General features: G+C 49.7%; 26 protein-coding genes across 28 annotated transcripts; all 26 read left to right on the top strand.

Moving 5' to 3' along the window:
* The first annotated feature begins 663 nt into the window (after window positions 1–663).
* On the top strand, window positions 664–1236 carry LOC133534269 (histone H2A). Its single transcript, XM_061873369.1, has one exon. The coding sequence runs from the start codon at window positions 768–770 to the stop codon at window positions 1140–1142; it is 375 nt and encodes a 124-aa protein (XP_061729353.1). The 5' UTR covers window positions 664–767; the 3' UTR covers window positions 1143–1236.
* A 3187-nt stretch (window positions 1237–4423) lies between these two features.
* LOC133534266 (histone H2B) lies at window positions 4424–4945 on the top strand. The gene has a single exon (XM_061873366.1). It carries the CDS (start codon window positions 4426–4428, stop codon window positions 4801–4803), a length of 378 nt encoding a protein of 125 aa, XP_061729350.1. The 5' UTR covers window positions 4424–4425; the 3' UTR covers window positions 4804–4945.
* A 274-nt stretch (window positions 4946–5219) lies between these two features.
* On the top strand, window positions 5220–25387 carry LOC133534263 (histone H3). Of its 2 annotated transcripts, XM_061873363.1 has the most exons (3): window positions 5220–5272; window positions 5303–5347; window positions 24363–25387. In XM_061873363.1, the coding sequence occupies exon 3, from the start codon at window positions 24796–24798 to the stop codon at window positions 25204–25206; it is 411 nt and encodes a 136-aa protein (XP_061729347.1). In that variant the 5' UTR covers window positions 5220–5272; window positions 5303–5347; window positions 24363–24795; the 3' UTR covers window positions 25207–25387. The 2 variants fall into 2 exon arrangements, with proteins under 2 accessions (XP_061729347.1, XP_061729346.1); XM_061873362.1 differs by lacking the exons at window positions 5220–5272; window positions 5303–5347 and adding an exon at window positions 24117–24302 and having other exon boundaries at window positions 24333–25387.
* LOC133534270 (histone H3-like) lies at window positions 5341–8007 on the top strand. The gene is made up of 2 exons (XM_061873370.1): window positions 5341–6114; window positions 7081–8007. The coding sequence occupies exons 1-2, from the start codon at window positions 5766–5768 to the stop codon at window positions 7395–7397; spliced, it is 666 nt and encodes a 221-aa protein (XP_061729354.1). The 5' UTR covers window positions 5341–5765; the 3' UTR covers window positions 7398–8007.
* Window positions 15336–16450, top strand: LOC133534261 (histone H1B-like). Its single transcript, XM_061873360.1, has one exon. The coding sequence runs from the start codon at window positions 15472–15474 to the stop codon at window positions 16147–16149; it is 678 nt and encodes a 225-aa protein (XP_061729344.1). The 5' UTR covers window positions 15336–15471; the 3' UTR covers window positions 16150–16450.
* On the top strand, window positions 16717–17418 carry LOC133534268 (histone H2A). The gene has a single exon (XM_061873368.1). The coding sequence runs from the start codon at window positions 16950–16952 to the stop codon at window positions 17322–17324; it is 375 nt and encodes a 124-aa protein (XP_061729352.1). The 5' UTR covers window positions 16717–16949; the 3' UTR covers window positions 17325–17418.
* On the top strand, window positions 23451–23975 carry LOC133534264 (histone H2B). Its single transcript, XM_061873364.1, has one exon. The coding sequence runs from the start codon at window positions 23456–23458 to the stop codon at window positions 23831–23833; it is 378 nt and encodes a 125-aa protein (XP_061729348.1). The 5' UTR covers window positions 23451–23455; the 3' UTR covers window positions 23834–23975.
* A 3346-nt stretch (window positions 25388–28733) lies between the features above and the next one.
* On the top strand, window positions 28734–29761 carry LOC133534260 (histone H1B-like). The gene has a single exon (XM_061873359.1). It carries the CDS (start codon window positions 28891–28893, stop codon window positions 29566–29568), a length of 678 nt encoding a protein of 225 aa, XP_061729343.1. The 5' UTR covers window positions 28734–28890; the 3' UTR covers window positions 29569–29761.
* A 370-nt stretch (window positions 29762–30131) lies between these two features.
* Window positions 30132–30833, top strand: LOC133534267 (histone H2A). The gene has a single exon (XM_061873367.1). It carries the CDS (start codon window positions 30365–30367, stop codon window positions 30737–30739), a length of 375 nt encoding a protein of 124 aa, XP_061729351.1. The 5' UTR covers window positions 30132–30364; the 3' UTR covers window positions 30740–30833.
* A 5968-nt stretch (window positions 30834–36801) lies between these two features.
* On the top strand, window positions 36802–37391 carry LOC133534265 (histone H2B). The gene has a single exon (XM_061873365.1). The coding sequence runs from the start codon at window positions 36872–36874 to the stop codon at window positions 37247–37249; it is 378 nt and encodes a 125-aa protein (XP_061729349.1). The 5' UTR covers window positions 36802–36871; the 3' UTR covers window positions 37250–37391.
* A 12799-nt stretch (window positions 37392–50190) lies between these two features.
* On the top strand, window positions 50191–51183 carry LOC133534272 (histone H1B-like). The gene has a single exon (XM_061873372.1). The coding sequence runs from the start codon at window positions 50313–50315 to the stop codon at window positions 50988–50990; it is 678 nt and encodes a 225-aa protein (XP_061729356.1). The 5' UTR covers window positions 50191–50312; the 3' UTR covers window positions 50991–51183.
* A 370-nt stretch (window positions 51184–51553) lies between these two features.
* On the top strand, window positions 51554–52255 carry LOC133534254 (histone H2A). The gene has a single exon (XM_061873351.1). The coding sequence runs from the start codon at window positions 51787–51789 to the stop codon at window positions 52159–52161; it is 375 nt and encodes a 124-aa protein (XP_061729335.1). The 5' UTR covers window positions 51554–51786; the 3' UTR covers window positions 52162–52255.
* Window positions 52256–58300: 6045 nt separating this feature from the next.
* On the top strand, window positions 58301–58846 carry LOC133534251 (histone H2B). The gene has a single exon (XM_061873347.1). The coding sequence runs from the start codon at window positions 58327–58329 to the stop codon at window positions 58702–58704; it is 378 nt and encodes a 125-aa protein (XP_061729331.1). The 5' UTR covers window positions 58301–58326; the 3' UTR covers window positions 58705–58846.
* A 249-nt stretch (window positions 58847–59095) lies between these two features.
* Window positions 59096–78083, top strand: LOC133534248 (histone H3). 2 transcript variants are annotated; one of them, XM_061873344.1, is made up of 3 exons: window positions 59096–59173; window positions 59204–59248; window positions 77059–78083. In XM_061873344.1, the coding sequence occupies exon 3, from the start codon at window positions 77492–77494 to the stop codon at window positions 77900–77902; it is 411 nt and encodes a 136-aa protein (XP_061729328.1). In that variant the 5' UTR covers window positions 59096–59173; window positions 59204–59248; window positions 77059–77491; the 3' UTR covers window positions 77903–78083. The 2 variants fall into 2 exon arrangements, with proteins under 2 accessions (XP_061729328.1, XP_061729327.1); XM_061873343.1 differs by lacking the exons at window positions 59096–59173; window positions 59204–59248 and adding an exon at window positions 76813–76998 and having other exon boundaries at window positions 77029–78083.
* Window positions 59242–61906, top strand: LOC133534259 (histone H3-like). The gene is made up of 2 exons (XM_061873356.1): window positions 59242–60015; window positions 60980–61906. Exons 1-2 carry the CDS (start codon window positions 59667–59669, stop codon window positions 61294–61296), a joined length of 666 nt encoding a protein of 221 aa, XP_061729340.1. The 5' UTR covers window positions 59242–59666; the 3' UTR covers window positions 61297–61906.
* Window positions 63605–64632, top strand: LOC133534245 (histone H1B-like). The gene has a single exon (XM_061873339.1). It carries the CDS (start codon window positions 63762–63764, stop codon window positions 64437–64439), a length of 678 nt encoding a protein of 225 aa, XP_061729323.1. The 5' UTR covers window positions 63605–63761; the 3' UTR covers window positions 64440–64632.
* On the top strand, window positions 71080–71668 carry LOC133534257 (histone H2A). The gene has a single exon (XM_061873354.1). It carries the CDS (start codon window positions 71200–71202, stop codon window positions 71572–71574), a length of 375 nt encoding a protein of 124 aa, XP_061729338.1. The 5' UTR covers window positions 71080–71199; the 3' UTR covers window positions 71575–71668.
* LOC133534256 (histone H2A) lies at window positions 75051–75542 on the top strand. The gene has a single exon (XM_061873353.1). The coding sequence runs from the start codon at window positions 75074–75076 to the stop codon at window positions 75446–75448; it is 375 nt and encodes a 124-aa protein (XP_061729337.1). The 5' UTR covers window positions 75051–75073; the 3' UTR covers window positions 75449–75542.
* Window positions 75905–76671, top strand: LOC133534250 (histone H2B). Its single transcript, XM_061873346.1, has one exon. The coding sequence runs from the start codon at window positions 76152–76154 to the stop codon at window positions 76527–76529; it is 378 nt and encodes a 125-aa protein (XP_061729330.1). The 5' UTR covers window positions 75905–76151; the 3' UTR covers window positions 76530–76671.
* An 8689-nt stretch (window positions 78084–86772) lies between the features above and the next one.
* LOC133534246 (histone H1B-like) lies at window positions 86773–87799 on the top strand. Its single transcript, XM_061873340.1, has one exon. It carries the CDS (start codon window positions 86929–86931, stop codon window positions 87604–87606), a length of 678 nt encoding a protein of 225 aa, XP_061729324.1. The 5' UTR covers window positions 86773–86928; the 3' UTR covers window positions 87607–87799.
* Window positions 87800–94282: 6483 nt separating this feature from the next.
* On the top strand, window positions 94283–94832 carry LOC133534258 (histone H2A). The gene has a single exon (XM_061873355.1). The coding sequence runs from the start codon at window positions 94364–94366 to the stop codon at window positions 94736–94738; it is 375 nt and encodes a 124-aa protein (XP_061729339.1). The 5' UTR covers window positions 94283–94363; the 3' UTR covers window positions 94739–94832.
* A 362-nt stretch (window positions 94833–95194) lies between these two features.
* LOC133534252 (histone H2B) lies at window positions 95195–95961 on the top strand. Its single transcript, XM_061873348.1, has one exon. The coding sequence runs from the start codon at window positions 95442–95444 to the stop codon at window positions 95817–95819; it is 378 nt and encodes a 125-aa protein (XP_061729332.1). The 5' UTR covers window positions 95195–95441; the 3' UTR covers window positions 95820–95961.
* Window positions 95962–108916: 12955 nt separating this feature from the next.
* Window positions 108917–110039, top strand: LOC133534247 (histone H1B-like). Its single transcript, XM_061873341.1, has one exon. The coding sequence runs from the start codon at window positions 109061–109063 to the stop codon at window positions 109736–109738; it is 678 nt and encodes a 225-aa protein (XP_061729325.1). The 5' UTR covers window positions 108917–109060; the 3' UTR covers window positions 109739–110039.
* Window positions 110040–110305: 266 nt separating this feature from the next.
* Window positions 110306–111007, top strand: LOC133534255 (histone H2A). The gene has a single exon (XM_061873352.1). It carries the CDS (start codon window positions 110539–110541, stop codon window positions 110911–110913), a length of 375 nt encoding a protein of 124 aa, XP_061729336.1. The 5' UTR covers window positions 110306–110538; the 3' UTR covers window positions 110914–111007.
* A 363-nt stretch (window positions 111008–111370) lies between these two features.
* On the top strand, window positions 111371–112137 carry LOC133534253 (histone H2B). The gene has a single exon (XM_061873349.1). It carries the CDS (start codon window positions 111618–111620, stop codon window positions 111993–111995), a length of 378 nt encoding a protein of 125 aa, XP_061729333.1. The 5' UTR covers window positions 111371–111617; the 3' UTR covers window positions 111996–112137.
* Window positions 112138–112776: 639 nt separating this feature from the next.
* LOC133534249 (histone H3) lies at window positions 112777–113549 on the top strand. The gene has a single exon (XM_061873345.1). It carries the CDS (start codon window positions 112958–112960, stop codon window positions 113366–113368), a length of 411 nt encoding a protein of 136 aa, XP_061729329.1. The 5' UTR covers window positions 112777–112957; the 3' UTR covers window positions 113369–113549.
* Window positions 113550–139951: the final 26402 nt, after the last annotated feature.

The raw sequence follows: 139951 nt of genomic DNA, 5'->3' as shown, positions 1-139951 counted from the left end.
TTTAAACCTACAATCTGTTCAAAGTTTCTTTCAACTAGCCTCAAGGAGATATTTTGACCGAGCTCCCCACCACTCCAACCCCCTAATCACAGAAACAGTTGACTACATACCCAGACAAGACCCCAAAAGGGGCAGACGCAGACCAAAACACGTACTGACGGACCCAGACGACGACATTACGACAAGACTAAAGGACGACCCACCCCGCAAAGAAAACTTTCCCACCCGACTGCCTCATAAAAATAGACCTGACTAACATGACGGACGTAGACGCAATGGCAGCCATACTACACATCAAAAATATAGAAAAATCATTTAAAAATAATTCCAGAGTGGGTGCACCCCTAATATTTGATTTGCAGGCCAACACATCGCAAGGAATGGCTGCAGGGGCGGTCGCTCTAGCTAATACTTAGCACCGTCCATGCTTCAGGTTCTAACGTGCCCTACTCTCGCTCTCCCTCCACAACAGACAGACAACTAACATAGTTTAATCACCATGACTTACAGACTACAAACTAACACCCTCTACAGAGGCTAAAGACCTGTGTCCCTTCAGGATACAGGCAACCCTTTTTTCCCCCGGGATGTCCCTCCGGGACATCCCGGCGTCATCCTTAGGATATGGTAGAGGAAACCCTCTAAATTCCTATAATAATCCCAAAAAAAAAAAAAAAAAAAAAAAAGCCAATTTTTTAATATTACACTGACAAGCATTCGTGCTCTCGTTTTGTGTGTGTGTAAATTAAACTTAAATCTCTTAAAACATGTCTGGACGCGGTAAAGGTGGCAAGGTTAAGGGAAAGGCAAAGTCCCGTTCTAACCGTGCCGGACTCCAGTTCCCCGTCGGACGTATCCACAGGCTTCTACGGAAGGGTAACTACGCCGAGCGCGTAGGTGCCGGAGCCCCGGTGTACCTCGCCGCCGTCATGGAGTACCTGGCCGCTGAGGTTCTCGAGTTGGCGGGTAACGCCGCCCGCGACAACAAGAAGACCAGGATCATCCCCAGACATCTTCAGCTGGCTATCCGCAACGACGAGGAGTTGAACAAGCTCCTCTCCGGTGTGACCATCGCCCAGGGCGGTGTGCTGCCTAACATTCAGGCCGTGCTCCTGCCCAAGAAGACCGAGAAGAAGGCTTAAGTGCACTTCACTTCTCATCTACATGGCTACATCTATAGCGGTGACACCCGGCTATCGGTGAATGTGTGCATTTGTCTCGTGTATATTTATTTATCGCACGGGACCTCTGTTACATTCCCGCCCGAGTGGCCGTTACAAAAGGCCCTTTTCAGGGCCACAATATAATTCTGTGATAACGTTTATAAGTTTCATGTATATAACGCATACGTATATGATGTCATTCGATCGATCAAATTTATGAAACAATGAATGCAATGATAATTGTAAGTAGATTAACTGTATCCTAATATAGAATATTTGTAATATTCTAAATTGGAGATATTTATCGCGTCGAGAAATATCGAATGTTAAACGACAATTTATTTATTATTATATGGTTATTAAGCATACGAATAAATATATATATATATGATAATTAAACTTTATTATAACTATATTATTACATAGTACATCCGGTGGTAGAATAATAATATAGTTATAATAAAGTGTAATAACAACACGCGCTTGCACTCCCCACCATGCCGACCGACGATATTAATAATGCACGAACGCCATTGGTCGAGATACCGCCGGCGCGACGCTCGATCTTTAATCCCCTATTTCCCGTTCGCCGCGCTAACAAAAATTGAGGTATCAAATCCGGATTTCACAGGAACTCCTCCGCGCACTCCCCTCCGGGGGACATCATCTACCGGATCGTGGAGGACCTGGATCTCGTAGCGGCCGGGCCGTACGAGCCCACCCACTACCACGACTCCGATGTGTACCGCAGAGGTACCACCATCGACTTCGCGATTTCACGCGGAGTCAATGCCCTTATGCGGCACGAGGTATTTCACGATCTCTCATCCGACCACAGGCCGGTGCTCCTGACCATCGCAGACCAGCCGACGACGAGACTCACCAAAGGACCTGGACGCCGCTACGACTGGACGGCTTTCTCAGAAGCCATGGTAAACACTCCCCGTACAGGTCCCATCTCGACCGCAGAAGAGGTCAACGCAGCAGCAGCAACAATCACGGAGGACATCAAGGCGGCCCTCACAGTGGCAGGCCGCACGATCCCGCAGACGGACCGGCGCACCCCTCTCCCAAGGCCGCTCCAAGCGCTTTTGGAGAAAAAGCGCTGGTACAGGAAACAGTGGCAAAGGACTAGGGCTCAGTCGGTCAAGGCTGAGCTCAATCGTCTAGAGCGACTGTTAAGGGACAAACTCAGCGAGCACAGAGCTGCAAGCTGGGAAGCACACATTGACAGCATAACTGATCACGTTCCGTCCATCCACAGGTTATGCAGACAACTCAGCACGGCGCCCGAACCAATTCGGCCCCTACTGGACGACACGGACGGGTACCTGAAGTACACTGCCAAGGACAGAGCGGAAATACTCGCTCGCAGCCTTGAGCAACAATTCAGGCCCAATCCCGACACCGACCCGCAGCACACAGCGGACATCGTTCAGCACGTTCGAGATTATCTCAGCGTGCCTGTACAGACACACGATGATCCACTGTACTTCTCTCCTTCACAGGTCCAGGCGTCCATCAAACGCCACTGCAACCCGAGGAAGGCGCCGGGCCCCGACGAGATCCCAAACATGGCGCTCCGCCACCTGCCGCTAAACACCTTAGCGGCGGTGGCGCGCCTGTTCAACGGGATCCTGCGGTCGGGGCACTTCCCCGACATCTGGAAGACCGGGCGGGTCATCGTCCTTCCCAAACCAGGGAAGGACAGAAAAGACCCGAAGAACTACCGGCCAATCACGTTGCTATGCAACCTCTCTAAGGTGTTTGAGAGGATGCTGCTCCGGCACCTCTCACCACACATCACTCCCAGGCCGGAGCAATTTGGTTTCAGGTCTCAACACTCCACGACGCTGCAGCTCACCCGCGTCCTACACCACATGGGCGCGGCGCTCAACAAGAAGGAGTTCACAGTCGCGGTTCTCCTAGACATGGAGAAAGCTTTTGACCGAGTCTGGCACGATGGTCTAATATACAAACTTTCTCTGTCCACAGCACCCCGCCGCATCGTGAGAGTCATCGCATCCTTCCTGACAGACCGCCGCTTCCACGTACAAGTGGAAAGCGCGGTGTCGCAGGAACGCCGCATCCAGGCTGGCGTCCCGCAGGGGAGCTGCCTGTCGCCCGCATGCTATGCGTGCTATACCGACGACATTCCTGTCGTTGGGCAAGCGCAGCTAGCCCTCTTCGCAGACGACGCCGCCTACTTTGCGACATCTTTTAAGATGCCGCACGCTGTATCCAAGATACAGCCGACGCTTGACGCCCTTCCTGACTGGCTCTCCAAATGGAGGCTATCAGTCAATGTGGGCAAAACGCAAGCTCTCATCACAGGGCAAGCCACCGCCCTACCCAATCCTCCTTCTCTTTTAGGTCAGCCGCTCACATGGTCGCCCGCAGTGAAATACCTGGGGGTGACCATAGACAGGAGGCTCAACATGGACCGGCACGCCGCAGACACAGTTCGAAGAGCGAAAGTCGCTCGCATGTGTCTGCGTCCGGTCTTCTGCAGTAAGCTCCCTGTACGGACCAAGCTTGGTCTGTACAAAGCTTACGTACGATCAAGACTGACTTATGCTTCACCTGCCTGGTACTCTTTCTGTTCCAGGTCAAACAAGGAGAAGATGAGGCGCCAGGAGACCCTCACACTGAGGACCATCCTCAAGTGCCCGCGGTACGTCAGCAACGCAGCCCTCACCGAGACACTGAAGTGGCGCGGCCTGGAGGAGTTCGTCGAGCGTCTCGCGCGGGTCATGTTTGACCGCGCGGACAACGCCGGCCTGGACCATCTTCGGGACATCGCGCCACACCACAACACCAGACCTCCGGAGAGGTGGGCTCGGGACTTGCCCCGAGCCCTTCTACACCAGCAGTAGCTGACAAGCACTGCTCACCACACTACATTCGGATGCAACACGCCACACACGCCAGCTAAGCTGCCGGTCGCCTTCTCCGCGGCTCCATAACCTGGCCCCGCTCAAACGGTATCACCAGGTTAGGGGCCGTGGGGTTGGATAAACGATCGGTAGCGAAGAGCTGGCCCACACCAGCAACCCACACCGTCCCCAAAATGACGGCCACTCGACCACCCCACCAGTCGGTGGGGAAGCGACCCGCGACAGCCGCCGCAGCCATTGTGCGGTAGCGGCCCCTCATACCCCCCTGACGGGGGGTATCGACAGATTACTCGACTGACTGACGGATTTCACATAGCAAGTTCGACTCTCGTACTGTAAGCATCTAACTAACTACTTATATCATAATGCCACCCAAGACTAGCGGTAAGGCCGCCAAGAAATCCGGCAAGGCTCAGAAGAACATCTCCAAGTCGGACTCTAAGAAAAAGAAGAAGCATAAGCGCAAGGAGAGCTACGCCATCTACATATACAAGGTGCTCAAGCAGGTCCACCCCGACACCGGTATCTCCAGCAAGGCCATGTCTATCATGAACTCTTTCGTGAACGACATCTTCGAGCGCATCGCCGCCGAGGCCTCCCGCCTGGCTCACTACAACAAGAGGTCCACCATCACCAGCAGGGAGGTGCAGACCTCCGTGAGGCTCTTGCTGCCCGGTGAGCTCGCCAAGCACGCCGTCAGTGAAGGCACTAAGGCCGTCACCAAGTACACCAGCTCCAAGTAAGCGTCCGTCGTTCCTCGTGTGCGGTCTGTCTTTTCTCAATACACATTTTAGTGTAATGGGTTAGGTAGTTCGTATTGCGACACGACACGCTGCGAGAGTGTGGTTTGTGCTACAAACAAAAAGGCCCTTTTCAGGGCCACAAATACGTTCTGAATATGATATAAAAAGTTTCTAGCCGTCCATACGGTGTCAATCGATCGATAAATAAATAATCATCAGTGGCAGTAGTATAAAATCACAATTATTATTAGCATTTTAAGCTAAGTTAATTTGCTAGTAGTAGCGGTAATCTTATGATTATTATACACATGTATTCACGGACGCGCGTAAATATTTTAAAACTAAACATATATATAAATATGTCTAACATAATATAATATATGTAGGTAATGCTTCTCTTATAACTTATAGTAGTGCTTCTGTTATAGTACACAGTTGGGTTTGATCGAGTTAGGTTCCGCGGAGTTAGGTTCCGAGGAGTTAGGTTCCCCGTAGTTAGGTTCCGCGGAGTTAGGTTCCGAGGAGTTAGGTTCCCCGGAGTTAGGTTTGATATGATTAAGTTTTTTTTTTTTATTTTTTTACGAAAAATAATAATAATAATTGATAAATGGAGTTAGGTTTGTTCGTGTTCGAGGTTTCTTGAAGTTAAATTACGTTTTAAATAACTACTCTTATGTAAAACTATATATACGAGTATATATGTATTAATGTGTATATAATATTATGTATTAATATTTAAATAATATTTTATTGACATTGTACACCACAAATCGAAATGGTGAGAAAGGAAGAGGGGGTGAGGGGGCCGTTTATGTGAATTTTATAGCCCTCTCGCTCACACGGACACTAACTCCGTCTCTTTCCGACCAGCACATAAAAGACGCCGGCGACGCGTTGCTTCGTTTATTCCCTCTCGTGACTCGTTAAAGTAACGTACACGCGTGTCGTAGTAATTTTTCGCAATGGCCCGTACCAAACAGACCGCTCGTAAATCCACCGGTGGTAAAGCGCCCCGCAAACAGCTCGCCACCAAGGCGGCCCGCAAGAGTGCGCCCGCCACCGGCGGTGTCAAGAAACCCCATCGCTACAGACCCGGCACCGTAGCCCTACGTGAGATCCGTCGCTACCAGAAGAGCACTGAGCTTCTGATCCGCAAGCTGCCCTTCCAGCGTCTGGTCCGTGAGATCGCTCAGGACTTCAAGACCGACCTGCGCTTCCAGAGCTCCGCCGTTATGGCTCTCCAGGAGGCCAGCGAGGCTTACCTCGTCGGTCTCTTCGAGGACACCAACCTGTGCGCCATCCACGCCAAGCGTGTCACCATCATGCCCAAGGACATCCAGCTGGCTCGCAGGATCCGCGGTGAACGTGCTTAAACGTCCTGTGTGTATGTGTGTGTGCCTAAACCACCACGCTAAAACTGACACGAAGCATAAATCGCCGAACGCAGTCTGCGCGAACGCATAAGGTTACATTATATGTATTATTTTGTACCACGCGTTTTGCGTTTGGACATGCGAACGTGAAGCTTCTGTCAAATCAAAAGGCCCTTTTCAGGGCCACACATAATTCGAAAAATTAACAAATGTTTCTTTGAACAAACACTTGCTTAGTTAAATCGATCGGTCCCCTATACATAATAAAATACTTACAAACTATGTAATAATAATACGAGACTATTTATATTCGATTCGATTGACGAACTTATTTCCTATAAGAATTTATAATAGACTGGAAATACATATAAATAAATAAAATCGTGATTAATTTTACGCAGTAACAAGACTCATAATGACTTCTAGAAGGTACCTAATCCGTCTAATAATATAGATGGAAATATCAAATTTTAAGTATACCTTTTCTGAAATATATTTACTGAATTATTACAATTGTATTAGAGGAGAAATAGAGAGAGAGAGAGAGAGAGAGAGAGGGCTACCTACACATATATAAGGCCAGATCTTTTACATGTGCCGGTTGTGCCGTCGTTATTTATAGTAATATGAAGTTTATCCCCTGTGTGTAGGTACCCAAAAAGAATTTAAATAACATATTATGAGAAATTATTTATATTTTGAAATAATCACATTTTAAGCGTTCGCATCGTGTGCTCCGATATTTTATAACCCCCGTCCCCCGTCTCCCCGCTATAGGGTGGAGCGTATAAATACAGCACCGCCAGGGTCGGTTATAGCTATTCCACTCGTGTCGACGCGCGCCGCAAGTCGTGTGTCGCGTGTGTTATATATTCCGTTATCTAAAAGTTTAATCTTTAACAAGTCGCAATGACCGGTCGCGGTAAGGGAGGTAAAGGCCTGGGGAAAGGAGGAGCCAAGCGCCACAGGAAGGTGCTCCGTGATAACATCCAGGGTATCACCAAGCCCGCCATCCGTCGTCTCGCTCGCAGAGGTGGCGTCAAGCGTATCTCCGGTCTGATCTACGAGGAGACCCGCGGCGTCCTGAAGGTGTTCCTCGAGAACGTGATCCGTGACGCGGTCACCTACACCGAGCACGCCAAGAGGAAGACCGTCACCGCCATGGACGTAGTCTACGCTCTGAAGCGTCAGGGCCGCACCCTCTACGGTTTCGGAGGTTAAGCAAGCGGCGCTGGACACGACGATATCGTGTAATACGTGTAACGTATTACCGTATCGCGCGCGAGCGCACCGCGTGCGTCCTTCTCGGACGCAAATACAAAAAAAGGCCCTTTTCAGGGCCGCAAATAATTCTATGATACGATTACGATACATAGTTTCAGTACCGATACAAACGGACAAACAATCTATCGATCTATCTATCTAACCTAACGTACATATTATACTTATTTACGTTAAAATAATATAATATAATTAATTAATTACTTACCCCGCACCCCAACTCCAATATTCCAAGTTGTACAGCCAGATTGCTTGCCGCATCGGTGGTTTGACGACAGCTCTCTGAAACAATTATGATAAAACGTATTGAGACTTTATTAACACGAAGTAGCAATCTACCACCGCACGGCAGTCTGTAAGTAAATACATACATACATAACTGAACGCCGACCGACCGCTCGTCAATACTTACATATTATGTATTGAAATTAGACAAAATGTGTTACCCTAAATTCCATAAATAAATTAATAAATATTATATCATGCAAGTTGCGGAAACTTGCATATTATAATATTCATGAACATTTCTACATAAATAAATGCATAAAATCAGTCATGCGCAATCTATGTGTACGAGTAGGTATATATCTATCTATGTATATACGATCGGATTGTACGTCTTGCTTTACGCGTGTCCGTCCGTCCGTCCGTCCGTCCGTCCGTCCGTCTATGATACTCGAAACAATTCATATATCATATATATATATTGATCGAATTAAAATGCTCCATTCTCTTCTCCTTTATCATTCTTCTCTCGCACCGCACAGATAGGTTCATTCATTCATTTCATACATTATTCTTATTTTTTTTTTCTCTTCTCTCCCGACTTCCCGACTCCATAGACTCCTCAGACAAGACACTAGCATAACTACATAACCTAACCTAACTTAACATTTAATTATGTTATCATTGGGTACTCACGTTTTCAAATATTAAAATCATGCCCTGCACTGCACTGCACTGCACTGCACCGCACAACACTGGATCAATTTATTTGTCACACGCTCACACACTTAGTTTTACTACTAATAATATGTAACACCATCAGTCACAATCGTCCAACAACCACTTAATAAAAACAAACAAACAAACAATCACACATATTTTATTTTACCCGCGATTCACCCGTGACCGACTCTCTCACTTGACCCTGCCCGACCTGAACTAATCGGCCATCTACTGATAACTACCGACTAGGATGCACTGTCCAATTAGGTAAAGGATTCGCAAATATTGCAAAAAACAGACAGGGACACCCACATTCCCCGCACCCACTCACACCTGACCTCACCCCCTCCTGAAGGTGGTAAATAGACTGGACTAGAAAAATGTTGGGTTTCGTCTTCTGTTGTGTATATAAACGCTATCGCGAATGTTCCTATGATGAATATATTATGTATGTATATATACTTACTTACTTACCTACCTATCTAAACATAATTAATAATCTTTATGATCAAAATTGTATACTTAATTTAAAATAATTTATATAGATTGTTGTTGTTTTAATATCGGCAGTCAGTCGGATCATCATAATATGTTAAAAAAAAAAAAAATTTTAACTAAAATACCTACGACCTTACACGACACGAGTCCCTACCATGCCCGTCATTTACGAGTGTCGCTGTACGATCCTCGTAGAAGAGAGAGATATATATATTTAACTAAACGAATTACAATAATATACGCGGCGTGAATGTGTTTATCATTATTACGATATATCGATATAAATAATAGAATAATATTTAAACATAATATAAATTACCTATCCCTGTTTTACATCGATACCAGCAGAGAGCAAACCAGTGAACGTAGGCAATCAAAGTCGCGGTACGGCTGTTTTACGACAGTGAATACAACAAGTCAAAATAACATTATAATGACAATTTCATAATGTTGTTATTGTGTCAGATCCATCTATGGTATCTTCGCTTTTAACTGGAAAACACATAATACCGTTAAATGTGATTTTAATTAAAAAAAATCAGTTTTTAAACTGACCCGAGGTGTCCGCAACCTATAATACCAAAAGTAAAGTTCTCCCATTCGTTTATCGGCGTTCCAAATAATATAAATGTTATAAAAATACATATATCAATTCATAAAGAATATATATGTGCAATTTTATTATAATCATTATAATATAATTGACTATAAATTTAGTTTAATCATAAACGAGTAAGTGAAAAGTTGGAAGTGTTATTACGAGAAAACGTCCCGCGACATAAGGGTCTGCGTTACGGTTAAGCCGTAGGACATATATAATCGGTGGCGCCCCCATAGGCGTGTTTGGATTCGCACACGAGTCATAGCGCTCGGACGTCTTCGGCTAATCGCAAATTCAATATTTATTTGTAAAAAATAAACTACTGAATATCGCGGCCCGGCTTTTTGCCGGAGGGGATAGCGTACTACAAGAAACATCGTCGTCGGTGTGCCCTCGCCGCATCTCTCGAGCCCGGTCCCGCTAAAACGGACGCCCCGGGTTAGGAAATGCGGGGACTGGCTTAGCCGGCGGCGACAAACGTCGCGCGACCCGTGAGCCGCCCTCTGTCATGGAGGGCGACAATAAGAAACATGTGGGTAGATCGCGATCTCGATCTCGCGGTCTACCCCCAACATCAAGATCGACATCAAGGAGGCGGCAACCATCACCGCTGCCACCGAGGGAGGGGGAGGGTAGTTGGGGATCAGGTTTTCTCCCGCTACCCCCCGGATACGACCTCGGTTCCATTGAAGGCAGCGAGTTCAACTTCAGTGACGAGAACACCGCCGGCGACGCCCCCGCCTCCCGCCCCGCCTCACCCGCACCCGCGGGGCACGCGGAACAGGAAATAGAAGATCCTCAACCGGAAGAAGCCGACCAACTACTCCCGGTACCGACGACGCGGCCCTTCTCGCCCGTGTCGCCCGCTGGCGCCTACGACTCCCCGATGGATCTGCTGCAATCGGACACGATTGTGGTGGCCCATATGATGGGGACAGACCTCGCGTCGGCGGGCCTGAAGGCTTGGATGGCGGCGTACGTTCGAATCACCTCCCACCAGCTGGGAATAGAAACGGAGTTGCAGCCAGGGGACGCCTCCTTCTTGGAGTTCCTGCAGGCTCACCCCACAATCTTCAGAGCACCAAAGCGGCCCCGAGAGAGCCCCGAAGACCAACAGCAGGAAACCAAGAAGAGGCCCTGCATAAAAGAAACTCCTCCCTCAAGAGATCCCAGGCTACGCCGCCGCCGCCGCTCCCGTTCGGCGGAAAGCAGCTCCGCCACACACCAAGCTTCAGGCTCCAGCCAGCCTCATTACACCGCCCCCTGGAGGGCCCCTTCGCCGACATCCACGTTGGCGCACTGCGGCCTCAAGGGAGTGGTTATGAGGAGACTGGACGTCACCTCCTACCGCCCCTCACTACAAGAGGGGCCATTGGCCCCCGCACCTCCGGCGGCCCCACCAGCAGCAGCACCCCCCTCCGAGGCGGACCAGTACAATCCAGCAGAGCCGAGGCCCCCCTTGCAGGAGGCCACCTACCAAGGCCCCTCCGCCCCAGAGGAAAAGGACCAAACCACGACACAGAGACCCTTACAAGGAGAAGAGCCCCGAGAACAGGGCACAGCCAACCCCACACCGGCGCCCAGGAAGAAAACCAAGCCCCCGGCAGCGGAGGCCACCAAGGAGGCTCCCCCGACGGAGCCCCCCAAGCACCAGAGGCCCACCCAAAGGAGGGCCCCCCCACAGGCCCCCCCAGAAAAGGAGCCACAAACCACACAAGGGTCCCAACCAACACGGGAGCCCACTCAGGCGCAGGCCCCCCCGCCCAAACAGCCACAAGCGCAGGGGCAAACATATGCAGCCAAAGCAGCAGCGCCCTCACAGGAAGGGAGAGCGCCCGCGAAACCGAAGCAGCAGCACCCACCCCAGCCAGGGAAGGAGAGGTACCCCGACATAGTGGTACCAGTGTTCCCGAACTGGCTGAAAGAGGTCGCAGCCATAAAAGAGAAGCTGGGAAGAACGGCATCCAGCAAACCTTCGGGGAGAGGGATCATCTTCGAACCAGCTTCTGCAGACGAGTACAGGGTGATTTACGATCACTTGGAGAGCCTGGGTACGACTGTGGAGTGGCATGTCTACCAGCTGAGAAGAGACCGGCAAATGAAGGTGGCACTGCGCGGGCTGCCTTCAGACACCCCACTGGAGGAAATCAAAGCTGCGTGCATAGAGCTTGGATACCCCGTCACCCACGTGAGGCAGATCAACGCAAGGGGAGGCAAGCCGGGCTGCGTATACTTCGTGCAGCTCTCTGGCCCCCCGCGCGAAAACACCAACATCTACGGGGTCAAGGAGCTCTTATGCATGAGCTCGGTTAAGATAGAAGCATGGAGGGGGAAGACTGGCCCGCCGCAGTGTCACAACTGCCAAGGCTTTCGACACCACTCCCAGGGATGCCACAGGCCGCAGAAATGCGTCCGCTGCGCAGGCCCCCACCCAGCCGCCAATTGCCCTAGACCCAAGGAAGAACCCTGCACATGTGCAAACTGCGCAGGCCCCCACCCGGCCAACTTCAGGAAGTGCCCGGTGTATATTCGTGAGGCCCGCAACTGGAAGGCGGGCACAAAGGCGCACTCAGTGCCCAAGAAGCATGGACCGGTGACCAAGGCGAGTGTCACCCAACCCACTGTGGAGGAGTCGGGCGTCGTCTACCCTGATGGCCCCGGCTAACGCCCCCAAACAAAGGGGCGTGTCAGACCGCCCCCAAAACACCGGCACAGCCCAGATGCCGAAAAAGAAGAAGAAAAAGAAAAAGAAACCCCAAGTGACGGCTACAACAAAACCAGACGCTCCGCTGCTAGCTTCCAACCAGGAAGCACCAGCCTCCGCAGCTACATCCACTGCGGACCAAGGAGACCTGGCAGCGATGATAGCCGCCCTCCTGCAGGCAGCGGCCAGCCAGGGACCGGAAGCGGTCTCCAGGGCCCTTAAACAGATAGCCTCACCCCACCAGCGCGTTCAACCGTAGATTGAGGGTAGTCTACTGGAACGCCCAGACACTGACCGGCAAGATTGCGCTGCTCCGTCACTTCCTCCGTGAGCAGAACGTGGACATCTTGCTGGTCAGCGAGACCCACCAGAAGAACGACATCAAGATGGGAGGCTACATCGTGTACCAGCGGAACGAAGTAAACCAGGCGGGACACCCGTTCCGCGGGTTAGCTGTGATGGTCCGAAGAACCATCGTCCACCAGCCGGTCGACTACGTTCACCGTGACTCCTTCACGGCGCTCGGCGTCGACATCCGGGTGGCAGATGGCGACCTCCGGCTATACGCGGTCTACCGACCACCTTCAAGCAGCACGATGCACCTAAAGGCGGACCTGCGTGCTTTGTTCCAGCACCCGACGCCGACCATCCTGGCGGGGGACTGGAACGCAAAGCACGTGGCCTGGAACGCCTCGAGGATAGACCAGCCTGGGAGAATCATCTACAGTGCAGCAGTGGACTACAACTTCGACATATCAGGACCTGAAGAGCCCACACATTACGACGACGCTCACATGTCCTGCGACATCATCGATTTTGTAGTCCACAAAGAAGTGACAGCATCCATGGCCCAGGAGGTTCTCCCCGACCTCCATCAGACCACCGGCCGATCCTAATAACCCTGGACACGGCGCCAAGCTCCGCCCCGAAGAGGAGGACGAGGCGGAAGACGGACTGGGAGGCCTTCTCGGAGTCCCTCGAGAACCCCCTCACGGGACCAGTCTCGACGGCCGAGGAGGTTGAAACAGCAGTGGCAGCCATCACTAGCAGCATCCAGAAGGCGCTGGAAACATCTTCACACACCATCCCCGCGGGTGAGAGGTACAAACCCCTCCCCGCGGCGATCAGGAACTTATTACAACAAAAGCGCCAGATGCGGCGGCGCTGGCAACACACCCGCTGCCCTACCATGAAGACGGAGCTCAACCGGCTCGTGGAGCGAGCCAAGGAGGAGCTCAGGAACCACAGAGCGCAGGAGTGGGACGCCCACATAGCCAGCATTGACGGCACGCTGCCCTCAATCCACCGTCTCTGCCGGCAGCTTGGGCAAACCACAGATCCCATCAGGCCACTAATCGATGAAGGAGGGGCCCTTCATTACAAAGCGGAGGAACGCGCGGAACTGTTCGCAGACAGCTTGGAGCGACAGTTCCAACCAAACCCCTCTCTAAGCGAGGACCACACAGGGGAGGTGGTGCAGCGCTTAGAGAGATTCTTCCAGCAGCAGCCGAACGAGGATGAGGAGAAGATCTTCTTCTCGCCCGGACAAGTCAAGAAGATGTTGCTAAGAAGCAATCCCAAGAAAGCCCCGGGCGCCGACTCGATCCCAAACGAGGCACTCCGCCACCTGCCGCAGCACACGATCGCGGCGGTGACGCGCCTGTTTAATGGGATCATGCGCTCGGGCCACTTTCCGACACCCTGGAAGCTCGGCCGGGTCATTCTGATCCCAAAACCAGGGAAGGACAGGAGGCAACCCAGCAGCTACAGACCCATCACGCTGCTGAGTACTCTCTCCAAGGCGTTCGAGAAGCTCCTCCTGAACAGGCTCCAGCCCCACATCGAGCCCAGACCGGAGCAGTTCGGGTTCCGCACCGAGCATTCGACGACACTTCAGCTGACGCGCGTCCTGGCCTACATGGCGGAGCGGATGAATCAGAAAGAGCACGTGGTAGCAGTATTCCTCGACATGGAGAAGGCATTCGACAGGGTCTGGCACGAGGGCCTGCTAGACAAACTGTCGAGATCTTCGGTCCCAAGTCGAGTGATGCGCGTGCTGCGCTCCTTCTTGACCCAGCGACGCTTCCACGTGGCAGTGGAAGATGCCATCTCCTCGGAGCGCCCGATCCTCGCGGGAGTTCCTCAAGGAAGCTGCCTGTCCCCAGCCTGCTACGCCTGGTTCACCGATGACATCCCGGTGGTCGGCGACGTCAAGCTGGGACTGTTCGCGGATGATGCGGCATACTACGCCGCGTCAATCACTCCCGCACATGCTGCAATTAAAATCCAGCGACAGCTTGACGCCCTACCCGAGTGGCTGACCAATTGGAGGCTCTCGGTGAACGTGGGCAAGACACAGGCCCTTCTGACGGGGGCAAAGGAATATCCGCCGCCACTCAGACTCTTCGGTGAAGAAATCCAGTGGCAGCATACTGCAAAGTATCTGGGGGTCACTATAGATAGAGGCCTCACGATGAAGCACCACGTGGACGAGGTGGTGCGGCGGGCCAAGACCGCGCGCGCCAAACTCCGTCCAGTACTTACCAGCAGCCTCCCGTTCCGCACGAAGCTTGGACTCTACAAGGCTTACGTTCGGTCCAGACTGACCTACGCGGCTCCAGCCTGGTACGCCAGGACGGCAGAGTCTAACAGGCGGAGACTCAGGGCACAGGAGTCGCAAAGCCTCAGGACCATCGTGAGAGCCCCACGCTACGTGCGGAACGCGACGATATACAGAGACATGAAGATGCAGAACTTGGACGAGTTCGTGGGCCAGCTGGCGCGCAAAATGTTTAGTCGCGCCGACTCGTCACGCCACCAGTTAGTGAGGGGGATAGCCCCCCTTCACGCCCGCCCCCCAGAAACAAGCCGGTCACGAGCCCAACCACGTGAGCTCGTACCCTCCTAAATAGCCTCGAAGCCCACAAAGCCGCAGATTGGCCACCATGACGACCAAGCCATGATGGCCAACCAAATCCAATAAAGGAGCAGGAAGGAGATAACACCAGCAGTCCATTGCTGGCAACAACAGACCGTGCCGTCGTTACGGCACGCGACAGACGCTGCCAAAAAGGGCCTCGCCCTGAAATGGCCCCCTCACACCCCCAGAAAGGGGGAGTGTCAGAAGACCACGCTGCATAGGCGTGTTTAGTACTCGCCAGCGCAGCGCTCCGCTTACACGCGTCCGCTGTTCTCTTTGCGCAGTTCGTGCGATTTACTAATTTGTGTTTGTAACAACTTATTTGCTTATTTCGACATTAAATATGGCCGATACCGCAGTTGCTGCCGACGCTCCAGCCCCGGCGACGCCCGCGAAGAAACCGAAGGCGTCCGCCTCCGCAGGCGCTAAGAAGCCTAAGGCGAAGCCCACCCACCCCAAGACCTCGGAGATGGTTAACAGCGCCATCAAGGAGTTGAAGGAGAGAAGCGGTTCGTCCCTGCAGGCTATCAAGAAATACATCGCCGCCCAGTACAAGGTCGACGCCGAGAAGCTGGCGCCGTTCATCAGAAAATATCTGAAGAGCGCAGTCGAATCCGGCGCACTGATTCAGACCAAAGGCAAGGGCGCGTCCGGCTCGTTCAAACTGGAGTCAAAGTCATCGTCAACCGGCAAGAAGCCCGCTGCGGCCAAGAAATCTACCGCTAAATCTTCAGCCGCCGCTAAGAAGCCCGCCGCAGCTAAGCCGGCTAAGGCGAAGAAGGCCGCCGCGTCCCCGGCCAAGCCTAAGGCCGCCACAAAAGACAAGAAGGCCGCCGCCGCCAAGAAGAAGCCCGCCGCGAAGAAACCATCCACCCCCGCCAAGGGCAAGAGCGCCGCCGCGCCCAAGGCCAAGAAGACCGCGAAGCCGCCGACCAAGAAGCCTAAAGCTCCCAAGCCCAAGAAAGCTGCGGCCGCTCCCAAAGCGAAGCCCGCCGCTAAGAAGGCTGCCGCGAAGAAGTAAGACTGCGAGCGCGTTGTCGTCGTCGTCGTCGTTCTTACATCGGTCGTGCGTGACTGTAGTGATATGTTGTTAGAGGAGATGTTGATTGTCGTTGCTATATATTATTATACGACGACGTGTCGCCTCTTCTCGACTCACGTCATACGCCTGTGCGCGTTAAACGCACATCAAAAAGCCCTTTTCAGGGCTAACAAATGTATTCAAGGGTTCATCGCCTCTGTTTCATTGCAACAAGCACATACACGAGTCGATCGATCAAAATAAATCAAATAAATAAATAAATAAAGAAACAAACAAACAACTCGATCTTAAATCAAGTGTCTTATAAGCAACTCTTAACACAAAAATACATCTGTAAACAAACAGACATTTGGAAAAGTCTCAATATGATATGATATGATTATTATCATTATGATCTCAATATAATACATATTATGTTAGGTTTTCATAAATTTATTTACACACGAACGTGAATAAACACACACCCGTTAGTATAACCAACAAAATTTTATATTAATTAATTAATTAATTAATTTATTTATTTATTTAAAGTCTTAGATTTCAAACAATCAATCAATCGTTTCAAACATTTTATCTCTATCTAAATCGTGCTCTTGCTCGCGGGGCGTTGATTGGTCGATCGGGCTCGTGTTATGTCGGCTCGTTGTATCCCCACTAACAGCGCACTCCGTGAACCTATATAATCTTAGGGGCGCTGTGCCAATTTTTTAATATTACACTGACAAGCATTCGTGCTCTCGTTTTGTGTGTGTGTAAATTAAACTTAAATCTCTTAAAACATGTCTGGACGCGGTAAAGGTGGCAAGGTTAAGGGAAAGGCAAAGTCCCGTTCTAACCGTGCCGGACTCCAGTTCCCCGTCGGACGTATCCACAGGCTTCTACGGAAGGGTAACTACGCCGAGCGCGTAGGTGCCGGAGCCCCGGTGTACCTCGCCGCCGTCATGGAGTACCTGGCCGCTGAGGTTCTCGAGTTGGCGGGTAACGCCGCCCGCGACAACAAGAAGACCAGGATCATCCCCAGACATCTTCAGCTGGCTATCCGCAACGACGAGGAGTTGAACAAGCTCCTCTCCGGTGTGACCATCGCCCAGGGCGGTGTGCTGCCTAACATTCAGGCCGTGCTCCTGCCCAAGAAGACCGAGAAGAAGGCTTAAGTGCACTTCACTTCTCATCTACATGGCTACATCTATAGCGGTGACACCCGGCTATCGGTGAATGTGTGCATTTGTCTCGTGTATATTTATTTATCGCACGGGACCTCTGTTACATTCCCGCCCGAGTGGCCGTTACAAAAGGCCCTTTTCAGGGCCACAATATAATTCTGTGATAACGTTTATAAGTTTCATGTATATAACGCATACGTATATGATGTCATTCGATCGATCAAATTTATGAAACAATGAATGCAATGATAATTGTAAGTAGATTAACTGTATCCTAATATAGAATATTTGTAATATTCTAAATTGGAGATATTTATCGCGTCGAGAAATATCGAATGTTAAACGACAATTTATTTATTATTATATGGTTATTAAGCATACGAATAAATATATATATATATGATAATTAAACTTTATTATAACTATATTATTACATAGTACATCCGGTGGTAGAATAATAATATAGTTATAATAAAGTGTAATAACAACACGCGCTTGCACTCCCCACCATGCCGACCGACGATATTAATAATGCACGAACGCCATTGGTCGAGATACCGCCGGCGCGACGCTCGATCTTTAATCCCCTATTTCCCGTTCGCCGCGCTAACAAAAATTGAGGTATCAAATCCGGATTTCACAAGTCGCGACTGTGACGTTGAAGGGACCGCACGCGCTTGAGCTAGCTCTCGAGACTTACGCACCCTATCCAACTCACTAGTTGTCTTGTGTTAGCTTCAGTGTTTGTGCAAAGTGCAGTGGCCCCCAGTGTTGAAAGACCACTTTCGTAGTGGCCGTTTGTTGGTGGATACCTAACGGTGACAACCCAAACCACGAACGGGGCACCATAGCCCAGTCCCAACATAGTGCTTACTGTATTATCTTGTGCTTACCCTGTGTTAATTTACAGGTCAACCCGCGACGCAACACAATGTTCATTCAGAGGACGCCTCCCAAGGCGGCAAAGGCCACAACGGAGGAAAGCGCAGCCACAGCGACGACTTCGGCGGCACGGGTGATAAAGCTCCCGGACACTGGCCTGCTCCTGCTCGCCGAGACCGAGGACGAACCCGAGAGTAAAGGACCAAAGCGTTTGCCGGCGCGAGGAAGCTACACGGGGTCAACCATGTCAAATAGTGACTCGGAAGAGCACATTGACGTCGTTGACTCCGTGGAAGCTACTAGCGAAGGCTCAAACGCGGAGGGCCAATGCGATTCGGGGACGCCCGAGGACGGGAAGCCGGAGCAGACAGCAGTCGTCGGGAGTCTGGCACGTGGCGATTTCTCGTGCCTCGACTTGTCGCCACTAGACTTGTCTCGGTCTGACCAATCGCCACGTGGTAGTAAATCACCACGTGCCGAAAGTCCGTCCCAACCGGCCGGCAACCTCATCACGCCGGCCAACTCGCCGCAACGCCGCCGCAAGTCGCCCTGCCGCCCTCAGCCCGGCCTCGAGATGACCGGGGACGCCTGGATGGCGATTTTCGAGAAACTCGACAGAGTAGCTCGGGGATCGCTAGATAGTTGCGTCCTCGGTCCGCTCGAGGCGGCGCTACTGTCAACCCTATTGACGCACTCTGGGGTGCGTCAACAGAAGAGACAGCGGGAAGAGGACAGCCCGCCGACACAGGAGGAGAAACGGGAATGCAACCGTATCACTCCTGTGTCGCGCGGTCCTACTCAACCCGCGGTCTGCCCACAGGTCTCCCAACAGCAGATGGACACAGCGGAGCCATCGACACCAGCCGCCGGAACATCACACCAGCCACCAAAGCGTAAAGTGCTGCTGCCTACGCCGGCAGCTAGCACTGACACATACGCCGCCGCGGCCAAATCGCCGCCGCCAAAGACTAAAAAGGCTAATACCGCCCCCTCTTCATCCGCAGGTACCACAGCCAGCAACAAGAAGAGGCCTGGCCAGCCGGCCAAGTACAAGCCACCCCAGATCCTGGTCGAGGACTTCCCGGACTGGCGCCGTCACGTACAGGCAATCAACAAGCGGCTTGGGTTCTCGGCCACAACCGAGACCGCAGGCCCAAAAGGCCTCCGTTTCTACCCTAGGTCCGGGGTAGAATACATAGGGGTCAAGAAGTACCTCGTGGAGCAGCGGGACCTTCACCACAAGCTCGAGTTCGTCGAGCACGCGGAGAGGTCCGCCATGCCAATGAAGGCCGCAATCCGCGGCCTTCCACCGACAACGACGGTGCAAGACGTCAAGGACGCTTGCGCCGAAAAGGGGTATAACGTATCGCATTCTAAACTTATATCCCCAGGCAGAGGACGAGGAAGCAGCGTGTTCTTCGTCGAGCTCGTCGGAACGGAACGCGAGAATCCAGGCTTCCTGGACCTCACGGACCTAGCCGGCATCACCACCAAGGTTCGTGTCGAACCTTGGAGAGGTAAGCCCGGGCCACCGCAATGTCACCGGTGCCAGGGGTTTAGGCATTCGTCCCACGGGTGCCACAGGGCGGTCCGGTGCGTCAAGTGCTCACTGGACCACCACTCAAACGAGTGCACGAGACCGAAGGAGGAGCCAGCCACGTGCTGCAACTGCTTCGGGGACCACCCTGCCAACCACAGGCAGTGCCCAGCTTACCTCGCAGAGCTGAGGAATTGGCGTGCGGGTACTCGCTCTCACACCCGCCGCCCGCCCACCCGCCGCCAGCCGCAACGAGGCCCAGACACGAGGGCCTCGGACACTCCAGTCATGGTAGTAGAATCTTCCACAGGTTCTCTGATGGCGCCAGCCAACCAGCCGAAGGACCGGACGACGGGTCAGCAGCGACGACAACATCAGCAGAGGAAGCCACAAGCAGAGCCCAGAGCGACGCCACCCGCAGCGCCCCCCGCGCTCGACACCGAAGCGTTGCACAAGAGCATAGTCGCCACGGTGCAAGCCGCGGTGACTGAGTCCTTGAAGGCAACGCTAGACGAGTTGGTAGTAGTTATTAAGTCTCTGACTAAGACTGGCTAAAACCCAGACTTAGCCCTCCTCTCTCAGCAATAACGCAAGTTATTCACCAGCTGCACTTCTATACGGCCTTAAAGAGAAAGATTTAAGAGTTGTATATTGGAACGCGCAGACATTAAATGGTAAAATTAATGATCTCCGCACTTTCCTCCACAGCCAAGACATCGACGTCATGCTGATCAGCGAGACAAAGCTGAAACCATCAATGACGCTCACAGCCAGCGGCTACATCGTGTACCGCTTCGACCAAAGGAGGCCCGACGACGGAGCCCCTTACAGAGGCCTCGCAGTCCTCGTAAAGAGGACTATCATCCACCAACTGGTGGACATGCCGCAGCCAACATCATTCTCTGCTCTAGGGGTAGATATCAAACTGCAAAGGCATAATCTGCGCTTGTTTGCTATCTACAGGCCTTGCGGATACTGCCGGATAGCAGAGATGCAAGCCGACCTACAGCAGCTCCTGGTGGACTCCCCCGTGCCGACCATCCTGGCCGGGGACTTCAACGCCGAGCATCCCGCTTGGAACTCCTCCGCGCACTCCCCTCCGGGGGACATCATCTACCGGATCGTGGAGGACCTGGATCTCGTAGCGGCCGGGCCGTACGAGCCCACCCACTACCACGACTCCGATGTGTACCGCAGAGGTACCACCATCGACTTCGCGATTTCACGCGGAGTCAATGCCCTTATGCGGCACGAGGTATTTCACGATCTCTCATCCGACCACAGGCCGGTGCTCTTGACCATCGCAGACCAGCCGACGACGAGACTCACCAAAGGACCTGGACGCCGCTACGACTGGACGGCTTTCTCAGAAGCCATGGTAAACACTCCCCGTACAGGTCCCATCTCGACCGCAGAAGAGGTCAACGCAGCAGCAGCAACAATCACGGAGGACATCAAGGCGGCCCTCACAGTGGCAGGCCGCACGATCCCGCAGACGGACCGGCGCACCCCTCTCCCAAGGCCGCTCCAAGCGCTTTTGGAGAAAAAGCGCTGGTACAGGAAACAGTGGCAAAGGACTAGGGCTCAGTCGGTCAAGGCTGAGCTCAATCGTCTAGAGCGACTGTTAAGGGACAAACTCAGCGAGCACAGAGCTGCAAGCTGGGAAGCACACATTGACAGCATAACTGATCACGTTCCGTCCATCCACAGGTTATGCAGACAACTCAGCACGGCGCCCGAACCAATTCGGCCCCTACTGGACGACACGGACGGGTACCTGAAGTACACTGCCAAGGACAGAGCGGAAATACTCGCTCGCAGCCTTGAGCAACAATTCAGGCCCAATCCCGACACCGACCCGCAGCACACAGCGGACATCGTTCAGCACGTTCGAGATTATCTCAGCGTGCCTGTACAGACACACGATGATCCACTGTACTTCTCTCCTTCACAGGTCCAGGCGTCCATCAAACGCCACTGCAACCCGAGGAAGGCGCCGGGCCCCGACGAGATCCCAAACATGGCGCTCCGCCACCTGCCGCTAAACACCTTAGCGGCGGTGGCGCGCCTGTTCAACGGGATCCTGCGGTCGGGGCACTTCCCCGACATCTGGAAGACCGGGCGGGTCATCGTCCTTCCCAAACCAGGGAAGGACAGAAAAGACCCGAAGAACTACCGGCCAATCACGTTGCTATGCAACCTCTCTAAGGTGTTTGAGAGGATGCTGCTCCGGCACCTCTCACCACACATCACTCCCAGGCCGGAGCAATTTGGTTTCAGGTCTCAACACTCCACGACGCTGCAGCTCACCCGCGTCCTACACCACATGGGCGCGGCGCTCAACAAGAAGGAGTTCACAGTCGCGGTTCTCCTAGACATGGAGAAAGCTTTTGACCGAGTCTGGCACGATGGTCTAATATACAAACTTTCTCTGTCCACAGCACCCCGCCGCATCGTGAGAGTCATCGCATCCTTCCTGACAGACCGCCGCTTCCACGTACAAGTGGAAAGCGCGGTGTCGCAGGAACGCCGCATCCAGGCTGGCGTCCCGCAGGGGAGCTGCCTGTCGCCCGCATGCTATGCGTGCTATACCGACGACATTCCTGTCGTTGGGAAAGCACAGCTAGCCCTCTTCGCAGACGACGCCGCCTACTTTGCGACATCTTTTAAGATGCCGCACGCTGTATCCAAGATACAGCCGACGCTTGACGCCCTTCCTGACTGGCTCTCCAAATGGAGGCTATCAGTCAATGTGGGCAAAACGCAAGCTCTCATCACAGGGCAAGCCACCGCCCTACCCAATCCTCCTTCTCTTTTAGGTCAGCCGCTCACATGGTCGCCCGCAGTGAAATACCTGGGGGTGACCATAGACAGGAGGCTCAACATGGACCGGCACGCCGCAGACACAGTTCGAAGAGCGAAAGTCGCTCGCATGTGTCTGCGTCCGGTCTTCTGCAGTAAGCTCCCTGTACGGACCAAGCTTGGTCTGTACAAAGCTTACGTACGATCAAGACTGACTTATGCTTCACCTGCCTGGTACTCTTTCTGTTCCAGGTCAAACAAGGAGAAGATGAGGCGCCAGGAGACCCTCACACTGAGGACCATCCTCAAGTGCCCGCGGTACGTCAGCAACGCAGCCCTCACCGAGACACTGAAGTGGCGCGGCCTGGAGGAGTTCGTCGAGCGTCTCGCGCGGGTCATGTTTGACCGCGCGGACAACGCCGGCCTGGACCATCTTCGGGACATCGCGCCACACCACAACACCAGACCTCCGGAGAGGTGGGCTCGGGACTTGCCCCGAGCCCTTCTACACCAGCAGTAGCTGACAAGCACTGCTCACCACACTACATTCGGATGCAACACGCCACACACGCCAGCTAAGCTGCCGGTCGCCTTCTCCGCGGCTCCATAACCTGGCCCCGCTCAAACGGTATCACCAGGTTAGGGGCCGTGGGGTTGGATAAACGATCGGTAGCGAAGAGCTGGCCCACACCAGCAACCCACACCGTCCCCAAAATGACGGCCACTCGACCACCCCACCAGTCGGTGGGGAAGCGACCCGCGACAGCCGCCGCAGCCATTGTGCGGTAGCGGCCCCTCATACCCCCCTGACGGGGGGTATCGACAGATTACTCGACGACGGATTTCACATAGCAAGTTCGACTCTCGTACTGTAAGCATCTAACTAACTACTTATATCATAATGCCACCCAAGACTAGCGGTAAGGCCGCCAAGAAATCCGGCAAGGCTCAGAAGAACATCTCCAAGTCGGACTCTAAGAAAAAGAAGAAGCATAAGCGCAAGGAGAGCTACGCCATCTACATATACAAGGTGCTCAAGCAGGTCCACCCCGACACCGGTATCTCCAGCAAGGCCATGTCTATCATGAACTCTTTCGTGAACGACATCTTCGAGCGCATCGCCGCCGAGGCCTCCCGCCTGGCTCACTACAACAAGAGGTCCACCATCACCAGCAGGGAGGTGCAGACCTCCGTGAGGCTCTTGCTGCCCGGTGAGCTCGCCAAGCACGCCGTCAGTGAAGGCACTAAGGCCGTCACCAAGTACACCAGCTCCAAGTAAGCGTCCGTCGTTCCTCGTGTGCGGTCTGTCTTTTCTCAATACACATTTTAGTGTAATGGGTTAGGTAGTTCGTATTGCGACACGACACGCTGCGAGAGTGTGGTTTGTGCTACAAACAAAAAGGCCCTTTTCAGGGCCACAAATACGTTCTGAATATGATATAAAAAGTTTCTAGCCGTCCATACGGTGTCAATCGATCGATAAATAAATAATCATCAGTGGCAGTAGTATAAAATCACAATTATTATTAGCATTTTAAGCTAAGTTAATTTGCTAGTAGTAGCGGTAATCTTATGATTATTATACACATGTATTCACGGACGCGCGTAAATATTTTAAAACTAAACATATATATAAATATGTCTAACATAATATAATATATGTAGGTAATGCTTCTCTTATAACTTATAGTAGTGCTTCTGTTATAGTACACAGTTGGGTTTGATCGAGTTAGGTTCCGCGGAGTTAGGTTCCGAGGAGTTAGGTTCCCCGTAGTTAGGTTCCGCGGAGTTAGGTTCCGAGGAGTTAGGTTCCCCGGAGTTAGGTTTGATATGATTAAGTTTTTTTTTTTTATTTTTTTACGAAAAATAATAATAATAATTGATAAATGGAGTTAGGTTTGTTCGTGTTCGAGGTTTCTTGAAGTTAAATTACGTTTTAAATAACTACTCTTATGTAAAACTATATATACGAGTATATATGTATTAATGTGTATATAATATTATGTATTAATATTTAAATAATATTTTATTGACATTGTACACCACAAATCGAAATGGTGAGAAAGGAAGAGGGGGTGAGGGGGCCGTTTATGTGAATTTTATAGCCCTCTCGCTCACACGGACACTAACTCCGTCTCTTTCCGACCAGCACATAAAAGACGCCGGCGACGCGTTGCTTCGTTTATTCCCTCTCGTGACTCGTTAAAGTAACGTACACGCGTGTCGTAGTAATTTTTCGCAATGGCCCGTACCAAACAGACCGCTCGTAAATCCACCGGTGGTAAAGCGCCCCGCAAACAGCTCGCCACCAAGGCGGCCCGCAAGAGTGCGCCCGCCACCGGCGGTGTCAAGAAACCCCATCGCTACAGACCCGGCACCGTAGCCCTACGTGAGATCCGTCGCTACCAGAAGAGCACTGAGCTTCTGATCCGCAAGCTGCCCTTCCAGCGTCTGGTCCGTGAGATCGCTCAGGACTTCAAGACCGACCTGCGCTTCCAGAGCTCCGCCGTTATGGCTCTCCAGGAGGCCAGCGAGGCTTACCTCGTCGGTCTCTTCGAGGACACCAACCTGTGCGCCATCCACGCCAAGCGTGTCACCATCATGCCCAAGGACATCCAGCTGGCTCGCAGGATCCGCGGTGAACGTGCTTAAACGTCCTGTGTGTATGTGTGTGTGCCTAAACCACCACGCTAAAACTGACACGAAGCATAAATCGCCGAACGCAGTCTGCGCGAACGCATAAGGTTACATTATATGTATTATTTTGTACCACGCGTTTTGCGTTTGGACATGCGAACGTGAAGCTTCTGTCAAATCAAAAGGCCCTTTTCAGGGCCACACATAATTCGAAAAATTAACAAATGTTTCTTTGAACAAACACTTGCTTAGTTAAATCGATCGGTCCCCTATACATAATAAAATACTTACAAACTATGTAATAATAATACGAGACTATTTATATTCGATTCGATTGACGAACTTATTTCCTATAAGAATTTATAATAGACTGGAAATACATATAAATAAATAAAATCGTGATTAATTTTACGCAGTAACAAGACTCATAATGACTTCTAGAAGGTACCTAATCCGTCTAATAATATAGATGGAAATATCAAATTTTAAGTATACCTTTTCTGAAATATATTTACTGAATTATTACAATTGTATTAGAGGAGAAATAGAGAGAGAGAGAGAGAGAGAGAGGGCTACCTACACATATATAAGGCCAGATCTTTTACATGTGCCGGTTGTGCCGTCGTTATTTATAGTAATATGAAGTTTATCCCCTGTGTGTAGGTACCCAAAAAGAATTTAAATAACATATTATGAGAAATTATTTATATTTTGAAATAATCACATTTTAAGCGTTCGCATCGTGTGCTCCGATATTTTATAACCCCCGTCCCCCGTCTCCCCGCTATAGGGTGGAGCGTATAAATACAGCACCGCCAGGGTCGGTTATAGCTATTCCACTCGTGTCGACGCGCGCCGCAAGTCGTGTGTCGCGTGTGTTATATATTCCGTTATCTAAAAGTTTAATCTTTAACAAGTCGCAATGACCGGTCGCGGTAAGGGAGGTAAAGGCCTGGGGAAAGGAGGAGCCAAGCGCCACAGGAAGGTGCTCCGTGATAACATCCAGGGTATCACCAAGCCCGCCATCCGTCGTCTCGCTCGCAGAGGTGGCGTCAAGCGTATCTCCGGTCTGATCTACGAGGAGACCCGCGGCGTCCTGAAGGTGTTCCTCGAGAACGTGATCCGTGACGCGGTCACCTACACCGAGCACGCCAAGAGGAAGACCGTCACCGCCATGGACGTAGTCTACGCTCTGAAGCGTCAGGGCCGCACCCTCTACGGTTTCGGAGGTTAAGCAAGCGGCGCTGGACACGACGATATCGTGTAATACGTGTAACGTATTACCGTATCGCGCGCGAGCGCACCGCGTGCGTCCTTCTCGGACGCAAATACAAAAAAAGGCCCTTTTCAGGGCCGCAAATAATTCTATGATACGATTACGATACATAGTTTCAGTACCGATACAAACGGACAAACAATCTATCGATCTATCTATCTAACCTAACGTACATATTATACTTATTTACGTTAAAATAATATAATATAATTAATTAATTACTTACCCCGCACCCCAACTCCAATATTCCAAGTTGTACAGCCAGATTGCTTGCCGCATCGGTGGTTTGACGACAGCTCTCTGAAACAATTATGATAAAACGTATTGAGACTTTATTAACACGAAGTAGCAATCTACCACCGCACGGCAGTCTGTAAGTAAATACATACATACATAACTGAACGCCGACCGACCGCTCGTCAATACTTACATATTATGTATTGAAATTAGACAAAATGTGTTACCCTAAATTCCATAAATAAATTAATAAATATTATATCATGCAAGTTGCGGAAACTTGCATATTATAATATTCATGAACATTTCTACATAAATAAATGCATAAAATCAGTCATGCGCAATCTATGTGTACGAGTAGGTATATATCTATCTATGTATATACGATCGGATTGTACGTCTTGCTTTACGCGTGTCCGTCCGTCCGTCCGTCCGTCCGTCCGTCCGTCTATGATACTCGAAACAATTCATATATCATATATATATATTGATCGAATTAAAATGCTCCATTCTCTTCTCCTTTATCATTCTTCTCTCGCACCGCACAGATAGGTTCATTCATTCATTTCATACATTATTCTTATTTTTTTTTTCTCTTCTCTCCCGACTTCCCGACTCCATAGACTCCTCAGACAAGACACTAGCATAACTACATAACCTAACCTAACTTAACATTTAATTATGTTATCATTGGGTACTCACGTTTTCAAATATTAAAATCATGCCCTGCACTGCACTGCACTGCACTGCACCGCACAACACTGGATCAATTTATTTGTCACACGCTCACACACTTAGTTTTACTACTAATAATATGTAACACCATCAGTCACAATCGTCCAACAACCACTTAATAAAAACAAACAAACAAACAATCACACATATTTTATTTTACCCGCGATTCACCCGTGACCGACTCTCTCACTTGACCCTGCCCGACCTGAACTAATCGGCCATCTACTGATAACTACCGACTAGGATGCACTGTCCAATTAGGTAAAGGATTCGCAAATATTGCAAAAAACAGACAGGGACACCCACATTCCCCGCACCCACTCACACCTGACCTCACCCCCTCCTGAAGGTGGTAAATAGACTGGACTAGAAAAATGTTGGGTTTCGTCTTCTGTTGTGTATATAAACGCTATCGCGAATGTTCCTATGATGAATATATTATGTATGTATATATACTTACTTACTTACCTACCTATCTAAACATAATTAATAATCTTTATGATCAAAATTGTATACTTAATTTAAAATAATTTATATAGATTGTTGTTGTTTTAATATCGGCAGTCAGTCGGATCATCATAATATGTTAAAAAAAAAAAAAAATTTAACTAAAATACCTACGACCTTACACGACACGAGTCCCTACCATGCCCGTCATTTACGAGTGTCGCTGTACGATCCTCGTAGAAGAGAGAGATATATATATTTAACTAAACGAATTACAATAATATACGCGGCGTGAATGTGTTTATCATTATTACGATATATCGATATAAATAATAGAATAATATTTAAACATAATATAAATTACCTATCCCTGTTTTACATCGATACCAGCAGAGAGCAAACCAGTGAACGTAGGCAATCAAAGTCGCGGTACGGCTGTTTTACGACAGTGAATACAACAAGTCAAAATAACATTATAATGACAATTTCATAATGTTGTTATTGTGTCAGATCCATCTATGGTATCTTCGCTTTTAACTGGAAAACACATAATACCGTTAAATGTGATTTTAATTAAAAAAAATCAGTTTTTAAACTGACCCGAGGTGTCCGCAACCTATAATACCAAAAGTAAAGTTCTCCCATTCGTTTATCGGCGTTCCAAATAATATAAATGTTATAAAAATACATATATCAATTCATAAAGAATATATATGTGCAATTTTATTATAATCATTATAATATAATTGACTATAAATTTAGTTTAATCATAAACGAGTAAGTGAAAAGTTGGAAGTGTTATTACGAGAAAACGTCCCGCGACATAAGGGTCTGCGTTACGGTTAAGCCGTAGGACATATATAATCGGTGGCGCCCCCATAGGCGTGTTTAGTACTCGCCAGCGCAGCGCTCCGCTTACACGCGTCCGCTGTTCTCTTTGCGCAGTTCGTGCGATTTACTAATTTGTGTTTGTAACAACTTATTTGCTTATTTCGACATTAAATATGGCCGATACCGCAGTTGCTGCCGACGCTCCAGCCCCGGCGACGCCCGCGAAGAAACCGAAGGCGTCCGCCTCCGCAGGCGCTAAGAAGCCTAAGGCGAAGCCCACCCACCCCAAGACCTCGGAGATGGTTAACAGCGCCATCAAGGAGTTGAAGGAGAGAAGCGGTTCGTCCCTGCAGGCTATCAAGAAATACATCGCCGCCCAGTACAAGGTCGACGCCGAGAAGCTGGCGCCGTTCATCAGAAAATATCTGAAGAGCGCAGTCGAATCCGGCGCACTGATTCAGACCAAAGGCAAGGGCGCGTCCGGCTCGTTCAAACTGGAGTCAAAGTCATCGTCAACCGGCAAGAAGCCCGCTGCGGCCAAGAAATCTACCGCTAAATCTTCAGCCGCCGCTAAGAAGCCCGCCGCAGCTAAGCCGGCTAAGGCGAAGAAGGCCGCCGCGTCCCCGGCCAAGCCTAAGGCCGCCACAAAAGACAAGAAGGCCGCCGCCGCCAAGAAGAAGCCCGCCGCGAAGAAACCATCCACCCCCGCCAAGGGCAAGAGCGCCGCCGCGCCCAAGGCCAAGAAGACCGCGAAGCCGCCGACCAAGAAGCCTAAAGCTCCCAAGCCCAAGAAAGCTGCGGCCGCTCCCAAAGCGAAGCCCGCCGCTAAGAAGGCTGCCGCGAAGAAGTAAGACTGCGAGCGCGTTGTCGTCGTCGTCGTCGTTCTTACATCGGTCGTGCGTGACTGTAGTGATATGTTGTTAGAGGAGATGTTGATTGTCGTTGCTATATATTATTATACGACGACGTGTCGCCTCTTCTCGACTCACGTCATACGCCTGTGCGCGTTAAACGCACATCAAAAAGCCCTTTTCAGGGCTAACAAATGTATTCAAGGGTTCATCGCCTCTGTTTCATTGCAACAAGCACATACACGAGTCGATCGATCAAAATAAATCAAATAAATAAATAAAGAAACAAACAAACAACTCGATCTTAAATCAAGTGTCTTATAAGCAACTCTTAACACAAAAATACATCTGTAAACAAACAGACATTTGGAAAAGTCTCAATATGATATGATATGATTATTATCATTATGATCTCAATATAATACATATTATGTTAGGTTTTCATAAATTTATTTACACACGAACGTGAATAAACACACACCCGTTAGTATAACCAACAAAATTTTATATTAATTAATTAATTAATTAATTTATTTATTTATTTAAAGTCTTAGATTTCAAACAATCAATCAATCGTTTCAAACATTTTATCTCTATCTAAATCGTGCTCTTGCTCGCGGGGCGTTGATTGGTCGATCGGGCTCGTGTTATGTCGGCTCGTTGTATCCCCACTAACAGCGCACTCCGTGAACCTATATAATCTTAGGGGCGCTGTGCCAATTTTTTAATATTACACTGACAAGCATTCGTGCTCTCGTTTTGTGTGTGTGTAAATTAAACTTAAATCTCTTAAAACATGTCTGGACGCGGTAAAGGTGGCAAGGTTAAGGGAAAGGCAAAGTCCCGTTCTAACCGTGCCGGACTCCAGTTCCCCGTCGGACGTATCCACAGGCTTCTACGGAAGGGTAACTACGCCGAGCGCGTAGGTGCCGGAGCCCCGGTGTACCTCGCCGCCGTCATGGAGTACCTGGCCGCTGAGGTTCTCGAGTTGGCGGGTAACGCCGCCCGCGACAACAAGAAGACCAGGATCATCCCCAGACATCTTCAGCTGGCTATCCGCAACGACGAGGAGTTGAACAAGCTCCTCTCCGGTGTGACCATCGCCCAGGGCGGTGTGCTGCCTAACATTCAGGCCGTGCTCCTGCCCAAGAAGACCGAGAAGAAGGCTTAAGTGCACTTCACTTCTCATCTACATGGCTACATCTATAGCGGTGACACCCGGCTATCGGTGAATGTGTGCATTTGTCTCGTGTATATTTATTTATCGCACGGGACCTCTGTTACATTCCCGCCCGAGTGGCCGTTACAAAAGGCCCTTTTCAGGGCCACAATATAATTCTGTGATAACGTTTATAAGTTTCATGTATATAACGCATACGTATATGATGTCATTCGATCGATCAAATTTATGAAACAATGAATGCAATGATAATTGTAAGTAGATTAACTGTATCCTAATATAGAATATTTGTAATATTCTAAATTGGAGATATTTATCGCGTCGAGAAATATCGAATGTTAAACGACAATTTATTTATTATTATATGGTTATTAAGCATACGAATAAATATATATATATATGATAATTAAACTTTATTATAACTATATTATTACATAGTACATCCGGTGGTAGAATAATAATATAGTTATAATAAAGTGTAATAACAACACGCGCTTGCACTCCCCACCATGCCGACCGACGATATTAATAATGCACGAACGCCATTGGTCGAGATACCGCCGGCGCGACGCTCGATCTTTAATCCCCTATTTCCCGTTCGCCGCGCTAACAAAAATTGAGGTATCAAATCCGGATTTCACAGAGAGTCGCGACTGTGACGTTGAAGGGACCGCACGCGCTTGAGCTAGCTCTCGAGACTTACGCACCCTATCCAACTCACTAGTTGTCTTGTGTTAGCTTCAGTGTTTGTGCAAAGTGCAGTGGCCCCCAGTGTTGAAAGACCACTTTCGTAGTGGCCGTTTGTTGGTGGATACCTAACGGTGACAACCCAAACCACGAACGGGGCACCATAGCCCAGTCCCAGCATAGTGCTACTGTATTATCTTGTGCTTACTCTGTGTTAATTTACAGGTCAACCCGCGACGCCACACAATGTTCATACAGAGGACGCCTCCCAAGGCGGCAAAGGCCGCAACGGAGGAAAGCGCAGCCACAGCGACGACTTCGTCACGGGTGATAAAGCTCCCGGACACTGGCCTGCTCCTGCTCGCCGATACCGAGGACGAACCCGAAAGCAAAGGACCAAAGCGTTTGCCGGCGCGTGGAAGCTACACGGGGTCAACCATGTCAAATAGTGACTCGGAAGAGCACATTGACGTCGTTGACTCCGCGGAAGCTACTAGCGAAGGCTCAAACGCGGAGGGCCAATGCGATTCGGGGACGCCCGAGGACGGGGAACCGGAGCAGACAGCAGTCGTCGAGAGTCTGGCACGTGGCGATTTCTCGTGCCTCGACTTGTCGCCACTAGACTTGTCTCGGTCTGACCAATCGCCACGTGGTAGTAAATCACCACGTGCCGAAAGTCCGTCCCAACCGGCCGGCAACCTCATCACGCCGGCCAACTCGCCGCAACGCCGCCGCAAGTCGCCCTGCCGCCCTCAGCCCGGCCTCGAGATGACCGGGGACGCCTGGATGGCGATTTTCGAGAAACTCGACAGAGTAGCTCGGGGATCGCTAGATAGTTGCGTCCTCGGTCCGCTCGAGGCGGCGCTACTGTCAACCCTGTTGACGCACTCTGGGGTGCGTCAACAGAAGAGACAGCGGGAAGAGGACAGCCCGCCGACACAGGAGGAGAAACGGGAATGCAACCGTATCACTCCTGTGTCGCGCGGTCCTACTCAACCCGCGGTCTGCCCACAGGTCTCCCAACAGCCGATGGACACAGCGGAGCCATCGACACCAGCCGCCGGAACATCACACCAGCCACCAAAGCGTAAAGTACTGCTGCCTACGCCGGCAGCTAGCACTGACACATACGCCGCCGCGGCCAAATCGCCGCCGCCAAAGCCTAAAAAGGCTAATACCGCCCCCTCTTCATCTTCATCCGCAGGTACCACAGCCAGCATCAAGAAGAGGCCTGGCCAGCCGGCCAAGTACAAGCCACCCCAGATCCTGGTCGAGGACTTCCCGGACTGGCGCCGTCACGTACAGGCCATCAACAAGCGGCTTGGGTTCTCGGCCACAACCGAGACCGCAGGCCCAAAAGGCCTCCGTTTCTACCCTAGGTCCGGGGTAGAATACATAGGGGTCAAGAAGTACCTCGTGGAGCAGCGGGACCTTCACCACAAGCTCGAGTTCGTCGAGCACGCGGAGAGGTCCGCCATGCCAATGAAGGCCGCAATCCGCGGCCTTCCACCGACAACGACGGTGCAAGACGTCAAGGACGCTTGCGCCGAAAAGGGGTATAACGTATCGCATTCTAAACTTATATCCCCAGGCAGAGGACGAGGAAGCAGCGTGTTCTTCGTCGAGCTCGTCGGGACGGAACGCGAGAATCCAGGCTTCCTGGACCTCACGGACCTAGCCGGCATCACCACCAAGGTTCGTGTCGAACCTTGGAGAGGTAAGCCCGGGCCACCGCAATGTCACCGGTGCCAGGGGTTTAGGCATTCGTCCCACGGGTGCCACAGGGCGGTCCGGTGCGTCAAGTGCTCACTGGACCACCACTCAAACGAGTGCACGAGACCGAAGGAGGAGCCAGCCACGTGCTGCAACTGCTTCGGGGACCACCCTGCCAACCACAGGCAGTGCCCAGCTTACCTCGCAGAGCTGAGGAATTGGCGTGCGGGTACTCGCTCTCACACCCGCCGCCCGCCCACCCGCCGCCAGCCGCAACGAGGCCCAGACACGAGGGCCTCGGACACTCCAGTCATGGTAGTAGAATCTTCCACAGGTTCTCTGATGGCGCCAGCCAACCAGCCGAAGGACCGGACGACGGGTCAGCAGCGACGACAGCAACAGCAGAGGAAGCCACAAACAGAGCCCAGAGCGACGCCACCCGCAGCGCCCCCCGCGTTCGACACTGAAGCGTTGCACAAGAGCATAGTCGCCACGGTGCAAGCCGCGGTGACTGAGTCCTTGAAGGCAACGCTAGACGAGTTGGTAGTAGTTATTAAGTCTCTGACTAAGACTGGCTAAAACCCAGACTTAGCCCTCCTCTCTCAGCAATAACGCAAGTTATTCGCCAGCTGCACTTTTATACGGCCTTAAAGAGAAAGATTTAAGAGTTGTATATTGGAACGCGCAGACATTAAATGGTAAAATTAATGATCTCCGCACTTTCCTCCACAGCCAAGACATCGACGTCATGCTGATCAGCGAGACAAAGCTGAAACCATCAATGACGCTCACAGCCAGCGGCTACATCGTGTACCGCTTCGACCAAAGGAGGCCCGACGACGGAGCCCCTTACAGAGGCCTCGCAGTCCTCATAAAGAGGACTATCATCCACCAACTGGTGGACATGCCGCAGCCAACATCATTCTCTGCTCTAGGGGTAGATATCAAACTGCAAAGGCATAATCTGCGCTTGTTTGCTATCTACAGGCCTTGCGGTTACTGCCGGATAGCAGAGATGCAAGCCGACCTACAGCAGCTTCTGGTGGACTCCCCCGTGCCGACCATCCTGGCCGGGGACTTCAACGCCGAGCATCCCGCTTGGAACTCCTCCGCGCACTCCCCTCCGGGGGACATCATCTACCGGATCGTGGAGGACCTGGATCTCGTAGCGGCCGGGCCGTACGAGCCCACCCACTACCACGACTCCGATGTGTACCGCAGAGGTACCACCATCGACTTCGCGATTTCACGCGGAGTCAATGCCCTTATGCGGCACGAGGTATTTCACGATCTCTCATCCGACCACAGGCCGGTGCTCCTGACCATCGCAGACCAGCCGACGACGAGACTCACCAAAGGACCTGGACGCCGCTACGACTGGACGGCTTTCTCAGAAGCCATGGTAAACACTCCCCGTACAGGTCCCATCTCGACCGCAGAAGAGGTCAACGCAGCAGCAACAACAATCACGGAGGACATCAAGGCGGCCCTCACAGTGGCAGGCCGCACGATCCCGCAGACGGACCGGCGCACCCCTCTCCCAAGGCCGCTCCAAGCGCTTTTGGAGAAAAAGCGCTGGTACAGGAAACAGTGGCAAAGGACTAGGGCTCAGTCGGTCAAGGCTGAGCTCAATCGTCTAGAGCGACTGTTAAGGGACAAACTCAGCGAGCACAGAGCTGCAAGCTGGGAAGCACACATTGACAGCATAACTGATCACGTTCCGTCCATCCACAGGTTATGCAGACAACTCAGCACGGCGCCCGAACCAATTCGGCCCCTACTGGACGACACGGACGGGTACCTGAAGTACACTGCCAAGGACAGAGCGGAAATACTCGCTCGCAGCCTTGAGCAACAATTCAGGCCCAATCCCGACACCGACCCGCAGCACACAGCGGACATCGTTCAACACGTTCGAGATTATCTCAGCGTGCCTGTACAGACACACGATGACCCACTGTACTTCTCTCCTTCACAGGTCCAGGCGTCCATCAAACGCCACTGCAACCCGAGGAAGGCGCCGGGCCCCGACGAGATCCCAAACATGGCGCTCCGCCACCTGCCGCTAAACACCTTAGCGGCGGTGGCGCGCCTGTTCAACGGGATCCTGCGGTCGGGGCACTTCCCCGACATCTGGAAGACCGGGCGGGTCATCGTCCTTCCCAAACCAGGGAAGGACAGAAAAGACCCGAAGAACTACCGGCCAATCACGTTGCTATGCAACCTCTCTAAGGTGTTTGAGAGGATGCTGCTCCGGCACCTCTCACCACACATCACTCCCAGGCCGGAGCAATTTGGTTTCAGGTCTCAACACTCCACGACGCTGCAGCTCACCCGCGTCCTACACCACATGGGCGCGGCGCTCAACAAGAAGGAGTTCACAGTCGCGGTTCTCCTAGACATGGAGAAAGCTTTTGACCGAGTCTGGCACGATGGTCTAATATACAAACTTTCTCTGTCCACAGCACCCCGCCGCATCGTGAGAGTCATCGCATCCTTCCTGACAGACCGCCGCTTCCACGTACAAGTGGAAAACGCGGTGTCGCAGGAACGCCGCATCCAGGCTGGCGTCCCGCAGGGGAGCTGCCTGTCGCCCGCATGCTATGCGTGCTATACCGACGACATTCCTGTCGTTGGGCAAGCGCAGCTAGCCCTCTTCGCAGACGACGCCGCCTACTTTGCGACATCTTTTAAGATGCCGCACGCTGTATCCAAGATACAGCCGACGCTTGACGCCCTTCCTGACTGGCTCTCCAAATGGAGGCTATCAGTCAATGTGGGCAAAACGCAAGCTCTCATCACAGGGCAAGCCACCGCCCTACCCAATCCTCCTTCTCTTTTAGGTCAGCCGCTCACATGGTCGCCCGCAGTGAAATACCTGGGGGTGACCATAGACAGGAGGCTCAACATGGACCGGCACGCCGCAGACACAGTTCGAAGAGCGAAAGTCGCTCGCATGTGTCTGCGTCCGGTCTTCTGCAGTAAGCTCCCTGTACGGACCAAGCTTGGTCTGTACAAAGCTTACGTACGATCAAGACTGACTTATGCTTCACCTGCCTGGTACTCTTTCTGTTCCAGGTCAAACAAGGAGAAGATGAGGCGCCAGGAGACCCTCACACTGAGGACCATCCTCAAGTGCCCGCGGTACGTCAGCAACGCAGCCCTCACCGAGACACTGAAGTGGCGCGGCCTGGAGGAGTTCGTCGAGCGTCTCGCGCGGGTCATGTTTGACCGCGCGGACAACGCCGGCCTGGACCATCTTCGGGACATCGCGCCACACCACAACACCAGACCTCCGGAGAGGTGGGCTCGGGACTTGCCCCGAGCCCTTCTACACCAGCAGTAGCTGACAAGCACTGCTCACCACACTACATTCGGATGCAACACGCCACACACGCCAGCTAAGCTGCCGGTCGCCTTCTCCGCGGCTCCATAACCTGGCCCCGCTCAAACGGTATCACCAGGTTAGGGGCCGTGGGGTTGGATAAACGATCGGTAGCGAAGAGCTGGCCCACACCAGCAACCCACACCGTCCCCAAAATGACGGCCACTCGACCACCCCACCAGTCGGTGGGGAAGCGACCCGCGACAGCCGCCGCAGCCATTGTGCGGTAGCGGCCCCTCATACCCCCCTGACGGGGGGTATCGACAGATTACTCTCGGATTTCACATAGCAAGTTCGACTCTCGTACTGTAAGCATCTAACTAACTACTTATATCATAATGCCACCCAAGACTAGCGGTAAGGCCGCCAAGAAATCCGGCAAGGCTCAGAAGAACATCTCCAAGTCGGACTCTAAGAAAAAGAAGAAGCATAAGCGCAAGGAGAGCTACGCCATCTACATATACAAGGTGCTCAAGCAGGTCCACCCCGACACCGGTATCTCCAGCAAGGCCATGTCTATCATGAACTCTTTCGTGAACGACATCTTCGAGCGCATCGCCGCCGAGGCCTCCCGCCTGGCTCACTACAACAAGAGGTCCACCATCACCAGCAGGGAGGTGCAGACCTCCGTGAGGCTCTTGCTGCCCGGTGAGCTCGCCAAGCACGCCGTCAGTGAAGGCACTAAGGCCGTCACCAAGTACACCAGCTCCAAGTAAGCGTCCGTCGTTCCTCGTGTGCGGTCTGTCTTTTCTCAATACACATTTTAGTGTAATGGGTTAGGTAGTTCGTATTGCGACACGACACGCTGCGAGAGTGTGGTTTGTGCTACAAACAAAAAGGCCCTTTTCAGGGCCACAAATACGTTCTGAATATGATATAAAAAGTTTCTAGCCGTCCATACGGTGTCAATCGATCGATAAATAAATAATCATCAGTGGCAGTAGTATAAAATCACAATTATTATTAGCATTTTAAGCTAAGTTAATTTGCTAGTAGTAGCGGTAATCTTATGATTATTATACACATGTATTCACGGACGCGCGTAAATATTTTAAAACTAAACATATATATAAATATGTCTAACATAATATAATATATGTAGGTAATGCTTCTCTTATAACTTATAGTAGTGCTTCTGTTATAGTACACAGTTGGGTTTGATCGAGTTAGGTTCCGCGGAGTTAGGTTCCGAGGAGTTAGGTTCCCCGTAGTTAGGTTCCGCGGAGTTAGGTTCCGAGGAGTTAGGTTCCCCGGAGTTAGGTTTGATATGATTAAGTTTTTTTTTTTTATTTTTTTACGAAAAATAATAATAATAATTGATAAATGGAGTTAGGTTTGTTCGTGTTCGAGGTTTCTTGAAGTTAAATTACGTTTTAAATAACTACTCTTATGTAAAACTATATATACGAGTATATATGTATTAATGTGTATATAATATTATGTATTAATATTTAAATAATATTTTATTGACATTGTACACCACAAATCGAAATGGTGAGAAAGGAAGAGGGGGTGAGGGGGCCGTTTATGTGAATTTTATAGCCCTCTCGCTCACACGGACACTAACTCCGTCTCTTTCCGACCAGCACATAAAAGACGCCGGCGACGCGTTGCTTCGTTTATTCCCTCTCGTGACTCGTTAAAGTAACGTACACGCGTGTCGTAGTAATTTTTCGCAATGGCCCGTACCAAACAGACCGCTCGTAAATCCACCGGTGGTAAAGCGCCCCGCAAACAGCTCGCCACCAAGGCGGCCCGCAAGAGTGCGCCCGCCACCGGCGGTGTCAAGAAACCCCATCGCTACAGACCCGGCACCGTAGCCCTACGTGAGATCCGTCGCTACCAGAAGAGCACTGAGCTTCTGATCCGCAAGCTGCCCTTCCAGCGTCTGGTCCGTGAGATCGCTCAGGACTTCAAGACCGACCTGCGCTTCCAGAGCTCCGCCGTTATGGCTCTCCAGGAGGCCAGCGAGGCTTACCTCGTCGGTCTCTTCGAGGACACCAACCTGTGCGCCATCCACGCCAAGCGTGTCACCATCATGCCCAAGGACATCCAGCTGGCTCGCAGGATCCGCGGTGAACGTGCTTAAACGTCCTGTGTGTATGTGTGTGTGCCTAAACCACCACGCTAAAACTGACACGAAGCATAAATCGCCGAACGCAGTCTGCGCGAACGCATAAGGTTACATTATATGTATTATTTTGTACCACGCGTTTTGCGTTTGGACATGCGAACGTGAAGCTTCTGTCAAATCAAAAGGCCCTTTTCAGGGCCACACATAATTCGAAAAATTAACAAATGTTTCTTTGAACAAACACTTGCTTAGTTAAATCGATCGGTCCCCTATACATAATAAAATACTTACAAACTATGTAATAATAATACGAGACTATTTATATTCGATTCGATTGACGAACTTATTTCCTATAAGAATTTATAATAGACTGGAAATACATATAAATAAATAAAATCGTGATTAATTTTACGCAGTAACAAGACTCATAATGACTTCTAGAAGGTACCTAATCCGTCTAATAATATAGATGGAAATATCAAATTTTAAGTATACCTTTTCTGAAATATATTTACTGAATTATTACAATTGTATTAGAGGAGAAATAGAGAGAGAGAGAGAGAGAGAGAGGGCTACCTACACATATATAAGGCCAGATCTTTTACATGTGCCGGTTGTGCCGTCGTTATTTATAGTAATATGAAGTTTATCCCCTGTGTGTAGGTACCCAAAAAGAATTTAAATAACATATTATGAGAAATTATTTATATTTTGAAATAATCACATTTTAAGCGTTCGCATCGTGTGCTCCGATATTTTATAACCCCCGTCCCCCGTCTCCCCGCTATAGGGTGGAGCGTATAAATACAGCACCGCCAGGGTCGGTTATAGCTAGGAACGCCACCGGAGCCACCTTGTTCGGACGCACCTGCACAGCCCTCTTGCCACTCGTACGCGCTTTTCCTGAGGAAAAGTCTCGTCGGAATGCGCCCGGTTCGCCGGAGAAGATAGCCTGCTGCCCACTGAAGCCTGAAACCGGTCGCCCAAACTGCGGAACCAGACCCTGCCCGGAGAGGAACTGCAGCTTGGACCACGGCCGGTGATGCGTCGCAAGCGGATCTCCACACCCGATTGACACCGAAGATGCACGAAGGGTCGAGGCACCCCCCCACCCCTCCGGGTCGGGCGGGTACTCGACGAAGTGGATTTTCAATCCCACCCGCAGCCGCAACGAGGAAACTCGCGACCCCCCCCGTCCCCTCGGATAGGGTGGGTAGTTCGAAACGCGAGTTTCTCCGCACACCCGCACGAAACCCGCCTACGGAAACCAACCCCCCCGCTCGCGCGGGGTCGGTAGGTAGTACGGAAAGCGGGTTTTCGCACCCACCTACACCAACGACGTCGCAGCCAGACGCCGATTTCGACGACGAGATCGCCGAAATCACGGACGCCTCAACAACCGCTCCCGCCGACGGCTCCCCAAAGCCGTGGCACTCGGCCGACGCAGCCCCTGGACGCACCTTCTCGCCGGTCCCGCGGGAAGCTCAGCTCCGACTTGCCCCTCTCGAGCTACTGGATCGGGATCGCATCCTAGTCGCTCGACTGGCGCAAGTCGGTAACATGTCTCCAGGCATGGAGGCGTGGATGGCAGCCTACATCAGGCTGCAAGGGCACGCTCTGGGACAACGCGTAGAGCTGCTTCCAGAAGACGCCGCATTCCTCCGCTTCCTGGAGGAGAACCCGACTGTCCTATCACCTTCGGCAGTGAAGAGGAAGCCGGAGAGCAGCCCACCTGAAAAGCAAGACCCGAAGAGGGTCTGCCAGAAAATCTCGCCGCCCACAGACCCGCGACTCCGCGCCCGACCAGGAGCCGCCCCGCAGCCTGCACCCGGCCCTAAAAAGGCCACCGATTGCGACGCAACTCGCACCGAAGCCTCAGTGACGGATCCCCAGGCCCCAGGACCTAGGCCCAGCACGAGCTACTCGGACGCCGTAGCCCTCCCCTCGGGCTCAACAGTCCCGAGCACCGCAACCTCCGGCAGCAAGGCTGCCAAAAAACAAACAAAAAAAATAGAAACTGCACCCAAAAAAAATAATACAATGACTACTAAAAAGAGCAATAGTAGCGAGCAGCCTTGCGGCAACGATGGAGAGGGTACACAAAAAAAGAAAAAACTCAGATACCCCGCCATCGTTGCCGACATACTACCGAGCTGGCCGAGGGTCCTGGAGGACCTCACGCAGGAGCTCGGGGAACCGCCCTTCACTAAGCCGAAAGGGGAGGGCATCCGCTTCGAACCCCGCTCGGAGGCGGAATACCGCCTCATCATACGACACCTGACGAAGATGGAGGACGCAGCGATCGCCTCCATCGAAGAAGCAAAGAAGAAAGGGGAGACCACAGACGTCATCAAGCCGCTCTTCAACATCTACGGGCTGGAGATGGAGAAGCGGCTTAAAGTTGCCGTCAGAGGCCTCCCCGCAAAGACACCGATAACCGACCTAATGGGCGCCTTGGAGAAGCATGGACACCCCGTGGAATATGCCAAGGAGATCTGCGCGAGAGCTGGACGCCCGGGCTCATTATACTTCGTGCAGCTCGCGGGGACCGCCCGGGACCACGCGAGCATCTACGGGGTGTCAGAGCTGCTCCACATCCGAGGAGTGAAAGTGGAGGCATGGCGCGGGAAGAGGGGTCCCGCACAATGCCACCGCTGCCAGGGCTTTGGCCACTCCTCCCACGGCTGTCACCAAGAAGCTGCCTGCGTTCGCTGCGCCGAGCCCCACCGCGCGGAGCAGTGCACCAGGCCCCGCGACATGAAGGCCACCTGCAAAAACTGCAGGGGCCCCCACCCTGGGAACCACAAGAATTGCCCAGCGTACAAGAAGGCCTACAGACTATGGAAAGCCGGGAAATCCTATTTCCCGGCCCCGTCCCGCCCGGGACCTCTAACCAACGCCGCGATCGAGAAGCCCACGGTGGAAGAGTCGGCGCCATCAACCCTGATGGCGCCGGCAAACCCCCCCACCCAAAGGGGGGTGTCAAGACCGCGGCAGGCGAGAGAGCCCGGGTCTCCGACGAAAAAGAAGCCAGTGCCCACAGCCACCGCAATACAGGCAGCGCCAGCTCTACCCTCCGCTGCACCTCCACCTTCGCCGCCAACGCCGGCTCCAGCCACCAGAACCACGCCGTCCCCCGCTGAACAAGAGGTCGACGCGCTGATCGAGCTCCTGGGCAGCCCGGAATGGCCCCGGCAGCCTTTTTAGAAAAGAAGAGAAAAAAAAAAATAACAACAACAAAGCCATGATCGGCCACCGGTCGGCCATGGCCCAGAAGCCCTCGCCCTTGAAAAGGGCACAAGAAAGACCCGCCCGTTGTTACGGGCGGCGACTAGATACCGCCAAGAATCCAAAAAGGATGGAAAGGCCACTCACACCAAAGTACTTTGGTGTGAAAGAAGCAAGATCGGTTATAGCTATTCCACTCGTGTCGACGCGCGCCGCAAGTCGTGTGTCGCGTGTGTTATATATTCCGTTATCTAAAAGTTTAATCTTTAACAAGTCGCAATGACCGGTCGCGGTAAGGGAGGTAAAGGCCTGGGGAAAGGAGGAGCCAAGCGCCACAGGAAGGTGCTCCGTGATAACATCCAGGGTATCACCAAGCCCGCCATCCGTCGTCTCGCTCGCAGAGGTGGCGTCAAGCGTATCTCCGGTCTGATCTACGAGGAGACCCGCGGCGTCCTGAAGGTGTTCCTCGAGAACGTGATCCGTGACGCGGTCACCTACACCGAGCACGCCAAGAGGAAGACCGTCACCGCCATGGACGTAGTCTACGCTCTGAAGCGTCAGGGCCGCACCCTCTACGGTTTCGGAGGTTAAGCAAGCGGCGCTGGACACGACGATATCGTGTAATACGTGTAACGTATTACCGTATCGCGCGCGAGCGCACCGCGTGCGTCCTTCTCGGACGCAAATACAAAAAAAGGCCCTTTTCAGGGCCGCAAATAATTCTATGATACGATTACGATACATAGTTTCAGTACCGATACAAACGGACAAACAATCTATCGATCTATCTATCTAACCTAACGTACATATTATACTTATTTACGTTAAAATAATATAATATAATTAATTAATTACTTACCCCGCACCCCAACTCCAATATTCCAAGTTGTACAGCCAGATTGCTTGCCGCATCGGTGGTTTGACGACAGCTCTCTGAAACAATTATGATAAAACGTATTGAGACTTTATTAACACGAAGTAGCAATCTACCACCGCACGGCAGTCTGTAAGTAAATACATACATACATAACTGAACGCCGACCGACCGCTCGTCAATACTTACATATTATGTATTGAAATTAGACAAAATGTGTTACCCTAAATTCCATAAATAAATTAATAAATATTATATCATGCAAGTTGCGGAAACTTGCATATTATAATATTCATGAACATTTCTACATAAATAAATGCATAAAATCAGTCATGCGCAATCTATGTGTACGAGTAGGTATATATCTATCTATGTATATACGATCGGATTGTACGTCTTGCTTTACGCGTGTCCGTCCGTCCGTCCGTCCGTCCGTCCGTCCGTCTATGATACTCGAAACAATTCATATATCATATATATATATTGATCGAATTAAAATGCTCCATTCTCTTCTCCTTTATCATTCTTCTCTCGCACCGCACAGATAGGTTCATTCATTCATTTCATACATTATTCTTATTTTTTTTTTCTCTTCTCTCCCGACTTCCCGACTCCATAGACTCCTCAGACAAGACACTAGCATAACTACATAACCTAACCTAACTTAACATTTAATTATGTTATCATTGGGTACTCACGTTTTCAAATATTAAAATCATGCCCTGCACTGCACTGCACTGCACTGCACCGCACAACACTGGATCAATTTATTTGTCACACGCTCACACACTTAGTTTTACTACTAATAATATGTAACACCATCAGTCACAATCGTCCAACAACCACTTAATAAAAACAAACAAACAAACAATCACACATATTTTATTTTACCCGCGATTCACCCGTGACCGACTCTCTCACTTGACCCTGCCCGACCTGAACTAATCGGCCATCTACTGATAACTACCGACTAGGATGCACTGTCCAATTAGGTAAAGGATTCGCAAATATTGCAAAAAACAGACAGGGACACCCACATTCCCCGCACCCACTCACACCTGACCTCACCCCCTCCTGAAGGTGGTAAATAGACTGGACTAGAAAAATGTTGGGTTTCGTCTTCTGTTGTGTATATAAACGCTATCGCGAATGTTCCTATGATGAATATATTATGTATGTATATATACTTACTTACTTACCTACCTATCTAAACATAATTAATAATCTTTATGATCAAAATTGTATACTTAATTTAAAATAATTTATATAGATTGTTGTTGTTTTAATATCGGCAGTCAGTCGGATCATCATAATATGTTAAAAAAAAAAAAAAATTTTAACTAAAATACCTACGACCTTACACGACACGAGTCCCTACCATGCCCGTCATTTACGAGTGTCGCTGTACGATCCTCGTAGAAGAGAGAGATATATATATTTAACTAAACGAATTACAATAATATACGCGGCGTGAATGTGTTTATCATTATTACGATATATCGATATAAATAATAGAATAATATTTAAACATAATATAAATTACCTATCCCTGTTTTACATCGATACCAGCAGAGAGCAAACCAGTGAACGTAGGCAATCAAAGTCGCGGTACGGCTGTTTTACGACAGTGAATACAACAAGTCAAAATAACATTATAATGACAATTTCATAATGTTGTTATTGTGTCAGATCCATCTATGGTATCTTCGCTTTTAACTGGAAAACACATAATACCGTTAAATGTGATTTTAATTAAAAAAAATCAGTTTTTAAACTGACCCGAGGTGTCCGCAACCTATAATACCAAAAGTAAAGTTCTCCCATTCGTTTATCGGCGTTCCAAATAATATAAATGTTATAAAAATACATATATCAATTCATAAAGAATATATATGTGCAATTTTATTATAATCATTATAATATAATTGACTATAAATTTAGTTTAATCATAAACGAGTAAGTGAAAAGTTGGAAGTGTTATTACGAGAAAACGTCCCGCGACATAAGGGTCTGCGTTACGGTTAAGCCGTAGGACATATATAATCGGTGGCGCCCCCATAGGCGTGTTTGGATTCGCCCAGCGCTCCACTCGTTCGGACGTACCAATTCGCTCCCGCTTGTCACTCGAATATTTAGTAAAAAAATATTCCGATTGACATAGCGCCCGGACCTCTGTCCGGCGCAAGACTCCGGCGCCACAAGCTGCTTTCCTACGGTAGGGTCTGTCTGACCATTCCGCCCCCGGTCCCGCTCAAACGGATGCCCCGGGAAAAGGATGCCCAGCCAGCCCCAAAACCGTAGGGAATAACGTCGCGAGGAGACGCCAAACTCAATGGATCAACGAGAGAAGAGGAGGAGGGGGGGAAGATCGCGCTCTCGCTCTAGCGCACGAGCGCCGAACAACCCCCCACCACCACCCGACAACGAGACACCAGATCAGGATGGAGAGGGTACGTCGGGTAGATCGGGAAATCGATTTTCAGATCTACCCGACGAAACTCGGACCCCCGAAAACGTTGAAGCACCGCTCGGGTTTTCAATGCCCGACTTGTATACAGAGCCCGATCTGTACACTGAGCTCTTTGGCGCCGGCGAAGCCTACGCAACGCCCGCAACATCGAGCCCACCAACGCCGACGCCCACAGAAGATGACGCACTACACCCGCCCGCGGAGCAGCCCCCGCCGCCCGCCGAGCCACAGATGCCGCCCATTTTCTCCGGAGCGCAACCCGCGCGCCCGCCCCCACCGCCCCCGCCCGGACAACCGAGCTGGGTCCAACTCTTGGAGGGGCTCCATCATGACAAAGATGCGGCCCCCCAAATCCTGGACTCGCCCGCCTTCACGCCCGGACTAAAGGCGTGGGTAGACACATATCTGCGCATCAGCAGCTACCTGATGGGAGAGCTGCTAGACAGTGATCTGCACACAGGCGACACCGGGCTAATCGCGACGATATCGCGACGCCCTTACACCGCCATTACGGAAATTCCGGAGGAGCAGCGGCCAAAACTGGAGCTAAAGCGGAAACGCGACAGCCCCCCACCCCCACCCCGGACAGAAGCAACGGCAGCAGACGACAACACGAAGCGTTCCTGCCGCAAGCCCTCGCCGCCAACGGACCCGCGTCTACGCCGCCGGTCAAAATCTGTGGGGAATAGAAACGCCCCCTCTCCCGCCGCCACAACAACACTTACGCCGACCCCGGTGCTAAGTATCGGGGGACTGCAAGTCGTGCAGAGGGAGCTTTACCGTCTCCCCTCTGCCACCCCGCAGCCACCACAGCCACCACCGCCGCCGCAACCAGAACGGCAACCAACAGGCGAGGCGCCTATCAAGAAGACGCCAGTAACAACGACACCCACAGCACCCGCTACCCCCATGACCGGCCCGACTCCCCCGGCCATGGAGATAGCTGCGAGCTACGCCGCCAAAACGGCAGCCCCTACCAAAGATGCCGCCACCGCCAGCACAGCCGGAGCCCCCCCGGCCCCGCCGGCGCAGGAGACAATCAAGAAGCAGAGATACCCGGCGATCATCGTCGATGTTATCCCGGATTGGCCCCGGGTACTCGCCGACATCGCCGCCAAGTTGGGCCGTTCGCCACACACGGCCCCCTGCCGCAGCGGGGTCCGGTTCAACCCGGAGGGGCCCGACGAATATAGGACGATAGTAAATCACCTTGAGGAGCTAGAAAAGAAGGGCGTCCATCTCGAATGGAACCAATATCAACTTGATGCAGATCGGCGGATGAAGGTGGCCCTGAGGGGGCTACCGACAGATACGCCGGTCGAGGACATCAAGAAGGCATTCATCGCGCTCGGCCACCCCGTGGAGTACGTGCGCCAGATCAACGCAAGAGGGGGCAGGTCTGGATGCATCTACTTCGTGGAGTTGCCCGGGCCAGCGTCAGAACACTCCAATATCTATACAATAAAAGAGCTGCTTCACCTGGAGACAGCCCGAGTGGAGGCATGGCGCGGCAGGAAGGGGCCCGTGCAGTGCCACCGCTGCCAGGGCTTCGGCCACCACTCAAAAGGCTGCCACCGCCCGGAGAGATGCGTAAGATGCGCCCAAGGACACCCGGCTAGCAAATGCACGCGCCCGCGCGAGGACCCCGCGACGTGTGCAAGCTGCACTGGCCCGCACCCAGCAAACCACCGCAGATGCCCGGTCTACCTCAGGGAGCTGAGGAAGTACAGGAGGGGGAGAGCCGGCACAGGGGCACCATCCGTGCCCACGCGCCGTGGCCCTGACACTCGAGCCTCCACGGCGGCCAACACAGTTACGGAGACAGCGGGGAGCTCATTAATGGCTCCCGCAAATGCACCAACCCATAGAGGTGCCATACCTGCCACTACAGAAACCGCAGCCCAAAAGAAGAAAAAGAAGAAGAAGAAGAAGAAGACAGAGGGGGCCGCTGCACCCGCACCTACCCCCGCTGACTCCAACAAGCCCATCCACAAGACAACTACCCCAACGCCGGACCTAACTGCCATGGTGGCGCAGTTACTCCAGGTCACCCAGGCGCTGGCAGCTTCTCTACAGCAAGGCCGTCCTCTTCAACCCTGAGGTGTTGAGGATTGTCTACTGGAACGCCAGATCGCTGACTGGCAAACTCAGGCTGCTCCACCACTTCCTCGTGGAGCAGGGCGTTCACGTCATGCTGGTCAGCGAAACGTTCCAGAAAGCGCCTATGAAGATGAGCGGCTACGCGGTATACCAGGAGGACAGGGTCAACCATCTGGGCATCGCGTACCGAGGACTCGCCATCTTCATAAGAAGAGACGTTATCCATCAGCCCGTCGACACTAAGTCCCTCGACTCCCTGGACGCCCTGGGGGTCGACCTACAAGTGTCCGGGCACGACCTGCGCCTCTATGCCATATACCGGCCCGCTGGACAGACACACCCAAACCTCAGACGGGATGTTGAGGAGCTACTGAGCGCCCCCTGCCCCACCATCTTGGCAGGGGACTGGAACGCGAAACACCCGTCTTGGAGAGCAACAAGAACAAACGGCGCCGGCCGCGTCCTGTACCGGCTAGGAATTGACGGCAACTTCGATATCGCTGGCCCCGACGAGCCGACCCACTACACAGACGACGGAGGGTCCAGCGACATAATCGACTTCGCGATCTACACCGGGGTGAATGGAACAATTACACAGGAAGCGATGCCGGACCTGCCATCCGACCACCGCCCCGTCCTGCTCACCCTGACGTCCGCACCAACCCTGGTCCTGCAGAGGGTGAAGAGGCGCTATGACTGGGAGACCTTCACAGCGGCCCTGGAGGAACAACCGCCCATAGCGCCACTCACCACGCCGCAGGACGTTGAAGAAGCCGCCAGGAACATCACAAGCCACATCACTGACGCCTTAAACGCCTGCGCTCACACCATCGCGCCCGGCCAGAGGCAGAGCCCCCTGCCGGCCGCGACCAAGGCACTAATTGAGCGCAAGCGTCAGTTACGAAGACTCTGGCAAAGAACAAGATGCCCTACAATAAAGACGGAAGTCAACAGCCTGACGGAGAGGGTGCGCACAGCCCTCAGTGCCCACGCCGCCAGAAGCTGGGACGACCACGTAGCGTCCATAGGCGATGAGGTGCCCTCCATCCATCGCCTATGCCGGCAACTAGGACAAGTTAAGAAGAGCACCCAACCGCTGTTCAACGAGCAAAACCGCCCCGTCTTCAAGGCCGCAGACAGAGCGGAAATGTTCGCGGAACACCTGGAGGCGCAGTTCCGCCCGAATCCCATCCGAGACCCGATCCACGCCCACACAGTCGAGCAGTACGTACGAGAGCAGCTGGAGCGACGGCCGGACCCAGCCGAGGACCCAGTCGTCTTTAGCCCCGGCCAAGTTCAGAGAGTACTCACCAGAACCAACCCGAAGAAAGCCCCGGGCCCGGACTCGATCCCGAACATGGCGCTTCGCCACCTACCGCGGCGCACCATTGCGGGGGTGGCGCGCATGTTTAACGGGATCATGCGCACGGGGCACTCCCCAGACACATGGAAACTTGGCCGGGTTATCATGATTCCGAAGCCCGGCAAGAACCTGAGACGACCGGAGGGCTACCGGCCCATTACGCTGCTCAACACCATCTCGAAGGCCTTCGAAAAGCTGCTGCTGGGCCACCTGCAGCGGCGCTTCGAGCCACGGCCCGAACAATTCGGGTTTCGGGCGGAACACTCCACCACACTGCAGCTGACGAGGGTGATCGCCTCCATGACGGACAGCGGCAACCGTAGACAGCGCACAGCAACAGCCATGTTGGACATGGAGAAGGCCTTCGACCGCGTATGGCACGAGGGCTTGCTATACAAGTTGTCGAAGGCCTCCATACCACAGCGAATCCTGCGAGTCGTCGCGTCATTCCTGGAGGGGCGACGTTTCCGGGTCGCAGTCGAAGACGCCGAGTCCACGGAACGTCCCGTGCGAGCAGGCGTCCCACAAGGCAGCTGCCTCTCTCCAACACTGTACGCCTGCTACACGGACGACATTCCGGTGGCAGACAACGTGCAGCTGGCGCTATACGCTGATGACGCGGCCTTTTACACCGCGTCCAGCAATGGCAAATACGCAGCTAAAAAACTACAGCGACAACTGGATGCTCTGCCAGAATGGCTGGACAAATGGAGACTTGCGGTCAACGCGGCGAAGACGCAAGCCCTCATAACTGGCATGGCTAGACAGCCGCCAGAGCTCCAGTTCTACGGGCAGAGCATCCCTTGGCTGCAGTCCGTGAAGTATCTGGGGGTCACTATCGACAAGGGCCTCACCATGGCAGCACACGCGAAAGAAGTCGTCCAAAGAGCCAAGACGGCAAGAACCCTATTGCGTCCCGTCTTGAGAAGCAGCCTCCCCTTGCGCACGAAGCTGGGGATATACAAGGCGTACGTGAGATCCAGACTCACGTACGCCGCGCCGGCCTGGTACGCGCTCCTCGCTGAGACCCACCGCAAGAAGTTACGCGTGCAGGAGAACCAGGCCCTCCGCACGATCGTAGCTGCCCCCCGCTATGTGCGCAACCGAGTGATCAGACGGGACCTCAAGCTCGAGGGACTGGACGACTTCATCGGGCGACTGGCACGACGGATGTTCGACAGCGCGGACAACTCGCAACACCCGTTGCTGCAACAAATCGCGCCGCACCACGCAAGACCCCCAGACAGACGATCGCGGGCGCTGCCCCGCGAACTAGCCCCCCGCTCACCACCAGCCACCAGTCCGGACCCACAAAGCCGCAGATAGGCCACCGCACCCATCTGAGGATAATTAAGAAGAACGAATAAAATATGCCCAGAAGGCATCTTTGCATCCCCGTCCTTAATAGGGACGTTAAATAAATAACAGCCCGGCGAGTTATAGCTCGCCGCGACAAAACCCAGCCTAAAAAGTCATAGACTTGATAAGGCCACCCCTCACTCGCCCCCTTCGGGGGCGAGAGAGAGAGAAGACAACGCTACGCTATAGGCGTGTTTAGTACTCGCCAGCGCAGCGCTCCGCTTACACGCGTCCGCTGTTCTCTTTGCGCAGTTCGTGCGATTTACTAATTTGTGTTTGTAACAACTTATTTGCTTATTTCGACATTAAATATGGCCGATACCGCAGTTGCTGCCGACGCTCCAGCCCCGGCGACGCCCGCGAAGAAACCGAAGGCGTCCGCCTCCGCAGGCGCTAAGAAGCCTAAGGCGAAGCCCACCCACCCCAAGACCTCGGAGATGGTTAACAGCGCCATCAAGGAGTTGAAGGAGAGAAGCGGTTCGTCCCTGCAGGCTATCAAGAAATACATCGCCGCCCAGTACAAGGTCGACGCCGAGAAGCTGGCGCCGTTCATCAGAAAATATCTGAAGAGCGCAGTCGAATCCGGCGCACTGATTCAGACCAAAGGCAAGGGCGCGTCCGGCTCGTTCAAACTGGAGTCAAAGTCATCGTCAACCGGCAAGAAGCCCGCTGCGGCCAAGAAATCTACCGCTAAATCTTCAGCCGCCGCTAAGAAGCCCGCCGCAGCTAAGCCGGCTAAGGCGAAGAAGGCCGCCGCGTCCCCGGCCAAGCCTAAGGCCGCCACAAAAGACAAGAAGGCCGCCGCCGCCAAGAAGAAGCCCGCCGCGAAGAAACCATCCACCCCCGCCAAGGGCAAGAGCGCCGCCGCGCCCAAGGCCAAGAAGACCGCGAAGCCGCCGACCAAGAAGCCTAAAGCTCCCAAGCCCAAGAAAGCTGCGGCCGCTCCCAAAGCGAAGCCCGCCGCTAAGAAGGCTGCCGCGAAGAAGTAAGACTGCGAGCGCGTTGTCGTCGTCGTCGTCGTTCTTACATCGGTCGTGCGTGACTGTAGTGATATGTTGTTAGAGGAGATGTTGATTGTCGTTGCTATATATTATTATACGACGACGTGTCGCCTCTTCTCGACTCACGTCATACGCCTGTGCGCGTTAAACGCACATCAAAAAGCCCTTTTCAGGGCTAACAAATGTATTCAAGGGTTCATCGCCTCTGTTTCATTGCAACAAGCACATACACGAGTCGATCGATCAAAATAAATCAAATAAATAAATAAAGAAACAAACAAACAACTCGATCTTAAATCAAGTGTCTTATAAGCAACTCTTAACACAAAAATACATCTGTAAACAAACAGACATTTGGAAAAGTCTCAATATGATATGATATGATTATTATCATTATGATCTCAATATAATACATATTATGTTAGGTTTTCATAAATTTATTTACACACGAACGTGAATAAACACACACCCGTTAGTATAACCAACAAAATTTTATATTAATTAATTAATTAATTAATTTATTTATTTATTTAAAGTCTTAGATTTCAAACAATCAATCAATCGTTTCAAACATTTTATCTCTATCTAAATCGTGCTCTTGCTCGCGGGGCGTTGATTGGTCGATCGGGCTCGTGTTATGTCGGCTCGTTGTATCCCCACTAACAGCGCACTCCGTGAACCTATATAATCTTAGGGGCGCTGTGCCAATTTTTTAATATTACACTGACAAGCATTCGTGCTCTCGTTTTGTGTGTGTGTAAATTAAACTTAAATCTCTTAAAACATGTCTGGACGCGGTAAAGGTGGCAAGGTTAAGGGAAAGGCAAAGTCCCGTTCTAACCGTGCCGGACTCCAGTTCCCCGTCGGACGTATCCACAGGCTTCTACGGAAGGGTAACTACGCCGAGCGCGTAGGTGCCGGAGCCCCGGTGTACCTCGCCGCCGTCATGGAGTACCTGGCCGCTGAGGTTCTCGAGTTGGCGGGTAACGCCGCCCGCGACAACAAGAAGACCAGGATCATCCCCAGACATCTTCAGCTGGCTATCCGCAACGACGAGGAGTTGAACAAGCTCCTCTCCGGTGTGACCATCGCCCAGGGCGGTGTGCTGCCTAACATTCAGGCCGTGCTCCTGCCCAAGAAGACCGAGAAGAAGGCTTAAGTGCACTTCACTTCTCATCTACATGGCTACATCTATAGCGGTGACACCCGGCTATCGGTGAATGTGTGCATTTGTCTCGTGTATATTTATTTATCGCACGGGACCTCTGTTACATTCCCGCCCGAGTGGCCGTTACAAAAGGCCCTTTTCAGGGCCACAATATAATTCTGTGATAACGTTTATAAGTTTCATGTATATAACGCATACGTATATGATGTCATTCGATCGATCAAATTTATGAAACAATGAATGCAATGATAATTGTAAGTAGATTAACTGTATCCTAATATAGAATATTTGTAATATTCTAAATTGGAGATATTTATCGCGTCGAGAAATATCGAATGTTAAACGACAATTTATTTATTATTATATGGTTATTAAGCATACGAATAAATATATATATATATGATAATTAAACTTTATTATAACTATATTATTACATAGTACATCCGGTGGTAGAATAATAATATAGTTATAATAAAGTGTAATAACAACACGCGCTTGCACTCCCCACCATGCCGACCGACGATATTAATAATGCACGAACGCCATTGGTCGAGATACCGCCGGCGCGACGCTCGATCTTTAATCCCCTATTTCCCGTTCGCCGCGCTAACAAAAATTGAGGTATCAAATCCGGATTTCACACAACAGATACATACAACAGAATAGACACACAGAGTCGCGACTGTGACGTTGAAGGGACCGCACGCGCTTGAGCTAGCTCTCGAGACTTACGCACCCTATCCAACTCACTAGTTGTCTTGTGTTAGCTTCAGTGTTTGTGCAAAGTGCAGTGGCCCCCAGTGTTGAAAGACCACTTTCGTAGTGGCCGTTTGTTGGTGGATACCTAACGGTGACAACCCAAACCACGAACGGGGCACCATAGCCCAGTCCCAACATAGTGCTTACTGTATTATCTTGTGCTTACCCTGTGTTAATTTACAGGTCAACCCGCGACGCAACACAATGTTCATTCAGAGGACGCCTCCCAAGGCGGCAAAGGCCACAACGGAGGAAAGCGCAGCCACAGCGACGACTTCGGCGGCACGGGTGATAAAGCTCCCGGACACTGGCCTGCTCCTGCTCGCCGAGACCGAGGACGAACCCGAGAGTAAAGGACCAAAGCGTTTGCCGGCGCGAGGAAGCTACACGGGGTCAACCATGTCAAATAGTGACTCGGAAGAGCACATTGACGTCGTTGACTCCGTGGAAGCTACTAGCGAAGGCTCAAACGCGGAGGGCCAATGCGATTCGGGGACGCCCGAGGACGGGGAGCCGGAGCAGACAGCAGTCGTCGGGAGTCTGGCACGTGGCGATTTCTCGTGCCTCGACTTGTCGCCACTAGACTTGTCTCGGTCTGACCAATCACCACGTGGTAGTAAATCACCACGTGCCGAAAGTCCGTCCCAACCGGCCGGCAACCTCATCACGCCGGCCAACTCGCCGCAACGCCGCCGCAAGTCGCCCTGCCGCCCTCAGCCCGGCCTCGAGATGACCGGGGACGCCTGGATGGCGATTTTCGAGAAACTCGACAGAGTAGCTCGGGGATCGCTAGATAGTTGCGTCCTCGGTCCGCTCGAGGCGGCGCTACTGTCAACCCTATTGACGCACTCTGGGGTGCGTCAACAGAAGAGACAGCGGGAAGAGGACAGCCCGCCGACACAGGAGGAGAAACGGGAATGCAACCGTATCACTCCTGTGTCGCGCGGTCCTACTCAACCCGCGGTCTGCCCACAGGTCTCCCAACAGCCGATGGACACAGCGGAGCCATCGACACCAGCCGCCGGAACATCACACCAGCCACCAAAGCGTAAAGTGCTGCTGCCTACGCCGGCAGCTAGCACTGACACATACGCCGCCGCGGCCAAATCGCCGCCGCCAAAGACTAAAAAGGCTAATACCGCCCCCTCTTCATCCGCAGGTACCACAGCCAGCAACAAGAAGAGGCCTGGCCAGCCGGCCAAGTACAAGCCACCCCAGATCCTGGTCGAGGACTTCCCGGACTGGCGCCGTCACGTACAGGCAATCAACAAGCGGCTTGGGTTCTCGGCCACAACCGAGACCGCAGGCCCAAAAGGCCTCCGTTTCTACCCTAGGTCCGGGGTAGAATACATAGGGGTCAAGAAGTACCTCGTGGAGCAGCGGGACCTTCACCACAAGCTCGAGTTCGTCGAGCACGCGGAGAGGTCCGCCATGCCAATGAAGGCCGCAATCCGCGGCCTTCCACCGACAACGACGGTGCAAGACGTCAAGGACGCTTGCGCCGAAAAGGGGTATAACGTATCGCATTCTAAACTTATATCCCCAGGCAGAGGACGAGGAAGCAGCGTGTTCTTCGTCGAGCTCGTCGGAACGGAACGCGAGAATCCAGGCTTCCTGGACCTCACGGACCTAGCCGGCATCACCACCAAGGTTCGTGTCGAACCTTGGAGAGGTAAGCCCGGGCCACCGCAATGTCACCGGTGCCAGGGGTTTAGGCATTCGTCCCACGGGTGCCACAGGGCGGTCCGGTGCGTCAAGTGCTCACTGGACCACCACTCAAACGAGTGCACGAGACCGAAGGAGGAGCCAGCCACGTGCTGCAACTGCTTCGGGGACCACCCTGCCAACCACAGGCAGTGCCCAGCTTACCTCGCAGAGCTGAGGAATTGGCGTGCGGGTACTCGCTCTCACACCCGCCGCCCGCCCACCCGCCGCCAGCCGCAACGAGGCCCAGACACGAGGGCCTCGGACACTCCAGTCATGGTAGTAGAATCTTCCACAGGTTCTCTGATGGCGCCAGCCAACCAGCCGAAGGACCGGACGACGGGTCAGCAGCGACGACAGCAACAGCAGAGGAAGCCACAAACAGAGCCCAGAGCGACGCCACCCGCAGCGCCCCCCGCGCTCGACACCGAAGCGTTGCACAAGAGCATAGTCGCCACGGTGCAAGCCGCGGTGACTGAGTCCTTGAAGGCAACGCTAGACGAGTTGGTAGTAGTTATTAAGTCTCTGACTAAGACTGGCTAAAACCCAGACTTAGCCCTCCTCTCTCAGCAATAACGCAAGTTATTCGCCAGCTGCACTTTTATACGGCCTTAAAGAGAAAGATTTAAGAGTTGTATATTGGAACGCGCAGACATTAAATGGTAAAATTAATGATCTCCGCACTTTCCTCCACAGCCAAGACATCGACGTCATGCTGATCAGCGAGACAAAGCTGAAACCATCAATGACGCTCACAGCCAGCGGCTACATCGTGTACCGCTTCGACCAAAGGAGGCCCGACGACGGAGCCCCTTACAGAGGCCTCGCAGTCCTCATAAAGAGGACTATCATCCACCAACTGGTGGACATGCCGCAGCCAACATCATTCTCTGCTCTAGGGGTAGATATCAAACTGCAAAGGCATAATCTGCGCTTGTTTGCTATCTACAGGCCTTGCGGTTACTGCCGGATAGCAGAGATGCAAGCCGACCTACAGCAGCTTCTGGTGGACTCCCCCGTGCCGACCATCCTGGCCGGGGACTTCAACGCCGAGCATCCCGCTTGGAACTCCTCCGCGCACTCCCCTCCGGGGGACATCATCTACCGGATCGTGGAGGACCTGGATCTCGTAGCGGCCGGGCCGTACGAGCCCACCCACTACCACGACTCCGATGTGTACCGCAGAGGTACCACCATCGACTTCGCGATTTCACGCGGAGTCAATGCCCTTATGCGACACGAGGTATTTCACGATCTCTCATCCGACCACAGGCCGGTGCTCCTGACCATCGCAGACCAGCCGACGACGAGACTCACCAAAGGACCTGGACGCCGCTACGACTGGACGGCTTTCTCAGAAGCCATGGTAAACACTCCCCGTACAGGTCCCATCTCGACCGCAGAAGAGGTCAACGCAGCAGCAGCAACAATCACGGAGGACATCAAGGCGGCCCTCACAGTGGCAGGCCGCACGATCCCGCAGACGGACCGGCGCACCCCTCTCCCAAGGCCGCTCCAAGCGCTTTTGGAGAAAAAGCGCTGGTACAGGAAACAGTGGCAAAGGACTAGGGCTCAGTCGGTCAAGGCTGAGCTCAATCGTCTAGAGCGACTGTTAAGGGACAAACTCAGCGAGCACAGAGCTGCAAGCTGGGAAGCACACATTGACAGCATAACTGATCACGTTCCGTCCATCCACAGGTTATGCAGACAACTCAGCACGGCGCCCGAACCAATTCGGCCCCTACTGGACGACACGGACGGGTACCTGAAGTACACTGCCAAGGACAGAGCGGAAATACTCGCTCGCAGCCTTGAGCAACAATTCAGGCCCAATCCCGACACCGACCCGCAGCACACAGCGGACATCGTTCAACACGTTCGAGATTATCTCAGCGTGCCTGTACAGACACACGATGACCCACTGTACTTCTCTCCTTCACAGGTCCAGGCGTCCATCAAACGCCACTGCAACCCGAGGAAGGCGCCGGGCCCCGACGAGATCCCAAACATGGCGCTCCGCCACCTGCCGCTAAACACCTTAGCGGCGGTGGCGCGCCTGTTCAACGGGATCCTGCGGTCGGGGCACTTCCCCGACATCTGGAAGACCGGGCGGGTCATCGTCCTTCCCAAACCAGGGAAGGACAGAAAAGACCCGAAGAACTACCGGCCAATCACGTTGCTATGCAACCTCTCTAAGGTGTTTGAGAGGATGCTGCTCCGGCACCTCTCACCACACATCACTCCCAGGCCGGAGCAATTTGGTTTCAGGTCTCAACACTCCACGACGCTGCAGCTCACCCGCGTCCTACACCACATGGGCGCGGCGCTCAACAAGAAGGAGTTCACAGTCGCGGTTCTCCTAGACATGGAGAAAGCTTTTGACCGAGTCTGGCACGATGGTCTAATATACAAACTTTCTCTGTCCACAGCACCCCGCCGCATCGTGAGAGTCATCGCATCCTTCCTGACAGACCGCCGCTTCCACGTACAAGTGGAAAACGCGGTGTCGCAGGAACGCCGCATCCAGGCTGGCGTCCCGCAGGGGAGCTGCCTGTCGCCCGCATGCTATGCGTGCTATACCGACGACATTCCTGTCGTTGGGCAAGCGCAGCTAGCCCTCTTCGCAGACGACGCCGCCTACTTTGCGACATCTTTTAAGATGCCGCATGCTGTATCCAAGATACAGCCGACGCTTGACGCCCTTCCTGACTGGCTCTCCAAATGGAGGCTATCAGTCAATGTGGGCAAAACGCAAGCTCTCATCACAGGGCAAGCCACCGCCCTACCCAATCCTCCTTCTCTTTTAGGTCAGCCGCTCACATGGTCGCCCGCAGTGAAATACCTGGGGGTGACCATAGACAGGAGGCTCAACATGGACCGGCACGCCGCAGACACAGTTCGAAGAGCGAAAGTCGCTCGCATGTGTCTGCGTCCGGTCTTCTGCAGTAAGCTCCCTGTACGGACCAAGCTTGGTCTGTACAAAGCTTACGTACGATCAAGACTGACTTATGCTTCACCTGCCTGGTACTCTTTCTGTTCCAGGTCAAACAAGGAGAAGATGAGGCGCCAGGAGACCCTCACACTGAGGACCATCCTCAAGTGCCCGCGGTACGTCAGCAACGCAGCCCTCACCGAGACACTGAAGTGGCGCGGCCTGGAGGAGTTCGTCGAGCGTCTCGCGCGGGTCATGTTTGACCGCGCGGACAACGCCGGCCTGGACCATCTTCGGGACATCGCGCCACACCACAACACCAGACCTCCGGAGAGGTGGGCTCGGGACTTGCCCCGAGCCCTTCTACACCAGCAGTAGCTGACAAGCACTGCTCACCACACTACATTCGGATGCAACACGCCACACACGCCAGCTAAGCTGCCGGTCGCCTTCTCCGCGGCTCCATAACCTGGCCCCGCTCAAACGGTATCACCAGGTTAGGGGCCGTGGGGTTGGATAAACGATCGGTAGCGAAGAGCTGGCCCACACCAGCAACCCACACCGTCCCCAAAATGACGGCCACTCGACCACCCCACCAGTCGGTGGGGAAGCGACCCGCGACAGCCGCCGCAGCCATTGTGCGGTAGCGGCCCCTCATACCCCCCTGACGGGGGGTATCGACAGATTACTCGACCGACCGGATTTCACATAGCAAGTTCGACTCTCGTACTGTAAGCATCTAACTAACTACTTATATCATAATGCCACCCAAGACTAGCGGTAAGGCCGCCAAGAAATCCGGCAAGGCTCAGAAGAACATCTCCAAGTCGGACTCTAAGAAAAAGAAGAAGCATAAGCGCAAGGAGAGCTACGCCATCTACATATACAAGGTGCTCAAGCAGGTCCACCCCGACACCGGTATCTCCAGCAAGGCCATGTCTATCATGAACTCTTTCGTGAACGACATCTTCGAGCGCATCGCCGCCGAGGCCTCCCGCCTGGCTCACTACAACAAGAGGTCCACCATCACCAGCAGGGAGGTGCAGACCTCCGTGAGGCTCTTGCTGCCCGGTGAGCTCGCCAAGCACGCCGTCAGTGAAGGCACTAAGGCCGTCACCAAGTACACCAGCTCCAAGTAAGCGTCCGTCGTTCCTCGTGTGCGGTCTGTCTTTTCTCAATACACATTTTAGTGTAATGGGTTAGGTAGTTCGTATTGCGACACGACACGCTGCGAGAGTGTGGTTTGTGCTACAAACAAAAAGGCCCTTTTCAGGGCCACAAATACGTTCTGAATATGATATAAAAAGTTTCTAGCCGTCCATACGGTGTCAATCGATCGATAAATAAATAATCATCAGTGGCAGTAGTATAAAATCACAATTATTATTAGCATTTTAAGCTAAGTTAATTTGCTAGTAGTAGCGGTAATCTTATGATTATTATACACATGTATTCACGGACGCGCGTAAATATTTTAAAACTAAACATATATATAAATATGTCTAACATAATATAATATATGTAGGTAATGCTTCTCTTATAACTTATAGTAGTGCTTCTGTTATAGTACACAGTTGGGTTTGATCGAGTTAGGTTCCGCGGAGTTAGGTTCCGAGGAGTTAGGTTCCCCGTAGTTAGGTTCCGCGGAGTTAGGTTCCGAGGAGTTAGGTTCCCCGGAGTTAGGTTTGATATGATTAAGTTTTTTTTTTTTATTTTTTTACGAAAAATAATAATAATAATTGATAAATGGAGTTAGGTTTGTTCGTGTTCGAGGTTTCTTGAAGTTAAATTACGTTTTAAATAACTACTCTTATGTAAAACTATATATACGAGTATATATGTATTAATGTGTATATAATATTATGTATTAATATTTAAATAATATTTTATTGACATTGTACACCACAAATCGAAATGGTGAGAAAGGAAGAGGGGGTGAGGGGGCCGTTTATGTGAATTTTATAGCCCTCTCGCTCACACGGACACTAACTCCGTCTCTTTCCGACCAGCACATAAAAGACGCCGGCGACGCGTTGCTTCGTTTATTCCCTCTCGTGACTCGTTAAAGTAACGTACACGCGTGTCGTAGTAATTTTTCGCAATGGCCCGTACCAAACAGACCGCTCGTAAATCCACCGGTGGTAAAGCGCCCCGCAAACAGCTCGCCACCAAGGCGGCCCGCAAGAGTGCGCCCGCCACCGGCGGTGTCAAGAAACCCCATCGCTACAGACCCGGCACCGTAGCCCTACGTGAGATCCGTCGCTACCAGAAGAGCACTGAGCTTCTGATCCGCAAGCTGCCCTTCCAGCGTCTGGTCCGTGAGATCGCTCAGGACTTCAAGACCGACCTGCGCTTCCAGAGCTCCGCCGTTATGGCTCTCCAGGAGGCCAGCGAGGCTTACCTCGTCGGTCTCTTCGAGGACACCAACCTGTGCGCCATCCACGCCAAGCGTGTCACCATCATGCCCAAGGACATCCAGCTGGCTCGCAGGATCCGCGGTGAACGTGCTTAAACGTCCTGTGTGTATGTGTGTGTGCCTAAACCACCACGCTAAAACTGACACGAAGCATAAATCGCCGAACGCAGTCTGCGCGAACGCATAAGGTTACATTATATGTATTATTTTGTACCACGCGTTTTGCGTTTGGACATGCGAACGTGAAGCTTCTGTCAAATCAAAAGGCCCTTTTCAGGGCCACACATAATTCGAAAAATTAACAAATGTTTCTTTGAACAAACACTTGCTTAGTTAAATCGATCGGTCCCCTATACATAATAAAATACTTACAAACTATGTAATAATAATACGAGACTATTTATATTCGATTCGATTGACGAACTTATTTCCTATAAGAATTTATAATAGACTGGAAATACATATAAATAAATAAAATCGTGATTAATTTTACGCAGTAACAAGACTCATAATGACTTCTAGAAGGTACCTAATCCGTCTAATAATATAGATGGAAATATCAAATTTTAAGTATACCTTTTCTGAAATATATTTACTGAATTATTACAATTGTATTAGAGGAGAAATAGAGAGAGAGAGAGAGAGAGAGAGGGCTACCTACACATATATAAGGCCAGATCTTTTACATGTGCCGGTTGTGCCGTCGTTATTTATAGTAATATGAAGTTTATCCCCTGTGTGTAGGTACCCAAAAAGAATTTAAATAACATATTATGAGAAATTATTTATATTTTGAAATAATCACATTTTAAGCGTTCGCATCGTGTGCTCCGATATTTTATAACCCCCGTCCCCCGTCTCCCCGCTATAGGGTGGAGCGTATAAATACAGCACCGCCAGGGTCGGTTATAGCTATTCCACTCGTGTCGACGCGCGCCGCAAGTCGTGTGTCGCGTGTGTTATATATTCCGTTATCTAAAAGTTTAATCTTTAACAAGTCGCAATGACCGGTCGCGGTAAGGGAGGTAAAGGCCTGGGGAAAGGAGGAGCCAAGCGCCACAGGAAGGTGCTCCGTGATAACATCCAGGGTATCACCAAGCCCGCCATCCGTCGTCTCGCTCGCAGAGGTGGCGTCAAGCGTATCTCCGGTCTGATCTACGAGGAGACCCGCGGCGTCCTGAAGGTGTTCCTCGAGAACGTGATCCGTGACGCGGTCACCTACACCGAGCACGCCAAGAGGAAGACCGTCACCGCCATGGACGTAGTCTACGCTCTGAAGCGTCAGGGCCGCACCCTCTACGGTTTCGGAGGTTAAGCAAGCGGCGCTGGACACGACGATATCGTGTAATACGTGTAACGTATTACCGTATCGCGCGCGAGCGCACCGCGTGCGTCCTTCTCGGACGCAAATACAAAAAAAGGCCCTTTTCAGGGCCGCAAATAATTCTATGATACGATTACGATACATAGTTTCAGTACCGATACAAACGGACAAACAATCTATCGATCTATCTATCTAACCTAACGTACATATTATACTTATTTACGTTAAAATAATATAATATAATTAATTAATTACTTACCCCGCACCCCAACTCCAATATTCCAAGTTGTACAGCCAGATTGCTTGCCGCATCGGTGGTTTGACGACAGCTCTCTGAAACAATTATGATAAAACGTATTGAGACTTTATTAACACGAAGTAGCAATCTACCACCGCACGGCAGTCTGTAAGTAAATACATACATACATAACTGAACGCCGACCGACCGCTCGTCAATACTTACATATTATGTATTGAAATTAGACAAAATGTGTTACCCTAAATTCCATAAATAAATTAATAAATATTATATCATGCAAGTTGCGGAAACTTGCATATTATAATATTCATGAACATTTCTACATAAATAAATGCATAAAATCAGTCATGCGCAATCTATGTGTACGAGTAGGTATATATCTATCTATGTATATACGATCGGATTGTACGTCTTGCTTTACGCGTGTCCGTCCGTCCGTCCGTCCGTCCGTCCGTCCGTCTATGATACTCGAAACAATTCATATATCATATATATATATTGATCGAATTAAAATGCTCCATTCTCTTCTCCTTTATCATTCTTCTCTCGCACCGCACAGATAGGTTCATTCATTCATTTCATACATTATTCTTATTTTTTTTTTCTCTTCTCTCCCGACTTCCCGACTCCATAGACTCCTCAGACAAGACACTAGCATAACTACATAACCTAACCTAACTTAACATTTAATTATGTTATCATTGGGTACTCACGTTTTCAAATATTAAAATCATGCCCTGCACTGCACTGCACTGCACTGCACCGCACAACACTGGATCAATTTATTTGTCACACGCTCACACACTTAGTTTTACTACTAATAATATGTAACACCATCAGTCACAATCGTCCAACAACCACTTAATAAAAACAAACAAACAAACAATCACACATATTTTATTTTACCCGCGATTCACCCGTGACCGACTCTCTCACTTGACCCTGCCCGACCTGAACTAATCGGCCATCTACTGATAACTACCGACTAGGATGCACTGTCCAATTAGGTAAAGGATTCGCAAATATTGCAAAAAACAGACAGGGACACCCACATTCCCCGCACCCACTCACACCTGACCTCACCCCCTCCTGAAGGTGGTAAATAGACTGGACTAGAAAAATGTTGGGTTTCGTCTTCTGTTGTGTATATAAACGCTATCGCGAATGTTCCTATGATGAATATATTATGTATGTATATATACTTACTTACTTACCTACCTATCTAAACATAATTAATAATCTTTATGATCAAAATTGTATACTTAATTTAAAATAATTTATATAGATTGTTGTTGTTTTAATATCGGCAGTCAGTCGGATCATCATAATATGTTAAAAAAAAAAAAAATTTTAACTAAAATACCTACGACCTTACACGACACGAGTCCCTACCATGCCCGTCATTTACGAGTGTCGCTGTACGATCCTCGTAGAAGAGAGAGATATATATATTTAACTAAACGAATTACAATAATATACGCGGCGTGAATGTGTTTATCATTATTACGATATATCGATATAAATAATAGAATAATATTTAAACATAATATAAATTACCTATCCCTGTTTTACATCGATACCAGCAGAGAGCAAACCAGTGAACGTAGGCAATCAAAGTCGCGGTACGGCTGTTTTACGACAGTGAATACAACAAGTCAAAATAACATTATAATGACAATTTCATAATGTTGTTATTGTGTCAGATCCATCTATGGTATCTTCGCTTTTAACTGGAAAACACATAATACCGTTAAATGTGATTTTAATTAAAAAAAATCAGTTTTTAAACTGACCCGAGGTGTCCGCAACCTATAATACCAAAAGTAAAGTTCTCCCATTCGTTTATCGGCGTTCCAAATAATATAAATGTTATAAAAATACATATATCAATTCATAAAGAATATATATGTGCAATTTTATTATAATCATTATAATATAATTGACTATAAATTTAGTTTAATCATAAACGAGTAAGTGAAAAGTTGGAAGTGTTATTACGAGAAAACGTCCCGCGACATAAGGGTCTGCGTTACGGTTAAGCCGTAGGACATATATAATCGGTGGCGCCCCCATAGGCGTGTTTAGTACTCGCCAGCGCAGCGCTCCGCTTACACGCGTCCGCTGTTCTCTTTGCGCAGTTCGTGCGATTTACTAATTTGTGTTTGTAACAACTTATTTGCTTATTTCGACATTAAATATGGCCGATACCGCAGTTGCTGCCGACGCTCCAGCCCCGGCGACGCCCGCGAAGAAACCGAAGGCGTCCGCCTCCGCAGGCGCTAAGAAGCCTAAGGCGAAGCCCACCCACCCCAAGACCTCGGAGATGGTTAACAGCGCCATCAAGGAGTTGAAGGAGAGAAGCGGTTCGTCCCTGCAGGCTATCAAGAAATACATCGCCGCCCAGTACAAGGTCGACGCCGAGAAGCTGGCGCCGTTCATCAGAAAATATCTGAAGAGCGCAGTCGAATCCGGCGCACTGATTCAGACCAAAGGCAAGGGCGCGTCCGGCTCGTTCAAACTGGAGTCAAAGTCATCGTCAACCGGCAAGAAGCCCGCTGCGGCCAAGAAATCTACCGCTAAATCTTCAGCCGCCGCTAAGAAGCCCGCCGCAGCTAAGCCGGCTAAGGCGAAGAAGGCCGCCGCGTCCCCGGCCAAGCCTAAGGCCGCCACAAAAGACAAGAAGGCCGCCGCCGCCAAGAAGAAGCCCGCCGCGAAGAAACCATCCACCCCCGCCAAGGGCAAGAGCGCCGCCGCGCCCAAGGCCAAGAAGACCGCGAAGCCGCCGACCAAGAAGCCTAAAGCTCCCAAGCCCAAGAAAGCTGCGGCCGCTCCCAAAGCGAAGCCCGCCGCTAAGAAGGCTGCCGCGAAGAAGTAAGACTGCGAGCGCGTTGTCGTCGTCGTCGTCGTTCTTACATCGGTCGTGCGTGACTGTAGTGATATGTTGTTAGAGGAGATGTTGATTGTCGTTGCTATATATTATTATACGACGACGTGTCGCCTCTTCTCGACTCACGTCATACGCCTGTGCGCGTTAAACGCACATCAAAAAGCCCTTTTCAGGGCTAACAAATGTATTCAAGGGTTCATCGCCTCTGTTTCATTGCAACAAGCACATACACGAGTCGATCGATCAAAATAAATCAAATAAATAAATAAAGAAACAAACAAACAACTCGATCTTAAATCAAGTGTCTTATAAGCAACTCTTAACACAAAAATACATCTGTAAACAAACAGACATTTGGAAAAGTCTCAATATGATATGATATGATTATTATCATTATGATCTCAATATAATACATATTATGTTAGGTTTTCATAAATTTATTTACACACGAACGTGAATAAACACACACCCGTTAGTATAACCAACAAAATTTTATATTAATTAATTAATTAATTAATTTATTTATTTATTTAAAGTCTTAGATTTCAAACAATCAATCAATCGTTTCAAACATTTTATCTCTATCTAAATCGTGCTCTTGCTCGCGGGGCGTTGATTGGTCGATCGGGCTCGTGTTATGTCGGCTCGTTGTATCCCCACTAACAGCGCACTCCGTGAACCTATATAATCTTAGGGGCGCTGTGCCAATTTTTTAAATCTTTTTTAAGAAGGATTCCGCCCGTGACCACCGCGTCGAGCGCACGCGCTGTGCGCTCCGCGAAATATGTTCGCTAACCCATAGTGACCGGCCTTGTTTCGGATAGTGTTATTGCCGCGTTGTAGCCCCGCTCCGCGTGCTTATCGCAGGATTGCAGTGATTCGCCTTAAATTGAGACAGTGACTCTAAACCTGTGCCGCCTTACCGTGTACTAGTGTGTATACCAGAGATAGTGACTCTTTAACACCATTGATACTTTAGTGTATACCCCCATCCCCCCCCCCCCCAATCCCCCCGGTACGGCGTACTGGGGGAGAGCGACTCACTACAATGGCAAACCGTACGGAAGTCATGGACGGATTCGTGGACTCGTATTGTCCCCACCTTCACAAGCAATGGCTTGAATATAAAGCTAAAATCGCGGTAGCGACCCCTGTCACTGAAGTAGATGGCGCCTCCACCTCAGCACCATCTCGGCCCCCAGCGGCACCGCAGGAGCGGCATCCTCAGCAGCCATTCGCTAAAAACTTCAACTCGGACACGTCATCAAATAAAGGTAGGGTTACACCCACTCTAAGCACCAATTCCTTAAAAATCACCGACACTTTCACTGACCCAAAAAACAGTTCCTCCACCAATTCAGAAAACAGACGCCGTGACATAGAGGCGCGCTCCCGCGGCGACCAGCGCGCTCGTTCGCATTCTCTCACACCACGCCGCGGAAGCGAGGCCTCCCGCCCCCACCCCTATAGTAGAGTGACCTCCCCCCACAATGAAGGACAGACCCCCAGGTCCAGATCGCGTTCCCCTAGAACGGAAGAAATATATAATATTATAACCGGCGTTGCGTATTCATCAAATTCATCTTACGACAAAAATGCCAAAGACCAGCTATCAAATACAGACAGCGGTACTGACATAGAATACACTTCCCTCAAATCAGACGACGACTTCGAGCAGGTCAAGCCAAAGAAAAATAGGAGAAAAAAGAGGACATCAGGTTCATCAGGATCCCCCCCTCCATCCCAACATCAACCCACCACCATACCTCTGTCACAAAATAGATATAGTCATCTCCCGCAAGATAAACTGCCTCTCTCACAACCAACCCGCTCCCTTGATGCGACCCAAATACATCACCAACCACTAGCCCGAAAATCACCCCAACCCCCAAATACCCAGGAAATGGAGCTAGTATATGATGATGAGGACTGTGACTCACTTGACGAAGACAATGATGACTTCGATGATTATTCAGACGAAGACGCCGAAGAAGACAATGAAGGCCAACCCAAACGCAAGCCCAGACTCCCCCCCTCTTTAGTAGTATATGACCCCAACAGGTGGGCCACCCTATCAAAAGAGGCCAATAACAAAAAACTCGGCTTTCTGCGCTCACACGTAGGAATAAACAAATATACAAAGGAAGCCATCCTTTTCATAGACACACAGACCCCCGACCAGTACAGAGGCTGGCGCAAACTCTTAAAGGGAGGCTTTCACTCCCGCCCCACTGGTAGGCAGAGGAAACTGAGGGTGGTAATCCTCGGACTCCCTGTAAGCATTGACCTCGCCGACATCAAACATGACCTAATTAGCCAAGACCTACCCGTCATAGAAGTTACAAGGATGCTAAAAGGTCCAAAGGACAAGCGCGAACCTTTTAATGCAGTAAAGGTAGTCCTAGAGCTCACTAACAAAGGGAAAAAAATCTTCGACATTCAACATGTATGTGGCCTGAGTGGCCTCAAGATAGAACCCCCACACAAAAGCAGAAGAGTGGCCCAATGCCAGAGATGCCAGAGGTACGGCCACACGGCCAATTATTGTCAAATGCCACCCAGATGTGTAAAATGCCCTGGGGGTCACCTCACATCCAACTGTGACAGGAAACCTGACCCTGCCACCGGTAAATTTATAACCACATGCGTTCTGTGTGGTGGTACCCATTCGGCGAACGCATCAATCTGCCCGGCAGCCCCACCCCTTAAAAATATTAACCCTCGCCGCAGAAGGAGCAATACTCGTAATAATAACCCCAAAAAACCCCGACCAAACCAAATCTCACCTGCGAATCAGCCTTCTTTCGATCTCTCGCAGCCTGAGGTAGAGGGAACCAAGGCGAATTTTCCGGTTCTACCAAAACACCGTCAGCCAACCCCCATCCAATCACAGCCTAAGCCCCTATCACAGCGCCAAAACTCCACAGCAGGGCACATTCCAAACAATATCCCCTGGGGAAAAACCCGGCCCACCTACCAACACCAAAACCAACACATACAAAACAATCTGTCCTCACCCAATCACCAGACCAGCAACCCATCCTCACAGCAACTAACTCCTCCCCAGCATAAAACCTCTTCAATACCACTCTCATCATCACACCACAATGTGTCTCACCTGCATCACAGCAATCCACGGAATCGACCAGCCTATCCACCCCCGTTACCGCCACATTTCTCCCACATCCCTGTCCCAAGTGGTGACCCCGAGGCGGACCTTCAGCTAGTGATGGACATCGCCAATGCCCTAGACATTGGCGAGGTCTGTCTGCTGGCGTCGAAGATCCGCAACGCGAGCTCCACAGCTCAACAGTTATTAGCTATGGCTCAACATGCCAATCTTCTTTCAAACATAAAAAACTTGTGCCAAAACCAAAATGGATTGTACGCCCACTAGCAGACGTAAACCCAAATCACTTAACATAGGTTTTTATAACATAAATGGTATACGTGGTAAAAAAGAGGAGCTCTCCGGGGCCATGAAAGCACTTCAATTAGATGTTCTCCTGGTCCAGGAGACCTTCCTCAAACCATCCCACAGAAACCCCAGCATAGCCAACTACAAAATTGTCAGAAATGATAGAATAGGTAACCTGAAGGGGGGTACTCTAATCTATTACAAAAAAGAACTACACTGCTCCTCTATTCCTTCTCCAAACCTAACTAACCTAGAAGTCTCCGCGTGCAAAATAGCATTTACAGGACATGTTCCAATTACTATCGTTTCGGCCTATCAGCCTGCCACCAAAAATCTCATCCTGCAGGACCTGGAGGCCGTGTTTGGTATGGGCGAGTCGGTCATAGTGGCCGGCGATCTCAATGCCAAGCACGTCCAATGGAATTGCAGGCTGAATAATGGTAATGGCAGGCAGTTATACCAACTCCTACAGAACTCCGACCCACCAATAGACATAATATCACCCCTAGAACCCACCCACTATCCCGTACAAGACGATTTCCTCCCCGACATCCTGGATGTGGCACTCCTAAGGGGCGTTTCCCTCAGGATGCGCTCTGTGGAAGTGGCACATATTCTAGATTCCGATCACAGGCCAGTGATCCTCAGGCTGGGCCCTCCCCCGACGGATCCAGAAGCCACCATAAAGGTGGTGAACTGGGCAAACGTGGGGGTGGAACTGGCTAGGGATGACTGTCCTCTCCTTAACATAATCAACTCTCCCCTATCCACTAAAAACGAGATAGAGGAAACAATTTCCAATATAACAAAGGGTTTTCAAAGCGTCATAAAAAACTGCTCTAGGGAAGTTCCAGCGGATGACGACAGACGCTGGCAACTCCCCCTGGAGATAACTAACCTAATAAAAGACAAAAATATTGCCCTAAAAGAATACGATCGCTTTCCCTCTCGAGAGAACAAGAATATAGTAAACAGATTGCAAAGACACATTAAGGAACAACTAAAGGTGTTCAGGGAGGACAGGTGGAATAACTTGCTTGGGGAGATCAGGCCAGGACACCAAGCTTATTGGCAACTGGCCAGATCTCTCAAAGCAGACACTATAGCGTCAATGCCTCCACTTGTCAACCCTGACTCCCATCTACCAGCTTTTACGGACACCGAGAAAGCTGAGTGCCTGGCTGTAAGTTTAGAAGAACAGTGTTCTCCCGGGAGGGAACCAAATGACCCAGACCACATCCCCCTCGTTGAAGAAGAAGTGGAGGAGATTTTAAACGAGGCATCAACTGACCCCCCTCTCAGGCCGATATCTTTCATGGAACTAAAAACATTAATCAAAAAGTTAAAACCCAAGAAAGCTCCAGGTCTTGACGGCATACCTAACAGACTTTATAAACTTCTTCCGGACCCTCTAATACACATGTTACTAAAAATATATAATGCGGCTCTTGGCGGCTGCCACTTTCCGGCTGCGTGGAAAGTGGCAGTCGTTATTGGCATCCCCAAGCCAGGGAAACCCAGCAACATTCCCTCCAGCTATAGGCCAATCAGTCTACTTAACATCATGGGCAAATTATATGAGCGCTGTGTCCTCAGCAGAATGCTAGAGTACTTAAATACACACGACATCCTGCAGCGTGAGCAGTTTGGGTTCAGGGCCGGCCACTCCTGCATTCATCAAGTCCATAGAATAACAGAACACATTCTTCGCGGGTTGACGGAGCGGAAGAGACCCACCCCCACAGGAGCAGTCTTCCTGGATGTGGCCAAGGCTTTCGATAAAGTCTGGCACACCGGCTTGCTATGCAAGTTAAACAGACTTGGTGTGCCAAATCGTCTCTTGCACATCATCAGAGACTTTTTGACTGATCGAAGCTTTGGCTATAGAGTGGAGGGGTCTCTCTCGCCCTTTCATCCCGTGAAGGCGGGCGTGCCACAGGGGTCGGTACTTTCCCCCACGCTGTTCTCCCTGTATGTGAACGACATGCCAAAAGTCCAAGGTGTCCATTATGCATTGTTTGCGGACGACACGGCGTTCTACACATCATCTAGATCCCCAACCATGCTCACCTCACTCCTCCAGCGAGCGGCGGACTCCCTTGGGGACTGGTTTGACCGATGGAGGATTGAGGTGAATCCAGATAAAAGTGTCGCGGTCCTCTTTTCTAGAAAGGGGGGCCGCGGCCATCAGAACACCCAAAACACTTATAAAAACATAAAATTGTTCAACAAACCAATCCAGTGGAACGAGAGTGCGAAGTATCTGGGTGTCACTCTGGATGCTCGCCTCAACTTCCACAAGCACATTAAAACAGTAAGAGACAGAGCAGCATTCATAATGGGTCGCTTACACCCGCTCTTAAACCACAAGAGTAACATGAGTATTAGAGGGAAAATAACATTATATAAAACTTGCGTACGCCCGGTTTTCTCATACGCCTGTGTAGTATTTGCCCACGCATCTAAGCCAAAGCTCAAAACACTCCAGACATTACAAAATCGTTTCCTGAGAAGGGCGGTTGACGCACAATGGTTCATGAGGAATGACGATCTGCACCACGATTTAAACCTACAATCTGTTCAAAGTTTCTTTCAACTAGCCTCAAGGAGATATTTTGACCGAGCTCCCCACCACTCCAACCCCCTAATCACAGAAACAGTTGACTACATACCCAGACAAGACCCCAAAAGGGGCAGACGCAGACCAAAACACGTACTGACGGACCCAGACGACGACATTACGACAAGACTAAAGGACGACCCACCCCGCAAAGAAACTTTCCCACCCGACTGCCTCATAAAAATAGACCTGACTAACATGACGGACGTAGACGCAATGGCAGCCATACTACACATCAAAAATATAGAAAAATCATTTAAAAATAATTCCAGAGTGGGTGCACCCCTAATATTTGATTTGCAGGCCAACACATCGCAAGGAATGGCTGCAGGGGCGGTCGCTCTAGCTAATACTTAGCACCGTCCATGCTTCAGGTTCTAACGTGCCCTACTCTCGCTCTCCCTCCACAACAGACAGACAACTAACATAGTTTAATCACCATGACTTACAGACTACAAACTAACACCCTCTACAGAGGCTAAAGACCTGTGTCCCTTCAGGATACAGGCAACCCTTTTTTCCCCCGGGATGTCCCTCCGGGACATCCCGGCGTCATCCTTAGGATATGGTAGAGGAAACCCTCTAAATTCCTATAATAATCCCCAAAAAAAAAAAAAAAAAAAAAAAAAGCCAATTTTTTAATATTACACTGACAAGCATTCGTGCTCTCGTTTTGTGTGTGTGTAAATTAAACTTAAATCTCTTAAAACATGTCTGGACGCGGTAAAGGTGGCAAGGTTAAGGGAAAGGCAAAGTCCCGTTCTAACCGTGCCGGACTCCAGTTCCCCGTCGGACGTATCCACAGGCTTCTACGGAAGGGTAACTACGCCGAGCGCGTAGGTGCCGGAGCCCCGGTGTACCTCGCCGCCGTCATGGAGTACCTGGCCGCTGAGGTTCTCGAGTTGGCGGGTAACGCCGCCCGCGACAACAAGAAGACCAGGATCATCCCCAGACATCTTCAGCTGGCTATCCGCAACGACGAGGAGTTGAACAAGCTCCTCTCCGGTGTGACCATCGCCCAGGGCGGTGTGCTGCCTAACATTCAGGCCGTGCTCCTGCCCAAGAAGACCGAGAAGAAGGCTTAAGTGCACTTCACTTCTCATCTACATGGCTACATCTATAGCGGTGACACCCGGCTATCGGTGAATGTGTGCATTTGTCTCGTGTATATTTATTTATCGCACGGGACCTCTGTTACATTCCCGCCCGAGTGGCCGTTACAAAAGGCCCTTTTCAGGGCCACAATATAATTCTGTGATAACGTTTATAAGTTTCATGTATATAACGCATACGTATATGATGTCATTCGATCGATCAAATTTATGAAACAATGAATGCAATGATAATTGTAAGTAGATTAACTGTATCCTAATATAGAATATTTGTAATATTCTAAATTGGAGATATTTATCGCGTCGAGAAATATCGAATGTTAAACGACAATTTATTTATTATTATATGGTTATTAAGCATACGAATAAATATATATATATATGATAATTAAACTTTATTATAACTATATTATTACATAGTACATCCGGTGGTAGAATAATAATATAGTTATAATAAAGTGTAATAACAACACGCGCTTGCACTCCCCACCATGCCGACCGACGATATTAATAATGCACGAACGCCATTGGTCGAGATACCGCCGGCGCGACGCTCGATCTTTAATCCCCTATTTCCCGTTCGCCGCGCTAACAAAAATTGAGGTATCAAATCCGGATTTCACATAGCAAGTTCGACTCTCGTACTGTAAGCATCTAACTAACTACTTATATCATAATGCCACCCATCCGCAAGGCCTGTTTGCTATCTACAGGCCTTGCGGATACTGCCGGATAGCAGAGATGCAAGCCGACCTACAGCAGCTCCTGGTGGACTCCCCCGTGCCGACCATCCTGGCCGGGGACTTCAACGCCGAGCATCCCGCTTGGAACTCCTCCGCGCACTCCCCTCCGGGGGACATCATCTACCGGATCGTGGAGGACCTGGATCTCGTAGCGGCCGGGCCGTACGAGCCCACCCACTACCACGACTCCGATGTGTACCGCAGAGGTACCACCATCGACTTCGCGATTTCACGCGGAGTCAATGCCCTTATGCGGCACGAGGTATTTCACGATCTCTCATCCGACCACAGGCCGGTGCTCTTGACCATCGCAGACCAGCCGACGACGAGACTCACCAAAGGACCTGGACGCCGCTACGACTGGACGGCTTTCTCAGAAGCCATGGTAAACACTCCCCGTACAGGTCCCATCTCGACCGCAGAAGAGGTCAACGCAGCAGCAGCAACAATCACGGAGGACATCAAGGCGGCCCTCACAGTGGCAGGCCGCACGATCCCGCAGACGGACCGGCGCACCCCTCTCCCAAGGCCGCTCCAAGCGCTTTTGGAGAAAAAGCGCTGGTACAGGAAACAGTGGCAAAGGACTAGGGCTCAGTCGGTCAAGGCTGAGCTCAATCGTCTAGAGCGACTGTTAAGGGACAAACTCAGCGAGCACAGAGCTGCAAGCTGGGAAGCACACATTGACAGCATAACTGATCACGTTCCGTCCATCCACAGGTTATGCAGACAACTCAGCACGGCGCCCGAACCAATTCGGCCCCTACTGGACGACACGGACGGGTACCTGAAGTACACTGCCAAGGACAGAGCGGAAATACTCGCTCGCAGCCTTGAGCAACAATTCAGGCCCAATCCCGACACCGACCCGCAGCACACAGCGGACATCGTTCAGCACGTTCGAGATTATCTCAGCGTGCCTGTACAGACACACGATGATCCACTGTACTTCTCTCCTTCACAGGTCCAGGCGTCCATCAAACGCCACTGCAACCCGAGGAAGGCGCCGGGCCCCGACGAGATCCCAAACATGGCGCTCCGCCACCTGCCGCTAAACACCTTAGCGGCGGTGGCGCGCCTGTTCAACGGGATCCTGCGGTCGGGGCACTTCCCCGACATCTGGAAGACCGGGCGGGTCATCGTCCTTCCCAAACCAGGGAAGGACAGAAAAGACCCGAAGAACTACCGGCCAATCACGTTGCTATGCAACCTCTCTAAGGTGTTTGAGAGGATGCTGCTCCGGCACCTCTCACCACACATCACTCCCAGGCCGGAGCAATTTGGTTTCAGGTCTCAACACTCCACGACGCTGCAGCTCACCCGCGTCCTACACCACATGGGCGCGGCGCTCAACAAGAAGGAGTTCACAGTCGCGGTTCTCCTAGACATGGAGAAAGCTTTTGACCGAGTCTGGCACGATGGTCTAATATACAAACTTTCTCTGTCCACAGCACCCCGCCGCATCGTGAGAGTCATCGCATCCTTCCTGACAGACCGCCGCTTCCACGTACAAGTGGAAAGCGCGGTGTCGCAGGAACGCCGCATCCAGGCTGGCGTCCCGCAGGGGAGCTGCCTGTCGCCCGCATGCTATGCGTGCTATACCGACGACATTCCTGTCGTTGGGCAAGCGCAGCTAGCCCTCTTCGCAGACGACGCCGCCTACTTTGCGACATCTTTTAAGATGCCGCACGCTGTATCCAAGATACAGCCGACGCTTGACGCCCTTCCTGACTGGCTCTCCAAATGGAGGCTATCAGTCAATGTGGGCAAAACGCAAGCTCTCATCACAGGGCAAGCCACCGCCCTACCCAATCCTCCTTCTCTTTTAGGTCAGCCGCTCACATGGTCGCCCGCAGTGAAATACCTGGGGGTGACCATAGACAGGAGGCTCAACATGGACCGGCACGCCGCAGACACAGTTCGAAGAGCGAAAGTCGCTCGCATGTGTCTGCGTCCGGTCTTCTGCAGTAAGCTCCCTGTACGGACCAAGCTTGGTCTGTACAAAGCTTACGTACGATCAAGACTGACTTATGCTTCACCTGCCTGGTACTCTTTCTGTTCCAGGTCAAACAAGGAGAAGATGAGGCGCCAGGAGACCCTCACACTGAGGACCATCCTCAAGTGCCCGCGGTACGTCAGCAACGCAGCCCTCACCGAGACACTGAAGTGGCGCGGCCTGGAGGAGTTCGTCGAGCGTCTCGCGCGGGTCATGTTTGACCGCGCGGACAACGCCGGCCTGGACCATCTTCGGGACATCGCGCCACACCACAACACCAGACCTCCGGAGAGGTGGGCTCGGGACTTGCCCCGAGCCCTTCTACACCAGCAGTAGCTGACAAGCACTGCTCACCACACTACATTCGGATGCAACACGCCACACACGCCAGCTAAGCTGCCGGTCGCCTTCTCCGCGGCTCCATAACCTGGCCCCGCTCAAACGGTATCACCAGGTTAGGGGCCGTGGGGTTGGATAAACGATCGGTAGCGAAGAGCTGGCCCACACCAGCAACCCACACCGTCCCCAAAATGACGGCCACTCGACCACCCCACCAGTCGGTGGGGAAGCGACCCGCGACAGCCGCCGCAGCCATTGTGCGGTAGCGGCCCCTCATACCCCCCTGACGGGGGGTATCGACAGATTACTCGACCCTGCCAATTTTTTAATATTACACTGACAAGCATTCGTGCTCTCGTTTTGTGTGTGTGTAAATTAAACTTAAATCTCTTAAAACATGTCTGGACGCGGTAAAGGTGGCAAGGTTAAGGGAAAGGCAAAGTCCCGTTCTAACCGTGCCGGACTCCAGTTCCCCGTCGGACGTATCCACAGGCTTCTACGGAAGGGTAACTACGCCGAGCGCGTAGGTGCCGGAGCCCCGGTGTACCTCGCCGCCGTCATGGAGTACCTGGCCGCTGAGGTTCTCGAGTTGGCGGGTAACGCCGCCCGCGACAACAAGAAGACCAGGATCATCCCCAGACATCTTCAGCTGGCTATCCGCAACGACGAGGAGTTGAACAAGCTCCTCTCCGGTGTGACCATCGCCCAGGGCGGTGTGCTGCCTAACATTCAGGCCGTGCTCCTGCCCAAGAAGACCGAGAAGAAGGCTTAAGTGCACTTCACTTCTCATCTACATGGCTACATCTATAGCGGTGACACCCGGCTATCGGTGAATGTGTGCATTTGTCTCGTGTATATTTATTTATCGCACGGGACCTCTGTTACATTCCCGCCCGAGTGGCCGTTACAAAAGGCCCTTTTCAGGGCCACAATATAATTCTGTGATAACGTTTATAAGTTTCATGTATATAACGCATACGTATATGATGTCATTCGATCGATCAAATTTATGAAACAATGAATGCAATGATAATTGTAAGTAGATTAACTGTATCCTAATATAGAATATTTGTAATATTCTAAATTGGAGATATTTATCGCGTCGAGAAATATCGAATGTTAAACGACAATTTATTTATTATTATATGGTTATTAAGCATACGAATAAATATATATATATATGATAATTAAACTTTATTATAACTATATTATTACATAGTACATCCGGTGGTAGAATAATAATATAGTTATAATAAAGTGTAATAACAACACGCGCTTGCACTCCCCACCATGCCGACCGACGATATTAATAATGCACGAACGCCATTGGTCGAGATACCGCCGGCGCGACGCTCGATCTTTAATCCCCTATTTCCCGTTCGCCGCGCTAACAAAAATTGAGGTATCAAATCCGGATTTCACATAGCAAGTTCGACTCTCGTACTGTAAGCATCTAACTAACTACTTATATCATAATGCCACCCAAGACTAGCGGTAAGGCCGCCAAGAAATCCGGCAAGGCTCAGAAGAACATCTCCAAGTCGGACTCTAAGAAAAAGAAGAAGCATAAGCGCAAGGAGAGCTACGCCATCTACATATACAAGGTGCTCAAGCAGGTCCACCCCGACACCGGTATCTCCAGCAAGGCCATGTCTATCATGAACTCTTTCGTGAACGACATCTTCGAGCGCATCGCCGCCGAGGCCTCCCGCCTGGCTCACTACAACAAGAGGTCCACCATCACCAGCAGGGAGGTGCAGACCTCCGTGAGGCTCTTGCTGCCCGGTGAGCTCGCCAAGCACGCCGTCAGTGAAGGCACTAAGGCCGTCACCAAGTACACCAGCTCCAAGTAAGCGTCCGTCGTTCCTCGTGTGCGGTCTGTCTTTTCTCAATACACATTTTAGTGTAATGGGTTAGGTAGTTCGTATTGCGACACGACACGCTGCGAGAGTGTGGTTTGTGCTACAAACAAAAAGGCCCTTTTCAGGGCCACAAATACGTTCTGAATATGATATAAAAAGTTTCTAGCCGTCCATACGGTGTCAATCGATCGATAAATAAATAATCATCAGTGGCAGTAGTATAAAATCACAATTATTATTAGCATTTTAAGCTAAGTTAATTTGCTAGTAGTAGCGGTAATCTTATGATTATTATACACATGTATTCACGGACGCGCGTAAATATTTTAAAACTAAACATATATATAAATATGTCTAACATAATATAATATATGTAGGTAATGCTTCTCTTATAACTTATAGTAGTGCTTCTGTTATAGTACACAGTTGGGTTTGATCGAGTTAGGTTCCGCGGAGTTAGGTTCCGAGGAGTTAGGTTCCCCGTAGTTAGGTTCCGCGGAGTTAGGTTCCGAGGAGTTAGGTTCCCCGGAGTTAGGTTTGATATGATTAAGTTTTTTTTTTTTATTTTTTTACGAAAAATAATAATAATAATTGATAAATGGAGTTAGGTTTGTTCGTGTTCGAGGTTTCTTGAAGTTAAATTACGTTTTAAATAACTACTCTTATGTAAAACTATATATACGAGTATATATGTATTAATGTGTATATAATATTATGTATTAATATTTAAATAATATTTTATTGACATTGTACACCACAAATCGAAATGGTGAGAAAGGAAGAGGGGGTGAGGGGGCCGTTTATGTGAATTTTATAGCCCTCTCGCTCACACGGACACTAACTCCGTCTCTTTCCGACCAGCACATAAAAGACGCCGGCGACGCGTTGCTTCGTTTATTCCCTCTCGTGACTCGTTAAAGTAACGTACACGCGTGTCGTAGTAATTTTTCGCAATGGCCCGTACCAAACAGACCGCTCGTAAATCCACCGGTGGTAAAGCGCCCCGCAAACAGCTCGCCACCAAGGCGGCCCGCAAGAGTGCGCCCGCCACCGGCGGTGTCAAGAAACCCCATCGCTACAGACCCGGCACCGTAGCCCTACGTGAGATCCGTCGCTACCAGAAGAGCACTGAGCTTCTGATCCGCAAGCTGCCCTTCCAGCGTCTGGTCCGTGAGATCGCTCAGGACTTCAAGACCGACCTGCGCTTCCAGAGCTCCGCCGTTATGGCTCTCCAGGAGGCCAGCGAGGCTTACCTCGTCGGTCTCTTCGAGGACACCAACCTGTGCGCCATCCACGCCAAGCGTGTCACCATCATGCCCAAGGACATCCAGCTGGCTCGCAGGATCCGCGGTGAACGTGCTTAAACGTCCTGTGTGTATGTGTGTGTGCCTAAACCACCACGCTAAAACTGACACGAAGCATAAATCGCCGAACGCAGTCTGCGCGAACGCATAAGGTTACATTATATGTATTATTTTGTACCACGCGTTTTGCGTTTGGACATGCGAACGTGAAGCTTCTGTCAAATCAAAAGGCCCTTTTCAGGGCCACACATAATTCGAAAAATTAACAAATGTTTCTTTGAACAAACACTTGCTTAGTTAAATCGATCGGTCCCCTATACATAATAAAATACTTACAAACTATGTAATAATAATACGAGACTATTTATATTCGATTCGATTGACGAACTTATTTCCTATAAGAATTTATAATAGACTGGAAATACATATAAATAAATAAAATCGTGATTAATTTTACGCAGTAACAAGACTCATAATGACTTCTAGAAGGTACCTAATCCGTCTAATAATATAGATGGAAATATCAAATTTTAAGTATACCTTTTCTGAAATATATTTACTGAATTATTACAATTGTATTAGAGGAGAAATAGAGAGAGAGAGAGAGAGAGAGAGGGCTACCTACACATATATAAGGCCAGATCTTTTACATGTGCCGGTTGTGCCGTCGTTATTTATAGTAATATGAAGTTTATCCCCTGTGTGTAGGTACCCAAAAAGAATTTAAATAACATATTATGAGAAATTATTTATATTTTGAAATAATCACATTTTAAGCGTTCGCATCGTGTGCTCCGATATTTTATAACCCCCGTCCCCCGTCTCCCCGCTATAGGGTGGAGCGTATAAATACAGCACCGCCAGGGTCGGTTATAGCGGAGAGCCTCGGACACTCGCACGGACGCACCGACTAGCACCAGCACTTCCACAGCCGTATTTTTCTGAAGAAAAATATAACTGCCGGATCGCGCCCGGCTCTCGCCGGAGGGGATCGCCTGCGTCAACGAAGCCAGCCATCGGTCGCCCTAGTTGCGGGACCAATCCTAGGTTCCGCTCAAACGGTTCACCTAGGAAAGGAACCGTAGGCTAGGCCCACGACCGACCGCTATGCGCCGCGAGACTCCGCCCGCAGAAAACGAAGATGAACGAAGGGGATAAGCACCCCCCCACCCCCGCGGGACGGGTGGGTACTTCGAAACAACGGTTTCCAGAGATACCCGCACGAACTCCGCCGACAGTCACCGACCCCCCCGCCCCCGCGGGGCAGGTGGGTAGCCTGGAAAGCGGGTTTCAACCACTACCGACACCAGCAATCACCACAACGGACACCGAACGAGCCAAACACGACGACCACGACTCCGTAGAGGAAGAACTCGCCGAGTTTACGGATGCCCTCACAACCGACGCCGAGCCAGACACCGTTTCCCCGACGAAATGGAAAACGTCCGACGCGGCCCCAGGACGCACCTTCTCGCCAATCCCGCGGGAAGCCCAATACCGACTTTCCCCCCACGAGCAACTGGATCGTGATCGTATCCTGGTTGCTCGTCTTGGGCAAGTCGGTTACATGTCTCCGGGTATGGAGGCATGGATGGTGGCTTACATCAGGCTCCAGGGACATGCCCTGGGAGAGGCAGTGGAGCTGCTACCTGAAGATGCCCACTTCCTCCAGTTCCTGGAGGATCACCCGGCAGCCCTCCGCCCCTCGGCTATGAAGAGGAAGCCGGAAAGCAGCCCACAAGAAAAGCAGCCAGAAAAACGCGCGTGCCACAACATCTCGCCGCCGACCGACCCGCGACTCCGCGCCCGCCGCGAAGCCGCGCCGCAGCCAGAAAAAGGCCCTTTTAAGGGCCCCAAACCCAAACACAATGAAAAAGGAGATGGCCACTTACCCGGGTCAGCAACGACAGCAACTCAGCAGCCCGCAGCAACACCCGCAGCACCCGACCACAGCTACGCGAACGCCGCAGCCCTCCCCTCGGGCTCTGGAGACGCCAGCACCGCAACCTCGGCAGCAAGGCTGCAACAAAAAAATAATAATACTGTTACATCAAAAAAAAAAGACAGCACCCAAAAAAATGAAAACAGTAGCGTTAAAAAGAGCAATAACGCCATGCAGCCTTGCGGCGACGATGAGGGTAGAAAAAAAAATAAAAAATCCAAATACCCTGCCATCGTCGCCGAATTACTACCCAACTGGCCGAGGGCCCTGGAGGCCATCGCGGAGGAGCTCGGCGAGTCACCCCATTCCAAGCCGAGGGGAGAAGGAGTGGAGTTCGAGCCCCAAACGGAGGCCGAATATCGCCTTATTATTAGGCACCTGGCCAAGTTGGAGGATGCGGCAATCGCCGCAATCGCTGCAGCCAAAGAAAAAGGGGAGACCACGGACATCGTTAAGCCGATATATCACATATACGGGCTGGACGATGAGAAGCGGCTTAAGGTGGCCGTCAGGGGCCTCCCCTCCAAGACACCGACGGAAGAAGTGAAGAACGCCCTAGAGAAGCTTGGACACCCCGCAGAATACGTCAAGCAAATAAACGCGAGGTCGGGCCGCCCGGGCTGCATATACTTCGTGCAGCTTGCGGGGCCCGCCCGAGATCACGCGGGAGTCTACGAGGTGAAAGAGCTTCTACACATGCGGGGAATCAAGGTGGAGGCATGGCGCGGGAAGAAGGGGCCCGCACAATGCCACAACTGCCAGGGGTTCCGCCACTCCTCGCACGGATGTCACCGCCAAACTGCCTGCGTCAAATGCGCCGAGCCACACCAATCCTACCAGTGCACCAGGCCTAGAGACCAGAAGGCCACATGCAAAAACTGCAGAGGAGAGCACCCGGCAAACAGCCGAAATTGCCCGGTCTACAAGAGGGAGGCCCGAAACTGGAAAGCTGGGAGATCTGCCCTCTCGGCCCCAGTCCCGAGCCGCCCAGGCCCCATCACCAAGGCATCAGTCCCCAAGCCCACAGTGGAGGAGTCGGCGCCAGCGTCTCTGATGGCGCCGGCCAACCCCCCCACTCAAAGGGGGGATACCGGAACGAGCCTTTCCACAAAGAAAGCCAAAAAGAAGAATAAGAAGAAGAAAGCCGCCACCAACACTCAACCAGCGCCAGCCCATCAACCAGCGGCCCTACACCCAGCACCAGCACCAACACCAGCCACCAGCATCGCGCCAACCGCTACGCCAGACCTCGCCGCTCTAGTGGCGCAGCTCGCCGCGGTAGCCCAGGCGCTCACTGCCGCCCTACACTCCACGCAGCAAAGAGCTAGCTAAGCTGCGTGTAGTATACTGGAACGCGCAGAGCCTGCGCTACAAGATCGGGCTGCTCCGCGAGTTCCTGAAATCGCAAGATGTGGACGTGATGCTGGTGTCCGAAACACATCTGCGAGAAGACGCTGCCCTGAAGATCCCCGGGTACCTGGTCTACCGCAAAGACGAGGTACAGCAGAACGGCACGCCATACCGGGGACTCGCAGTCATAGTCCGGAGGCCCATCGTCCACCAGCCGGTGGAATACCAGCCCCTCGACTCCTTTTACGCCTTAGGAGTCGACATCCGAGTCTCGGGCCACGATCTCCGACTATACGCCATATATAGACCAGCGAGTGCCATCGGCACCCTCACAGCAGACCTGCGAAAGCTTCTCAGTCCCAACATGCCGACCATCATGGCTGGGGACTGGAATGCCAAGCACCCGGCGTGGCACGCTGCAAGGCAGGACACAGCTGGCCGCACCATCTACCAAGCCGCCGTGGACCACAACTTCGATGTGTCCGGTCCCGAAGAGCCGACACGTCACGACGTCGCGCACGGCACCGCCGACATTATTGACTTTGTGGTCCACAAGAGCATTGCCGCCACCATGCACCAGGAGGTCCTCCCAGACCTCCCGTCGGACCACCGCCCGGTACTGCTGGTCCTGGAAGACATGCCAATCCGGGCTTTCACCGCCAGAACAAGACGCCGAGTCTGCTGGGAGACATACGCCGAAGCCATGGAGGGGAAACCCCAGACCATGGCGGTCTCCACAGCAGAAGAAGTGGAGATAGCAGCCAACACCATCTCCTCCAACATCCAGGACGCGCTCAACACAGCCACGCACACCATCCAGAGTGACGGGAGGCGCCCCCTCTTGCCACAAAGGATCTTGGACATGATAAAGCGGAAGCACGTCCTGAGGAGAAGATGGCAGACCACTAGATGCCCCACACTGCGAGCAGAACTCAACACGCTCGTCAGGAAAGTGCAGAAGGAGCTTCGAGACCATGCAGCGGAGAGCTGGGAGAGTCACATCGCGTCCATAGGCGGTGATGTCCCCTCCATCCACCGTCTATGCCGACAACTCGGCACGACGCGAGAGTCGACTCGCCCGCTCAAAGACGCGACCGGACAACCCAAGTACAAGGCAGAGGACAGGGCGGAGATCTTTGCCGAGTGCTTGGGCACCCAGTTCCGGCCCAACCCCATTCAAGACCATGAACATCAACAAGAAGTCGAACAACACCTGGAGAGGTACCTAGAGCAACCGCTGGAGTCAGATGAAGATCCGGTCTTCTTCTCACCCGGCCAAGTGCAGCGAGTCCTCAGGCGCTGCAAACCAAGGAAAGCCCCGGGCCCTGACTCGATCCCGAACGCGGCGCTAAGTCACCTGCCACTACGCTCCATAGTGGCGGTGACTCGCCTGTTCAACGGGGTCATGCGCTCGGGACACTACCCGACAGCCTGGAAACTTGGTCGGGTGATCATGCTGCCCAAACCAGGCAAGGACAGAGGAAGACCGGAGAGCTACAGGCCGATCACCTTGCTCAGCACCCTCTCCAAGGTGTTCGAGCGGCTTCTGTTGGGACGGCTCCAGCCCTACATCGAGCCTAGGCCGGAACAGTTCGGTTTCCGCGACGGGCACTCCACGTCTCTGCAGCTCACCAGAGTGCTCCACTTTATGGCGGCGGCACTAAACAAGAAGGAGCACACCGCAGCCGTCTGTTTAGACATGGAAAAGGCCTTTGACAGGGTGTGGCACGAGGGGCTTGTGTACAAACTGTCGAAGACCCAAGCACCCCGACGCATCGTTCAGGTCGTGGCTTCATTCCTGACCGAGCGCCGCTTTACAGTCGCAGTCGAGGACGCAGTCTCCAGGGAGCGCCCGATCCACGCGGGCGTACCTCAGGGCAGCGTCCTATCTCCTGCCTGCTACGCGCTGTACACCGACGACTTCCCGGTCGTGGGAGACGTCAAGCTGGGCCTCTACGCGGACGACGCGGCCCTCTTCGCCGCGTCCATGAACCCTACGCACGCCGCGAAGAAACTCCAGAGGTCCCTTGACGCCCTCCCCGACTGGCTCTCCAGGTGGAGGATGTCGGTGAACGTCGGCAAGACGCAGGCGCTGCTAACCGGCTTTACCAATAAGCCCCCCCCGCCTCTTCGCCTACTCGGAGAAGCCGTGCCATGGATGCCGCAGGTCAAGTACCTTGGAGTGACACTTGACCGGCGGCTAACAATGAAGCCGCACGTCGACGAAGTGGTCCGGCGCGTGAAAACAGCACGCACCCTGCTCCGTCCAGTGCTCTGCAGCAACCTCCCCCGCCGCACGAAGCTGGGGATATACAAGACCTACATTCGGTCCCGCCTGACGTACGCAGCTCCCGCCTGGTACGCCATGACGGCTGAGACACATAAAAAGAGACTGCGTGCGCAGGAGAATGCGGCCCTTCGCACTATAGTCAACGCCCCCCGCTTCGTGCGCAACATTGACATCCAGCGCGGGCTGAAATGGCAGAGCCTGGACACCTTCATCAGCCAACTATCGAGCAAAATGTTCGAGCGCGCCGACCACTCGCGACACCTCCATCTGCAGGGCATCGCGCCACTCCACGCACGCCCCCCGGACAACCGCCGACAGCGCCAGCTCCCCAGGACACTGGTGCCAGTAGCCGCAGGAGACGAGGAAGACCGCAGCAGCCAGACGGAGCCCGCAAACCCGTAAAGCCGCTGACAGGCCACCTCAAAGCAAAGCCATGATCGGCACTCATGAGTGGCCATCACGGCCAATCATGGCCAATCACGGCCAATTGAAGCCACAGCTCTAGATGAGCGCAGAAGGACCCTCCCGTTGTTACGGGAGGCGAAAACCAACCGCCAAAAATCCCCCACAGGGATGGAAAGGCCACTCACCCTCACAACAAATGGGGTGTGAAAGAAATACTCGACTCGGTTATAGCTATTCCACTCGTGTCGACGCGCGCCGCAAGTCGTGTGTCGCGTGTGTTATATATTCCGTTATCTAAAAGTTTAATCTTTAACAAGTCGCAATGACCGGTCGCGGTAAGGGAGGTAAAGGCCTGGGGAAAGGAGGAGCCAAGCGCCACAGGAAGGTGCTCCGTGATAACATCCAGGGTATCACCAAGCCCGCCATCCGTCGTCTCGCTCGCAGAGGTGGCGTCAAGCGTATCTCCGGTCTGATCTACGAGGAGACCCGCGGCGTCCTGAAGGTGTTCCTCGAGAACGTGATCCGTGACGCGGTCACCTACACCGAGCACGCCAAGAGGAAGACCGTCACCGCCATGGACGTAGTCTACGCTCTGAAGCGTCAGGGCCGCACCCTCTACGGTTTCGGAGGTTAAGCAAGCGGCGCTGGACACGACGATATCGTGTAATACGTGTAACGTATTACCGTATCGCGCGCGAGCGCACCGCGTGCGTCCTTCTCGGACGCAAATACAAAAAAAGGCCCTTTTCAGGGCCGCAAATAATTCTATGATACGATTACGATACATAGTTTCAGTACCGATACAAACGGACAAACAATCTATCGATCTATCTATCTAACCTAACGTACATATTATACTTATTTACGTTAAAATAATATAATATAATTAATTAATTACTTACCCCGCACCCCAACTCCAATATTCCAAGTTGTACAGCCAGATTGCTTGCCGCATCGGTGGTTTGACGACAGCTCTCTGAAACAATTATGATAAAACGTATTGAGACTTTATTAACACGAAGTAGCAATCTACCACCGCACGGCAGTCTGTAAGTAAATACATACATACATAACTGAACGCCGACCGACCGCTCGTCAATACTTACATATTATGTATTGAAATTAGACAAAATGTGTTACCCTAAATTCCATAAATAAATTAATAAATATTATATCATGCAAGTTGCGGAAACTTGCATATTATAATATTCATGAACATTTCTACATAAATAAATGCATAAAATCAGTCATGCGCAATCTATGTGTACGAGTAGGTATATATCTATCTATGTATATACGATCGGATTGTACGTCTTGCTTTACGCGTGTCCGTCCGTCCGTCCGTCCGTCCGTCCGTCCGTCTATGATACTCGAAACAATTCATATATCATATATATATATTGATCGAATTAAAATGCTCCATTCTCTTCTCCTTTATCATTCTTCTCTCGCACCGCACAGATAGGTTCATTCATTCATTTCATACATTATTCTTATTTTTTTTTTCTCTTCTCTCCCGACTTCCCGACTCCATAGACTCCTCAGACAAGACACTAGCATAACTACATAACCTAACCTAACTTAACATTTAATTATGTTATCATTGGGTACTCACGTTTTCAAATATTAAAATCATGCCCTGCACTGCACTGCACTGCACTGCACCGCACAACACTGGATCAATTTATTTGTCACACGCTCACACACTTAGTTTTACTACTAATAATATGTAACACCATCAGTCACAATCGTCCAACAACCACTTAATAAAAACAAACAAACAAACAATCACACATATTTTATTTTACCCGCGATTCACCCGTGACCGACTCTCTCACTTGACCCTGCCCGACCTGAACTAATCGGCCATCTACTGATAACTACCGACTAGGATGCACTGTCCAATTAGGTAAAGGATTCGCAAATATTGCAAAAAACAGACAGGGACACCCACATTCCCCGCACCCACTCACACCTGACCTCACCCCCTCCTGAAGGTGGTAAATAGACTGGACTAGAAAAATGTTGGGTTTCGTCTTCTGTTGTGTATATAAACGCTATCGCGAATGTTCCTATGATGAATATATTATGTATGTATATATACTTACTTACTTACCTACCTATCTAAACATAATTAATAATCTTTATGATCAAAATTGTATACTTAATTTAAAATAATTTATATAGATTGTTGTTGTTTTAATATCGGCAGTCAGTCGGATCATCATAATATGTTAAAAAAAAAAAAAATTTTAACTAAAATACCTACGACCTTACACGACACGAGTCCCTACCATGCCCGTCATTTACGAGTGTCGCTGTACGATCCTCGTAGAAGAGAGAGATATATATATTTAACTAAACGAATTACAATAATATACGCGGCGTGAATGTGTTTATCATTATTACGATATATCGATATAAATAATAGAATAATATTTAAACATAATATAAATTACCTATCCCTGTTTTACATCGATACCAGCAGAGAGCAAACCAGTGAACGTAGGCAATCAAAGTCGCGGTACGGCTGTTTTACGACAGTGAATACAACAAGTCAAAATAACATTATAATGACAATTTCATAATGTTGTTATTGTGTCAGATCCATCTATGGTATCTTCGCTTTTAACTGGAAAACACATAATACCGTTAAATGTGATTTTAATTAAAAAAAATCAGTTTTTAAACTGACCCGAGGTGTCCGCAACCTATAATACCAAAAGTAAAGTTCTCCCATTCGTTTATCGGCGTTCCAAATAATATAAATGTTATAAAAATACATATATCAATTCATAAAGAATATATATGTGCAATTTTATTATAATCATTATAATATAATTGACTATAAATTTAGTTTAATCATAAACGAGTAAGTGAAAAGTTGGAAGTGTTATTACGAGAAAACGTCCCGCGACATAAGGGTCTGCGTTACGGTTAAGCCGTAGGACATATATAATCGGTGGCGCCCCCATAGGCGTGTTTAGTACTCGCCAGCGCAGCGCTCCGCTTACACGCGTCCGCTGTTCTCTTTGCGCAGTTCGTGCGATTTACTAATTTGTGTTTGTAACAACTTATTTGCTTATTTCGACATTAAATATGGCCGATACCGCAGTTGCTGCCGACGCTCCAGCCCCGGCGACGCCCGCGAAGAAACCGAAGGCGTCCGCCTCCGCAGGCGCTAAGAAGCCTAAGGCGAAGCCCACCCACCCCAAGACCTCGGAGATGGTTAACAGCGCCATCAAGGAGTTGAAGGAGAGAAGCGGTTCGTCCCTGCAGGCTATCAAGAAATACATCGCCGCCCAGTACAAGGTCGACGCCGAGAAGCTGGCGCCGTTCATCAGAAAATATCTGAAGAGCGCAGTCGAATCCGGCGCACTGATTCAGACCAAAGGCAAGGGCGCGTCCGGCTCGTTCAAACTGGAGTCAAAGTCATCGTCAACCGGCAAGAAGCCCGCTGCGGCCAAGAAATCTACCGCTAAATCTTCAGCCGCCGCTAAGAAGCCCGCCGCAGCTAAGCCGGCTAAGGCGAAGAAGGCCGCCGCGTCCCCGGCCAAGCCTAAGGCCGCCACAAAAGACAAGAAGGCCGCCGCCGCCAAGAAGAAGCCCGCCGCGAAGAAACCATCCACCCCCGCCAAGGGCAAGAGCGCCGCCGCGCCCAAGGCCAAGAAGACCGCGAAGCCGCCGACCAAGAAGCCTAAAGCTCCCAAGCCCAAGAAAGCTGCGGCCGCTCCCAAAGCGAAGCCCGCCGCTAAGAAGGCTGCCGCGAAGAAGTAAGACTGCGAGCGCGTTGTCGTCGTCGTCGTCGTTCTTACATCGGTCGTGCGTGACTGTAGTGATATGTTGTTAGAGGAGATGTTGATTGTCGTTGCTATATATTATTATACGACGACGTGTCGCCTCTTCTCGACTCACGTCATACGCCTGTGCGCGTTAAACGCACATCAAAAAGCCCTTTTCAGGGCTAACAAATGTATTCAAGGGTTCATCGCCTCTGTTTCATTGCAACAAGCACATACACGAGTCGATCGATCAAAATAAATCAAATAAATAAATAAAGAAACAAACAAACAACTCGATCTTAAATCAAGTGTCTTATAAGCAACTCTTAACACAAAAATACATCTGTAAACAAACAGACATTTGGAAAAGTCTCAATATGATATGATATGATTATTATCATTATGATCTCAATATAATACATATTATGTTAGGTTTTCATAAATTTATTTACACACGAACGTGAATAAACACACACCCGTTAGTATAACCAACAAAATTTTATATTAATTAATTAATTAATTAATTTATTTATTTATTTAAAGTCTTAGATTTCAAACAATCAATCAATCGTTTCAAACATTTTATCTCTATCTAAATCGTGCTCTTGCTCGCGGGGCGTTGATTGGTCGATCGGGCTCGTGTTATGTCGGCTCGTTGTATCCCCACTAACAGCGCACTCCGTGAACCTATATAATCTTAGGGGCGCTGTGCCAATTTTTTAACAAGAAGAGAAGATTCCGCCCGTGACCACCGCGTCGAGCGCACGCGCTGTGCGCTCCGCGAAATATGTTCGCTAACCCATAGTGACCGGCCTTGTTTCGGATAGTGTTATTGCCGCGTTGTAGCCCCGCTCCGCGTGCTTATCGCAGGATTGCAGTGATTCGCCTTAAATTGAGACAGTGACTCTAAACCTGTGCCGCCTTACCGTGTACTAGTGTGTATACCAGAGATAGTGACTCTTTAACACCATTGATACTTTAGTGTATACCCCCCGCCCCCCCCCCCCAATCCCCCCGGTACGGCGTACTGGGGGAGAGCGACTCACTACAATGGCAAACCGTACGGAAGTCATGGACGGATTCGTGGACTCGTATTGTCCCCACCTTCACAAGCAATGGCTTGAATATAAAGCTAAAATCGCGGTAGCGACCCCTGTCACTGAAGTAGATGGCGCCTCCACCTCAGCACCATCTCGGCCCCCAGCGGCACCGCAGGAGCGGCATCCTCAGCAGCCATTCGCTAAAAACTTCAACTCGGACACGTCATCAAATAAAGGTAGGGTTACACCCACTCTAAGCACCAATTCCTTAAAAATCACCGACACTTTCACTGACCCAAAAAACAGTTCCTCCACCAATTCAGAAAACAGACGCCGTGACATAGAGGCGCGCTCCCGCGGCGACCAGCGCGCTCGTTCGCATTCTCTCACACCACGCCGCGGAAGCGAGGCCTCCCGCCCCCCCCCCGATAGTAGAGTGACCTCCCCCCACAATGAAGGACAGACCCCCAGGTCCAGATCGCGTTCCCCTAGAACGGAAGAAATATATAATATTATAACCGGCGTTGCGTATTCATCAAATTCATCTTACGACAAAAATGCCAAAGACCAGCTATCAAATACAGACAGCGGTACTGACATAGAATACACTTCCCTCAAATCAGACGACGACTTCGAGCAGGTCAAGCCAAAGAAAAATAGGAGAAAAAAGAGGACATCAGGTTCATCAGGATCCCCCCCTCCATCCCAACATCAACCCACCACCATACCTCTGTCACAAAATAGATATAGTCATCTCCCGCAGGATAAACTGCCTCTCTCACAACCAACCCGCTCCCTTGATGCGACCCAAATACATCACCAACCACTAGCCCGAAAATCACCCCAACCCCCAAATACCCAGGAAATGGAGCTAGTATATGATGATGAGGACTGTGACTCACTTGACGAAGACAATGATGACTTCGATGATTATTCTGACGAAGACGCCGAAGAAGACAATGAAGGCCAACCCAAACGCAAGCCCAGACTCCCCCCCTCTTTAGTAGTATATGACCCCAACAGGTGGGCCACCCTATCAAAAGAGGCCAATAACAAAAAACTCGGCTTTCTGCGCTCACACGTAGGAATAAACAAATATACAAAGGAAGCCATCCTTTTCATAGACACACAGACCCCCGACCAGTACAGAGGCTGGCGCAAACTCTTAAAGGGAGGCTTTCACTCCCGCCCCACTGGTAGGCAGAGGAAACTGAGGGTGGTAATCCTCGGACTCCCTGTAAGCATTGACCTCGCCGACATCAAACATGACCTAATTAGCCAAGACCTACCCGTCATAGAAGTTACAAGGATGCTAAAAGGTCCAAAGGACAAGCGCGAACCTTTTAATGCAGTAAAGGTAGTCCTAGAGCTCACTAACAAAGGGAAAAAAATCTTCGACATTCAACATGTATGTGGCCTGAGTGGCCTCAAGATAGAACCCCCACACAAAAGCAGAAGAGTGGCCCAATGCCAGAGATGCCAGAGGTACGGCCACACGGCCAATTATTGTCAAATGCCACCCAGATGTGTAAAATGCCCTGGGGGTCACCTCACATCCAACTGTGACAGGAAACCTGACCCTGCCACCGGTAAATTTATAACCACATGCGTTCTGTGTGGTGGTACCCATTCGGCGAACGCATCAATCTGCCCGGCAGCCCCACCCCTTAAAAATATTAACCCTCGCCGCAGAAGGAGCAATACTCGTAATAATAACCCCAAAAAACCCCGACCAAACCAAATCTCACCTGCGAATCAGCCTTCTTTCGATCTCTCGCAGCCTGAGGTAGAGGGAACCAAGGCGAATTTTCCGGTTCTACCAAAACACCGTCAGCCAACCCCCATCCAATCACAGCCTAAGCCCCTATCACAGCGCCAAAACTCCACAGCAGGGCACATTCCAAACAATATCCCCTGGGGAAAAACCCGGCCCACCTACCAACACCAAAACCAACACATACAAAACAATATGTCCTCACCCAATCACCAGACCAGCAACCCATCCTCACAGCAACTAACTCCTCCCCAGCATAAAACCTCTTCAATACCACTCTCATCATCACACCACAATGTGTCTCACCTGCATCACAGCAATCCACGGAATCGACCAGCCTATCCACCCCCGTTACCGCCACATTTCTCCCACATCCCTGTCCCAAGTGGTGACCCCGAGGCGGACCTTCAGCTAGTGATGGACATCGCCAATGCCCTAGACATTGGCGAGGTCTGTCTGCTGGCGTCGAAGATCCGCAACGCGAGCTCCACAGCTCAACAGTTATTAGCTATGGCTCAACATGCCAATCTTCTTTCAAACATAAAAAACTTGTGCCAAAACCAAAATGGATTGTACGCCCACTAGCAGACGTAAACCCAAATCACTTAACATAGGTTTTTATAACATAAATGGTATACGTGGTAAAAAAGAGGAGCTCTCCGGGGCCATGAAAGCACTTCAATTAGATGTTCTCCTGGTCCAGGAGACCTTCCTCAAACCATCCCACAGAAACCCCAGCATAGCCAACTACAAAATTGTCAGAAATGATAGAATAGGTAACCTGAAGGGGGGTACTCTAATCTATTACAAAAAAGAACTACACTGCTCCTCTATTCCTTCTCCAAACCTAACTAACCTAGAAGTCTCCGCGTGCAAAATAGCATTTACAGGACATGTTCCAATTACTATCGTTTCGGCCTATCAGCCTGCCACCAAAAATCTCATCCTGCAGGACCTGGAGGCCGTGTTTGGTATGGGCGAGTCGGTCATAGTGGCCGGCGATCTCAATGCCAAGCACGTCCAATGGAATTGCAGGCTGAATAATGGTAATGGCAGGCAGTTATACCAACTCCTACAGAACTCCGACCCACCAATCGACATAATATCACCCCTAGAACCCACCCACTATCCCGTACAAGACGATTTCCTCCCCGACATCCTGGATGTAGCACTCCTAAGGGGCGTTTCCCTCAGGATGCGCTCTGTGGAAGTGGCACATATTCTAGATTCCGATCACAGGCCAGTGATCCTCAGGCTGGGCCCTCCCCCGACGGATCCAGAAGCCACCATAAAGGTGGTGAACTGGGCAAACGTGGGGGTGGAACTGGCTAGGGATGACTGTCCTCTCCTTAACATAATCAACTCTCCCCTATCCACTAAAAACGAGATAGAGGAAACAATTTCCAATATAACAAAGGGTTTTCAAAGCGTCATAAAAAACTGCTCTAGGGAAGTTCCAGCGGATGACGACAGACGCTGGCAACTCCCCCTGGAGATAACTAACCTAATAAAAGACAAAAATATTGCCCTAAAGGAATACGATCGCTTTCCCTCTCGAGAGAACAAGAATATAGTAAACAGATTGCAAAGACACATTAAGGAACAACTAAAGGTGTTCAGGGAGGACAGGTGGAATAACTTGCTTGGGGAGATCAGGCCAGGACACCAAGCTTATTGGCAACTGGCCAGATCTCTCAAAGCAGACACTATAGCGTCAATACCTCCACTTGTCAACCCTGACTCCCATCTACCAGCTTTTACGGACACCGAGAAAGCTGAGTGCCTGGCTGTAAGTTTAGAAGAACAGTGTTCTCCCGGGAGGGAACCAAATGACCCAGACCACATCCCCCTCGTTGAAGAAGAAGTGGAGGAGATTTTAAACGAGGCATCAACTGACCCCCCTCTCAGGCCGATATCTTTCATGGAACTAAAAACATTAATCAAAAAGTTAAAACCCAAGAAAGCTCCAGGTCTTGACGGCATACCTAACAGACTTTATAAACTTCTTCCGGACCCTCTAATACACATGTTACTAAAAATATATAATGCGGCTCTTGGCGGCTGCCACTTTCCGGCTGCGTGGAAAGTGGCAGTCGTTATTGGCATCCCCAAGCCAGGGAAACCCAGCAACATTCCCTCCAGCTATAGGCCAATCAGTCTACTTAACATCATGGGCAAATTATATGAGCGCTGTGTCCTCAGCAGAATGCTAGAGTACTTAAATACACACGACATCCTGCAGCGTGAGCAGTTTGGGTTCAGGGCCGGCCACTCCTGCATTCATCAAGTCCATAGAATAACAGAACACATTCTTCGCGGGTTGACGGAGCGGAAGAGACCCACCCCCACAGGAGCAGTCTTCCTGGATGTGGCCAAGGCTTTCGATAAAGTCTGGCACACCGGCTTGCTATGCAAGTTAAACAGACTTGGTGTGCCAAATCGTCTCTTGCACATCATCAGAGACTTTTTGACTGATCGAAGCTTTGGCTATAGAGTGGAGGGGTCTCTCTCGCCCTTTCATCCCGTGAAGGCGGGCGTGCCACAGGGGTCGGTACTTTCCCCCACGCTGTTCTCCCTGTATGTGAACGACATGCCAAAAGTCCAAGGTGTCCATTATGCATTGTTTGCGGACGACACGGCGTTCTACACATCATCTAGATCCCCAACCATGCTCACCTCACTCCTCCAGCGAGCGGCGGACTCCCTTGGGGACTGGTTTGACCGATGGAGGATTGAGGTGAATCCAGATAAAAGTGTCGCGGTCCTCTTTTCTAGAAAGGGGGGCCGCGGCCATCAGAACACCCAAAACACTTATAAAAACATAAAATTGTTCAACAAACCAATCCAGTGGAACGAGAGTGCGAAGTATCTGGGTGTCACTCTGGATGCTCGCCTCAACTTCCACAAGCACATTAAAACAGTAAGAGACAGAGCAGCATTCATAATGGGTCGCTTACACCCGCTCTTAAACCACAAGAGTAACATGAGTATTAGAGGGAAAATAACATTATATAAAACTTGCGTACGCCCGGTTTTCTCATACGCCTGTGTAGTATTTGCCCACGCATCTAAGCCAAAGCTCAAAACACTCCAGACATTACAAAATCGTTTCCTGAGAAGGGCGGTTGACGCACAATGGTTCATGAGGAATGACGATCTGCACCACGATTTAAACCTACAATCTGTTCAAAGTTTCTTTCAACTAGCCTCAAGGAGATATTTTGACCGAGCTCCCCACCACTCCAACCCCCTAATCACAGAAACAGTTGACTACATACCCAGACAAGACCCCAAAAGGGGCAGACGCAGACCAAAACACGTACTGACGGACCCAGACGACGACATTACGACAAGACTAAAGGACGACCCACCCCGCAAAGAAACTTTCCCACCCGACTGCCTCATAAAAATAGACCTGACTAACATGACGGACGTAGACGCAATGGCAGCCATACTACACATCAAAAATATAGAAAAATCATTTAAAAATAATTCCAGAGTGGGTGCACCCCTAATATTTGATTTGCAGGCCAACACATCGCAAGGAATGGCTGCAGGGGCGGTCGCTCTAGCTAATACTTAGCACCGTCCATGCTTCAGGTTCTAACGTGCCCTACTCTCGCTCTCCCTCCACAACAGACAGACAACTAACATAGTTTAATCACCATGACTTACAGACTACAAACTAACACCCTCTACAGAGGCTAAAGACCTGTGTCCCTTCAGGATACAGGCAACCCTTTTTTCCCCCGGGATGTCCCTCCGGGACATCCCGGCGTCATCCTTAGGATATGGTAGAGGAAACCCTCTAAATTCCTATAATAATCCCCAAAAAAAAAAAAAAAAAAAAAAAAAAAACCAATTTTTTAATATTACACTGACAAGCATTCGTGCTCTCGTTTTGTGTGTGTGTAAATTAAACTTAAATCTCTTAAAACATGTCTGGACGCGGTAAAGGTGGCAAGGTTAAGGGAAAGGCAAAGTCCCGTTCTAACCGTGCCGGACTCCAGTTCCCCGTCGGACGTATCCACAGGCTTCTACGGAAGGGTAACTACGCCGAGCGCGTAGGTGCCGGAGCCCCGGTGTACCTCGCCGCCGTCATGGAGTACCTGGCCGCTGAGGTTCTCGAGTTGGCGGGTAACGCCGCCCGCGACAACAAGAAGACCAGGATCATCCCCAGACATCTTCAGCTGGCTATCCGCAACGACGAGGAGTTGAACAAGCTCCTCTCCGGTGTGACCATCGCCCAGGGCGGTGTGCTGCCTAACATTCAGGCCGTGCTCCTGCCCAAGAAGACCGAGAAGAAGGCTTAAGTGCACTTCACTTCTCATCTACATGGCTACATCTATAGCGGTGACACCCGGCTATCGGTGAATGTGTGCATTTGTCTCGTGTATATTTATTTATCGCACGGGACCTCTGTTACATTCCCGCCCGAGTGGCCGTTACAAAAGGCCCTTTTCAGGGCCACAATATAATTCTGTGATAACGTTTATAAGTTTCATGTATATAACGCATACGTATATGATGTCATTCGATCGATCAAATTTATGAAACAATGAATGCAATGATAATTGTAAGTAGATTAACTGTATCCTAATATAGAATATTTGTAATATTCTAAATTGGAGATATTTATCGCGTCGAGAAATATCGAATGTTAAACGACAATTTATTTATTATTATATGGTTATTAAGCATACGAATAAATATATATATATATGATAATTAAACTTTATTATAACTATATTATTACATAGTACATCCGGTGGTAGAATAATAATATAGTTATAATAAAGTGTAATAACAACACGCGCTTGCACTCCCCACCATGCCGACCGACGATATTAATAATGCACGAACGCCATTGGTCGAGATACCGCCGGCGCGACGCTCGATCTTTAATCCCCTATTTCCCGTTCGCCGCGCTAACAAAAATTGAGGTATCAAATCCGGATTTCACATAGCAAGTTCGACTCTCGTACTGTAAGCATCTAACTAACTACTTATATCATAATGCCACCCAAGACTAGCGGTAAGGCCGCCAAGAAATCCGGCAAGGCTCAGAAGAACATCTCCAAGTCGGACTCTAAGAAAAAGAAGAAGCATAAGCGCAAGGAGAGCTACGCCATCTACATATACAAGGTGCTCAAGCAGGTCCACCCCGACACCGGTATCTCCAGCAAGGCCATGTCTATCATGAACTCTTTCGTGAACGACATCTTCGAGCGCATCGCCGCCGAGGCCTCCCGCCTGGCTCACTACAACAAGAGGTCCACCATCACCAGCAGGGAGGTGCAGACCTCCGTGAGGCTCTTGCTGCCCGGTGAGCTCGCCAAGCACGCCGTCAGTGAAGGCACTAAGGCCGTCACCAAGTACACCAGCTCCAAGTAAGCGTCCGTCGTTCCTCGTGTGCGGTCTGTCTTTTCTCAATACACATTTTAGTGTAATGGGTTAGGTAGTTCGTATTGCGACACGACACGCTGCGAGAGTGTGGTTTGTGCTACAAACAAAAAGGCCCTTTTCAGGGCCACAAATACGTTCTGAATATGATATAAAAAGTTTCTAGCCGTCCATACGGTGTCAATCGATCGATAAATAAATAATCATCAGTGGCAGTAGTATAAAATCACAATTATTATTAGCATTTTAAGCTAAGTTAATTTGCTAGTAGTAGCGGTAATCTTATGATTATTATACACATGTATTCACGGACGCGCGTAAATATTTTAAAACTAAACATATATATAAATATGTCTAACATAATATAATATATGTAGGTAATGCTTCTCTTATAACTTATAGTAGTGCTTCTGTTATAGTACACAGTTGGGTTTGATCGAGTTAGGTTCCGCGGAGTTAGGTTCCGAGGAGTTAGGTTCCCCGTAGTTAGGTTCCGCGGAGTTAGGTTCCGAGGAGTTAGGTTCCCCGGAGTTAGGTTTGATATGATTAAGTTTTTTTTTTTTATTTTTTTACGAAAAATAATAATAATAATTGATAAATGGAGTTAGGTTTGTTCGTGTTCGAGGTTTCTTGAAGTTAAATTACGTTTTAAATAACTACTCTTATGTAAAACTATATATACGAGTATATATGTATTAATGTGTATATAATATTATGTATTAATATTTAAATAATATTTTATTGACATTGTACACCACAAATCGAAATGGTGAGAAAGGAAGAGGGGGTGAGGGGGCCGTTTATGTGAATTTTATAGCCCTCTCGCTCACACGGACACTAACTCCGTCTCTTTCCGACCAGCACATAAAAGACGCCGGCGACGCGTTGCTTCGTTTATTCCCTCTCGTGACTCGTTAAAGTAACGTACACGCGTGTCGTAGTAATTTTTCGCAATGGCCCGTACCAAACAGACCGCTCGTAAATCCACCGGTGGTAAAGCGCCCCGCAAACAGCTCGCCACCAAGGCGGCCCGCAAGAGTGCGCCCGCCACCGGCGGTGTCAAGAAACCCCATCGCTACAGACCCGGCACCGTAGCCCTACGTGAGATCCGTCGCTACCAGAAGAGCACTGAGCTTCTGATCCGCAAGCTGCCCTTCCAGCGTCTGGTCCGTGAGATCGCTCAGGACTTCAAGACCGACCTGCGCTTCCAGAGCTCCGCCGTTATGGCTCTCCAGGAGGCCAGCGAGGCTTACCTCGTCGGTCTCTTCGAGGACACCAACCTGTGCGCCATCCACGCCAAGCGTGTCACCATCATGCCCAAGGACATCCAGCTGGCTCGCAGGATCCGCGGTGAACGTGCTTAAACGTCCTGTGTGTATGTGTGTGTGCCTAAACCACCACGCTAAAACTGACACGAAGCATAAATCGCCGAACGCAGTCTGCGCGAACGCATAAGGTTACATTATATGTATTATTTTGTACCACGCGTTTTGCGTTTGGACATGCGAACGTGAAGCTTCTGTCAAATCAAAAGGCCCTTTTCAGGGCCACACATAATTCGAAAAATTAACAAATGTTTCTTTGAACAAACACTTGCTTAGTTAAATCGATCGGTCCCCTATACATAATAAAATACTTACAAACTATGTAATAATAATACGAGACTATTTATATTCGATTCGATTGACGAACTTATTTCCTATAAGAATTTATAATAGACTGGAAATACATATAAATAAATAAAATCGTGATTAATTTTACGCAGTAACAAGACTCATAATGACTTCTAGAAGGTACCTAATCCGTCTAATAATATAGATGGAAATATCAAATTTTAAGTATACCTTTTCTGAAATATATTTACTGAATTATTACAATTGTATTAGAGGAGAAATAGAGAGAGAGAGAGAGAGAGAGAGAGGGCTACCTACACATATATAAGGCCAGATCTTTTACATGTGCCGGTTGTGCCGTCGTTATTTATAGTAATATGAAGTTTATCCCCTGTGTGTAGGTACCCAAAAAGAATTTAAATAACATATTATGAGAAATTATTTATATTTTGAAATAATCACATTTTAAGCGTTCGCATCGTGTGCTCCGATATTTTATAACCCCCGTCCCCCGTCTCCCCGCTATAGGGTGGAGCGTATAAATACAGCACCGCCAGGGTCGGTTATAGCTGGTTCGGACGCACCTGCACAGCCCTCTTGCCACTCGTACGCGCTTTTCCTGAGGAAAAGTCTCGTCGGAATGCGCCCGGTTCGCCGGAGAAGATAGCCTGCTGCCCACTGAAGCCTGAAACCGGTCGCCCAAACTGCGGAACCAGACCCTGCCCGGAGAGGAACTGCAGCTTGGACCACGGCCGGTGATGCGTCGCAAGCGGATCTCCACACCCGATTGACACCGAAGATGCACGAAGGGTCGAGGCACCCCCCCCACCCCTCCGGGTCGGGCGGGTACTCGACGAAGTGGATTTTCAATCCCACCCGCAGCCGCAACGAGGAAACTCGCGACCCCCCCCCGTCCCCTCGGATAGGGTGGGTAGTTCGAAACGCGAGTTTCTCCGCACACCCGCACGAAACCCGCCTACGGAAACCAACCCCCCCGCTCGCGCGGGGTCGGTAGGTAGTACGGAAAGCGGGTTTTCGCACCCACCTACACCAACGACGTCGCAGCCAGACGCCGATTTCGACGACGAGATCGCCGAAATCACGGACGCCTCAACAACCGCTCCCGCCGACGGCTCCCCAAAGCCGTGGCACTCGGCCGACGCAGCCCCTGGACGCACCTTCTCGCCGGTCCCGCGGGAAGCTCAGCTCCGACTTGCCCCTCTCGAGCTACTGGATCGGGATCGCATCCTAGTCGCTCGACTGGCGCAAGTCGGTAACATGTCTCCAGGCATGGAGGCGTGGATGGCAGCCTACATCAGGCTGCAAGGGCACGCTCTGGGACAACGCGTAGAGCTGCTTCCAGAAGACGCCGCATTCCTCCGCTTCCTGGAGGAGAACCCGACTGTCCTATCACCTTCGGCAGTGAAGAGGAAGCCGGAGAGCAGCCCACCTGAAAAGCAAGACCCGAAGAGGGTCTGCCAGAAAATCTCGCCGCCCACAGACCCGCGACTCCGCGCCCGACCAGGAGCCGCCCCGCAGCCTGCACCCGGCCCTAAAAAGGCCACCGATTGCGACGCAACTCGCACCGAAGCCTCAGTGACGGATCCCCAGGCCCCAGGACCTAGGCCCAGCACGAGCTACTCGGACGCCGTAGCCCTCCCCTCGGGCTCAACAGTCCCGAGCACCGCAACCTCCGGCAGCAAGGCTGCCAAAAAACAAACAAAAAAAATAGAAACTGCACCCAAAAAAAATAATACAATGACTACTAAAAAGAGCAATAGTAGCGAGCAGCCTTGCGGCAACGATGGAGAGGGTACACAAAAAAAGAAAAAACTCAGATACCCCGCCATCGTTGCCGACATACTACCGAGCTGGCCGAGGGTCCTGGAGGACCTCACGCAGGAGCTCGGGGAACCGCCCTTCACTAAGCCGAAAGGGGAGGGCATCCGCTTCGAACCCCGCTCGGAGGCGGAATACCGCCTCATCATACGACACCTGACGAAGATGGAGGACGCAGCGATCGCCTCCATCGAAGAAGCAAAGAAGAAAGGGGAGACCACAGACGTCATCAAGCCGCTCTTCAACATCTACGGGCTGGAGATGGAGAAGCGGCTTAAAGTTGCCGTCAGAGGCCTCCCCGCAAAGACACCGATAACCGACCTAATGGGCGCCTTGGAGAAGCATGGACACCCCGTGGAATATGCCAAGGAGATCTGCGCGAGAGCTGGACGCCCGGGCTCATTATACTTCGTGCAGCTCGCGGGGACCGCCCGGGACCACGCGAGCATCTACGGGGTGTCAGAGCTGCTCCACATCCGAGGAGTGAAAGTGGAGGCATGGCGCGGGAAGAGGGGTCCCGCACAATGCCACCGCTGCCAGGGCTTTGGCCACTCCTCCCACGGCTGTCACCAAGAAGCTGCCTGCGTTCGCTGCGCCGAGCCCCACCGCGCGGAGCAGTGCACCAGGCCCCGCGACATGAAGGCCACCTGCAAAAACTGCAGGGGCCCCCACCCTGGGAACCACAAGAATTGCCCAGCGTACAAGAAGGCCTACAGACTATGGAAAGCCGGGAAATCCTATTTCCCGGCCCCGTCCCGCCCGGGACCTCTAACCAACGCCGCGATCGAGAAGCCCACGGTGGAAGAGTCGGCGCCATCAAACCAGATTGCGCCGGCAAACCCCCCCACCCAAAGGGGGGGTGTCAAGACCGCGGCAGGCGAGAGAGCCCGGGTCTCCGACGAAAAAGAAGCCAGTGCCCACAGCCACCGCAATACAGGCAGCGCCAGCTCTACCCTCCGCTGCACCTCCACCTTCGCCGCCAACGCCGGCTCCAGCCACCAGAACCACGCCGTCCCCCGCTGAACAAGAGGTCGACGCGCTGATCGAGCTCCTGGGCAGCCCGGAATGGCCCCGGCAGCCTTTTTAGAAAAGAAGAGAAAAAAAAAATAACAACAACAAAGCCATGATCGGCCACCGGTCGGCCATGGCCCAGAAGCCCTCGCCCTTGAAAAGGGCACAAGAAAGACCCGCCCGTTGTTACGGGCGGCGACTAGATACCGCCAAGAATCCAAAAAGGATGGAAAGGCCACTCACACCAAAGTACTTTGGTGTGAAAGAAGCAAGATCGATCGGTTATAGCTATTCCACTCGTGTCGACGCGCGCCGCAAGTCGTGTGTCGCGTGTGTTATATATTCCGTTATCTAAAAGTTTAATCTTTAACAAGTCGCAATGACCGGTCGCGGTAAGGGAGGTAAAGGCCTGGGGAAAGGAGGAGCCAAGCGCCACAGGAAGGTGCTCCGTGATAACATCCAGGGTATCACCAAGCCCGCCATCCGTCGTCTCGCTCGCAGAGGTGGCGTCAAGCGTATCTCCGGTCTGATCTACGAGGAGACCCGCGGCGTCCTGAAGGTGTTCCTCGAGAACGTGATCCGTGACGCGGTCACCTACACCGAGCACGCCAAGAGGAAGACCGTCACCGCCATGGACGTAGTCTACGCTCTGAAGCGTCAGGGCCGCACCCTCTACGGTTTCGGAGGTTAAGCAAGCGGCGCTGGACACGACGATATCGTGTAATACGTGTAACGTATTACCGTATCGCGCGCGAGCGCACCGCGTGCGTCCTTCTCGGACGCAAATACAAAAAAAGGCCCTTTTCAGGGCCGCAAATAATTCTATGATACGATTACGATACATAGTTTCAGTACCGATACAAACGGACAAACAATCTATCGATCTATCTATCTAACCTAACGTACATATTATACTTATTTACGTTAAAATAATATAATATAATTAATTAATTACTTACCCCGCACCCCAACTCCAATATTCCAAGTTGTACAGCCAGATTGCTTGCCGCATCGGTGGTTTGACGACAGCTCTCTGAAACAATTATGATAAAACGTATTGAGACTTTATTAACACGAAGTAGCAATCTACCACCGCACGGCAGTCTGTAAGTAAATACATACATACATAACTGAACGCCGACCGACCGCTCGTCAATACTTACATATTATGTATTGAAATTAGACAAAATGTGTTACCCTAAATTCCATAAATAAATTAATAAATATTATATCATGCAAGTTGCGGAAACTTGCATATTATAATATTCATGAACATTTCTACATAAATAAATGCATAAAATCAGTCATGCGCAATCTATGTGTACGAGTAGGTATATATCTATCTATGTATATACGATCGGATTGTACGTCTTGCTTTACGCGTGTCCGTCCGTCCGTCCGTCCGTCCGTCCGTCCGTCTATGATACTCGAAACAATTCATATATCATATATATATATTGATCGAATTAAAATGCTCCATTCTCTTCTCCTTTATCATTCTTCTCTCGCACCGCACAGATAGGTTCATTCATTCATTTCATACATTATTCTTATTTTTTTTTTCTCTTCTCTCCCGACTTCCCGACTCCATAGACTCCTCAGACAAGACACTAGCATAACTACATAACCTAACCTAACTTAACATTTAATTATGTTATCATTGGGTACTCACGTTTTCAAATATTAAAATCATGCCCTGCACTGCACTGCACTGCACTGCACCGCACAACACTGGATCAATTTATTTGTCACACGCTCACACACTTAGTTTTACTACTAATAATATGTAACACCATCAGTCACAATCGTCCAACAACCACTTAATAAAAACAAACAAACAAACAATCACACATATTTTATTTTACCCGCGATTCACCCGTGACCGACTCTCTCACTTGACCCTGCCCGACCTGAACTAATCGGCCATCTACTGATAACTACCGACTAGGATGCACTGTCCAATTAGGTAAAGGATTCGCAAATATTGCAAAAAACAGACAGGGACACCCACATTCCCCGCACCCACTCACACCTGACCTCACCCCCTCCTGAAGGTGGTAAATAGACTGGACTAGAAAAATGTTGGGTTTCGTCTTCTGTTGTGTATATAAACGCTATCGCGAATGTTCCTATGATGAATATATTATGTATGTATATATACTTACTTACTTACCTACCTATCTAAACATAATTAATAATCTTTATGATCAAAATTGTATACTTAATTTAAAATAATTTATATAGATTGTTGTTGTTTTAATATCGGCAGTCAGTCGGATCATCATAATATGTTAAAAAAAAAAAAAATTTTAACTAAAATACCTACGACCTTACACGACACGAGTCCCTACCATGCCCGTCATTTACGAGTGTCGCTGTACGATCCTCGTAGAAGAGAGAGATATATATATTTAACTAAACGAATTACAATAATATACGCGGCGTGAATGTGTTTATCATTATTACGATATATCGATATAAATAATAGAATAATATTTAAACATAATATAAATTACCTATCCCTGTTTTACATCGATACCAGCAGAGAGCAAACCAGTGAACGTAGGCAATCAAAGTCGCGGTACGGCTGTTTTACGACAGTGAATACAACAAGTCAAAATAACATTATAATGACAATTTCATAATGTTGTTATTGTGTCAGATCCATCTATGGTATCTTCGCTTTTAACTGGAAAACACATAATACCGTTAAATGTGATTTTAATTAAAAAAAATCAGTTTTTAAACTGACCCGAGGTGTCCGCAACCTATAATACCAAAAGTAAAGTTCTCCCATTCGTTTATCGGCGTTCCAAATAATATAAATGTTATAAAAATACATATATCAATTCATAAAGAATATATATGTGCAATTTTATTATAATCATTATAATATAATTGACTATAAATTTAGTTTAATCATAAACGAGTAAGTGAAAAGTTGGAAGTGTTATTACGAGAAAACGTCCCGCGACATAAGGGTCTGCGTTACGGTTAAGCCGTAGGACATATATAATCGGTGGCGCCCCCATAGGCGTGTTTGGATTCGCACACGAGTCATAGCGCTCGGACGTCTTCGGCTAATCGCAAATTCAATATTTATTTGTAAAAAAAAAATAAACTACTGAATATCGCGGCCCGGCTTTTTGCCGGAGGGGATAGCGTACTACAAGAAACATCGTCGTCGGTGTGCCCTCGCCGCATCTCTCGAGCCCGGTCCCGCTAAAACGGACGCCCCGGGTTAGGGAATGCGGGGACTGGCTTAGCCGGCGGCGACAAACGTCGCGCGACCCGTGAGCCGCCCTCTGTCATGGAGGGCGACAATAAGAAACATGTGGGTAGATCGCGATCTCGATCTCGCGGTCTACCCCCAACATCAAGATCGACATCAAGGAGGCGGCAACCATCACCGCTGCCACCGAGGGAGGGGGAGGGTAGTTGGGGATCAGGTTTTCTCCCGCTACCCCCCGGATACGACCTCGGTTCCATTGAAGGCAGCGAGTTCAACTTCAGTGACGAGAACACCGCCGGCGACGCCCCCGCCTCCCGCCCCGCCTCACCCGCACCCGCGGGGCACGCGGAACAGGAAATAGAAGATCCTCAACCGGAAGAAGCCGACCAACTACTCCCGGTACCGACGACGCGGCCCTTCTCGCCCGTGTCGCCCGCTGGCGCCTACGACTCCCCGATGGATCTGCTGCAATCGGACACGATTGTGGTGGCCCATATGATGGGGACAGACCTCGCGTCGGCGGGCCTGAAGGCTTGGATGGCGGCGTACGTTCGAATCACCTCCCACCAGCTGGGAATAGAAACGGAGTTGCAGCCAGGGGACGCCTCCTTCTTGGAGTTCCTGCAGGCTCACCCCACAATCTTCAGAGCACCAAAGCGGCCCCGAGAGAGCCCCGAAGACCAACAGCAGGAAACCAAGAAGAGGCCCTGCATAAAAGAAACTCCTCCCTCAAGAGATCCCAGGCTACGCCGCCGCCGCCGCTCCCGTTCGGCGGAAAGCAGCTCCGCCACACACCAAGCTTCAGGCTCCAGCCAGCCTCATTACACCGCCCCCTGGAGGGCCCCTTCGCCGACATCCACGTTGGCGCACTGCGGCCTCAAGGGAGTGGTTATGAGGAGACTGGACGTCACCTCCTACCGCCCCTCACTACAAGAGGGGCCATTGGCCCCCGCACCTCCGGCGGCCCCACCAGCAGCAGCACCCCCCTCCGAGGCGGACCAGTACAATCCAGCAGAGCCGAGGCCCCCCTTGCAGGAGGCCACCTACCAAGGCCCCTCCGCCCCAGAGGAAAAGGACCAAACCACGACACAGAGACCCTTACAAGGAGAAGAGCCCCGAGAACAGGGCACAGCCAACCCCACACCGGCGCCCAGGAAGAAAACCAAGCCCCCGGCAGCGGAGGCCACCAAGGAGGCTCCCCCGACGGAGCCCCCCACGCACCCGAGGCCCACCCAAAGGAGGGCCCCCCCCACAGGCCCCCCCAGAAAAGGAGCCACAAACCACACAAGGGTCCCAACCAACACGGGAGCCCACTCAGGCGCAGGCCCCCCGCCCAAACAGCCACAAGCGCAGGGGCAAACATCTGCAGCCAAAGCAGCAGCGCCCTCACAGGAAGGGAGAGCGCCCGCGAAACCGAAGCAGCAGCACCCACCCCAGCCAGGGAAGGAGAGGTACCCCGACATAGTGGTACCAGTGTTCCCGAACTGGCTGAAAGAGGTCGCAGCCATAAAAGAGAAGCTGGGAAGAACGGCATCCAGCAAACCTTCGGGGAGAGGGATCATCTTCGAACCAGCTTCTGCAGACGAGTACAGGGTGATTTACGATCACTTGGAGAGCCTGGGTACGACTGTGGAGTGGCATGTCTACCAGCTGAGAAGAGACCGGCAAATGAAGGTGGCACTGCGCGGGCTGCCTTCAGACACCCCACTGGAGGAAATCAAAGCTGCGTGCATAGAGCTTGGATACCCCGTCACCCACGTGAGGCAGATCAACGCAAGGGGAGGCAAGCCGGGCTGCGTATACTTCGTGCAGCTCTCTGGCCCCCCGCGCGAAAACACCAACATCTACGGGGTCAAGGAGCTCTTATGCATGAGCTCGGTTAAGATAGAAGCATGGAGGGGGAAGACTGGCCCGCCGCAGTGTCACAACTGCCAAGGCTTTCGACACCACTCCCAGGGATGCCACAGGCCGCAGAAATGCGTCCGCTGCGCAGGCCCCCACCCAGCCGCCAATTGCCCTAGACCCAAGGAAGAACCCTGCACATGTGCAAACTGCGCAGGCCCCCACCCGGCCAACTTCAGGAAGTGCCCGGTGTATATTCGTGAGGCCCGCAACTGGAAGGCGGGCACAAAGGCGCACTCAGTGCCCAAGAAGCATGGACCGGTGACCAAGGCGAGTGTCACCCAACCCACTGTGGAGGAGTCGGCGTCGTCTACCCTGATGGCCCCGGCTAACGCCCCCAAACAAAGGGGCGTGTCAGACCGCCCCCAAAACACCGGCACAGCCCAGATGCCGAAAAAGAAGAAGAAAAAGAAAAAGAAACCCCAAGTGACGGCTACAACAAAACCAGACGCTCCGCTGCTAGCTTCCAACCAGGAAGCACCAGCCTCCGCAGCTACATCCACTGCGGACCAAGGAGACCTGGCAGCGATGATAGCCGCCCTCCTGCAGGCAGCGGCCAGCCAGGGACCGGAAGCGGTCTCCAGGGCCCTTAAACAGATAGCCTCACCCCACCAGCGCGTTCAACCGTAGATTGAGGGTAGTCTACTGGAACGCCCAGACACTGACCGGCAAGATTGCGCTGCTCCGTCACTTCCTCCGTGAGCAGAACGTGGACATCTTGCTGGTCAGCGAGACCCACCAGAAGAACGACATCAAGATGGGAGGCTACATCGTGTACCAGCGGAACGAAGTAAACCAGGCGGGACACCCGTTCCGCGGGTTAGCTGTGATGGTCCGAAGAACCATCGTCCACCAGCCGGTCGACTACGTTCACCGTGACTCCTTCACGGCGCTCGGCGTCGACATCCGGGTGGCAGATGGCGACCTCCGGCTATACGCGGTCTACCGACCACCTTCAAGCAGCACGATGCACCTAAAGGCGGACCTGCGTGCTTTGTTCCAGCACCCGACGCCGACCATCCTGGCGGGGGACTGGAACGCAAAGCACGTGGCCTGGAACGCCTCGAGGATAGACCAGCCTGGGAGAATCATCTACAGTGCAGCAGTGGACTACAACTTCGACATATCAGGACCTGAAGAGCCCACACATTACGACGACGCTCACATGTCCTGCGACATCATCGATTTTGTAGTCCACAAAGAAGTGACAGCATCCATGGCCCAGGAGGTTCTCCCCGACCTCCCATCAGACCACCGGCCGATCCTAATAACCCTGGACACGGCGCCAAGCTCCGCCCCGAAGAGGAGGACGAGGCGGAAGACGGACTGGGAGGCCTTCTCGGAGTCCCTCGAGAACCCCCTCACGGGACCAGTCTCGACGGCCGAGGAGGTTGAAACAGCAGTGGCAGCCATCACTAGCAGCATCCAGAAGGCGCTGGAAACATCTTCACACACCATCCCCGCGGGTGAGAGGTACAAACCCCTCCCCGCGGCGATCAGGAACTTATTACAACAAAAGCGCCAGATGCGGCGGCGCTGGCAACACACCCGCTGCCCTACCATGAAGACGGAGCTCAACCGGCTCGTGGAGCGAGCCAAGGAGGAGCTCAGGAACCACAGAGCGCAGGAGTGGGACGCCCACATAGCCAGCATTGACGGCACGCTGCCCTCAATCCACCGTCTCTGCCGGCAGCTTGGGCAAACCACAGATCCCATCAGGCCACTAATCGATGAAGGAGGGGCCCTTCATTACAAAGCGGAGGAACGCGCGGAACTGTTCGCAGACAGCTTGGAGCGACAGTTCCAACCAAACCCCTCTCTAAGCGAGGACCACACAGGGGAGGTGGTGCAGCGCTTAGAGAGATTCTTCCAGCAGCAGCCGAACGAGGATGAGGAGAAGATCTTCTTCTCGCCCGGACAAGTCAAGAAGATGTTGCTAAGAAGCAATCCCAAGAAAGCCCCGGGCGCCGACTCGATCCCAAACGAGGCACTCCGCCACCTGCCGCAGCACACGATCGCGGCGGTGACGCGCCTGTTTAATGGGATCATGCGCTCGGGCCACTTTCCGACACCCTGGAAGCTCGGCCGGGTCATTCTGATCCCAAAACCAGGGAAGGACAGGAGGCAACCCAGCAGCTACAGACCCATCACGCTGCTGAGTACTCTCTCCAAGGCGTTCGAGAAGCTCCTCCTGAACAGGCTCCAGCCCCACATCGAGCCCAGACCGGAGCAGTTCGGGTTCCGCACCGAGCATTCGACGACACTTCAGCTGACGCGCGTCCTGGCCTACATGGCGGAGCGGATGAATCAGAAAGAGCACGTGGTAGCAGTATTCCTCGACATGGAGAAGGCATTCGACAGGGTCTGGCACGAGGGCCTGCTAGACAAACTGTCGAGATCTTCGGTCCCAAGTCGAGTGATGCGCGTGCTGCGCTCCTTCTTGACCCAGCGACGCTTCCACGTGGCAGTGGAAGATGCCATCTCCTCGGAGCGCCCGATCCTCGCGGGAGTTCCTCAAGGAAGCTGCCTGTCCCCAGCCTGCTACGCCTGGTTCACCGATGACATCCCGGTGGTCGGCGACGTCAAGCTGGGACTGTTCGCGGATGATGCGGCATACTACGCCGCGTCAATCACTCCCGCACATGCTGCAATTAAAATCCAGCGACAGCTTGACGCCCTACCCGAGTGGCTGACCAATTGGAGGCTCTCGGTGAACGTGGGCAAGACACAGGCCCTTCTGACGGGGGCAAAGGAATATCCGCCGCCACTCAGACTCTTCGGTGAAGAAATCCAGTGGCAGCATACTGCAAAGTATCTGGGGGTCACTATAGATAGAGGCCTCACGATGAAGCACCACGTGGACGAGGTGGTGCGGCGGGCCAAGACCGCGCGCGCCAAACTCCGTCCAGTACTTACCAGCAGCCTCCCGTTCCGCACGAAGCTTGGACTCTACAAGGCTTACGTTCGGTCCAGACTGACCTACGCGGCTCCAGCCTGGTACGCCAGGACGGCAGAGTCTAACAGGCGGAGACTCAGGGCACAGGAGTCGCAAAGCCTCAGGACCATCGTGAGAGCCCCACGCTACGTGCGGAACGCGACGATATACAGAGACATGAAGATGCAGAACTTGGACGAGTTCGTGGGCCAGCTGGCGCGCAAAATGTTTAGTCGCGCCGACTCGTCACGCCACCAGTTAGTGAGGGGGATAGCCCCCCTTCACGCCCGCCCCCCAGAAACAAGCCGGTCACGAGCCCAACCACGTGAGCTCGTACCCTCCTAAATAGCCTCGAAGCCCACAAAGCCGCAGATTGGCCACCATGACGACCAAGCCATGATGGCCAACCAAATCCAATAAAGGAGCAGGAAGGAGATAACACCAGCAGTCCATTGCTGGCAACAACAGACCGTGCCGTCGTTACGGCACGCGACAGACGCTGCCAAAAAGGGCCTCGCCCTGAAATGGCCCCCTCACACCCCCAGAAAGGGGGAGTGTCAGAAGACCACGCTGCATAGGCGTGTTTAGTACTCGCCAGCGCAGCGCTCCGCTTACACGCGTCCGCTGTTCTCTTTGCGCAGTTCGTGCGATTTACTAATTTGTGTTTGTAACAACTTATTTGCTTATTTCGACATTAAATATGGCCGATACCGCAGTTGCTGCCGACGCTCCAGCCCCGGCGACGCCCGCGAAGAAACCGAAGGCGTCCGCCTCCGCAGGCGCTAAGAAGCCTAAGGCGAAGCCCACCCACCCCAAGACCTCGGAGATGGTTAACAGCGCCATCAAGGAGTTGAAGGAGAGAAGCGGTTCGTCCCTGCAGGCTATCAAGAAATACATCGCCGCCCAGTACAAGGTCGACGCCGAGAAGCTGGCGCCGTTCATCAGAAAATATCTGAAGAGCGCAGTCGAATCCGGCGCACTGATTCAGACCAAAGGCAAGGGCGCGTCCGGCTCGTTCAAACTGGAGTCAAAGTCATCGTCAACCGGCAAGAAGCCCGCTGCGGCCAAGAAATCTACCGCTAAATCTTCAGCCGCCGCTAAGAAGCCCGCCGCAGCTAAGCCGGCTAAGGCGAAGAAGGCCGCCGCGTCCCCGGCCAAGCCTAAGGCCGCCACAAAAGACAAGAAGGCCGCCGCCGCCAAGAAGAAGCCCGCCGCGAAGAAACCATCCACCCCCGCCAAGGGCAAGAGCGCCGCCGCGCCCAAGGCCAAGAAGACCGCGAAGCCGCCGACCAAGAAGCCTAAAGCTCCCAAGCCCAAGAAAGCTGCGGCCGCTCCCAAAGCGAAGCCCGCCGCTAAGAAGGCTGCCGCGAAGAAGTAAGACTGCGAGCGCGTTGTCGTCGTCGTCGTCGTTCTTACATCGGTCGTGCGTGACTGTAGTGATATGTTGTTAGAGGAGATGTTGATTGTCGTTGCTATATATTATTATACGACGACGTGTCGCCTCTTCTCGACTCACGTCATACGCCTGTGCGCGTTAAACGCACATCAAAAAGCCCTTTTCAGGGCTAACAAATGTATTCAAGGGTTCATCGCCTCTGTTTCATTGCAACAAGCACATACACGAGTCGATCGATCAAAATAAATCAAATAAATAAATAAATAAAGAAACAAACAAACAACTCGATCTTAAATCAAGTGTCTTATAAGCAACTCTTAACACAAAAATACATCTGTAAACAAACAGACATTTGGAAAAGTCTCAATATGATATGATATGATTATTATCATTATGATCTCAATATAATACATATTATGTTAGGTTTTCATAAATTTATTTACACACGAACGTGAATAAACACACACCCGTTAGTATAACCAACAAAATTTTATATTAATTAATTAATTAATTAATTTATTTATTTATTTAAAGTCTTAGATTTCAAACAATCAATCAATCGTTTCAAACATTTTATCTCTATCTAAATCGTGCTCTTGCTCGCGGGGCGTTGATTGGTCGATCGGGCTCGTGTTATGTCGGCTCGTTGTATCCCCACTAACAGCGCACTCCGTGAACCTATATAATCTTAGGGGCGCTGTGCCAATTTTTTAATATTACACTGACAAGCATTCGTGCTCTCGTTTTGTGTGTGTGTAAATTAAACTTAAATCTCTTAAAACATGTCTGGACGCGGTAAAGGTGGCAAGGTTAAGGGAAAGGCAAAGTCCCGTTCTAACCGTGCCGGACTCCAGTTCCCCGTCGGACGTATCCACAGGCTTCTACGGAAGGGTAACTACGCCGAGCGCGTAGGTGCCGGAGCCCCGGTGTACCTCGCCGCCGTCATGGAGTACCTGGCCGCTGAGGTTCTCGAGTTGGCGGGTAACGCCGCCCGCGACAACAAGAAGACCAGGATCATCCCCAGACATCTTCAGCTGGCTATCCGCAACGACGAGGAGTTGAACAAGCTCCTCTCCGGTGTGACCATCGCCCAGGGCGGTGTGCTGCCTAACATTCAGGCCGTGCTCCTGCCCAAGAAGACCGAGAAGAAGGCTTAAGTGCACTTCACTTCTCATCTACATGGCTACATCTATAGCGGTGACACCCGGCTATCGGTGAATGTGTGCATTTGTCTCGTGTATATTTATTTATCGCACGGGACCTCTGTTACATTCCCGCCCGAGTGGCCGTTACAAAAGGCCCTTTTTCAGGGCCACAATATAATTCTGTGATAACGTTTATAAGTTTCATGTATATAACGCATACGTATATGATGTCATTCGATCGATCAAATTTATGAAACAATGAATGCAATGATAATTGTAAGTAGATTAACTGTATCCTAATATAGAATATTTGTAATATTCTAAATTGGAGATATTTATCGCGTCGAGAAATATCGAATGTTAAACGACAATTTATTTATTATTATATGGTTATTAAGCATACGAATAAATATATATATATATGATAATTAAACTTTATTATAACTATATTATTACATAGTACATCCGGTGGTAGAATAATAATATAGTTATAATAAAGTGTAATAACAACACGCGCTTGCACTCCCCACCATGCCGACCGACGATATTAATAATGCACGAACGCCATTGGTCGAGATACCGCCGGCGCGACGCTCGATCTTTAATCCCCTATTTCCCGTTCGCCGCGCTAACAAAAATTGAGGTATCAAATCCGGATTTCACATAGCAAGTTCGACTCTCGTACTGTAAGCATCTAACTAACTACTTATATCATAATGCCACCCAAGACTAGCGGTAAGGCCGCCAAGAAATCCGGCAAGGCTCAGAAGAACATCTCCAAGTCGGACTCTAAGAAAAAGAAGAAGCATAAGCGCAAGGAGAGCTACGCCATCTACATATACAAGGTGCTCAAGCAGGTCCACCCCGACACCGGTATCTCCAGCAAGGCCATGTCTATCATGAACTCTTTCGTGAACGACATCTTCGAGCGCATCGCCGCCGAGGCCTCCCGCCTGGCTCACTACAACAAGAGGTCCACCATCACCAGCAGGGAGGTGCAGACCTCCGTGAGGCTCTTGCTGCCCGGTGAGCTCGCCAAGCACGCCGTCAGTGAAGGCACTAAGGCCGTCACCAAGTACACCAGCTCCAAGTAAGCGTCCGTCGTTCCTCGTGTGCGGTCTGTCTTTTCTCAATACACATTTTAGTGTAATGGGTTAGGTAGTTCGTATTGCGACACGACACGCTGCGAGAGTGTGGTTTGTGCTACAAACAAAAAGGCCCTTTTCAGGGCCACAAATACGTTCTGAATATGATATAAAAAGTTTCTAGCCGTCCATACGGTGTCAATCGATCGATAAATAAATAATCATCAGTGGCAGTAGTATAAAATCACAATTATTATTAGCATTTTAAGCTAAGTTAATTTGCTAGTAGTAGCGGTAATCTTATGATTATTATACACATGTATTCACGGACGCGCGTAAATATTTTAAAACTAAACATATATATAAATATGTCTAACATAATATAATATCTGTAGGTAATGCTTCTCTTATAACTTATAGTAGTGCTTCTGTTATAGTACACAGTTGGGTTTGATCGAGTTAGGTTCCGCGGAGTTAGGTTCCGAGGAGTTAGGTTCCCCGTAGTTAGGTTCCGCGGAGTTAGGTTCCGAGGAGTTAGGTTCCCCGGAGTTAGGTTTGATATGATTAAGTTTTTTTTTTTATTTTTTTTACGAAAAATAATAATAATAATTGATAAATGGAGTTAGGTTTGTTCGTGTTCGAGGTTTCTTGAAGTTAAATTACGTTTTAAATAACTACTCTTATGTAAAACTATATATACGAGTATATATGTATTAATGTGTATATAATATTATGTATTAATATTTAAATAATATTTTATTGACATTGTACACCACAAATCGAAATGGTGAGAAAGGAAGAGGGGGTGAGGGTGCCGTTTATGTGAATTTTATAGCCCTCTCGCTCACACGGACACTAACTCCGTCTCTTTCCGACCAGCACATAAAAGACGCCGGCGACGCGTTGCTTCGTTTATTCCCTCTCGTGACTCGTTAAAGTAACGTACACGCGTGTCGTAGTAATTTTTCGCAATGGCCCGTACCAAACAGACCGCTCGTAAATCCACCGGTGGTAAAGCGCCCCGCAAACAGCTCGCCACCAAGGCGGCCCGCAAGAGTGCGCCCGCCACCGGCGGTGTCAAGAAACCCCATCGCTACAGACCCGGCACCGTAGCCCTACGTGAGATCCGTCGCTACCAGAAGAGCACTGAGCTTCTGATCCGCAAGCTGCCCTTCCAGCGTCTGGTCCGTGAGATCGCTCAGGACTTCAAGACCGACCTGCGCTTCCAGAGCTCCGCCGTTATGGCTCTCCAGGAGGCCAGCGAGGCTTACCTCGTCGGTCTCTTCGAGGACACCAACCTGTGCGCCATCCACGCCAAGCGTGTCACCATCATGCCCAAGGACATCCAGCTGGCTCGCAGGATCCGCGGTGAACGTGCTTAAACGTCCTGTGTGTATGTGTGTGGGCCTAAACCACCACGCTAAAACTGACACGAAGCATAAATCGCCGAACGCAGTCTGCGCGAACGCATAAGGTTACATTATATGTATTATTTTGTACCACGCGTTTTGCGTTTGGACATGCGAACGTGAAGCTTCTGTCAAATCAAAAGGCCCTTTTCAGGGCCACACATAATTCGAAAAATTAACAAATGTTTCTTTGAACAAACACTTGCTTAGTTAAATCGATCGGTCCCCTATACATAATAAAATACTTACAAACTAGGTAATAATAATACGAGACTATTTATATTCGATTCGATTGACGAACTTATTTCCTATAAGAATTTATAATAGACTGGAAATACATATAAATAAATAAAATCGTGATTAATTTTACGCAGTAACAAGACTCATAATGACTTCTAGAAGGTACCTAATCCGTCTAATAATATAGATGGAAATATCAAATTTTAAGTATACCTTTTCTGAAATATATTTACTGAATTATTACAATTGTATTAGAGGAGAAATAGAGAGAGAGAGAGAGAGAGAGAGAGGGCTACCTACACATATATAAGGCCAGATCTTTTACATGTGCCGGTTGTGCCGTCGTTATTTATAGTAATATGAAGTTTATCCCCTGTGTGTAGGTACCCAAAAAGAATTTAAATAACATATTATGAGAAATTATTTATATTTTGAAATAATCACATTTTAAGCGTTCGCATCGTGTGCTCCGATATTTTATAACCCCCGTCCCCCGTCTCCCCGCTATAGGGTGGAGCGTATAAATACAGCACCGCCAGGGTCGGTTATAGCTGGAGAGCCTCGGACACTCGCACGGACGCACCGACTAGCACCAGCACTTCCACAGCCGTATTTTTCTGAAGAAAAATATAACTGCCGGATCGCGCCCGGCTCTCGCCGGAGGGGATCGCCTGCGTCAACGAAGCCAGCCATCGGTCGCCCTAGTTGCGGGACCAATCCTAGGTTCCGCTCAAACGGTTCACCTAGGAAAGGAACCGTAGGCTAGGCCCACGACCGACCGCTATGCGCCGCGAGACTCCGCCCGCAGAAAACGAAGATGAACGAAGGGGATAAGCACCCCCCCACCCCCGCGGGACGGGTGGGTACTTCGAAACAACGGTTTCCAGAGATACCCGCACGAACTCCGCCGACAGTCACCGACCCCCCCGCCCCCGCGGGGCAGGTGGGTAGCCTGGAAAGCGGGTTTCAACCACTACCGACACCAGCAATCACCACAACGGACACCGAACGAGCCAAACACGACGACCACGACTCCGTAGAGGAAGAACTCGCCGAGTTTACGGATGCCCTCACAACCGACGCCGAGCCAGACACCGTTTCCCCGACGAAATGGAAAACGTCCGACGCGGCCCCAGGACGCACCTTCTCGCCAATCCCGCGGGAAGCCCAATACCGACTTTCCCCCCACGAGCAACTGGATCGTGATCGTATCCTGGTTGCTCGTCTTGGGCAAGTCGGTTACATGTCTCCGGGTATGGAGGCATGGATGGTGGCTTACATCAGGCTCCAGGGACATGCCCTGGGAGAGGCAGTGGAGCTGCTACCTGAAGATGCCCACTTCCTCCAGTTCCTGGAGGATCACCCGGCAGCCCTCCGCCCCTCGGCTATGAAGAGGAAGCCGGAAAGCAGCCCACAAGAAAAGCAGCCAGAAAAACGCGCGTGCCACAACATCTCGCCGCCGACCGACCCGCGACTCCGCGCCCGCCGCGAAGCCGCGCCGCAGCCAGAAAAAGGCCCTTTTAAGGGCCCCAAACCCAAACACAATGAAAAAGGAGATGGCCACTTACCCGGGTCAGCAACGACAGCAACTCAGCAGCCCGCAGCAACACCCGCAGCACCCGACCACAGCTACGCGAACGCCGCAGCCCTCCCCTCGGGCTCTGGAGACGCCAGCACCGCAACCTCGGCAGCAAGGCTGCAACAAAAAATATAATACTGTTACATCAAAAAAAAAAGACAGCACCCAAAAAAATGAAAACAGTAGCGTTAAAAAGAGCAATAACGCCATGCAGCCTTGCGGCGACGATGAGGGTAGAAAAAAAAATAAAAAATCCAAATACCCTGCCATCGTCGCCGAATTACTACCCAACTGGCCGAGGGCCCTGGAGGCCATCGCGGAGGAGCTCGGCGAGTCACCCCATTCCAAGCCGAGGGGAGAAGGAGTGGAGTTCGAGCCCCAAACGGAGGCCGAATATCGCCTTATTATTAGGCACCTGGCCAAGTTGGAGGATGCGGCAATCGCCGCAATCGCTGCAGCCAAAGAAAAAGGGGAGACCACGGACATCGTTAAGCCGATATATCACATATACGGGCTGGACGATGAGAAGCGGCTTAAGGTGGCCGTCAGGGGCCTCCCCTCCAAGACACCGACGGAAGAAGTGAAGAACGCCCTAGAGAAGCTTGGACACCCCGCAGAATACGTCAAGCAAATAAACGCGAGGTCGGGCCGCCCGGGCTGCATATACTTCGTGCAGCTTGCGGGGCCCGCCCGAGATCACGCGGGGAGTCTACGAGGTGAAAGAGCTTCTACACATGCGGGGAATCAAGGTGGAGGCATGGCGCGGGAAGAAGGGGCCCGCACAATGCCACAACTGCCAGGGGTTCCGCCACTCCTCGCACGGATGTCACCGCCAAACTGCCTGCGTCAAATGCGCCGAGCCACACCAATCCTACCAGTGCACCAGGCCTAGAGACCAGAAGGCCACATGCAAAAACTGCAGAGGAGAGCACCCGGCAAACAGCCGAAATTGCCCGGTCTACAAGAGGGAGGCCCGAAACTGGAAAGCTGGGAGATCTGCCCTCTCGGCCCCAGTCCCGAGCCGCCCAGGCCCCATCACCAAGGCATCAGTCCCCAAGCCCACAGTGGAGGAGTCGGCGCCAGCGTCTCTGATGGCGCCGGCCAACCCCCCCACTCAAAGGGGGGATACCGGAACGAGCCTTTCCACAAAGAAAGCCAAAAAGAAGAATAAGAAGAAGAAAGCCGCCACCAACACTCAACCAGCGCCAGCCCATCAACCAGCGGCCCTACACCCAGCACCAGCACCAACACCAGCCACCAGCATCGCGCCAACCGCTACGCCAGACCTCGCCGCTCTAGTGGCGCAGCTCGCCGCGGTAGCCCAGGCGCTCACTGCCGCCCTACACTCCACGCAGCAAAGAGCTAGCTAAGCTGCGTGTAGTATACTGGAACGCGCAGAGCCTGCGCTACAAGATCGGGCTGCTCCGCGAGTTCCTGAAATCGCAAGATGTGGACGTGATGCTGGTGTCCGAAACACATCTGCGAGAAGACGCTGCCCTGAAGATCCCCGGGTACCTGGTCTACCGCAAAGACGAGGTACAGCAGAACGGCACGCCATACCGGGGACTCGCAGTCATAGTCCGGAGGCCCATCGTCCACCAGCCGGTGGAATACCAGCCCCTCGACTCCTTTTACGCCTTAGGAGTCGACATCCGAGTCTCGGGCCACGATCTCCGACTATACGCCATATATAGACCAGCGAGTGCCATCGGCACCCTCACAGCAGACCTGCGAAAGCTTCTCAGTCCCAACATGCCGACCATCATGGCTGGGGACTGGAATGCCAAGCACCCGGCGTGGCACGCTGCAAGGCAGGACACAGCTGGCCGCACCATCTACCAAGCCGCCGTGGACCACAACTTCGATGTGTCCGGTCCCGAAGAGCCGACACGTCACGACGTCGCGCACGGCACCGCCGACATTATTGACTTTGTGGTCCACAAGAGCATTGCCGCCACCATGCACCAGGAGGTCCTCACAGACCTCCCGTCGGACCACCGCCCGGTACTGCTGGTCCTGGAAGACATGCCAATCCGGGCTTTCACCGCCAGAACAAGACGCCGAGTCTGCTGGGAGACATACGCCGAAGCCATGGAGGGGAAACCCCAGACCATGGCGGTCTCCACAGCAGAAGAAGTGGAGATAGCAGCCAACACCATCTCCTCCAACATCCAGGACGCGCTCAACACAGCCACGCACACCATCCAGAGTGACGGGAGGCGCCCCCTCTTGCCACAAAGGATCTTGGACATGATAAAGCGGAAGCACGTCCTGAGGAGAAGATGGCAGACCACTAGATGCCCCACACTGCGAGCAGAACTCAACACGCTCGTCAGGAAAGTGCAGAAGGAGCTTCGAGACCATGCAGCGGAGAGCTGGGAGAGTCACATCGCGTCCATAGTCGGTGATGTCCCCTCCATCCACCGTCTATGCCGACAACTCGGCACGACGCGAGAGTCGACTCGCCCGCTCAAAGACGCGACCGGACAACCCAAGTACAAGGCAGAGGACAGGGCGGAGATCTTTGCCGAGTGCTTGGGCACCCAGTTCCGGCCCAACCCCATTCAAGACCATGAACATCAACAAGAAGTCGAACAACACCTGGAGAGGTACCTAGAGCAACCGCTGGAGTCAGATGAAGATCCGGTCTTCTTCTCACCCGGCCAAGTGCAGCGAGTCCTCAGGCGCTGCAAACCAAGGAAAGCCCCGGGCCCTGACTCGATCCCGAACGCGGCGCTAAGTCACCTGCCACTACGCTCCATAGTGGCGGTGACTCGCCTGTTCAACGGGGTCATGCGCTCGGGACACTACCCGACAGCCTGGAAACTTGGTCGGGTGATCATGCTGCCCAAACCAGGCAAGGACAGAGGAAGACCGGAGAGCTACAGGCCGATCACCTTGCTCAGCACCCTCTCCAAGGTGTTCGAGCGGCTTCTGTTGGGACGGCTCCAGCCCTACATCGAGCCTAGGCCGGAACAGTTCGGTTTCCGCGACGGGCACTCCACGTCTCTGCAGCTCACCAGAGTGCTCCACTTTATGGCGGCGGCACTAAACAAGAAGGAGCACACCGCAGCCGTCTGTTTAGACATGGAAAAGGCCTTTGACAGGGTGTGGCACGAGGGGCTTGTGTACAAACTGTCGAAGACCCAAGCACCCCGACGCATCGTTCAGGTCGTGGCTTCATTCCTGACCGAGCGCCGCTTTACAGTCGCAGTCGAGGACGCAGTCTCCAGGGAGCGCCCGATCCACGCGGGCGTACCTCAGGGCAGCGTCCTATCTCCTGCCTGCTACGCGCTGTACACCGACGACTTCCCGGTCGTGGGAGACGTCAAGCTGGGCCTCTACGCGGACGACGCGGCCCTCTTCGCCGCGTCCATGAACCCTACGCACGCCGCGAAGAAACTCCAGAGGTCCCTTGACGCCCTCCCCGACTGGCTCTCCAGGTGGAGGATGTCGGTGAACGTCGGCAAGACGCAGGCGCTGCTAACCGGCTTTACCAATAAGCCCCCCCCGCCTCTTCGCCTACTCGGAGAAGCCGTGCCATGGATGCCGCAGGTCAAGTACCTTGGAGTGACACTTGACCGGCGGCTAACAATGAAGCCGCACGTCGACGAAGTGGTCCGGCGCGTGAAAACAGCACGCACCCTGCTCCGTCCAGTGCTCTGCAGCAACCTCCCCCGCCGCACGAAGCTGGGGATATACAAGACCTACATTCGGTCCCGCCTGACGTACGCAGCTCCCGCCTGGTACGCCATGACGGCTGAGACACATAAAAAGAGACTGCGTGCGCAGGAGAATGCGGCCCTTCGCACTATAGTCAACGCCCCCCGCTTCGTGCGCAACATTGACATCCAGCGCGGGCTGAAATGGCAGAGCCTGGACACCTTCATCAGCCAACTATCGAGCAAAATGTTCGAGCGCGCCGACCACTCGCGACACCTCCATCTGCAGGGCATCGCGCCACTCCACGCACGCCCCCCGGACAACCGCCGACAGCGCCAGCTCCCCAGGACACTGGTGCCAGTAGCCGCAGGAGACGAGGAAGACCGCAGCAGCCAGACGGAGCCCGCAAACCCGTAAAGCCGCTGACAGGCCACCTCAAAGCAAAGCCATGATCGGCACTCATGAGTGGCCATCACGGCCAATCATGGCCAATCACGGCCAATTGAAGCCACAGCTCTAGATTAGAGCAGAAGGACCCTCCCGTTGTTACGGGAGGCGAAAACCAACCGCCAAAAATCCCCCACAGGGATGGAAAGGCCACTCACCCTCACAACAAATGGGGTGTGAAAGAAATACTCGGTTCCCGTCCTTTTCTCGGCCGGCCTCCGTAGGGTGCACATCGTGTCGTCGGTGCGCCGTGTCCCGCTCCGCTGCTTGATGCTCGCTGGTAGAAGACACGAAGAGGATGCTGCAGGCTCCGCATATGCATAAACTGCCTTGTCAGGGCAAACATAAAACTGCCCTTCTCAGGGCAAACTCAAACTGCTCTTGTTAGAGCAAACGTCACCGTTTCTCTGCTTAACCGCAGAGTGTCAATCGATCGATTTATAACTGTTCTTATCAGAACAATTTCACTGTTTCTATAACGGACACAACGTCGGTCGATGTATATGTCTATGTATGTATATATGTCCCCACAGGCTCCCTCTCAAGCGAAGCGTACCGGCAGGCGAATAGTGCGGCCTCGGCGTGTTGTGCTTGTTTCTTACTTGAGTGGTCGTGGTTGTGTCGGGTCCGTTTCTTCTTTTCAGGATGCCTTTTTTCTGTTGTTGGTTGTTGTTGTTGTCGTTTTTGGTGTCTTGTGATGTCGGTAAACTCGGTGATAGCGTAGGTTGCGTAGTACTCGATGGTTGTCGTAGGTATGTTCGTTGCGGTCGTTGAACTTGTAGATGTAGGTATATCTTGCTCGGTGTCGGCGATGATAAATGCGGGTTTTAGGCGGTCGATCGAAATATTCATCTGGCGGTTAGGTAGCTGCAGGGTGAATACTTTATCGTTGCGTTTAGTACTCGATAGGGTCCGTCGTAAGGTGCTTGTAACGGCTTCTTTACAGCGTCGACTCGTACGAATACTTGTTCGCAGGTTTGAAGGTCACGGTGGACGAATATAGGCCTATTGGTGCTATGTGGGATCGTTGATATCGGCGTTAGGCTTTGTAGTGTCGCTCGAAGTTTTCTCGACGAAATCGGAGTCCATGGTGACGTCATCGCGCGTAGGTAATAATAGTTCGCCGGGTAATCGTACACTGCAGCCGTAAGTGAGTAGGGCTGGGCTTACACCGGTGTCTGTTCGTAGTGCGGCTCGTAGTCCAAGTAGAACACTAGGTATTGTGTCGATCCATGACTTTCTCGCTTTGTAGTCTAGCTTTGAGTGCGGCCTTGAGACTTCTATGGAAACGTTCTATCATAGAGTTCGATTCAGGGTGGTACGGCGTTGAACGGGTTCTTTCGATGCGAGTAGGCGTAGTGAGTGACGCAAATACTCGACTTTCGAATTGCCGTCCTTGATCGGTCGTGATCGTAGCGGGGCAGCCGAAGCGGGAAATCCAGCCTTCGTATAGTGCTTTGGCGACGTCTTCGGCGGTGATCTCGCATAAAGGTATCGCTTCGGGCCATCTAGTTGCGCGATCGATCATTGTGAGTATAGTAGCGATGTCCACTGGCGGCCGTAGGTAGAGGTCCTACAAGGTCGATGTGTATATGTTCGAACCTTGTAGTTGGCGGGAAACTTGAAAGAGGGCTTGAAGTGTGTCGTTGAATCTTGGCGCGTTGGGCAGTGTACGCATACTTTTGCCCATTTTGCCTACATCGGCATTTAGGCCGGGCCAAAAGTAGCGTTGTGCGACGAGTTTTCGTGACGTTTTGATTCCGGGATGACTGATGTTATGTACTGCTGGTTGAAGCGGCACGGCGATGCTCTTCTGGTACGTAAGGTCGTAAGTGCGGCGTTGATGTTTCGCAGAATAGTTTGTAGGTAGTTCCGGGAATTTCAACTTGTTTTATTATTAAGTTATCTTGCTGTGCGAGTGTTTTTGATTGTGTTTGCTATCTCGCTCTTGCGCTTCTGCCAGTAGTTTGTAGTCGATCGGAGATGGACAGGAGATGGCTTCGATGCGAGATTAGGGCGTCGGCAGCGGCATTTTGGGTTCCAGGAATGTGTCGTATATCGGTTGTAAATTCACTAATATACAACAGCTGACGAGTGCGGCGCGGTGACTCGTTGTTTGTACTTGTTTTGGTAAATGCGTATGTAAGCGGTTTGTGGTCGGTGAATATGATCAATTCTCTTCCTTCGAACATTTTCCTGAAGTGCTTCGTACTTAGGTAGATAGCGAGTAGCTCACGGTCGAAAGTGCTGTATCTAGTCTGGGCGTCGGAGAATTTCTGGAAAAATAGCCAAGTGGTTGCCAAGCGTCGTTGACGAATTGGTTTAAACGAAGCTCCCGTGGCTTTGTCGCTTGCGTCACAGAAGATGCTAGCGGTGCGTGGTGGGAGGGGTGCGCGAGCAAAGCGGCGTTTTGTATGCTCACTTTGCACGCGTTGAATGCTTCGTCGGCTCGTTGTCCCAGCTGATTTCTGTCTTGTCGCGCTTCTTCGCATTGTGTAGGTATTTGCAGAGCGGTGCTTGAATCTGTGCGGCGTTTTTGAGTTTTCGCGGTAAAAATTCAACATGCCGAGAAATCTTCGAAGTTCGTCGATGTTTTTCGGCTTAGGGTAGTCGATGATTGTTTGCACTTTTTCGGTAGGCGGTCGTATGCCATCTTTGCTGACTTCGTAGCCCAAGAATTTGACCGATGGCTGACCGAATACGCATTTCGACGGGTTGATTGTTATGCCGTAGTCTTCGAGTCGGCGTAGTACGGCGCGTAGGTGTTGCTCGTGTGTTTTTTTCGTCGGCCGATGCAACAAGTAGGTCGTCGACGAATGGGAACACGAAGTCAAGGGTCGCGTAGTACTTCGTGAATAAAGCGTTTGAAACGTCTGTCCGCAGTTTTTGAGTCCGGGGCACATTCTCGGAAATTCGAATAGGCCGAATGGTGTTATGATGGCGCTCTTCTCGACATCTTGCTCTGCTATTGGTAGTTGCTGGTATGCGCGGTTGAGGTCCAATGTTGAGAATATTTGTTTGCCGGCGAGTTGGTAGGTAAACTCACGTATGCGTGGGATTGGGTAGCGGTCGGGCTTAGTGATTGCGTTAAGCCGTCGGTAATCGCCACACACACGTAATTCGCCGTATTCTTCTTAGGTACCACGTGAAGAGGTGATGCCCAAGGGCTTTTGCTTGGTCTGCATAGGCCCTGCTCCATCATGTTGGCAAATTCCTTCTTCACGAGTTCGTAGCGGTGCGGTGCGATTGGACGTGGTCTGCAGTGAAGTGGTGGTCCAGTTGTTTCAATGAAGTGTTCGACGTTGTGTTTCGGGCTGAGTTTCATGGATGTTAGGCGAGTGGTACCAGGGTAGTCGGCAAGAATGTTGTGGTACGACTGTTGCACGTCTATACTGCGCACGGTAGGTATGTTAGCGTCAGTACAGAGCTGTGCGTTAGTGTACAGTAGGGTCTTGCCGTCGATCAATCTTCTCTTGGTGATGTCCACGACGATGTGGTGGTAGTCCAGGAGATCTGCGCCGATGATGGGTTTCGAAACTGCAGCGATGATGAATTTCCACCGGAATGGTCGGCGTAGGTTGAGATCGAGTTCTAGCGTCTTCTCGCCATAGGTAGGAATGACGGTGTTATTAGCGGCGTAGAGTTGAAATGGAAGTGGTTGCGCCTTCGTGCCGGGTGTCCTTGGTAGAACGGAGATGTTCGCGCCGGTGTCTACCAAGAAGACGAGTTTGCTGGTTCGGTCTCGTACGAAGAGGCGGTGGGATTTGGTGGTAACGCCGGTTTCCGCCGCAGCCAGCGTTACATTTAGTTTTCCGACGCTGGTGATGATGGCGGGATCGGCTTGAAGCTGCACGGTTGTGCGCATTTCTGTGCGTCCATGCCGAAACGTCGATGGTAATGGCAGTACGGCAGTGGTGAGTTTCTTGGGCTACGCGGTCTTCGATCTTGCGATTGAGAGTTGTTACGGGTACGTGATGGAAATCGTCTGCTTGAGCGGCTGTAGCGTTGATTGTAGTTTTCACGCGGTCTCGAGCGAAGCTCGGCGACTTCGAGTGAGAGTCTTCTTATTTCGCCGATGAGGTATTGCGTGTCGAGAGCTGACGCAGTTGGTTGAGGTAGTGGCGGTGGTAACGAAGGTGGTATGACGGCGGGAGGAGCGACTGCGGCGATTTGGTTCGATGATGATGGCGTGTGCTCCATCATTTTGTCGGCGAGCAGCGCGAGGTCCTCGAGCGTAGTTTTGATCTGGAACGCTTCGCTGACGGTGAGCACGGAGCGTACGTGTGGCGGAAGATGATCGAGCCACATCATCTGTATCGTTGTCTCGGGAAACTTGTCCTTATTCAACGTCTGCATCCGTCGTAACAGCTGACTGGGCTTCTGCTCCCCGAGCTCGACCTGAGATAGCAGTTTCTTCGTCTGCGCGCTGTTACTCTCCTCGTATACAGAGATGAGTCTGTTTTTTATCGCTGTATAATAATTCTCTTCAGGCGGTGAGTAGATGAGGTCGCTAATGTTCTGTATGTCTTGCTTTTCTAGCTGCGCGATAACCATCTGAGCGAGCTGCGCCTGGCTTCTCTTCAGCTCTGCCGTTGCCGCCTCGAAACTGCAAAACCAGAGTACTGGTTGGTCTCGCCAGAACGGTGGGACGCGAAGAGAGAGCGATATCGCCGCCACGTCGTGGGATAAAGTTGCTGCTGCTGAAGATGGGCTGCTCTCTTCTTGCGGAGTAACGTCGTCCTTCGGGTTGGGAGACATCTTCTTGCTTGATTTCTTCTGCTCAGTCGGTGGTCACCACTATGGTGATGTAGGTACCATGTAGGCAGGTATCAGAAGGTTCTTGGAGTGAAAGAACGTTTTTAGCTATGTACGAGATTGAATGAATTTATTTACAAAAATGCGCGTAATTTATACAAAATTAGAGAAATGTAAGAAAGAGATCTATATACAGGAAAGACTGTGATACATTATAGTAGCCGCGCGGGACGCGCGGGGTGAGGTGCGCGGGGCGCGAGGTTGCGGCGCGTGGCCGCGGCATTCGCGCGCGCCTATAAAAATAAAGCGCGCCAACGTTCCCGTCCTTTTCTCGGCTGGCCTCCGTAGGGTGCACATCGTGTCGTCGGTGCGCCGTGTCCCGCTCCGCTGCTTGATACTCGCTGGTAGAAGACACGAAGAGGATGCTGCAGGCTCCGCATATGCATAAACTGCCCTTGTCAGGGCAACATAAAACTGCTCTTGTTAGAGCAAACGTCACCGTTTCTCTGCTTAACCGCAGAGTGTCAATCGATCGATCTATAAACTGTTCTTATCAGAACAATTTCACTGTTTCTATAACGGACACGACGTCGGTCGATGTATATGTTTAAGTATGTATATATGTCCCCACACCCTCAATGCAGTAGGTATTTTAGTAACCTTTCTTTGAGGCGGCTTAAACATATACTTACCTCGATTTTTATCATTTTATCTAAAACTTCTAAATATAGGTAAGTACTAAACATGGCTATTGGCTACATATCGATATCCTGGTTCACAGTCGTAGGTACTTATTACGGTAAAAAACAATAGTTTGTAGCTGAAACTGCCGCTAAGCTCAAATGGGACTGGGCAGGGCACGTTTGCCGTATGCCGGATGACCTGTTGGCCAAACAGCCACCTGTTGGGTCCCACAGGTTGTAAGGCGTCACGGTAGACCTCGTCTGAGATGGCGGGACGAACTTGACGCCTTTGACAGAGACTGGTGGGAGACTTCCGAGGAGGACACGTGGAAGAACAAGAGGGGGCCTTTGCCCAGCAGTGGGACAATATGGGCTCATAATAATAATAATAAATAATGTTGTAATTAGTACCATAGTGCACTAATAAATGCACAATGATATTATTTACAACATTTTTCCGTAGCTATGTATCTTTTACTGAGGTGTGCCAATAGAGAGTATTCCATCTATCTATGTAGATACCTACGTATACTATATAAGTGTGCACAACGGTATCGATATCTTAAACATTTTCCTGACGGTCTAGTTCACGAAAGTAAACAAATAACAAGTAACCGCAATAGAAAATGTTTGACACACGCTTTTGCTTTTATAAGTTCTAATAAGCCAAAAGCCAACCACCTACCATGGGAACGTACAGAACCATTTATTTTCTTTTATATTTTGCATGCTTACGTTTTTTTTTTCTCCTTGATATCGTCTTTAAGGACTTCTGATAACTTAAGTAAACATCTTGAAAAGCATCAAAGCATTTTCATTTTCTACAAATATAGTAAAGCTGTTTCGAGATAATTTATTAAGCGCATTTATCCATAATCAGATAGCTACATATGAAAATGGCAGATTTAAAGACTAAACCACAAATACATATCAAAACTGTGATCAAAAACAAGTCAAGTCAAAATATTCTTTATTCAAATAGGCCTAGCAACAAGCACTTTTAAATCGTCAAATTTTACAAATATCATCTTAATCTAAATATCAGAGCAATTTATTGATGCAGTTATTATTGTTCTAAAAAAAACATTGAACTATTATAGATATGGTAAACTTAATAATAAGAATTTCACAAAAAGATCGTCAAACATCAAATTGTATAAAAATACTAGTCTAGAACCTTTCTAGAATAAAATCTAAATGTCAAAAAATACGGTATATATATACATTGAATTATCAATTTCATCATTAATAACATAACAATAAATAATTCATTCTTTACAATCACACTTCATCCCACGGTGTTTCATCATTCATGTAGTCTTGTGTGCTATAATAGGCTTTAGAGATAAGCTTACGTTTTACATAATTTTTAAATTTACTAACAGACAATTCAGTTATAATATTAGGAAGTTTATTGTAAAATCTTACACAATTACCCATGAATGATTTCTTAATTTTATGGAGCCTAGTGAAGGGCACTGCGAGCTTATGCTTATTTCTAGTATTAATATTATGTAGTTCACAGTTTTTCTTAAAACTGGCAATGTTTTTATGTACATACAGAATATTCTCATAAATATATTGACAGTGCACTGTCATTATGTTAATGTCCTTAAACTTATCTCTAAGTGTGTCTCTATGGTACATTTTATATATTGCACGAATAGCCCTCTTCTGCAGAACAAAAATGGTATTTATCTCTGAAGCACTACCCCATAGTAAAATACCATATGACATAATGCTATGAAAGTAACTAAAGTAAACTAATCGAGCTGTTTTCACGTCTGTTAACTGACGGATCTTGCTCACTGCAAAAGCTGCAGAACTCAGTCTATTCGAGAGATTAGCAATATGGGGACCCCATTGTAGTTTAGAATCTAAAGTTATACCAAGAAAAACTGTGCTATCTACTAGTTCCAATTCCTCATCCTTGACAATGACACTTGTTTGCTCATTCCTTATGTGACTTGTAACAAACTTAATGCACTTAGTCTTTTTCTCATTTAACAATAAATTATTAACATTAAACCAATTTACTACTTTAGAAATAGCATTGTTTACATCACTGCAAGCTTGTTGCTGTCGTTTGACTTTGAAAATAAGTGAGTTATCGTCTGCAAACAATACTATGTCATGGTGGGTCTTTACAAGGTAAGGCAGGTCATTAATGTGAATAAGGAACAGAAACGGCCCCAATATTGATCCCTGCGGTACACCCATAGAGACCAATGACCCCGGTGATCGCTGTCCACTCACATCAACCCTTTGTATTCTACCGTGTAAGTAAGACTTTATTAAATTCAGTGCCGAGCCTCTTACTCCATAATAGTGCAGTTTCCTGATCAATGTTTCATGACAGACGCAATCGAAGGCCTTAGATAAGTCACAGAAGATACCTAAAGCATCCTGTGACTCCTCCCAGGCATCGAAGATCTGTTTAATTAGCTCAACACCAGCGTCGGTTGTTGAGCGACCCCGTGTAAAACCAAATTGTTTGTTGTGCATTAGATTATTAATGTTAAAATGTTTCAATAACTGACTCAAAACTATTTTTTCAAAAATTTTGCTGAATGTTGTTAACACTGATATCGGTCTAAAGTTAGTGGGGTCGGATGTGCTACCTGATTTAAATAAAGGAGTGACTTTACTATGTTTCATTAGATCAGGAAACTCACCGCAGTCAACACTGTTATTAAATATAACTACCAGGTCAGGCGCTACAACTTCTATTAAGGATTTGACAGTATGAACGGAGACTCCCCAAAGGTCACTAGTTTTTTTTACATTAATTGATTTTAACGCCTTTAATATATCTGAGGCACTCACATGTTCAAAATTAAGGTTTCTAGTACATTCTGGGATATTCTCTTCTAACAGTGTAACGGCAGACGAGGGTGATGAATTTAAGTTCTTAGTTGTGGAAGCTGGTACCTCGGTGAAGAATTTTTCAAATTCTGTTGCTACATCTAAACTGGAATCTACGATTTTGTCATCAATTTTTAGTTTAAGATCTTTCATCCTTTGCTTTGATCTACCAGTCTCCACATTAATTACTTTCCACGTTGTTTTAATTATATCAGAGCTAGTTTTTATTGTTTGACTTAAATAATTACGCTTAGCGATATGGCAATCTATTTTAAACTTCTTCGAATATTGTTTAACATATTCCTTAAATTCATCACTCGTATTGAACCGCCGTTCCTCATACAAGGCATACAATGCACGTCTTCGTTGATGTAACTCTGCAGTAGCCCACTCACTAAAAACTGATGCATCACTAACCATGTCCGATTTTGTAGTAAATATCGCATTATAATTTTCCATAAAAGTGTGAAAGAATGAATTATACATATCATTAGGACTCATGTTGGAAGACAGAAAGGGTAGCGCCTGAATTAAACTTTGTTTCATTCGTTCCACGCGGTCAGAGGTTACTGGTACAAAAGTTATTTGTTTTCGCAAGGTATTTTTCCTTCCAGCCTCAAACACCATTAATTGGCCTAAGTGGTCTGATTCTAACTTGCTGATTACATTTTTAGCGGTAGGAAAAATATCAGTGAAAATATTATCTATACAGGTGGCACTAGTGGCAGTCACTCTAGTAGGCTCCATAAACATGTGGTTGAGATTACATGATTTGAAAAGATTCAACAATCTACAACTTACTGTTAAACGTTTACTTTTAGGCCAAGTGAAGAAAAAGAAAGAATCACTTACAAGTGCAGGAGGCCGAGTTTTGAATTCCGAGCGCTCGATTTCGTCACACTAAAATCTACGGTCATGGAAAACGGTGAAATACTATTTTTGAAATATGAGCGATAGAAATTGAGAATCTAGTGGTATTGACCACTCGTTTTCAATTCTATTAGTAGAATTGAAATGCGTGGTAGTGGTAATAGTATTGAACGAAATAGGTACACGAAATCGAGCGGTCGGAATTTAAAAATCCCCCAGGTGTGTTCATATGTTTATTTCTATATACCTAGAGTACAGACAAACCGTCATGACGGATTTTGAGATAGAGATTACAATCATTCACCTAAATCCGTAACAGTGACACAAGCAAATACTGTGCCACGGTGAAACCACATGACATGTGGCTAAACCCCGTTATCAATGTAAGTATCTACCGTAGGAAACCTTAATTTCGCCAATAGTGCCCTACTTCGCCTAAGTAAAATATTAAAGTAATAATTTTACAAAGAAATAAATCTATTGAATTCACAATAAAAACATCTGCGTAAAAATAGTTTAAAAGGTAAAAAAAAAACTAAAATTACCGATATATCCGTCGTCGTCATATGTATTTTTGGCAATTCTTATTTTCAATGAACTGCAACATTAATAATGGCGATTGCACACACTCGTAACATTGTCTAGTGGTGTAAAAAGATCTCTAAGGCGATTGCATACAAGTGTTTCTCTTGCACCGGCGTACCCCACCTGAACTTGTTGCATGAGGCTTGTGGTAATAGGTATACCTATAACTACATGTATATAATTGATACATAAATACATAAAATGAACAATTATTTGTTACAAACACACAAATAAATACCCTTACCAGGAATCGCACCCGGGACCTCCAACTTCTTAGGCAGGTTCACGACCGACTAGGCTAGGATCTACTTTTAATATCAAATCACATAGTTTCAAAAAAAATTCAGCTACGAAATACCTTCCTGTCCCTGAAGTAAAGCTCCGGGATAAACAGTAAGATAGATAAATGGACTTCGTTGATTTCCGTTTCTTTATGGAACCCTTAAATAGTGTACAATGTTACAATCAAAATCAAGGACCTACTTACATAAAAGAATAAAAGAAACTGCCAGTGTTCATACAAGGCACTTTCTACCGCGCGCCACCATGGAGGATTTAACAACTGGGGACGCCTTGTCTGTAATTTTTTGTACAAAACAGTCTGCCGATTTTTGCGGAGGAGGGGCACGCCAAATGTACGTTACGTAAAAATAACCGTGCCAGATAAAAATCAATCCATACAATACATATGACCATTGGCCGAGGTTATCGACAGAGAGGTAAGCTCTTAAAGACGACTCTAGTTGTTAAATCCTCCAAGCACGCCACATAGAACAAATAAAACGTGGTGTTGTTGGACAGCTCTCACAAAACGAATAAGGGTCTTCAAGGAGGGGGAGGAACACCATGACCATAAAAAAAAAAGATTAAATTCGTGAAACTTGAGCTTAATATAACTGTTGTGAACCTAATCCGCAAAGCCGTTTTTGAGTTATCACAAACGGGTTTCCCTTCTTAGTAAATGACGTACAAAGCGCTGCGAGGGTACTCCCTTTTGCTTGTTATGTACGGTGTGACGGACGGGTAACTACGGTACCCTACACTGAGCATGGCCCGACATGCGGTTGGCCGGGTTTTTTATAGGTCATAGACCTCAAGAGCATGGCATTTCATTCCGGATAACATATCTCAGATTGTATTTTGGGAAATATAATAATAATGCTTTTAAATAAGTAATCGAAAGCCCGTTCAACACGTGTAAACTAGACCTTGTGTAATAAACACCGGTGTATCCGCGTACACGGGTACACGAATCTTAATTACACGCAGATCCAACCCATCCTTAATGTATAGTGGCGACTCAATGCGTTAAATCTAAAAGCTACAGAATGGAGCGTATGATATGAGCCGTGTGTTTAATAATAATTTGCATACGGTTTCATTGCTTATGCATTAAAACTTATAGTGACGTATATCTAATTCAGCAGCACAGCCGAAACACACGGACTTAGACACAAACGCAGACACGGAAAGGACGCTTTGTTCCGCCAAGCTTAATTGCACGGGTACACGGGTTGGTGAACACTGCTATTGGGAGCCCTAGTAATGATAGTAGTAGGTACTGTTGTCGGTAAAGTGAATGGCATGATACGAAATTATTAAAAATATTCAATTACATTAAATAATATTAAAAAACATTTATCCAGGTCTATAGCAATTTTATTTAAATAAAGGTAATACAAATACAAACAAAATACAAATACAAATACTTTATTAATAACACCAAGTTACATGTCAGGTATATTCTATATCATATTTAAAATTAATTGAAATAATAACTTTTATTTACCGACGTTTTGACACAGGTTTCACTGGTCATGGACACGGCTAACCATCAGTGAAACCTTTGTCGAAACGTCGGTAAATAAAGGTAATAATATAAATTCGTTATAGACCCGGTTATAAATGTAATTTAATGTGTTCAAAACGCGAAAGATTTAAATGAAATTAGATAAATTGTCTTACCAAGTCAATATCACAATTTATAGCCAGACAGATATTTTTTATTTGCTTGTCAGTCAAGTGTAAGCTTCAGTAAATGTAAAAAGCGGCTTTGAGCAGTAACGGCTGCGAGCAATGGTGGGCACTTAGCTACGACTGTTGTGTTACCTAATTAGTACAATGAAAATTTTACGTAAAAATTTGTAACTGAATATTTGGATATTCGCTACAAGTCATGAATTGAAGTATTGAATTTATTGTATACATGTACAGTACAGTGATGCATCAAGATACATGGTGTTCAATATAATTTCTTACGAATAGTACATGCTACCCTGTGGGGCAAGACATTGTATGTCTTATTTCTATACTTATGATGATGAGGCGCAGTTCAATGTGTGGAATCGAGCAGACTTTATGTCATCGTGTTACTATTAAATAATGTTGCTAATTCCAGTATGAAAAAAAAAAATATTGGTTAGCGGCGGTCCAAACATAAAGTCATAGAACATCGCATTTTTAATTTACTTGTGCTCATTTATAAAAAAGTAATGAGGTTGAACTTACTAATTCAAATTAATTGTGACGTCACTACTGGTTAGCCCACCTGAAAAGCGTGGAGGAGTGAAGGTCTAATAAAAGGCCGAGCACCTCATTGAAGTGACCATTGTGTTCTGAGCAGCCTTCGCTGTAAGACCATAACAGCCCGTGTATTAAAAAGTATCCTAAAAAGTTTATTATTCTGATTTGCTGTACAGTGGTGTTAGTTGTTACTGTTTTTAACTTGTCTCTTTCTCTCTCAGTAATCATCGTTTAAATTCAATAATTGTAAAACATTTTTGCTTTTTAGACTAATTGATGTCAGTTTTGAATACTATGCTTCTCTTTGCGGCCTAGTAAAGTAAGTGCACTAGCGCCTTAAGAAACAAAATATCAACAAAAAAAAAACAGTCTGACACATTAATCTCTGCAAAAAATCATTGCTCTAGCTATAGAGGAACAATTTGACAGAGGCCGCGTCACTGACCAGCTGTGACATTGCGGATGGTTTCAATGTGTGCGTAGCACGAATGTCATGCCTAGGCGGATTGAGTACATTTTCTCTAGTTTGGTACAAACACCTCTCTAGCTCGGTGATAAGGTTCAATTTAGTATGACAAAAAAAGTGAGAGCGCCCTCCACTTTAGGTACAACTTCATGGATTAATATCGTATTTTACGAAAGATAACGTGATAATTGATTTTCTTATCTATGAAAATTTAACCTGTCTCTGTTAATTCAAAAAGTGCTATCCATCATTCTGTAAACCAAGTATACATTGGGTGCAAACAGCGGAGAGCCTCGTTTTAATGTTAAGTTCGTCGACGTCGAGAATACCTACATGCATTTGTGCGGCGTTCAGTTCACGAGATCTGGAACATTATCCGCCAGCTCCACATCCCGAATTCAATTATTTCTAACGACGACGGGTTTCGATTTTAATGGTCCAGGTTTCGGACGTGTACAGAAAGATCAAGAAAACATTAGCCTAATCTTTTTTTTTGCGGTTTATGCTTGTGTTTCTCCCATATTTTCTGGAGCCGTTATACCGCAGCTAATAATATTTAATCTTCTTCTTCTTCTTCCTTCCCTTATTCCACCTTTGTGAGGTTGGGTCTCCTTGTCATTTTGCGCCAGAGTAGTCGATTCTGGGTTGTCTCTTCTGCTATGTTCAGGTTTTTAGGTCAGTTTTAATATTGGACCACCATGTGGATTTTAGTCTTCCTGTTCCCCTCGGTAGCTAATAATATTTTATATTCAAAATAATAAGTTGTTAATAAGTTTAAAACTCAATTCAAAGTAAATACAAGTTTTCGCAAAGGGCACTTAAAACTTATTAAATACGAGTATAAAATAAACAGGTTTTTATCTATGTATGGAGTGAGCATACTTATTTCTCTATGGTACGAGTTCGGATTCGGATCGCAAATGAAGAAATATGGCGCCGCGAGGGGATCAATTAGCCTGACGCATCTCTCCGCTGGGAATCTGATAATGGTTTCCATGGAGCGGTATTTTTTTCTGCGCAGTTACTTTGAAAAAAAAAAACACCTGCTGCCTGTGTCGTAGATATTTGCGTAATAGCACATTTTATTAAAATTGCTCTGCTGGAGCTGGTCTGGTGTAGTGAGATTTGCTATTATTACGTTTTTTAGAAAAAGTGTCTTAATGAATTTAGATTTTATTTGATATCAATGAATTTCATATTTTAGAGTATAATTCAAATATCACTACTTAAGTACTTGAAGGATTGATTTTTCACATTTCACTAATCATAATTATCTTTTATATAAGAATATAGTTACTAGTAACGGATACATGAAGTATACACACGGTCTCAACTTTAAGGTGAGACACGATATACGTATTTACCTACGCGATTGTATTTGTTGCTATTTTATGATCAACTTAACATATAATAGTATGTGTAAAATTACAAAAAAAAATTGTCTCCATACAGTTGCCCAATCGAAATTTCGTATGGAACACCGGACCTTTTTTGTGATTTCAGAGTGTTCAATGAGTAAAGTCGCGTATAAATGTACCTTCATCACCTACAAAATTACACTCCGTATAAAGAATAATTCGTGATTCGAATTTACTGGCTATTAGATGGTTTAAAAGGGGTTTTTAACTGGTTTAATCCCGTTTGACACTTTATTAATTATGAAGAATTTGTCCTTTAATTTATTATATAATACAGCAAGTAATTGTACACGCACCAAGGCTCGGCAATGTGCTGTTATCACCTCTGATACCTACTACAAACATTCATGTTTAGATATTTTGAGCGCCTGATTTTCAACGGACTGTGACTAAACCGGCAGGAACTTTTTGATAAATTATTTTAAGCTTACACTTATATAAGACATTAGAAATAAATATTATAGGGCTTTCTTACACAAATTGATTACCTCACAATAAGCTCAAGAATGTTTGTGTTGTAGGTAATATTTATATGCGTTCATATTTACAGCATAACATTTGAAATACAACATTACAAACCCCGTCTCGTGTTAAAGAATCACAAAGTATTGCGTTCACAGTATGGTAAGTAAAGGAACTAGATTTGCATTTCAGACGCCCGGACGGTGAATAATACCTTCGACTCTTTGTATATTTACCGGGGGCTTCACGCTACACAATACTAATGCACGACTCCATGTGCCATTTGAATACAAACACACTATTTGGATACGACAACATAATAAAGTTGGTAAATATCAATATTGCCTTATTTTCAAATCTGTGACTAATATAATGTAATTACATAAATACAACTTGGTCATCTTACCCTGCGCATTAGAAAAAATATTTTTGGGTGATAATGATCTACCCGTATTATTTGTTAATTATTTAAAAAATATATTGATTCTGTTTCACACATGCTATTGCTGATATAATCACAGTTATTATAATCAATTATAGTGTCGCAAAGGTTGATAGCAGTTAAGTCTCCAATTTCACCCTGTAAATGAAAAATGAAATACACATTTTTTTTAAAGAACGCACGGAAACTTAGAAGATTGGTCAGGACAGCACAGCTCACGATTCTCCTTAATATTCTAAAAAAGTCGGCGTCATCTTGATTCTGTTTTCCCAAATCTGAAGGGTATTGATAGCCGTCCCGCTGCGCTGGATAAATGCTTATTGGGAAAGAGATTAGATAAGGTCTTTATTAAGCGTGCTCGTAGCCGAGACGAAATAATGGTTTATTACTCAGTTGGAGGCCGTTTACGGACGCAGGTGATATTTTGCTTGAAACATCTCGAGATTTATGAGTTTTTATAACCTACATAAGTTTGTGTCGGAAGAAATATGCTGACGTTACAAGCTTTTGTCAAATAAAAATAAAATAATCTGAAATAGCTTTACACAGCTCTACGACCAAATACAGATTTAGACTAAGTAGCAGGGGGGTGTATAAGCAAGATAAATAGATGCCAAGGGGGCCACGAAAAAACAAAACCAGAATTTTCTCATATTTTTTCACAATTTATATTTATTCCACGAACAACAAGCGGCAATCATTTTTATTTTTGTTTTTGCTTCACTACGCAGAAGCACTTAACGTGTCGTTCCGAGAACATCATTGATACCTACAAGCCTGTACTCAAAGCCTTTTTGAAGTTACATTCTGATTGCGACTGCAGCAGCATTGCTGCTGTAGAGTTCCAGGTGCTTAAGGTAAAGGGTGCTCAGCCAACGAGCCAATAGTTAACGCTCCGTAGCGTAGTCATCTCTTTCTATCACTTTTCCATTTTAGTGCGACAGTGACAGTTGCGTTTCGTTCGCTACAGAGCATAAACTATTGGCACGTTGGCTACGCACCCGCGCCGGTAAAATGGTGACACCACTGCCAATTTCCTTGAGAAATTGCGTTGCTTACTTTGCAGCATTTCTGTTGGGACTAGTTCGTTAAACTTCGTCACTCATTTTATCAAGGAGATTGGCAGTGACATCGCCTGCAGACGCAATCGGAATGTAACCTTTACAGCTCGCTTACCGGTACCTCTACTGAATGACGAATTAAAGCTAATGAGTTACAGTTTTCGGTAGAAAACTAATTGGGAATGAAGAGACGCTGTTAATTTTAACACGAGTCAATCCTATAGACCGCGAGCGAGGAACAGATTTCCATGACCCATCGCCTCCCGGGCGATAACTCGTATAGTAGTTAACGGCTATGTATGATGAGCCCTCGTGGACGTCAGCCGCTTCATTGGTTGGTTGAGGAATGGCAGCCACCGAAACTCGTAAAAAAATTGTAATAGCCTCCCATTTGATACTTTGTTAGATGATAGTTTAGATGCAATTGTAAATTAAAAAAATATCAGTCGGTTGTATCGCGGTGGAAAGAACGTCAGATGGTCGCATGAACTTTACTTTACTTTAAAAATAAGCGCTTTACCTTTTTATGATGTTATAAAAAAATAATGAAACTTTGCATGTACTATTCCATCAGGCGTTTCAAATAAACGGATTACGCATTACGCACACTTGGCGGACATGTTCAGGTCACGGTCTTTCCACTGCGATACAATCGGCTGACTATTTTTTAAATTCATGATAGCATCTAAACTATCATCTGGCAAAGTATCAGCCGGGAGGCGATGACTGACGATTTATGCTCCTGGCCCACGGTCTATTAAAACAAGAAGACAAATTAATTTGCATTTGACTTTCATATACGCAAATTGCTATAATAAGATACCGGTCTACCTAACGTCGCGTCTTAAATACATACCCGAACAACACGCAAACGCTACGCGAAGCGATGCGGCGCGGGTGAATCAGTACCTATAAAAGTGTCCTACGTGGGCGATCTCGTTGCGAACGCGAAGCGGGGCAATGCGGTACACATTTTCATGTGTTTGGATTAGCGTTGTGCATAACTATTCAAATTTCAAATCGATAGCTTAAGTGGTTCTCGAGTTATTTAGCGATGTTACAGACAGACGGACGGACAGAGTCTCACCATAAGGGTTCCTTTTGTACCTTTTTGGTACGGAACCCTAAAAACATTGTTTATTTTGAACTTTGTTTCTAATTAACGTTCACTAGACGGTGATGACATTTAAATTGTAAAATGACAAATAATCGAGGTGATTTGCAGTCAAGATACTTATAAAGCAAACTGTTGGTAAAGCAATGTTATTGACCCAATTACTCGCCGTAAGCGCCAGTTAATTGGTCAAAATCCTTCACAGACCTTCTCATTCAGCAAGATGGCCCTAAACGTCGATCAAAAAGGTACACATTTGTTTAACGCTGTAACCGTAATGGCTGCTCTAGAGATTTTGCTTAAGATGCTGGATTATAAGCCGACTATGCTGAGCGAAGTATGGAGATTTAAATGTTTCATAAAATACTTGACTATGCACAAACTGTTTGGATTCTTTCGAGCCATCTCTTCTGTAGATACTATGATTACGTTTCAAACTGGATTTATAGTTGTCCGTTTTGTATCTGGCTCCGAACGGCTAAACTTTTGTCTATTGCAAGTAAAACCGTACGTGCTACTTACCTGCATAAAAAAAAGTTTCGTTCGCTTTAATCGGTTATTGAATTACAACTCTATGCGAATTGCAATAAGATTCAAAATGAAAAATGGAAAAGTATGTTGCGAGGCTGTGTGCGGTCCCTCTACAGTCACTGAATGCCGGCGAGTCGAACGCTACAGAATCGGTTTAAAATTTGTAATCGAGATGCGTAACAAAGGCGCGTTATCGGAGAGACTAGCCCGCGCTCAGGTGCCAATTAGTATTTTTTTTCCGGTAGTGGCACGTACGGTTTTACTTACAATAGATAAAGGATTTACTTTAGCCGTTCGGGACCAGCCACAAAACGAACGACTATACATATGCTTGCAAATGGTGAGGCGAGATGTCCGTTTTTCCCGCGGCGTCTGCTATTTAATTCACCTTATCATGCATTTTGCGACTCGTTAAGAATGCAAATGCAACATAAAGGGCGAGAGATCCATTTTAGAATACCTATTATAAGTCAAGCGATAACTAGGTAGTTTTAAGACAGTAAATAATATCAACATTGCTGAAGATATTTTTTCTATGAGTTTTCGCTTCTCGCTGATCGCTCCCGGTCAGACTGAGAGAACTACCTTAGATAACGAACTGATTCTGACGCCGTGTTTTTTTTTATATCATACGTCATCGATACATAATATTGTAATAAAATTATACGCAGAAGAGTAATAAAAAAATAATGCGCATATCAGAAGTCCCATAACCCAAATAAAACTATACCCTCGTTAAGGGCCTGTCAAATAAACGTTCGAGAAACAATATTAGGCGTGGATAGGCTAGTTTCCATACGAAAATATAAATTGTTCTTATGGTAAGTAGCGGCACTGCTATGGTATTTGTTACGTTAGAAGTATCTGGTAATCGAATATAAACTTGTAAGTTATATAGATACTTATTATACCTACATACATACATATAATCACGCCTATTTCCCGAAGGGGTAGGCAGAGACCACGGATTTCCACTTGCTATGATCCTGACATACCTCTTTCACTTCCTTCACTTTCATGACATTCCTCATACACGCTCGTCGGTTTAGGGTGCTCTTGACCTGGCCTTTCTTCAGGATTTCCCCGATTTTATCAGAGAAAGTCCGCCGAGGTCTACCCCTTTCAGCTCCCTCTTCTACTTCTCCCTTATACACTCTCTTTGTTAACCTTCCTTCTTCACCATTCTTTCCACTTGTCCAAACCATCTCAACATACCTTTCTCAATTTTTGTCACTACAACTTCGTTCAGTCCACACTGTTCCTAATTCTATCTTGTAATTTTACACCACACACACTTCTCAACGCTCTCATTTCCACTGCATTCACTTGACTCTGATGTTTCTTCTGCCATACCCAACTTTCGCTACGATACATAAGTGTAGGCACCAACACCCCTCTATGCACAGCCAACCGTGCTTTTTGCGACACCTTCTGGATGCTCATAAAAACGTTGAGTGCCCCATCCACACGATTTCCAGCATTCACTCTCCTTTCAATGTCTTCATCATGTTTACCGTCCCTAATGAACAAGGTTCCCAGATACACAAACTCTTTCACTTGTTCAACTCTTTCTTGCCCAATCAAAACTTCACAGTTTGTCATACTTTCTCCCTATTATACCTAGTCTGACCATAATTCTGACGCACAGTTAATTCTCCCTGGAGAATATAATTTCAACGTTATTTAATTAATAAAAGTACTAAAAACTAATAAAATATGCCTAATGATTATACCATGCTGTTATCTCTCGTTTTAATAATAAAAAAAAAAAAAGTATTTATTTCGGACAATATCCATAGGTAATACAACAAACAATCAAATATTTACATATAAATTACAAAAAAATAAAATAAAAATATGAATTAAATTAAATTAAAAATATGGATAAATTAAATTAACATTATTCACTATATTAAATCAAAATTATCAATTAAATTACATTACAATTATCAAATAAATTAAATTAAAATTATTATCAATCACATTATATTAAACTAATTACTTATCGTAGTTGGCATGTGGCGCGTGAGATTTCGCCCAGTGGCCAAAAATCGGGCTGTCATGGGCCCCTGCGACCGACGCTCAAGAGCCTGTTGGGACTACCACGAACACGACGCATCAGGGACGCGACGCGTTTGCGCATAATGGCATAAAAATCGTCCGTGTATGCCTCCGCGAACATCCCCGACGCACTGCAGTACCGTGGCAGCCCCATCAGCATCCTGAACGCGTTATTGTAGAGGACGCGCAGCGCACTATAGGCTTTTTTCGTGCAGTTGATCCACAGCCTTTTAAGCAGTAAGCGAATAGCACCTAATTTTATAATTTACGGTCTAGGTATATCTTGTATAATTATGATGTTCTTGTTCTGTTTTTTTATTGAGATAACCAAAATTCGTATTACAATTTTTATTGCATTCTTTGTCTGCATACACATCTGAGAAAAGACCCAGATAAAGGGATCACTGAGCCCAATTTTTGCGAAAGAGTGATTCACATTTTTATGTAAAACAAAAAGCCTACATACCTACTCTTCGCGATACATAAAAATTAGTCTGTTACAGAAAATAATAATATAAAAAAGCTATAGAGTTGAAATTCCCGGACGTAGGTGGTAAAAAAGCGGTGCATACTTTTGAGATGCTTCGCTCATTCATTAAAAAGCACGTAAATATTAGGCATTTTATATTCGTATTAAGTTTCTTTATTGTAGTGCCTACGCCAAATCTTGGGATTAGTTGTCAAGCGGACCCCAGGCTCCCATGAGCCGTGGCAAATGCCGGGACAACGCGAGGAAGAAGAGATTAAGTTTCTTTATTTAATATGTATACTTTAATTCAATAACTTTTAAT

The sequence above is a fragment of the Cydia pomonella genome, unplaced genomic scaffold (genome assembly GCF_033807575.1).
Source record: "Cydia pomonella isolate Wapato2018A unplaced genomic scaffold, ilCydPomo1 PGA_scaffold_76, whole genome shotgun sequence".
NCBI lineage: Eukaryota > Metazoa > Arthropoda > Insecta > Lepidoptera > Tortricidae > Cydia > Cydia pomonella.
Note: the sequence above shows the minus strand (reverse complement) of the source record. Positions and strands in the feature narration are given on the sequence as shown.

Bases quoted from the DNA above. Each gene is read 5' to 3' on its own strand.
- LOC133534269 (XM_061873369.1), top strand. From the start codon at position 768: ATGTCTGGACGCGGTAAAGGTGGCAAGGTTAAGGGAAAGGCAAAGTCC.
- LOC133534266 (XM_061873366.1), top strand. From the start codon at position 4,426: ATGCCACCCAAGACTAGCGGTAAGGCCGCCAAGAAATCCGGCAAGGCT.
- LOC133534270 (XM_061873370.1), top strand. From the start codon at position 5,766: ATGGCCCGTACCAAACAGACCGCTCGTAAATCCACCGGTGGTAAAGCG. The intron at 6,115-7,080 runs GTGTCACCATCA...ATCTTTAACAAG, and splicing joins GTGCGCCATCCACGCCAAGC to TCGCAATGACCGGTCGCGGT.
- LOC133534261 (XM_061873360.1), top strand. From the start codon at position 15,472: ATGGCCGATACCGCAGTTGCTGCCGACGCTCCAGCCCCGGCGACGCCC.
- LOC133534268 (XM_061873368.1), top strand. From the start codon at position 16,950: ATGTCTGGACGCGGTAAAGGTGGCAAGGTTAAGGGAAAGGCAAAGTCC.
- LOC133534264 (XM_061873364.1), top strand. From the start codon at position 23,456: ATGCCACCCAAGACTAGCGGTAAGGCCGCCAAGAAATCCGGCAAGGCT.
- LOC133534263 (XM_061873363.1), top strand. From the start codon at position 24,796: ATGGCCCGTACCAAACAGACCGCTCGTAAATCCACCGGTGGTAAAGCG.
- LOC133534260 (XM_061873359.1), top strand. From the start codon at position 28,891: ATGGCCGATACCGCAGTTGCTGCCGACGCTCCAGCCCCGGCGACGCCC.
- LOC133534267 (XM_061873367.1), top strand. From the start codon at position 30,365: ATGTCTGGACGCGGTAAAGGTGGCAAGGTTAAGGGAAAGGCAAAGTCC.
- LOC133534265 (XM_061873365.1), top strand. From the start codon at position 36,872: ATGCCACCCAAGACTAGCGGTAAGGCCGCCAAGAAATCCGGCAAGGCT.
- LOC133534272 (XM_061873372.1), top strand. From the start codon at position 50,313: ATGGCCGATACCGCAGTTGCTGCCGACGCTCCAGCCCCGGCGACGCCC.
- LOC133534254 (XM_061873351.1), top strand. From the start codon at position 51,787: ATGTCTGGACGCGGTAAAGGTGGCAAGGTTAAGGGAAAGGCAAAGTCC.
- LOC133534251 (XM_061873347.1), top strand. From the start codon at position 58,327: ATGCCACCCAAGACTAGCGGTAAGGCCGCCAAGAAATCCGGCAAGGCT.
- LOC133534259 (XM_061873356.1), top strand. From the start codon at position 59,667: ATGGCCCGTACCAAACAGACCGCTCGTAAATCCACCGGTGGTAAAGCG. The intron at 60,016-60,979 runs GTGTCACCATCA...ATCTTTAACAAG, and splicing joins GTGCGCCATCCACGCCAAGC to TCGCAATGACCGGTCGCGGT.
- LOC133534245 (XM_061873339.1), top strand. From the start codon at position 63,762: ATGGCCGATACCGCAGTTGCTGCCGACGCTCCAGCCCCGGCGACGCCC.
- LOC133534257 (XM_061873354.1), top strand. From the start codon at position 71,200: ATGTCTGGACGCGGTAAAGGTGGCAAGGTTAAGGGAAAGGCAAAGTCC.
- LOC133534256 (XM_061873353.1), top strand. From the start codon at position 75,074: ATGTCTGGACGCGGTAAAGGTGGCAAGGTTAAGGGAAAGGCAAAGTCC.
- LOC133534250 (XM_061873346.1), top strand. From the start codon at position 76,152: ATGCCACCCAAGACTAGCGGTAAGGCCGCCAAGAAATCCGGCAAGGCT.
- LOC133534248 (XM_061873344.1), top strand. From the start codon at position 77,492: ATGGCCCGTACCAAACAGACCGCTCGTAAATCCACCGGTGGTAAAGCG.
- LOC133534246 (XM_061873340.1), top strand. From the start codon at position 86,929: ATGGCCGATACCGCAGTTGCTGCCGACGCTCCAGCCCCGGCGACGCCC.
- LOC133534258 (XM_061873355.1), top strand. From the start codon at position 94,364: ATGTCTGGACGCGGTAAAGGTGGCAAGGTTAAGGGAAAGGCAAAGTCC.
- LOC133534252 (XM_061873348.1), top strand. From the start codon at position 95,442: ATGCCACCCAAGACTAGCGGTAAGGCCGCCAAGAAATCCGGCAAGGCT.
- LOC133534247 (XM_061873341.1), top strand. From the start codon at position 109,061: ATGGCCGATACCGCAGTTGCTGCCGACGCTCCAGCCCCGGCGACGCCC.
- LOC133534255 (XM_061873352.1), top strand. From the start codon at position 110,539: ATGTCTGGACGCGGTAAAGGTGGCAAGGTTAAGGGAAAGGCAAAGTCC.
- LOC133534253 (XM_061873349.1), top strand. From the start codon at position 111,618: ATGCCACCCAAGACTAGCGGTAAGGCCGCCAAGAAATCCGGCAAGGCT.
- LOC133534249 (XM_061873345.1), top strand. From the start codon at position 112,958: ATGGCCCGTACCAAACAGACCGCTCGTAAATCCACCGGTGGTAAAGCG.